The 124124-nt window shown below is 36.7% G+C and overlaps 2 non-coding genes and 1 pseudogene across 2 annotated transcripts; 1 reads left to right on the top strand and 2 right to left on the bottom strand.

Moving 5' to 3' along the window:
• The first annotated feature begins 11682 nt into the window (after positions 1–11682).
• On the top strand, positions 11683–85348 carry LOC116900089 (annotated as a pseudogene).
• Positions 71720–71781, bottom strand: LOC116902520. Its single transcript, XR_004388129.1, has one exon. It is a non-coding gene; the product is annotated as a U7 small nuclear RNA (small nuclear RNA).
• Positions 71797–71859, bottom strand: LOC116902521. The gene has a single exon (XR_004388130.1). It is a non-coding gene; the product is annotated as a U7 small nuclear RNA (small nuclear RNA).
• Positions 85349–124124: the final 38776 nt, after the last annotated feature.

Here is a 124124-nt window from a genome sequence, read left to right as displayed (position 1 = left end):
AGACACAGACATCATCCACCTCAAGACTGGAACAAACACAGAAATCAGGAATTGTAACAAGTTTGGCAGGAAAGATATTCCAGTGAAACACTTATATCTCATAAACTTACTATCAGAATACTGAAAAAATGATGGGAAAGGAATGAGAGTTTATCCAGAAATCCCCTGGTGAGAGATTAAAGGGCACCAGCCAAAGATGAAACTTATCTTTTGAAAAGAGATTTCACACATGCCACCATGTTGGATGAGACTAAAGCCCAGATAATGATGCATGATGGGAAGACAATATGACGAGACTATTTAGATATGCATATTCTTTTCCTCCTATTTCAACTCCCCCTCCCATTTTTTATTATCACTTCAGGACCTGGAAAATGAACTTGATGGATTTGTTGGAACTCTTTGTCCCTCTCTTTGGCATGACCATATTGAATAAATCTCTTTTTTTTATATTTTCCACCAAAAAGAAAAAAATACCAAGTTCTTCAGAGATACCCATTTATAACCAATGTCCTAACTACCAGGAGATTTAGTCACATTTTCATGGTAGAAACCAACAAAATGTCATCTCAGTCAGGTGAGAAACATGGCATAGAAAACAGAAAATTCTGCCCTTATAAGATGGAGGACAGCATTGTTGAATTGTATTTGTACCCTAGTTTCTTGTGGAATATGGAACTTGGGAACAATAAGTTGGTGCTAAAGAAATTTCTGAGTAGATTACTACTAATTAGCTCCTAATGCATCATACATAACCAGATAAATGATTAGAGATGGAATATTTAATATTAAGCAAAACAAAGAATTAACATTTTGTGTGTATTCAGACTGAAGAAATGAGTGTATGCAAGCAGTAGAGAAAACAAGTGGGTGTATACAGATAGATAATGCTGGTATAGAGCTAAATAATGGATCTGCATCTCAACAGAAGACAAGACTGAAAGCCCCTCCGGGCATCCAGAAATGACTGAGTCTGTATCCTTCCAGTCAGAGAACTTATGTGTGGGAACTGAGGAAGTAGGAAGTTCTTTTCTCTGCATTCTAACAGTGTTCTGTGGATGATCTATTTGAGGCACTACTGGGCCCTGTGGGGACAGGAGATCAATATCTGCTAAGTCGGTAGATAAAGTGAGAATATGTAAGACTTAGGAGTGTCCACCTGATCCTAGTAACAATCACAGCCCTAAAAATAAATAGATTCCAGCTTCGAAGCTCATAATGTCATGCAGAGGTGAATGTATTACTGGCTTTTGGATGAGAAAAATTGTGAGACAGATGTACTTATACAGGAAGTGGTTTACTGCATGCCTTTGAAGGATATTTCCACAAGCAAAGAGCAGGAGATAACTCAGAAGTGACATTTCACATATTGTTGGCGTCTTTGTCTTCAAGACCTGCTAACATATAATTTTATTGACTATTTTAAAACCATTAGATAGCATTCTAAAAAATTGCTAAAATATGAAGGGAGAAGGAAGAAAGAGATACATAGTGTCTCATAACCTCAAGAACACAGATCTGCCTCTGCATCTGTTTTTCTCTCTCTTCATTTTCAGGACTCCAAACACAAATGGGTAAACAAATTGTAGAATATTCAAAAATACAATATTATCTCATCTTTTTTCAGAAACAAATTTTAATTAATTGTAAACTTAAGTCTGATGAAGTTCGTTATATTTCTATTCTAAGTCAATGGAAAAGAAAGCACGTACGAGGGCATGGCACTATTACAATCCAATTTTGAAACATAGTCTAGTGGAATTTCTTATAAGGAAATAAAATTATTGAAATGAGAAAAATTCTGACTTTGTGATTTGATTTAACTAAAAAATGTGATTGAATTACATTGTCCTGGTGCCAAATATATGTTTCAAAAATTCATTAGAACACTCTGTAAGCTCTTAGAAATCTACTTTATGATACAAAAATAGCCCAACCTAAGATGTTGAAAGAAAACATAAGGCAGGAAGAGATAAGGTCATAACAACTGTTTGTCCCAGCTATCATAAAACAAAAAAGGGCCCAACAGGCCCTTTGTGAGTCACAGACATATGACCACATCCCATAAGACATTCCATTGTTTTGGTAGAATGTTATGTAGATATGTTAGGTCCATCCGATTTATGATATTATTTCACTCTACAGTCTTTCTTATTTTTCATCTAAATAATCTGTCTATTGGTGAGTTTGGGATACAGAAATAATTCTCTATTAATCATGTTGTTAGGATGAATATGTTATTCTAGATTTAAAAGTGTTTCTTCTATGAAGTTGGATGCTTTGTAAATGTTTAGTGCATAAATGTTTAGACTTGTTATAGCATCTTAATACAGCACTTTTCATTTCATGAGTACATAATATCCTTTTGTGTTTCAACTGAATAATCTTGATTTGTATTTGTTTTTCCTGATATTAGAATTGCTATGTATCTTGTTTATTACATTTATTTAGAATATTTTTCTTCATCCTTTAAGCTGGTATTTGTATTTAGTTAGGAAGTGTGTTTCTTGGAAGTAAGAGATAAAAATATCCATCTTTGTAATGCAATCTGTTAGTCTTTGTCATTTATTGAGGGAATTGAGAGCATTATAGAACAATATTTATTAATTCTTGTTCTTATGTTATTTCATGATTTTCTTAGGTTTTTTGTCTGTCTTATTTTTGGTTAACAGTTCTGAGATTATTCTTTGTGTTCAGTTGAGTCTGTCAATCTTCCCTTAAGATTGAGTATTCCTACTAGTATCCCCTGTAGAGCTGACTTGATGGACATAAATTCTTTAAATTGGTTTTTTTGGCAATAGATATCTTCCTTTCTCCTTTGATTATAACTAGTAGTTTTGTTTTGTTTTTTCTAGACATAGTACTATGGTACATTTCCCTTATAGTTTTCAGTATTTTTCTTGAATACTTTAAATGTTATATTTTTCAGTGGTTTCTTTTCTGGACCTCTTTATTTGTTGTTCTGTATATTCTTACACCATGATGGGCACACCTTTCTTTAGTGTAGGAAATCTATAATTGTGTTGAAAATATTTTCAGTGCATTTGATCTGGGTTTCTTATCCTTCTTCCATATTTGTAGGTTGTGTCTTTCACAGTGTCTCCAATACCCTGAATGTTTTATGTCTGAACTTTTTTTATAGTTAACACTTTCTCTGACATTTCTTCTACCCTATTTTCTGCACCTGATGTTCTCTTCTACTTAGTCCATTTGTTTGCCCTCATGTTGTAGTGACCCCAACCTATGAATTGTTATTTAAATATTGGTATTTTCTGATATTTGGGGTGGGAAGATTTACAAACTATGGGTTCTCAACCAATCTTTTGGTGAAGATTCTCTCTGAGAATTTTTCTTGACTTGTTTTCATTTTGAATTTTATTTCAGTCTTGTTTTTCTTTAGAGATTCTCTTTACTAAATTCTGTTTTTATGCTTTGAATAGTTTCATTAAATTTTGTTTATTTGCATCTTCTTTAAGTCCCTGAGACATGTTTGTAATTGCTATTTTGAATTTCTGTCTTGTGGATCAGTTAACTTTCTCTTCTTGTGCCAATTTCTAGAGGAGGAATCTTGTTTATGTTTGTGCTTTTGTCCTGGGATCTAGGCATCTGGAGTTAGGATGCTTGTGGCCTTCTTTAGTATGAATCTTTTGTCTTACCTTTGTTCAGTGGGTGTTTAGATCCTTGTTTGATCTCCCAGCTTTTGAAGGTATCAACCAGATGAATACTTGGTTTTCAGTATGGAGGTTACTCTGGGCTTTGCAAGTTAAGACTCCACAGGGTCACAGAAAGGCAAGCTAGAAAGTGGAATGGATGGGACTGGTACTAGAAGTCTTTAATTGGTTATCTGGGTCAGTTTCCATATAATCAGCAGCCCAACAGTGGACATGGTGGCTATCAGTTCAGAGGATAGATGAATTGACTCTGGGATGGCTTACATGGTGGTATGAACTGGGACTGAGAGGTGGGGTCCATCTTAGAGATCCAGTTCAGATTCTAGGCTTAGGCTCCAAACTGTCTTAGATGAGCATGGTGGGTAGGGTGGCAGTTAAGATAGTACACTGAGAGGCAGGGACTCCAGTTAAAAATGTTTACATACTGCTTTACACTAATTTAATGCAACCAGTTTTGGCCTTTGGTGAATTGATCATCTCTCACTCATTTAATTTTTTATTAGGATAAGCTATCTATTTCTACTATACACTGAACAAACTAATCACTTCATAAAAGAAAAGCACATTTAACACGAATCTTGATTTCACTGAACCTCCATAAGGTCTTCTGTTTTAAAGCTACTCACCAGGTTAGTACTAAAACCTGGAGCAAAAGAACTACCAACCTACTTTCCCAAATAAATATAACTACAAAATAGTTTTGTTGGTTCTACAAAGGATAATTAAGATTTAATATCACCTTATAGTTTGAACTTTTATTGACTTTATCTTAGCATGGAACACAGAGCTATTTCTTCATAATGTGAAAATGTTTTGCTTCTCCTAACATTTTTTTTCAACTTGGGCGTTTATTTTGTTCTTACAGACAATGTGTTGATAACACTTTTACTATTTAAACCATTTTAACTTTATTAAATAAATCTGTACTCTGTCAGTCCTTTTGCACCAAACATTAAAGAGTGTCTTTTCCTTTGTTTTGAATATCCTGGCAACCTTATGCTTATTTACACAGTATTGACAGATTTCATTTCTGCTTCAAACCATGAGCATCTATAAATTATAGCAAGCATAGATATGCTGAGAAAGAGGATCTTTAATATAAAATCAAAAAGATTTTGCTCAGAAAATCAGGCCAAGCATTTATATTTCAAAAGGCAATAAACACTTCCATAAAGCCCTAAATAGATTAAGCTATACTTTCTCTTAAATTTTCATTCTACCGTTTTATTGTCTTAAATCAAATGCTCAGCTACAAAATATTAAGACAAAAGCTACATTAAATTCTGTTTTCTTTTGCTTTAAGAGGTTTCTTATATATGTATGTGGTCAAAGAAAAAATCAAACACTGCAATGTAATCTTGAGCCAGGGTTTTTATAATCTTCATATCTTAGAATTTCTTTCCTCTGTAAATTAACTGAGTAGTGTATTCATGATAACATATATAACAGATTCTACTACAGTATAAATTCATTTTTACAGTATGTGTAATGTTGAGTCCATTTTAAACCATGACTTTATGGTAGAAAAGCAATACAGAGGTAATGAGTAAGTATAAAAGTAAATAAATAAATAAATTATTAATGAGATTCTAAAAGCCAATAAACCTCATGCACAAAACAGGTCAAAAAATTTTTGAAAACGTTTGGAGATGGTAGCATAAATCAACCTACAAGTAGCTATTAAAAGCATCTTTATAATACGAGTATTGTAATTTGTAAATATAAATAAAGACCATGAAATACATAAGGAGTGCCTCTTAATTAGAAGTTGTTAACAGTATAAACAAACATTAATAATACTGTTCTGCTCTGGCAGAATTGGAAGACTCAGATTACTCTTATGTGGTTACAATGAATGCATATTCATCTTACTTAAACCCATAGATTTCACTGCACAGAAATATTCATGACTATAAAAATATGCAATTAAATGTATCTAAAGTTCAAAATAAGTTCAATTTTATAATAATGAGAATTCAGATTGGTTTTTGCTTTTAAACAACTAGTATATTTGAATGAATAATGGAACTAATTAAATGTGATTTTAGATTAATAATTCACTAGATTTGCTATATTAATAGTTAATTGCTACTCACTTACTTCAGAGATTCCCATCTATCGTAGTGTGCCTGGTTAGTGCTGTCTCTAATCTCAAATGTTATTTTGCTGTTGGAATATGACAGCCGTTAGTGTTAAATGTTCCTTTCAAAATAAGGTCCAGAAATGCATGTCCATCTATGTATCAAATTATTGTATGTTTTCTGGCTATATTATTATTGCCCTACTAGTCTTGAAGCAGTCTATTTTACAATATAAATTGTTTTTACATAGCCAACTTCTTAAGTTTGAGTAATGACTCGGATTTAACCTCATACATCATTAACTCAATTTACTTATATAGGGGCAGACTCTATTTGTGATGTACTGTGTTAAATACAGTTGGGGTATTCAAGAGCAAATGATACAATGTCAACACTTATGAAGAACAGTTTTCTGAAACTATATTTATCCTTTGCATTTGTTTCCTAAATGTAATTTAAAAGTAATTAGTATTAAACAAATAACATTCATTATTATTAAAAAGTGAAATAAAAGTATCATGTTCATATTTCCAGTAATTGAAACCTGCGGAATTGATTTCATGAACATAAAAGAAAAATATTATATATAACACTATTAATAATACCCTGTGATTATTAGTGTTGATGTTCAGCTTGACAGGATCTGGAATGACAAGCCTCAAGGAACATCTGTGAATAATTATATATATTTGGTTAGTTTCCAGGTATGTCTATGATAGGTTCCCCTAATCAAGTTAACTGAGGCAGGAAGATCAACCCTAGAATTGGACAGCATCATTTCCTGGTCTAAAGTCTTAGATTGCATTAAAAGGAGAAATTTATTTAAGTAGAAGTATTCACTGTTCACTGTGTCCCGACCACAAAGGCAATGAAACTGCTTGTTTTAATCTTCTATTGTCTTTATAGTGAACAGTAATCTCTAAATATGAGCCAAGTATATACCTTTTCTACCATAAGTTAGTTTTTTTTCAGAATATCTTATCAAAGCAACGGAAAAAATCTAAGCTATTACATTTACTAGTAAAAGACTGAAATTATATTAATTAAGCATATTGTTGATAAGTTCACAGAAAAGAGCCTTCTGATGATATGTGTATAAAAAGAACATTAGTAGACTGCTTTGTATGTATGCTTCAATGTAATAAATAATTATTTTCTGTAACAATGAATGGAAACATTGATATATGATTTGTAACCCACAATTCAAAATATAGCATGTGAGAAGAGATATTAGAAAAAGATTCATTATATTATCTTCCATGATGAGACCACAGATTTATTTCTTCTCTTCTTTCTTCTGCATATCCTATGAAGAAGAAGTCTGGGAAAAAGGAAATCAGACTATACTTCACGTGGATTTAGGTCTAGTTGATATGGGCTGACTCTTCTGGCAATGCCAAAAATGGCAAAAAACAAAATGATTTCAGGTGGAATTTTTCTTACTTAAATACATGCAGTATTTTACAATTTTGGGTTTTTTTTTCTATTTCAACAATCATTGTTAGAATTGAACCACATTATTGCTATGTATTTTTTCAGCAACTGCAAACAATGTATTATTTTGATTTATAGTCAGAAAATCTGACTCAAGCTGAGTTATTGGTCACTGACCAAAGAGTTGGTCAATATTAGCCTCAGATTCGCATTTGACTTTTACTCACATTGCTTTACATTATATGAGGAATCGCTGACTTCTTATTTATTTGGAGCAAGTTGTTTGTCTAAAGAAAATGTTTTAAAAACTAGTCTATGAACAAAGTTTTTATCTAGTTATACTTATTAGTTTTTTGAAAAAGCAAAATGTCTTGGATATTTATTAAAATAATATAGGGAAGAAACCATAAATTGATTGTTCAATACCAAATGGTCAGCCCTAAAAATACACAGATAATAACATTATACAAATTTAGCAGGTTATATTTAGTAACACACACACACACACACACACACACACACACACACACTTATATAACAATTAAAGAAAAAGGAGGTGATGCCAAGCATCCTGAAGGCACTATTTGACAACATTCTAGTGCTTATACAATCTGGACTGACCCTTCCCTACCCTTGATGAATATTCACAGCACACATTTTGCTACACTTACGCTTCTTATTCTTAAAGGTCTCTCTCCAAACTGGGATAACAAAAAGCTAGTGGAAACAAGAATGAAATTAATGAAAATTTCCTGGGAAAAAAAAGGTGTGCAATAATTTGAGTCTTTCCCTAGAAGTTATTACTTAAATAAACGTTTAGATCACATAGGCGAATGCCATCATTAAGCCACGGAACTGTGAACAGGACTCCCGTTGAAGGAATCTTAGAAAGGACTGAAAGAGCTTGAAGGGGCTTGAGACCCCATATGAACAACAATGCCAAGCAACCAGAACTTCCAGGGACTAAGCCACTACCCAAAGACTATACATGGACTGACCCTGGACTCTGACCTCATAGGTAGCAATGAATAGCCTAGTAAGAGCACCAGTGGAAGGGGAAGCCCTTGGTCCTGCCAAGACTGAACCCCCAGTGAACCTGATTGTTGGCGGGAGGGCGGTAATCACAGGAGGGTGGGGAGGGGAACACCCATAGGGAAGGGGAGGGGCGGGGTTAAGGGGATGTTGGCCCAGAAACCGGGAAGGGGAATAACAATTGAAATGTAAAAAAGAAATACTGGAGTTAATAAAGGGGGGGGGGTATTTTTAGTAAGCATGAGACAGAGGATTTGAGAAGAATTATTAAAGAAGAAAAATTTAGGGAAAATTTTGAAACTGACAAGCTGTAATTGACTTGCTAGGTTTTTAATGTTCAACTTTAGAAACAAGGAACTTGTATGTATAGGAAGAGATTTTGATCACGCAAGAGTATGACAAGACTTGGTATCTTCCTAAAAGAAAAAGTAAGCAGGTTTAGAAACCCTGATGTTCTTCTATTCTTTACAGAATTGTAATAAAGACAAAAATCATATTGAAACAAGGGTTCAAGACAGAGACACAGAGGATGGCATCATGACTCAGTGAACTGTCTGCCTTACTGAAAGACTGCTTTACTGATAGACTGTCCTTGCTTAAGCAAAGGGTCTGCACAATATTTTAAGAATCAGAAAAAAAAAGAACAGTGGTCTTCTACCAAATATAAAAGAAATATAGAGGAAGAAAAGGAAGAATTAAATAAGGGTTAGAATTTGAACTTCTATAGAAAGCTAAGTTTGATATAATAGGTGGTAGGAAATAACTTTTCATCTATTAATCTTATGTCAAACTGAAACAAAATCAAATTCAAATAGAGCCATTCTGTCTAGCATTTCTGTAACCACAAGGCTTTATGACACCAATCTTAAGGGAGAAGATATTGAGTTTAAAGAAAATTGATTTTATCACAATGTTAAATTTTAGTTCTCATAAAATTTCCATTTGCTCGCTTTGTTCCTTTTTCAATATCCTTATGTAATCAGGGAAAACTTTAGAAGAAAATATATTTAGAAAAGCTGTGTAATCAGTGAATAAAATTTCTGAGGAAATGATTTCATGTATAAATAAAGCTCAAAGGAGACAAAGGTTGTCAGAGTAGGAAAAACCATCCCAGGATATGCTTTCTCTGCCCTGTCTCTCACGAAGTGAATGATGGCCCGTATCTGATTCTTCCATCCCTTCACCGCTCTTGCATTTACCCTTCCCCAAAGCCTGCCCTCAGCTGAGGATGGTCCCTGGCAAAGGAGGCCAGAATGTGAAAGAGAGCAAAGAGGGGAATTATGAGAGGCTTCATAAAAAGGGGAAAATTATATAATTATATTACAATCTCAGAAATAATAAAATAATAAATATACACCCAATCTTCAAATGAACAAAACTTTCTGAGGTGTTTAAAGGTCTTAAATACTTTCTATTTTCCCATCCACGTGTGGGCTAAAATTATTTCCTCTGTTACCCTAGGACAATAATGTGAATATAAGAAAGGCACAGAAACACAAATTGTAAAGGTCAAGAATGATGTCATAACTAACATTGAAGTTCAACTTTGTAGAAAACATAAAGAAACTACACCATCATTCCTTTAATTCTGAAGAGGATAATTTTCCAGAATATTTATAAAACCATTCATTTTGAGATCTAATTACTTCTTTATCTGCATGTCCTTACGCCTAGGTGAAATCTGTTAACTAATTTAAATCATATACATATAGTTGATGGATACCCCAATAAGGCTAACTAGCTGACTGATTTTTAGAACTTTATCTCTAATAGTGATTATTAATTATTTCAGACAAAAGACCAACATAACACATATATGACAGAAACAAAAATCACAACCATTAATTGCTTTTACAAACTTTATTGGAATAGCAATGATTCAGGGTATAAATGGAAGACATTATGCAGAAAGCTAGTTGGTAGCCTTGCATGCTTGTAGACTCTATCCAGTATGCACCTTCTGCTCCATCCTGACTTACATTTGACTGTGGCCCACACATTTTCTGTTACCTCCCTACAAATCCTCTTCTCTTCCCCCACTCCTTACAATCAAAGGATGACAGTAATCAGGTGTCATGTTTCACAAATTCAAAGTTGTTCTTTTCCAAGCCACATTTGTTACTCTATTTTTCTCTTCCTGAGTTGTTTCATTATTTTCTGAAGATCAGTGCTCTTGTTACTAAATGGTGATCTATCTTTTCTTGACGCCTGTATTAGACTTCTCTAGTCACAGAATTTATGGAATATCTGTCTATATAAAGTGAATTCATTGTAATGGCTTACAGTGTGTAGTCCAACTAACCCAACAGCTGTGTATGAGAAGTCCAAAGATCTAGTAGTTGCTCAGTCGCACGAGGCTTGTGGTTTCACTGTGTTCTGTATAAGATGGAATCCTGAAGAAGTAGATTCCAATGGATGTGCTGGCAAGTAAATCCAAGGAGACAAAGAGTGATTCTTCTCCCAATGTCCTTATGTAGGCCTCCAGCAGAAAGTGTGGCCCAGATTAAAAGTGTGATCTTGCCTTGTCCCAGATGACCTTGAACTCAGAGATCTGCTTGCTTGCCTCAGTCTCCTGGAATTAAAAGCGTGTACTACCTTGCCTGGGCCTAAACTATTCATGGCCACAATCCTTCAAGATCTCCACACATGGCCCATACATATACAGCCACCGAATTAGATAAGATGGATGAAGCAAAGAAGTGCAGGCCGACAAGAACCGGATGTAGATCTCTCCTGAGAGACACACCCAGAATACAGCAAATACACAGGCGAACGACATCATTAAACCACTGAACTGAGAATGGGACCCCCGTTGAAGGAATCAGAGAAAGGACTGGAAGAGCTTGAAGGGGTTTGAGACCCCATATGAACAACAATGCCAACCAACCAGAGCTTCCAGGGACTAAGCCACTACTCAAAGACTATACATGGACTGACCCTGGGCTCCAACTGCATAGGTAGCAATGAGTAACCTAGTAAGAGCACCAGTGGAAGGGGAAGCCCTTGGTCCTGCCAAGACTGAACCCCCAGTGAAAGAGATTGTTGGGGGGAGGGCGGTAATGTGGGGAGGAATGGCAGGGGAACACCCATAGAGAAGGGGAGTGGGAGGGGTTGGGGGATGTTGGCCAGGAAACCGGGAAGGGGAATAAGAATCGAAATGTAAATAAGAAATACTCAAGTTAATAAAGATGGAAAAAAAAATCTCCATGTCAAGATCCAGTCAGAAACCTGTGTCTTCTAGTCTCAAGATCTGGATCACAAGTCTGCCTTTCATTTCTAGATTGCAGTTCATTCCAGATGTAGTCAAGTTTATAATCAGGAATATCTATCACAATACCTGATGCTACATTTTAGAGTCTTAGGAATCCCTTTAAATACTCTTCCCTACCACCTCTTTCTCCTTCATTAGTGAACTTAGGAACAGCCTTCTAAAAGTGTCTTTACCTAGAAGGGCTCAGATAACTATGGGTGGCACCGTACCTGGGCAAGACATCCTGGATTGCATGAGAAATCAGGATGAACAAGCCGTGAAGAGGCCAGTAAGCAGTACTCCTCCATAGTCTCTGTATCAGTTTATGCCGTCAGCTTTCTGCCTTGAGTACCCCTGATTTCCTCAATGAACTGAACTGAACTGAATATGAACTGAATATGAACTGAAAGTTGTAAAGTAAATCTTTTCTTCCCCAAGTTACTTTAGACCAACTCTCTGTTTCATCAGAACAATAGAAATTCTAAGACAAATTCTAGATAACATAACCATGATATTCTGAATCACTACAGGCTCGAAGCAGTACTTTCAAGTGATCTTGATTTGAAATCATGAGCCGTCATGAAACTTTTCTGTTACATATTTGACTAAGTAGGTTATTTTTACACAGTAGGAAGAAACTCACTGGATTTTGTTTTCTGCTGTTTTAATAGACAACAGTACCTTGAGTGAGAGGATTTATTTGGGTTGCAGTTCATTGATGAGAGGCAGTCAAGGTAGCAAATTCTTAGAGCATCTGTCACACATGGAAGCTTGTACTAGCTTACCTTCTCCACTCTTACACACTTCAGAAATTTCTAGGGAATGGTGCCAATGCAATTAATGTAATCACAATAATCCCCCATAGACATGCTCAGATGCCAAACTAATCTAGATAATTCCTCATTGATTTCCTTTCTTGGTGATTTTATAGTTGTATCAATCTGACAAACAAAATTAACCATCTCAAGCATGTACTGTAAAAGCAAAACTGGCTAAAAGACACCTTTGGGGAAAAGTTAACAAAACTTTTAAATATATTAAATGATGCTCACACTTAGGGAATGAATCAAAACCAGAATTTCAAAAATGAGGAGACTGACAATGTCTTTTTGGTCCATGAGATGACTATATGTTGCAGGTACTAGACTGATTTAAATTGGATAAGATCTTTTGAAATATTTTAGTAATATCAAAGCGAATGTACCATAGCTAAAATTAGTTCTAGTTTTCCTTAACTATATTCCTGACAGAAATATTTGCAAATCTTCACAAAAGAAATATAAAGTGGTGTTTGAAAAAGCACTGGTTATAGTAACAATCTACTGTTAGCCTAAGAGGTGAAGAATATGACAAAATCAGAGTTTATCCTAGAAATTTCCTTGAGTATATCAGATTTTTTTATTATAGCATTAACCAAAGTACAAAATTTAATGAGATCAAATGTGAACTCTTGACTTTCATCATTATTACCACTAGAGATGGTCTCCATGAGGAACTACAGAAAAAGATGTTGACTAATTATTTTAAGATTTATATTACAATGCTATTATATTTTTGAAGGGACATTATCTAATAAAATAATCTTGTATGTTCATAAATTCTGATACATCCAAGATCTCAGGTAGAAACTGTTCCATAATTAATTACATGTGTAATTACATATATAGGTCACATGTGTGCTATTAGAAGGTTTATAGCCTCACTGTTCATAAGTAAAGCAAAATTTAGTTAAAAATAAAAAGCAAAAATAATTAAGAATGGTCAATATATAAGGATTATAATTACAGTTCAGTTTTCTAATGAGTTGTATACAGTCCAGTTTATTTAAACCACCTAACATTAAGCAATATGCCTCTGTATACATTTCATACAATTTCATACAATTCCAAACCTTTGCTAAACCTCTCAGATATATGAGTGACTTACAGGTACTACAATGATGATATAAACATGCTCAAAAAGTTGGTTTTATTTCAGCTAGATCTCATATTGTCTGGTAAGTGAAGCAAGTGGAATTTTCTAAAACTGAAGTTTTGGACACATGCTTTTGTGTTATGTGGTTAAATCTTCAATAGTATTCATCTTATTGTTGCCAATGCCTTATGTGAATGTCCATTCTTATGCCTGCCCCAATTTCTTTTTCAAATCAAAGTCTTTGAAAAAAGTTTTATTTCTATGAGAATTTATGTTTTGATCATATTTGTTCCATGCAATTCTTCCCAGATTTAGCCTCCTTCCTTAACCACTCAATCTCTCTCTCTCTCTCTCTCTCTCTCTCTCTCTCTCTCTCTCTCTCTCTCCTCTCTTCTCTCCTCTTTCCATCAAAACCAATTTGGGTAGCCAAAAGTTTTTGATGTATAGTCTTTTTCTGGAGTTCTTATTAAAATTTACTCTCTCTCTTCTAGCAGCTATTAGTTTTAAATAGGTCTTATGCTACAGGTTAAAATTCATGTCCAATTGCTCTTTCTATCCTGGAATTTGTTTGGCTTGTTCTTGCACTGATCTTCAGCAAGGGCTTTGAGTTCATATGGGCAACTGCCACGCAATTTCTAGAAAACTACTGTTTCTTTGTAATTGTCAACCATATCTGGCCCTTACGTTCTTTCTGACTCCTCTTCTACAATGAGCATTGAGAGGCAGAAGTGGGCTATATATTTTTAATTTTCTAATAAACATTCTTCATACTCTTAATCTACATACTGTAAACAGATGTAAACCTCTATGCTAATCACCATCTACTTCAACTAGAAGTTTCATTGACACTAGTTGATAGGAGCACTAAACTATGGGTATAATGGTAAATCATAAGGAGTTAGCTTTGTACTATATCAATCTAGCAAATAATAGTGGTAGGTTCTTCCCTAAGGTCTGTGTCCTGCTTACTTATATGTTCTTGGCACAGTAAAGTGCCAGATATGGGTTTCATCTTGTGGATTAGGACTTAAACCTAACCAGAATATGGTTGCTTTTACTTATGACGTCAATTCAACTAATCCATCCATCAGCAGGCATGTGTTTCCAGGACAGACATCACTGAAGCTAACAGGGTTCACAGGTGGGTAGGTAGGACAGATGGCAGTTTACTCCTCTGGTAGCTTTCATATTACCATCCATCTTTATGAATTTCAGCTTAAACTCTTTAATTAAAACATGTATATTTAAATTCTATTGGATTTGTAGGCATTTGAATTACAATATGACATATATCCTGTCACCATTGAAATTAACCTTTCCACAATATTCTAAACTTACTAATAAGCATAGTTGGCACTTTTGAACTTCAAAAGTATGTAACACTATAAATATTCATTTTGCAGAAACAATTATCAACTAGCCTCACACTATTTTTTAAATTTATTTATGTATTTTTTAATTTATTCATTTATTTATTTACTCATTTGATTTACATCCTGCTCACTGCCCCCCCAGTCACTTCACCTACAATTCTTCCCCCATTCCCGTCCCTTTCTCTTCTGATTGGGTGCCCCCTAGGTGAATTCCAACACTGACACATAGACTGTCTGAGCCTCATTCTACTTTGATAGACTATCTTTCCTCAATGTTTTGTTAGCTAATCCTCACTTATCTGAAATTCTCGTTTTTCAAAGTTCTATACTTAATAATTTTGTGGTATCATTCTGTGACTGCCCCTGGAAACAGTCATCCATAGTCATGACTTCATTTATTTTCATGCTATTTATAAAATTAAGCTTGATATCTCTTATGTCTATAAAAGACCATAGATTTGATAACATAGGGAAAAGGCCCATATTTTACATAGTTTGAGACTGATGAGTCTAATATCAAAGCTTTGCCATTTGCTGATAGGATTCTTGCTTTTTCTAACATGATAGTGAGAATCATAGAACAGAAAAAATATACTTCTTGTTATTCTTTATATTAACATTCTTTCATATATAGTCTCAGAATATAAATTTTATGTCTCATTAATAAGTGTGTTTAACATGCTTTTTCTGTGTTTATCCATGTTCCCCCTGGCCTTAATTATTGCTTAACTCTACAATTATAATCCAACTGAATGTGCATTTACACTGAATGAATACCAATTCATGTCAATTGAACGAATACTATAAACAATTTATGTACACTTGAGACAATGTTTTTTCTTCCTTAAGCCAGCACTCTACCAGAAAGCATATTCTAAATCTAGTTTATCATAATTTGAAAAGCCACGCTTCTAATCCTTTATTCTGAAAAGTTCAAAGGTTCATGTGGCAGCAATTCATATATATACCTTACCATTTAAAAGTAGTTTGATGAGAATTCTGGAACAAAGGAATATACTCAAAACCAATGTTTTACCAACTGTCTTAGGGTTTCTATTTCTGCATGAACATCATGGCTAAGAAGCAAGTTGTGGCGGGAAGCATTTATTCGTCTTACACTTCCCACATTGCTGCTCATCACCAAAGATAGTCAGGACTGGAACTCAAGCAGGTCAGGGAGCAGGAGCTGATGCAGAGACCATGAAGGGATGTTACTTACTGGCTTACTTCCCCTGGCTTGTTCACTGTGCTCTCTTGTAGAACCCAAGGTCACCAGGCCAGGGATGGCACCACCCACTATGGGCTGGGCCTCCCTTGATCACTAGTTGAGAAAATGCCCTACAGCCTGGTCTCATGAAGAGGCTCCTTTCTCTGTGATACCTTGAGCTTGTGTCAAGTTGACACACAAACCAGCCAGTACACCAACATAAAATTTTAAATAACTTTCTACTATCCACCAAATCTCTCCCCTCTCCCTCTCCCTCTCCCTCTCCCTCTGCCTCTCCCTCTCCCTCTCCTACCTCCCTCTCCTACCTCCCTCTCTCTTTCTCTCTGTCAGGTTGTGTGTGTGTGTGTGTGTGTGTGTGTGTGTGTGTGTACATCTGTGTGTAAAAACACCCCAAGTTTCTTAAATTTCAAAGATGTAGCATACTTCTTAATACAAAATTGAAGTTATTTAAGAGTTTTATTCAGCTATAATATAAATGAAATACTCTCTATTATTTTTGCAAAACTCTTGACAAAATCATAGCATTCCATGCTTTATGTATATACTTCATGGAGTTTTGAATAGTGTCAAAAAATCATTATGTTCTAACAGTCAATTTAATGGATTTGTTAAAACATAAAACTTCTATAAATAATTTCATGTAAAAACAATAAATGTCTGCCATAAACCTCTTAAAAATTGCATATCACAGATGAATGTAGTACTCCAGATATTATAACTTAATTGGAGCCATTGTTAGGCAAAATTAATCAGACCCTTTCTGACAGCTGTCAGTTTGTCGAAGAGTCCTGTGGATATCAACATTGCTGGGATAGTCTCTCTGATTGATAGCTCTAAATGGCAACCAACTTTATGACTTCAACACAGGAAATAATGCACACATCAAAATAAGCATTCTCCTTTTCTTATTTGACTTTTTATCAAGAAAATTGTAAAATTACAAAAGTCTATATGTAATTTGTAAAGTAATTACAAAAATTACTAAATATCTATACATGTGTTTCTGTTTCAGAATTGGTTACGTGTATGTGTGTGTGTGTGTGTGTGTATGTGTGTATGTGTGTGTGTGTGTGTGTGTGTGTGTGTGTATGGGTGGGTGGTATAATTTTTGAACTTACTTCTTGAGAACTAATGCTCTGTAGTCTATTGACTTTCTGAAAAAGCAGACAGGTAGGTAAGTTAAATAATATTCTGGAACCATGGTGTTTAGCATGATCTTTCGATGACCTTTCATTATGATCATATTACTGGTGCCCCTTTAGCATGCAAGATACTGAGCTTGTTTTGCACAATGAAAATAAAAGCATTTTTAAAAAATATATCTACAATCTACTTGCTTATCTTCTGTTTCCAATATTATTCATTGGATCAATTTAATTTCCTTCTTCCATAACTGCTGAGTCTCATAAACTCCTCAGTTTAGTGAGAGAATTCTTATTCTCTTTTATCAATTACACAATTATTTTGTCACACTTAGAATACAATCATCATTCATTTCCCTTTGCCTTTTTATTGGCTTTTTATTTTTTAAAGAATTTTATGAATGAGAATCATGTTTATATCATCTCTGCACTTCTGTCTGTAGAGACACCCTCCAACTTCTCCTACATCCCTCTCTCAAGTTCATGCCCTTTTTTCTTTCAGCTATTGTTAAAACAAGCACACATACATCTTACTGAGCTCATTTAGTGTTGCTCATATGTACTCTGCTTAGGGATGAATACTTGGAACTAGATCAAGTAGTGGTATTGTCCTAAAATGCTTCTGTACAGCAAAATAATCAATCTAAAGAAGGAGAAACCCAAAAAGTGAGAGAATTTTGGACCTATATATTTAATAGAGCATTAGTACTTAAAAATGCAAAGAACTAAAAATAGTAATGAATCAAAAGCAAGTGACACATTTACAAAATGGGTTATGGATCTAACCAATGAGTTTTCAAAAGTAAAAGAAAAATGGCTACGAAATTTTCTAAAAGGTATTCAACATTGTTACCAATTAGAGAAATGCAAATTAAAACTACACTGAGATTTCATCTTGTCAATCAAAATAAATAAGGTCAAAGAAAAAACACAGCTGACAACAAATACTGGTGAGGATATGAGGAAAGAGAATCCTCACTTGTGGCTGGTATGATTGAGAACTGATTGGTACAATCACTAAGGAAATCAGAGTGAAGACTTCTCAGAGAGTTTAAGATAGCCCTACTACCAGTCCTTGACATATGACTAAAGGACGAGACATCCTGCTCAACAAACACCTACGCAACCTTGTTCATTGCTGCTCTATTCACATTAACTAGAAAATAGAAAGAATCAAAAATTATTCAGTCGAAGAAGTAGTTGAAAGATGATAATATACACATTGGGATACTATACAGTGTCAGATGCCAGCTCCAGCTAGGGAATGAACTGAGTTGCAACACAGTCAGACAAAGGTTAAAGACTGATGATCCCTGGGTCTTATAATCTTACTATTTGTAGTTTAATAACATCTGGTTTCTTTATCTGTAACTCTTTTACTATTTGTGTTTTAATAAGCATTAGTTTCTTTTCTCTCTTGCTTAAGAACCTCATGCTTGCCAGGCAAGAGGCTAGGAACTCATTAACTCATTGTAAGCCAGAGAAAAAAGAAAGAAAAAGAATCTTTTACACAGGCAATATGCACAGGCACACACACATTCTGATTGCCACTGACCACCTGTCTCATTAATTCCACAAATGTTCATGCATACTTACATACACACAGCCATATTTGGTGGTAGAGCAAGAGTTTCCCCAAGCAAGTTACATTGAATAAGCACCTATGCAGAAAGAACGCTCTTATTCTGGATGAAAAAAATCTCCAACCTTTATTGCTTAGAGAAAAAATTCTATCTTTTTATTGCTGAAAGTAATAAAAGCCCTAAGTAAGAAAAAATGCCCTGTCTATTGGTGAAAAAAAAGAAAAAAAACAAGCCTCTTCTTCTTTACTGATGAAAGAAAAAAGTCTCTCTGTTATTGTAGTTCTTTGTCTTTACACTTTCTCAGGATAAATTATCACATGGTTTTCCAAGCATCATTGCACTCTAAGAGTTCATAGAAAGTTTAAGACACTAATTCAAGTCATAAGTGAATAAGGAGTTACAGTAGAATTGTTTACATGTTTTTCCATTAAGACTAGTACCTAACTCAACGTTCATTATCTATCTTCTTCATCCAGAAGTTCATTAAAAGTTCAAAACAATAATTCTTATGTCATAAGTTATCATGGTTTTGTCAAGAAGCAAATCATCAGCCTTGCTTCTCATTAGTTTTGAAGTGTTGTGTAGATAAATCCAGTCAATGTTTTATTTTCTGTCCTTGCACTTACGATAAATTGTCCATTCCCAGTTTATGGCTTTTAGTTATCATATAATTGTTTCGCGGGTAGCCTATAAGGAATGTTTTCCCTGATTGTAAATTTGTTCCAGGCTTGCTCTGTCCTATCCTAGGGCAATTAGCCTTTGACACACTAAGGTTTACAGGGCTCTAATTGCATCTTTTATACTATAGAGGATTCAAAATTACTTGTATACATTTAGAAATTCTATAGAATCATTATTAGGAATTATGAAATCATCAATTGGTCTGCATAGGATTTCTACAAGAGAGTTTATATTCGTTAAGCTGTGAAAATCTGCCTAGGAGGGTGCGCTAATGGCCAGAAATCATTAAAATATATAATAATGACAGGAAAGGCATGTCATCAATGAGAATCAATCCTGAGATGAGATCCCTAAAGTCCCTGCAATTTAGCATTCAGCCATGTCAGTCATGCAAAACTATAAGTAATCTCCAGAAAAGTCACCTGCATACCTTTAGACTTTCTGAGATGGCTCCTGAAAATATAACCATAAGAAAAGAAAATAATCATTAAATTTTTAGGGAAATGTATGAACTAGACAATACATGAGGTAAGTCAAACCAAAAAAAAAAAAAGGCTACACATTCTCTCTCACTTGGAGATGCTATTGATTAATTTTCATATTTGAGTACATAACCTAAAATAACTGAAGGACTCAGGACCATAGAAAAGAACCATAGAATGTGGCATCTCTAGAAAGTAGAGTAATAGGAACTATACATATACTAGGTACTATAGAGTAGTAAAGGGGAAGAAAGAGTGATGACTCTAGCTATGGACAGGTAAGGAGAGTAATGTAGAGGGGAAAAAAGAAGAGATAAATAACATTAATGATCCTTGAATAAAACCACATAGAAACATCATTGTACAAGCTTAGTTTTATAATATATATATATATGTGTGTGTGTGTGTGTGTGTGTGTGTGTGTGTATCATATATGTCGGATATGTATGTCATACATATGACCCATATATCATATAATATTTGTTTTATGTTTTTATGCTCTAAGATCAAGAATCCACAAATGGGATCTCATGAAACTGCAAAGCTTCTGTAAGGCAAAGGACACTGTGGTTAGGACAAAATGACAACCAACAGATTGGGAAAAGATCTTTACCAATCCTACAACTGATAGAGGGCTTATATCCAAAATATACAAAGAATTCAAGAAGTTAGACTGCAGGGAGACAAATAACCCTTTTAAAAAATGGGGTTCAGAGCTAAACAAAGAATTCACAGCTGAGGAATTCTGAATGGCTGAGAAACACCTAAAGAAATGTTCAACATCTTTAGTCATAAGGGAAATGCAAATCACAACAACCCTGAGATTTCACCTCACACCAGTGAGAATGGCTAAGATCAAAAACTCAGGTGACAGCAAATACTGGTGAGGATGTGGAGAAAGAGGAACACTCCTCCATTGTTAGTGGGATTGCAGACTGGTACAACCATTCTGGAAATCAGTCTGGAGGTTCCTCAGAAAATTGGACATTGAACTACCTGAGGACCCAGCTATACCTCTCTTGGGCATATACCCAAAAGATGTCCCAACATATAACATAGACACATGCTCCACGATGTTCATAGCAGCCTTATTTATAATAGCTAGAAGCTGGAAAGAACCCAGATGCCCTTCAACAGAGGAATGGATACAGAAAATGTGGTACATCTACACAATGGAATATTACTCAGCTATCAAAAACAATGAGTTTATGAAATTCATAGGCAAATGGATGGAACTGGAAAATATCATCCTGAGTGAGGTAACCCAATCACAGAAAAAAACACATGGTATGCACTCATTGATAAGTGGCTATTAGCCCAAATGCTTGAAATACCCTAGATGCATAGAACACATGAAACTCAAGAAGGATGACCAAAATGCGAATGCTTCACTCCTTCTTTAAAAGGGGAACAAGAATACCCTTGGCAGGGAATAGGGAGGCAAAGTTTAGAACAGAGGCAGAAGGAACACCCATTCAGAGCCTGCCCCACATGTGGCCCATACATATACAGCCACCCAATTAGACAAGATGGATGAAGCAAAGAAGTGCAGGCTGACAGGAGCCGGATGTAGATCTCTCCTGAGAGACACAGCCAGAATACAGCAAATACAGAGGCAAATGCTAGCAGCAAACCACGGAACTGAGAATGGGACCCCCTTTGAAGGAATCGTAGAAAGGACTGAAAGAGCTTGAAGGGGCTTGAGACCCCATATGAACAACAATGCCAACCAACCAGAGCTTCCAGTGACTAAGTCACTACCCAAAGACTATACATGGACTGACCCTGGACTCCAAGTGCATACGTGGCAATGAATAGCCGAGTAAGAGCACCAGTGGAAGGGGAAGCCCTTGGTCCTGCCAAGACTGAACCCCCAGTGAAGGTGATTGTTGGGGGAGGGCGGTAATGGAGGAAGGATGGGGAGGGGAACACCTATAGAGAAGGGGCGTGGGGGGAGTGGAATAACAATCGAAATGTAAATAAATACTCAAGTTAATAAAGATGAAAAAAAGCAGAAACATAAAAAGTAAAAAAAATAAAAAATCATCCACGAACAAAAGAATCAATAAAAAAAAACTATTAATTCTATATTGTTTAAAACTAACATGAATGTCAGTTGCAAGTATTGGAAACCTCCATTTGAATTGCTAATCAGGGAATTCTAAGATAATCCTAAAGTAATATAAAAATCATTATAGCCTATTGCCACTGCCCTTGCTTACTCCCAAGCACTTGAAAGTAACACTATTGTAACCAAACACTCAGACAGACAATTTGTGAGAATTGAGTTGGAAGTGAAAAAAAACTGCAAACCAAAACCTAAACACTGCCTTTTCACTATCGCGCTGTAATACAGCTTGAGGTCAGGGATGGTGATTCCCCCAGAAGTTCTTTTATTGTTGAGAATAGTTTTCGGTATCCCAGGTTTTTCGTTATTCCAAATGAATTTAAGAATTATTCTTCCTAATTCTATGAAGAATTGAGTTGGAATTTTGATGAGGATTGAATTGAATCTGTAGATTGCTGTTGGCAATATGGCAAGTTTTACTATATTTATCCTTCCAATCCATGAGCATGGGAGTTCTTTCCATCTTCTGATGTCATCTTTTATATATATCTTCAGAGATTTGAAGTTCTTGTCATACAGATCTTTCACTAGAATTGTTGGAGTCACACCAAGATATTTTATATTATTTATGACTATTGTGAAAGGTGTCCTGTCCTAAATTTCTTTTTCAGCCTATTTATCCTTTGAGTAGAGGTAGACTAGTGATTTGTTTGAATTAATTTTATATCCAGCCACTTTGCTGAAGTTGTTTATCAGGTTTAGTAGATCTCTAATTGAATTTTTGAGGTCACTTAAATATATTATCATATCTTCTGCAAATAGTGATATTTTTAAATTTTTTATTAGATCTATTTCTTTACTTATATTTCAAATGTTATTACCCTTCCTGGTTTCTTGTCCATAATCCCCCATCCCATCCCCTCCATCCTCTCCCATATGGGTATTTCCCCCATGCGTTCCCCTTACTGCCCCCATATTCCCCTGCACTAGGGGTCCAACCTAAGCAGGACCAAGAGCTTCCCCTTCCACTGGTGCACCAACAAGGCTATTCTCTGCTATATATGCAGTTGGAGTCCTGGGTCAGTCCATGCAGTCTTTCGGTAGTGGGTTAGTCCCTGGAAGCTCTGGTTGGTTGGCATTGTTGTTTTTATGGGGTTGCAAACTCTTTCAACTCTTTCAATGCTTCCTCTAATTTCCACCAAGGGGGTCCTGTTCTCAGTTCAGTGGTTTGATGCTAGCATTGACCTCTGTATTGGACATGCTCTGGATGTGTCTTTCAGGAGAGATCTATATCTGGTCCCTTTCAGCATGCATTTTTTAGCTTCATCAATCTTATCTAGTTTGGTGGCTGTATATATATGGGCCACATGTGTGTCAGGTTCTGAATAGCCTTTCGTTGAGTCACTGCTCTAAACTTTGCTTCCATATCCCCTCCTATGGATATTTTTTCCCCTTTTAAGAAGGAGTGGGAGCATCCGCATTTTGTTCATCCTTCTTCTTGAGCTTCCTGTGGTCTGTGGATTGTATCTTGACTTCCTTCTAATAAGGCAAGATGAGAAGTTTCAATGAATTTAACTATTACATAAAAAACGTTTAGTGTAAAAGTTATCTTTATAATTATCTGCCTGCAGAAATTATTTTTTAATGCAGTCAAAGATTTTTTAAATGTCCAAAACATACTGATTTTCATATTTTGGACTGCAATATTTTCTGATACAAATTATAGCTCCGTGTCTTTAAAAATAGAACATAGAGAAAATAATAGGTTCTACTATGATGAACATAAAATGGGATATATCATAAAAATTGCTACTGTATCTCTGTAATTTATGCCTTTCTTCCCTGCCAAGGTCTTAAAGTATAAAGGAAGAAACTAAAGACATGGAAGAAAATCTCAAAAATGTCAATCTAACCCAAATGTAATGATATACTTTTATGAAAATATTTCTCAATCCATAAAAGACTATACTTTTGATAGACTTCACAGAATAGTTAATAATAATCCTTAGGATCATTTAAGACCATGTACTTACATGCCATTCTACTATGATCTCAGCCCATTTTAAGCTTAATCTGCTATGAAGAAAAGAATATAATCAACTTTATTGTATCTTGGATTTCCCATATATTCAGCTTTTAAAACCCAAGTTTTGTGACAACATAATTTTAATTATAAATTAAGTACTATTTCATGGCTCTGATGCAAAATAATATTTGTGTGTATTGTGGTAATCATTTGCTGAAAGCAGTCAACAGTTTGGAACAAACCTTACATAATAAATATTTGTCACAAATCTTGATAGTAACCTGTGGATATTGTTTGATAATATAGGTTTACAGTACTAAATATTTTAGGTCATCTGGGGAACAATAAAGTTACTTTTCATCTGTAAAAATCTGTAAAAGATGTCTGTAAAGAACACCCATCCATTTCCCATGCCATTTTTCTGTGCAATTTAATAAATAAAGCCCATTGTTAGAGTCAGACACAAACAAAACACTTGCACTCGCATACATACATACAGAGTGGGTGGGAGGAGAGAGAGGAAGAAGGGAAGGGAGAAGGAGGAAGGGGAAGAAGCAAAGATGGAGGGAGGGATGACAGACAGGAAATAACTACAAACACTGGAAGAGAACATGAGAATTCAAATTGGTCTGTCTCTGGGTCAAGTTATTTCATCTGGACGTGCTTTTTGTTTTCTTAACTGACATTAACATTGACAGGTTTTGATGCCTCTCACATTATCTTCCATGCGTGAAGCCATACATCTAACAGCAGCAAGTATTCTCCATCCCAATATCTGCAGATCTCGCTTACGTGAATGAACTGCTTCCGTGGTACTTTCTCTTCATTAAGAGAAGCTTTCATTCAGAAATATATTGAGTATCCGAGAAAAAGCAAGGTAGAGGTAATGTTAACCTGAGAATCTTGAGGAGGAAAGGCCAAATCCTCGATTGTACAGTTAAAGAAAGCTGTTATTTAGGGTGCCAGGCAACTGCTGCACCCTAAATGGGGATTTGCGGACTGAAAGAGCTTGAAGGGGCTTGAGACCCCATATGAACAACAATGCCACCAACCAGAGCTTCCAGGACTAAGCCACTACCCAAAGACTATACATGGACTGACCCTGGGCTCCAACTGCATAGGTAGCAATGAATAGCCTAGTAAGAGCACCAGTGGAAGGGGAAGACCTTGGTCCTGCCAAGACTGAACCCCCAGTGAACGGGATTGTTGTGGGGAGAACAGTAATGGGGGGAGGATGGGGAGGGGAACACCCATATAGAAGGGGAGGGAGAAGGGTTAGGGGGATGTTGGCCTGGAAACCGGGAAGTGGAATAACAATCAAAATGTAAATAAGAAATATTCAAGTTAATAAAGATGGAAAAAGAATCCAGAAAATCTAAAAATAAATAAATAAGTGTTCCAAATCTGATAAACTATAATAAATTACAACAAGGTCGGTGTGCTCCTGTGTTTGGTCAACTTGACAGAGTCTGGAATTTGTATACATTGCCTGAAAGATAGAACGAAAGAGAAGAAACGAGATTAAATATATAAATCAGGTGACTGGGGTTGCAAGCAGTTTACATGAGATTTAAGAAATGGAAACTTATTCTTAATTACCTAGGAGTCTTAATTGCAAGGACTTAGCCTATAACAAATAGAAAGTTATTCTTAGCTGTATTAACTGCAAACAAAGCCCTTAACATGCAAGGTACATTTTTCTTATTTTGGTTTCCCATTAGCTTGCAAGGTATATTGCTTTGGCTTTGGTTTTACACAAATTATATTTTCTGGATTTCCTAATAGATAACTTTAGAGTGTTTCCCACATGTCAACGTGGCATGATCTCCTCAGGAAACATTTTAATTACAAACTTGGAAGTGTAAAAACTTGAAGATAATGGCATGCCTCCTTGGAAATATTTCCCTTTCCGGATACCTTGTCTCCACTTCTGGTGTTCTATGCCAATCTTACTTTTTCACTCTCAGTCTCACTCCCAGATTCTTGTTTATATTAACCTCATTTGACCCCCTACAATGAGTATCTAAGAAGTCACAAAACAAAAACCCAAATGCCAACTACAAGAATCATCTAGAGAGTTGGAAAACATTTTATACAAATGAAACATTTTGCCATTCATCATTCTGATTTTTATGATCTGGGGTACAAGGAATTAAAGCAAAATATTATTATGTAAAGGGACCTGCACTCAGTCCATTGTTCCTTTCCAGAGCATGACTTTCACAAGCCACATCCAAACAACTATTTTTACATAGAGATTCTTTATTAAGCATTAAAGAAATGTAAACAGGATGATATTTGATTCATATAGAACAGATGTTGCAGGAGTGATTTTTAAGAGGAAAAAAGAAGGTTTCTCTATTAGAATGGGCTAGGATATTGCAGTATGTTTTAATTAGATCTATTAATTACAATAGCCAAAGAGGGGATTTTGATTTCTGGATTTCAAACACACTTGGTATGCACTCATTGATAAGTGAATATTAGCCAAAAAGCTCAAATTACCGAAGATGCAATCTACAGACCACAGGAAGCTCAAGAAGGATGACCAAAATGCAGATGCTCCCACTCCTGCTTAAAAGGGGGAAAAATATTCTTAGGAGGGAATATGGAAGCAAAGTTTAGAGCAGCCACTCAAGGAATGGCCATTCAGAGCCAGACACACATGTGGCCCATATATATACAGCCACCAAAACTAGATAAGATTGATGAAAACAAATGCATGCGGAAAGGGACTGGATATAGATCTCTCCTGAGAGACACATCCAGAACATGTCCAATACAGAGGTCAATGCTAGAAGCAAACCACCGAACTGAGAATAGAACCCCCTTCGGGAAATTAGAGGAAGTATTGAAACAGTTGAAGGAGCTTGCAACCCCATAAGAACAACAATGCCAACCAACCAGAGCTTCCAGGGACTAAACCACTACTGAAAGACTATACATGGACTAACCCAGGGCTCCAACTGCATATGTAGCAGAGAATAGCCTTGTTGGGGCACCAGTGGAAGGGAAAGCCCTTGGTTTTGCCAAGGCTGGACCCCCAGTGCAGGGGAATATAGGGGAGGCCAATAAGGGGGATATATATAGGGAGAATACCCGTATGGGGGGAGGTGGAGGGGGGGAATGGGGCTTATGGACAGGAAACCGGAAGGAGAATAACATTTGAAATGTAAGTAAAGAAATATATAATAAAAAACTTTTAAAAAAAGGCACAAAATATACAAATGTATAATTGATAGATCATGAAAAAAATGAAAGAATTCTTAGTCATAACTGGAACTACTCTGTTATAGAAATGTATTCCCTTAATTACAATAAAGTACTTAGGAAGTAGATAGCTCAATTTGGGCTTACAGGGAACCAGGTCATTACCACTCTAGTAATCTGGAAGACAGAATTTGTGTCAATCATATACAAATAAATATCCAGGACATAGTAGCTGACAGCCTTTTTAATTTCTGTATTTCTGTGCATTTAAGGAGCAAATAAACATAAACTTTAACTAACTCCATTGGATGTTCCTCTGCTTGTTAGCCTGCCTCTATCATCTTTGTGACAAGAACTTTATAAGAGCACAGATCAATGTGTTTTCCATTCCATTATAAAGCAACATACGCTGCTCTGCCAGAGAGCTTGGAAAACAGCTTTTGTTTACCCTACTTGGTTAATCTTTTTGATGTATAGAAAAGTAAGATTATGCTGATAAACAATGTTTATATTCATGCATCTTTCATTTAAAATGAAAACTGTACAATGTAAAGCTTTTACAGTATACAAGAAAACTTGAGTCTGGAAAGCTCATTTGAGTTAACTAATTTTAAGATTCATGGCTCTTAGAATCACCCAGGAAGTAAGATGCACTTCAAAAGCATCATAGACCATTTAATGGACCAAGAAGTGTCCAAAACCTCTGCATCTAGGATGTATTAAATATCAAATGAAGATTTAGAAAATTATACTCTTCAACTACTAACTCTTAGATGGAATTAAGACCTGTCAATATGAGAAGGAAGGAAAGAAGAAAATGTATATATAATATATAATATATATAATATACATAATATATAAATGTATAAAATATATATGTATATATACATATATATAATCATTTCCCTTGAATATAAATTTCTAGAGAATTCAAATATCTTAAAAATGTCTTTAAAAAAATAATAGCCTCTAGTATTCAAAATAGTCTTGTGTTCTCAGAAATATTTCTAGGACTTTCATTTGTAGCTCAGATTTTCCTATTTTTACTCTGCACACACCTTGAAGATTTGTCTTTTGGAATCACAGAATTTCATATTGGTAAAAGAAAAAAATGCTGCATATGTTGCCCATTTCTCATAATTTCTAAAAAATTAAAATAAAATAAAAGATCTCCATGAGCAGTAAGAGGCTGGAAACTGAGCAACGGTCACAGAATCAAAGACTCATTGGACTTCTTATGAGAGTTTCTTTCTCTAAGTAGAAGAACTTGGCCGCAAAAGCAACAAAAGATCTTATTCTAGAAAAATCTCAACTGAAATACCTACCTGGGATGGCTTTGTAAAACAAGATAATCCAATTCCTAATGATTTTACTACTGGACATTTCTAGTGGTACTCAGAATTAAATGAAATAAAAATATATCATATTCCTTCAAAAAAACTTTCATGCTGTGGCATATTTCACAAAACACAGTATAATGAAATAAATAAAAGAACGTTGTTTCATGCTTGTTCTGAAAATTCTTCAGCAAATGCTACTATTCCTGAATGTGTTTTTATCTGAGGTTTACCTGAAATTTATTATCTAAAGTAATATTAATAAAAGAATTCTAGGATATAATATTCTTACTCTAATATTATTTAAATAATTTCTTCAGAACTGAACCACAGCTAAACTCAGTAGTCAACAGGCAGCATGGAGACAAGGTCCACATTGAGCCTGGAAATTCTGCCTCTTCTAGTCTTAACAGTTTGTGGCCTAAACAAGATGCTTCAAAAGCAAATGTTGAAGTGGTTAATGCATTGAGTATTAACATTTCATGAAAATATATATAACCTCAGAACACTCCGAGCTTCAAAGTCATACTGAAAGTCCCCTTCTTGACCCGTAGACAAAACCAGATGCTAAAAGGAAAAAATAAAGTTTTAAGGACATTGGTAATATTCATTAATTATTTCAAGTAATCATTGAAGGGACTATTTAAAATAAGTTTTGGTTATATATGCTATTCACGGCACAAACAGACAAGTGAAATATCTCTGTTTGATAAGTAGTATTGTCTGGATTTTTTTTTATTTATTCTTTAATTTTTTTTTTTACAGTCCAGTCTTTATCCCCTTCCCACTCTGCCCTCTGACTGTTCCACATCCCATATCTCCTCCCCCGCCCCTGTATTACAACTATCCATTCAATCCACATATGGGGAGGCAACTTGTTTTACTTCCCCCATTTGTTTCTTCGTTTTCTGCTATATAATACTAAAGAGATCATTTCACTACTTTCATGGTGATGAATAGGTTTTTCAGAAGCAAAGTCATGGTCCGTGATCCTATTCTTACCCCACCTATGGCCACTAGGGTGTCCCAGACATTTCACAGTTAAAGGTCAATGGCCCTTAAGGGATGCCTGGCTCCATATTAAGTTTCTTTACTCATCTCAGTGGACCTGTGTAAATTATTACTCAGATGGGGATAGAGTTGTTCATTTTGAGGCAGGCAAAAACAGAGTGCTATCGGGTTAGGATTGCTATCAAGTCACCACAAATTTTCTCTGCAGTTTCCTTAATCAATAAGAAATGGTCATTGTTATTTCTCCTAAGTTTGTTTGAAATTTATTTTGCCAAATAAGAGAAGAGAGACTCCTGGTTGCTTCTAGCTATATTTTCATCAAAGGCCATTGTGTAACTCTTTGTATTACCAATGCTAATAATCTTCCTCAAAACCTTTTTTACCTTTATTTGTCTGCAAATAGTTTCTGGGAACCTGCCCCCAGTTGGTTCTGATTGGCAAATAAAGATGAGAATACCCAGTAGCTGGGGAGCACAGACAAAAGTGGGATTTTAGGATTCTCAGGCTTTGGAAGGAGAGGAAGAAGAAGATTGGCCATACCTGAGAAGAGAGCAAGACAGAGAGGCAGAGTAGCAATGTATAGGGTGTGGGAGAGCACAACCCACAGGGATACTCAATTGGGTCAGAAGTGAGCAAGATGGAACATGTAAATTAGTAAGTAGTAACTCTGAATTATTGGCAGGACATAGATTCTAACAACATAGAGGCTAGGCAGCTGCCCAGATATTGTGCTGCATAAGGCATGTTAAAATAAAAAAACAGGAACATGGAGGCAGATAACAGGCTCACTCTGGGATTTATTAATGAATAATTATTTCAACAAACAATATCTAATGTGAGCAAGAACTCAGTTTTAAAAATTAAATGGAGATTCCCCAATAGAAAACGCATACCGTCCCTTTAAGATTAGGAGGCAGCAAGAATTAGTTTCTTAGCTGAGAGCTTAAGCCATGGATGCTGACAGCTACTGCTGGGAGAAGGCAGACTGCAGAGAGCAGGCTTGAATAAGATGGAAATGGAAAGTTTGATAGAAATTTAAGAAGTCAATGCTTCAGAAACAACTGAATTCTTTGAATGCTTGGGAATTCTGGGATAGCTTAGCATGACATTCATCCATAAATCAGCCTAAAAATAGGCTTACACAGAAAATAGAAGTGAGCTTAATGGAAGTTATATACATAGGAAAGGATGTCGATCCAAGCTTTATAAAGAGAAAGGGGATATAATTATATAACTATACGAATCTGTGGGAGAACACATGAGAGAAGGAAGGAATAAAGGTAAATTGCATTGTTTCAAGAACAGGAGGGAGAAATAGTGATAATTGCTTTACATGTTTTTAAGTATACATGGAAAAATAAAGAAACCCAGGCCTTTGATCTCGAATGTAGGAGACAAAGGCATGGATAAAGACAGAAACCCTATCTCAACAAATAATATTAATTGTTGTAAATTATTTTAAAAAGATATTAATCTCCATAGAAGGGAGGAATGAAGGAAAATTGCACTGTTTTAAGGATAGAGGGGAGAAATAGTGGTAACTGTTTGTTTTTAAGTATACATAGAAGAATAAAGAAATACAGGTCTCTGATCTCAAATATAAGAAAGGCACAGAGATAGAGAGAAACTCTATCTCAACAGATAACAACAGTTGTTTTAAATTGTTTTAATTTCTTGAATCATTTTAATCATCAAAAAGAAGGTGGTTATAAGTTTGGAGGTATTAATGATATTATTAATCCTCTGGGAGAGAGTTCAGAGTAGAACAGGCTCTAAGAAATAAGACGTTGCTAAATTGAGCCAATCTATTTCAAGTTGCCAGACAAAAGACATGCTATTTTGGGAAAGAGGCTCTGTATTTGTGTTCACAGGAAAGGAATAAAAGGATTTGGACCCCTACCAAAGTAATATGGATCAGATATGATAGGAGAACACCCCTGAAAATCTTGACTGCAGATAGGAAAGAAATTTGAAGATGACCAAACAGGACAGGCAATGTGAATTGCTGATCCCCCTCCCCCACATGGGCACAGCCTTGAAACTGGCTTAGACATAAAAGTGTCTCTAACCAAAACTTCAACTAAAATTAGCCAATAAATCTCATTGGTTAAAGAATCCTTAAAATTCATTATGACATCCTTCATATGGCATGAATGAAGATTTATTACAATTGGTTATTGATCAAACTAACTTATAAAAAAGATAGTTATCTTTCAGCTGCTCAAACAAGTAGAATTCATCCTTACTTGTTCTGTGAACCTTCCACAATTCAGACAAATATCTTATAGAACTAAAAATTTGCTTATAAGATTCATATATTACAGGATGGAACACCAAGATACAGCTCTGACAAGATTCAACCTCATGTATGCTAAGATAACTTGCTATTCCACCTCCCTGAGTGATTGTGCCTCACCTGATGCTGTTTCTAGAGACTAGCTTCCATAGCGGCTTCAAAAATGGCTGTTGATTTCTGATGGTCTCAGATCATCCAGATTTTCTGAAGGTTCTAGACAGGACTTCAGTTAAGCCCTGAATGGTTTAAACAAACAGGCTGGATAATAAATGCTAAAGCTAGCATTCTTAACCAATTGTTCTAATTTTTCTATCTTCCCTACTCCCTAAAAATTTATTTGCCCCAATTCAGCAGGAAGAAGTTAGCTATCCCAGTTCCTTGGACTTAGTTGTCTGGTTATGGTTATTTTATAAATTCTAGATAGCTTGTCATTTTAAGAGATAATTTGGAAATGGTCAGAATTTTTGACAGGGAGAAAACAAAATAGAGAATTTAGACTCTGGGATTTCTACCTTTCATTTCCTCTTCTCTATCCTTTCTTTCTTAGGTAAAGGGAAGGGCATTAAAAAGAAAAAAGGGGGGGATAGAGTATCTGTATAAGAAATTAGATATATGGGGATGGATTACTAAATTTAATCTTAAGCAAAACATTCTATAGTCACAGTCATACATTGGTATAAACCTTTACATTTTGATGGAGAATTGAAGTTATATTTTCTTATATTGGTACAGAATTTATATATTGATACAGGTTTAAGGTTCTCATTGACATAAATCTTTTTATATTCAAAATTTTAAATTAATTTTGTTATTTTTAGACATTGTGTCTATACAACTAATTTAAAAATGCAAGGCTTAGACCCAGTTCTTTTAATACCTGCTATTACAAACTGTTTAGGATGATTAAGTAATAAAAGTTAAAGTTCAGATAACATATCCAGAGATCAGCCATGGCCTCTGGTTGAGGGATGGGGCCACCCACCCATCTCAAAATTATTAACCTAGAATTACTCCTGTCTAATGGAAATACATGGACAAAGAGTGGAGCAGAGACCATCCAGAGACTGCCACACTTGGGGATCCATCCCATATGCAGACACTAAACCCAGCCACCATTACTGAGGCCAAGAAGTGCTTGCTGATAGGAGCTTAATATAGCTGTCTCCTGAGAGGCTCTGCCACAGCCTAACCAATACAAATGTGGACACTTGTATGTCCCAATGGAGTTGTAAGGGGAAGGACTGAAGGAGTTGATAGGGTTTACAACCCCATAGGAAGAACAACAATATCAACCAACCAGACCCCCAAGAGTTTTCAGGGACTAAACTACCAACCAAAGAGTAAACATGGAGGGACCCATGGCTCCCACTGCATATGTGGCAAAGGATGGCCACATATCATTGGGAGGGGAGAGCCTGGGTCCTGTGAAGGATTGATGTCCCAGCAGGGAATGCTAGGGCAGTGAGGCAGGAGTGAGTGGATGGATGGGGAAGAATCCTGATAGAAACAAGGGGAAGAGGGGGTGGGATAAGGGATTTGCGGAGGGAAAACTGGGAAGGAAGATAACTTTGAAATGTAAATAAATAAAATAACCAGTAAAAAATAAATTTCAGGTAGTAAAATAATGGTTATATTAGCTTCTGATTTAACTACAATAACTTATTTTCAAAATTATTCAAAAAGTAAACAACTAAGATTAATCAATGTTTAAGAGTCAGTTACACTGCATATAGGTAGCTGGTCTTTAAAAGCATCAGAGGTCCACAGAATATGGCATTTAAAATCATTTCACTACTAATAGATCTTTTGACTAGGAGACATGGCTGCTCTTGACAGTGCCCCTAGCTATCCCACTTACAAGAAGATATTGCACATCATTACCTGCACTGGAGTCACTTCAATTGTGGCAAGCTAGCCATTGGGTAAGACGTGCCCTATTTTATCTATAGACCAAATACTGGGAGCATAGAGAGAAAATTCTAGACAAAAGCAAAACTAAAACCTATCAGGCCAAACCCCACAGTCTGCTTCTTCATATCCAAAGTCAGTAATTATTTCCCAGTGTGATGTTCAGATATCCAGCTCTTTCTAGCTTTGTTGACTACAACACACTTTTCTCCCTTAGAATGGTCTCACACCCTGTCTCCAACTTTCCTTGTCAGGTGTCCCATGACTCTGGCATCTTCAACATCCACAGCTTTATGCAATGGTTTCTCTGAACCTCCATGCAAGAACACCTCTGACACACACATGGCCTCATCAACTTTCTTTAGCTTTGAAGGGAGATTCTATAACCTCTCTCTGATCCATGACACTAATGTCAAAAATTCCCACGCTGGCTAAAGCTTCCAGATCTGCTGCTTGTTGAGGCTCAAACATGGCCCTGTCTTTCAATTACATTTGCATTAGCTATTTGCTGTTGATAGTGGTCTTCACTAATTATTCTCGCTAACTCTTTTTCACAAGTTAGAAGCTAAACTGGGTGGGATCCGGTCCCAAGTTCTCCACTCCCTTTATTCCATTTACTATCAGGATTTTCTTTAAACTATTTCTTTGAGCACCGGATTCAGCTCAAACACCACATGTCCTAGTGTTCATTTTCTCCTCAAGCTGTACATTTTGTATTTTTCCTTACCTAGCTTGTTCCTGTATGTATAGATTGTATAAAAGTGATGACTGAAAAGTGATACAACACGGTCAGTACAATGCCTCCACGCAGGGACACCCCTGACGCATCAGTGCTTTTCATTAGTTGAGGAGGAATAGTCTCTGTAACCCCATTCTTCTATCTTAGACTCTAAATCCAAAACCACACAGCTAAAGGTGCTAAGTTCTGCTACTTGCCGAGGCTACAACACAGCCCTTTGTTGAATTACATCCTCATTATCTTTCTGTTTTCACAGGATTCCTTCACTGTCTATGCTTGACAGTCCTGGACCTTACCTGTAGACCAGGATGACCTTAAACTCAGAGATCTGTCTGCCTCCAGAGTGCTTGAGATTAAAGTTATGTACCACCATACCTGGCTCTGAGATTTTTTTAAAATTCTATTTCACAAGTTGAAAGCTTAGCTGGGTGGGATCTTGTGCTGAAATCTCCACTTTCTTTATTCCACTTAGCATCAGGCTTTTCTTTAACCTGTTCATGTACATGAACACAGGGTTTAGCTCCATTCTATTTTCTGGTGCCTCAAACTTTACAATTTATACTTTCTCTTGGTCAAGTACTTCCTTCTCACTATAGATCTTCACAAATGCCCACATGAAAGAGTCATTACCAGGCTCCAGTTTAACCTCTGGCACATTTTTAGACAAGGATAGAAAGCAGCCACATTCTTCCCCCAAATCTCACAGGAACAGTCTCTAGACCACATGCTAACATTCTTCTCCTCTGAAAGCTCTTGAGCCAGGTACCCACAGTTAAAATCACCCTAAACACCATTGTCTTCCATGTCCCTACTTGGATGGCCTACTTCAAGCAACACTTAAATTGCTCAACTCCATTTCTAACCCAAAGTCTCAAAGTTCGCATTCCTCTAAATAGAAGGACGGTGAGGATTATCACAGCAACATTCTACTCCTGGTACCAGCTTCTTCCTCTATTAGGATTTCTATTTCTGTGAAGAGATAACATGACTATGGCAACTCTTACAAAGGAAAACATTTAAGTAGAGATGATGGCTTACAATTCAGCAGTTTAATCCATGTCTTCGTGGAGGGAAGCCTAGTGGCATTGAGCAGACATGGTGCTGGAAAAGGAAGAGAGAGACTTAGACTTGGAATGGGTTTTTAAAACCTCAACACCCAATCATAGTGACATACTTCCTCCAATAAGGCCATGAATCCGAATCCTTCTTTTCCCTTCAAATAGTGCAGTGCCTGATAACTAAGCATTCAACAATGTCAGCCTATAGGGCCATTTTCTTTCAAACCACCATATTAAACTACCATAGGTTTGTAGCCATATAATAACCCAAAGCTGCATTCAACTTTAAAAGTCACCATAGTCTTTCACAGTCTCGTGCTTGTTTGAAGTTCAAATTGTCTTTGGAAATTCATGCAATCTCTTAATTATAATCCATAAAATCAAAGCAAAAAGCATATCATATACTTTTGACGTGTAATGGCACAAGCTATACATTACCATTCAAAAAAATGAGGAAAGGGATATCTGTTTACTGCAAGAAACTTTTTTTTTTTCTTAAACTCATTTCACTCCCTCTTCCAAGCTCTCCTTCGCAGATATCCCACAGATCTAGTATCTCCAACATTTTAGGGTCTAGTTTCACTTTCAGTGCTGCAATAAAAGACTGACAGAAAGTAACTTTTGTTTAACAGTTCAGGGTCCACCTCATCACTGAATGGAAATCCAGGCAGAGACTAAGAGTGGTTAGTCAAGTTATATCAACAAAGAGAAAACAGAAATAAACTGATGCACACTGAGTACTTATTTTCCTTTCTCTATTTTTACACAGTCCATGACTCCTAGCATTCAGGATGTATCTTCCCATATCATCTATATCAATCAAGATGATTTCTTGATGGGCACAGATATGCCCTTAGGCCAACCGGATCTAGAAAATCTCTGAAAATCTCTTCTAACATAATTGTATACTTTACAAAGTTGAAAATTAAAACTAATGACCACAGTTTTCTATTTTTGTTCAGTTGACATATGTGTCTCTTTTTGTACCATTATTTTGCTGATTTTTGGCTTTAATAACTTCAGATTGAGCATGACAATGCTGTTTGTGTTATTCTTTTTTTGTTAAAAATGTTCTGGTTATCTAGATTGTTTTGTATTTCCATATTAATTTTGATGTTACCATTTCTATTTCTGTGAAAAATAACACTAAAATTTTACTCCATTAGTAAATTGCTTTTGGTAGAATATTCACTTTTATAATGTTAATTTTGACAGTTTAATTCATGAGCATGGAAGTCATTTCTGTTTTCTAGTAACATCTTTTATTTCTTTATAATTTAAACTTCATTTTAGAGATTTTTCAACCCTTGGTTGTGTTTTGTCTGAGGATTTTTTTGATTGTTTTTGTTTGGTTGTTTTCTTACTTTCTTTTTTAGGTGCTTGTTATTGATATGTAAAAATGCTACTGAATTTTGTACACTACTGTTGTATCCTGCCACTTGGTTGTATGTGTTAATTAGTTCTAGGTGCTTTTTGATAGAGTTTTATTTTTTATAAACAGCTTTATATCTTTGGTAAACAGGGTATCTCCTTTATTTCCTTCTTTTGTCTGTTCTTATTTGTATGTACTTAAGTCTCAATCTTTTCCCTAGTTTTGTTTTTATTGCTGTGATAAAACTCTGATAGAAAGCAACTTAGTGAAAAAAGAATACAATGACTAAAAAAAATGCTGATGAGGATGTAGAGAAAGAGATCCTAAATCACTGTTGATGAGACTGCATACAGGTGTAGACCTATTGACATCTCATTAGAATTTCAAATACCATATTGAATATGTGTAAAGACACTGATGGTCCTGTCTTAGTCTTGATCTTAATGAAAAGGTGTCAATATTTTTGTCCATTTAGTATTAACACTGATTGGATTTTGTCAATCCTTTGGTGCACCTACTCTCTCCATAGTGCTATGGTGTGGTTATCAATTGTTTGAGGCTGTTTTATCACAAAATGTTTTTATTTTCTTTTTCCCCTTTTCAATTTTGATGGATAATTTGAATGTTAAAGTAGTCTGGCTTTATATCCTCTTAAACACTGGAACAATGTTGCTCTAATCATTTCTGGCATTTAAAGTCTCCAAGAATAAGTTAGTTTTTGTTCTGATGATATGTGCCCTCTCACAATTTTTACTACCCAATACCTTTTCTTTACTCTGTATGTTGGTGTTTTAACTATAACATGTGTTGGTGATGGGGAGGGTTCTTTTCTGATCCTGCCTATTTGGTGTTTGGTTACACAAATTGGCTTCAAGTCATATTATTAAACAAACAAATACACAAAACCCTCAAAGTTGGATAGTAAGAAAGGAGAGATAGATATGGAAGTTTTGGGAGAAGTAAATGTGACCAAAACACATTGAAAGGAGGGACACATCCAGAGCATGTCCAATACAGTACTAGCAGCAAACCACTGGACTGAGAACAGGACCCACTGAGGGGAATTAGAGGAAGTATTGAAAGAGTTGAAAGAGCTTACAACCCCATAAGAACAACAATGCTAACCAACCAGAGCTTCCAGGGATTAAACTACTACCAAAAGACTATACATGGACTGACCCAGGGCTCCAACTGCATATGTAACAGAGAATAGCCTTGTTGGGGCACAAGTGGAAGAGGAGGCCCTTGGTCCTGCCATGGTTTGATCCCCAGTGCAGGGGAATATGGGAGGGTGGGCAGTAAGGGGATGTATGGGGGGAATACCCGTATGGGGGAAGGCGAGGGGAGGGGATGAGGGCTTATGGACAGGAAACCGGGAAGGGAAATAATATTTGAAATGTAAGTAAAGAAATATATCTAATAAAAAAATTAAAAAAATAAAAATAAAAAAGAATTAATAAAATACGAAAACCTAACTCAATCAAAGTCTTCATCAACAGAATGGATAATAAAGAAAGCAAACCATTAGGGCATGCAGTAAGATAAAGGACACTGGACAACCACTCAATGAAACTTATACATTAAAAGTGAAAATAGAAACAGAATCTGCAGGAACCCTGGAAAACTGGAAAACCAAATTTTGTGGACAAATGAAGATTTTTCAGAACACAGACTTATGAGAAATTTTTAATAGAAACATGGTATTACTGTTTCTACTGCAGTAATTTCAAATGCCAAAACGCTACTTTGGGGAACATTTCAATATATATTTCTGTTTCACAGAATGTCATCAAAGGAAGTTAAGGCAAGAACTCAAGGCAAGCAAGTCAAGAACATAGAAGCATGAAATGAAATAAAGGCTATGAAGTACTGGTTACTGGCTTGTTTCCCATAGTTTATTCAACTTGTTTCCTTATATTATCCAAGGGAGGCACCACATACAGTGAGCTGGGCCTTTCCCTATCAATCATCAACCAAGAATCCCTACATACTTGCCTTTGGAGGCATTTTCACCATTATGATTAATTCTTCCCACATAATACTGGCTTGTGTCAAGTTGACATAAAAACAGAAGCAGCACAGCATAGAAGAAAACGTCTCAAATGTAAGGAGGCGAGTCTTACAAAGTTATAAGAGGAATATGCACTAAAATGTGGTTTACCTATGAGGGGCCAAACAATTAGAGAAAAGTTAACCCCCCCCCAAGGAAGCTAACACTTGCCAAAAGCTCCTTAGATAAGAATGAGACTTTTTGACTCCCTCCTTACTCCTCCCCTCATGCTGTTATTTTGTCTACCCTGATCTTGTGCAGGTCTTGTATATGTTGTAGCAATCACTGAGTTTATAAGTGAGACTCTTCTTTTGTGTTTTTAAAAAAAAAAAACAGTTTCCTTGTAATCCTCTACCCTGAAGTGGAAATTTCTAGTTATGTCTTGTTATGCAGACTTGTGATGTTTTGCTGAAGCAGACTCACCCAATGTTTTGCTGAAGCAAGACCTGGGAGAGGACATGTGATGTTTGATGAGAGAGAATAAGTAGGACCCAACAGACAATGACAAGGTACTTGCACTGCAATTTATGGAACACTTCCTTAGTCTTGTGTCTTCACTGATCTTCACTTCATTGAGATAGAAACAACAGAGATCTTCTCCTTATTTGCCCCCACTGACTTATGCTGATTCAGCAGAGGCCTGGCTGTTTCTGCTTGATCATGATCCCACTGCTGATTCATGTTTTGTAAACTAGACTGTTTGTATGCTGACACTACTGAACTGGACTGCTGGCATCCTGACAACTGAGATTGGAATCACCCAAAGAACTACTTCTAAACAGGTCCACATCCCCTTGTCCAATTTACCATCTTTTCTCCCCCACCTTTGGATGGTAAGCTAGAAGGGGAGGGGAATTATAGCATTTAAGAACACTTATCAAGTAGGTTTTGAAACATCTAAGCCTATATCCTACCCCTATGACTTTTATAACTCTTTCTGCCTCTTCTTTTGTGATAATTCATCACCTTTTGATGGATTTGGGCATATATGGCCAATGTAGATGATAAGAGACCATGGATGTGAAAAAGACATATATATGTTTAAAAGTTTGCATTAAACAAACCTGAAAAATCTAAACGAAATGGACTAATTTCTAGATTCACATTACCTATCTATATTAAGTCAAGATTAAGTAAATAATTTAAATAGACACATAATTCTCAATGACATAGAAGAAGTGATTAAAAGTAAAAAATAAAAAAACTCAGAGTATATCCAGGACTGGATATACTCAGCACAACATCCTGCCAGGTCTTCAAAGAAGAATTAAAAGCAACATTCCTAAAATTATTTTATAAAATCAAAATGGCAGAAACATTTCAGAATACTTGTTATAAAGCTAGGATTACCCTGATATCAAAATTAGACAATGGGCCAGAAAAAATATGGAATAATATTGCTGATAAACATAAATTCAGAAATATGTGACTCAATAAATGTAATCTACTATGTAAATAGACTCAAAGGCAAAACCTTATGATCATCTCATACAGAGATGCCTTTTACAAAATCTAAAAGGCATCCTTTCAGGATAAAAGTACCAGAAAGTCTACTCACACAAAGAACCTATCTTACCATGATAAAGACAAAATAAGCAACCCCACAGTCAACACCATACTAAACAGGAAAAGGATAAAAATCAAGAACAAAGCAATGATATCATCTCTTTCCTCTCATTCAGTCTAACGCTTGAAGTCATAGCTAAAGCAAAAGACAGGGAAAGAGTTAAAGAAGATAAAAATAGTGAAGAATAAACTCAAAGCTATTTCCAAATAATATGACTATATTAGTCGGGGTTCTCTAGAGTCACAGAACTTAGAGAATGTCTCTGTATATTAAGGGAATTTATTGTGATGACTTACAGTCAGTAATCCAACTAACCCAACAATGGCAGCTGTGTATGTGAATTCCAATAATCTAGTAGTTGTTCAGTCCCACAACGTTAGTTGTTTAAACTGCTCATCTGTAGAAGTAGGTTCCAACAGATGTGTTAGCAAGTAAGTGCAAGCAGTTAAAAGAAAAAGTGAATTTTCCTACCATGATAGACTGTTCATCAAACAATCACAAATGCATTTTTGTATTTTGAATAGGTCAATGTCACTTGGGAATATTCTTTTAGTGTCTCAACTTAAATACCTATTAATGTGAAAGAAATTGGAAGTACGAATAGCTATACAAATCTATTAACAAAATAAAACAGAAGCATCTGTACTACTTTATAAGGCAAATTTACAATTAACTACTCTAGTAAGAAGAAAACATTGTCTTTTCCATGGAGGAAGTGGTCCAATGTAGTCAACCTGCTTCCAGGTTGCTGGCTGGTCATCGTGAGGTCACCATGCCATACCTGGGGCTCAGTGTTAGTCTCTGCTGTTGGCCAATCTAGCATTCAGCTGCAGCTGTATCCAGGTCAGCCTTGGTGAATGGAAGTCCATGTTGTTGAGCCCCAGCATAACCCCCATCTCAGCCACCATGGTCACTTTATTCTTGTGCCCAATGAACAGTGACAGGGATGGCCGAGGAAAGAGGCTGCCTGTCCACAGAATGGGTCATTTTATTTACTTGTTTATTGAACTCCTCTTCAACTGAAGTCACCTTTCGGTGAGCATTTACATGTGACACAAATATCTTCACATTCTTTGCCCATTTGGAGAGATTTATCCATATACTTCCCCAGATGACTTTCTCACCAATTTTCCAATCGTGATCTTTTCAAGTCCCTTAGCATCCAGCCAATTCATTGGCTACAGCCCATCATCATAAGTCAGCAAACAATCTTACACCTGGTCATTTCTTCTTCCAAATAAACTATAACACCATGTGTACTACCCAAAGTTCTGCCCACTGTGAAAATTTTCCTTCACTCATATCTTTCAGGGCTGTCTCAGAAAGGGGTTGTAGTGTTACAGCTTTCCACTTCTGGGTGGTACCTAGAACTGTCAGTAAATCAGCTCCTCGTCTTCCCTTCTTCAGTTAACCCATGACAGGGAATACACCATGTGGCTATAGGTTCATGCTTGGCAGCAGATGGCATTGAAACAGGCATAGAAATCAAAAGCATTTGAGTAACTTCTTCATGTAACTTGCTTGTGCCTTCAGACCTTCTCGCATATATCACACTTCCTTTTGATAGTAGACTGCTGCTGCTGTGCATGTCCTACTTTTGACTTGGAGAGTCTGATAACACTCAGTTCATGGTGGGCAGTTCAGGTCTCATGGTAACTTGGTGCCCTATTGTCAAACGTTCAGTTTCCATTAAGGCCCAATAGTAGGCCAAGAGCAGTTTTTCAAAGGGACAAAAGTTGACTGCAGAGGATGGTAGAGCTTTGCTACAAAATTCTAAAGGACTCATCTCTGATTCACCTACAGGGGCCTATAGAGGCTCCAAACAGCATCACTATCTGCCACCAACACACCAAGCACCATTGGGTCTGCTGGATCATATGATCCAAGTGGTAGAGCAGCCTGCACAGAAGCCTGACCTGTTGAAGAGCTTTCTCCTGTTCCAGGCCCCACACAAAACTAGCAGCCTTGGGAGACATGTGGTAAATGGGCCCAAGTTAGGAACATGCTGTCTTCAGAATCCAAGTAGACCCACTAAACATTATGCTTCTTTCTTGGTGGTGGAGGGGCCAGGTGCAATAACTTATCTTTCACCTTAGAAGGAATATCTCAGATTCAATAGGGTCCTCCCACACATCCCCATACCAAGTTATAGGATCCCACTCATTTCCATCTGATGCTGGAAACTTTAACTGCTGACACCCTCTGAGGCTGAGACTTGAATTTTCACTGTAATTCAGCCAACCTTATAATGGGGGCTTTAGTTTGATTTTCTGCAAATTGAGCTCTATGGCTGCTAGAAAGATTTTCTTCAAGGGCACACTTAGAAACCTTTAGATTATTTATTTGCATCTGGAGCCATTCAATTTTATCATACAGCTCATTCTTTTCCTTCCTCAATTTTACAGAGATATTAAGAGCAACAAGCCAGCAAAAATTATTTTCCCTTTTTCTCCCAAATTGCAGAAAATTTTCTGTACCAGGTCACCTAATTTATTGCCAGTTACAATTGATGGATCAAGATAATCAAAGGCATTCGCTTCTTTAAAGTTTGAAATATAGTTTTCACCATGGACTTTCAATATTCTCCGAGCTCCCAGAAAAGAGAGTACTTGAAGAGGTTTCAGTAGTGGAATGTGCTGGCGAATTAGAAGATGCTGGTGAATTATTAAGCCAATTCCAGAGTCTTAAGAGTCATCCTTATACTACTGCTCTTCTAGAAAAATGTGTAGTATCAACTTCTGTTTTAGTTAGGCTTTTACTACTATAAACAGACACCATGACCAAGGCAACTCTTAGAAGGACAATATTTAGTTGGAGCTGGCATACAGGTTCAGAGGTTCAATCTATTATCATCAAGATGGGAGTCTGGCAGCATCCAGGCAGGCATAGTACAGGAGGAGATAAGAGTTCTACATCTTCATGTGCAGGCTACAAGGAGACTACTGACTTCCAAGCAGCTAAGACAAGGGTATTAAGGCCCACACCCAAAGAGACACAAAACTCCAAAAAGGCTATACTTCCTAAAAGTGCCATTCCCTGGGTCAAGCATATATAAACCATCACAATGACTCTATACATAAAATTCCCAATGACTCCACCAGAATCCTCCTACAATTACAAACACATTCCACAATGTAGCTGGATACAAAATTAAACAAATGAATCAAAAAACTACAGTATTCAGTGACAAGAGATCAGGGAAAAATTCTATTCATAACAGCTTTAAAATAATCTTGGAATAAATTCTACCAAAAAAGTTAACAATGAAAACTTTAGAACACCAAACAAAAAAAAAAAAAAAAAAAAAAAAAAAAAGACACCAAAACAAGAAGAAAACATTGTAAGATAAAAATACTTGTGCTCATTGATTTGGGGGGATGGTTTTGTACACTGTGTATTCAGATGCTGATTTTTATGCCTAGATATCTGATTGCAGTCTGGATTATGGCATGGTTAAGCATCTCCAGTCTCCATGCTACATAAAAAAATGTTTCTATCACATCTGATTGGTTAATAAAGAAGTGACAAGCCAATTAACTGGTTGGAGAGAATAAGGTAGGATTTGTGATCAAAGTTAAGGGGTGAGAGAGAGAGAAAAAGAGAGAGAGAGAGAGAGAGAGAGAGAGAGAGAGAGAGAGAGAGACATACATACAGACAGACAGACTAAAGAAGTACCGCAAGAGGAAGAAGGTATGGAGAAACCATGTGGAAAGAGCAGGAGGATTTGCCCTGAGGTTGGGATGAGATAAGGACACACATGGATCAGAATGAAGCTAGGCAAGACTCAGATGCAGGTAAAGGACCATTTCACTACATAGTAGTCGCTAAGAAAGGTTAGACTAGACCAGAATTTCCCCAGTTATTATTGCATAAAGCTTGTTAATAAAAATGCCAGATCTCTGTTAAAATTATTCGGGAGCTATAATTTGGCAAGAGCTGGTAGAGAATGCCCTGTTGTTATTTGGGAGTAAATGGGATGAAGAAATTTACATTTAGAGAATATATTTACACATTGGTTCATAAGATTAATTACTATAAAATAGCAATCCTACTATAAAAATCAATCTACAGATTCAATGCAGTCTGCATCAAAATTTCAATGAAATTATATGCACAGAAATTGATAAAAACAATATTAAAAATCATATTAAAGCATAAAAAGAACAAAGAAAGGCAAAACAATCATGAAAAATGCAGGGTGAGGAAGAGAAGCAGAAAAGAACACAAAGAAGAAGAGAAAGGAGGAGGAGAACAAATTCTGAAGATATCATCATCTTAGATATCATGATATACCACAGAGATATGGGGAAATGAAAATGACAAGGTACTTATAAATGACACTTAAAAATAGACGAACCTAGTTATAAGACCACACTGCTATAGCCACATGATTTTTGACCAAAAAGTCAACAATACAGAATTGAGATATACACACGGTACTTTCAAGAAATCGTTCTGTGTAAAATAAGATATTTGCAGGTAAAATAATGAAACTAAAACTGTATCGTCCAACCTACTCAACTCAAAATGGGTAAGAATCTCAACATAAGGCTTGATATCATGAATATTAAAGGCAGGAATGTTCTTGAACTTACAGGAACATAAAACATCTTTCAGACCAAGACCCGTGTAGCACAGCATTTAAAGCTAGTATTTGACAAATGGGGATTCATAAAACTAAAGTGTTTGTATACACCAAAAGTCACCAGGGTTAGAATGAAAAGCCACTCTATAAACCATGAAAAATTCTTTGTCATTTATCCTAGTGAAAGAGGGTTAATATCTAGAATATATAAAAAACTCAAGAAACTAATCACCAACAAAATAACCAAACTAAACAATGGAACATTAAATTAAACGAGACATTTTCCAAAGTTGAAAAAAGAAGTATCAGAGAAGTGGTTTTTTGAAGCAGTAAATGGTTAACCCACTCTTTTTATTATTTTTTTTAATCTTTATTAACTTGAGTAATTCTTATTTACATTTCGATTGTTATTCCCCTTCCCAGTTTCCTGGCCAACATCCCCCTAACCCCTCACCCTCCCCTTCCATATGGGCTTCCCTTCCCCATTCTCCCCCCATTACCACCCTCCCCCCAACAATCACATTCACTGGGGGTTCAGTCTTGGCAGGACCAAGGGCTTTCCCTTCCTCTGGTGCTCTTACTAGGCTATTCCTTGCTACCTATGAGTTCAGAGTCCAGGGTCAGTCCATGTATAGTCTTTGGGTAGTGGCTTAGTCCCTGGAAGCTCTGGTTGTTTGGCATTGTTGTTCATATGGGGTCTCGAGACCCTTCAAGCTCTTCAGTCCTTTCTCTGATTCCTTCTTGGGGGTCCCATTCTCAGTTCAGTGGTTTGCTGCTGGCATTCGCCTATGTATTTTTGTATTCTGGCTGTGTCTCTCAGGAGAGATCTACATCCGGCTCCTGTCGGCCTGCACTTCTTTGCTTCATCCATCTTGTCTAGTTTGGTGGCTGTATATGTATGGGCCACATGTGGGGCAGACTCTGAATGGGTGTTCCTTCTGTGTCTGTTTTAATCTTTGCCTCTCTATTCCCTGCCAAGGGTATTCTTGTTCCCCTTTTAAAGAAGGAGTGAAGCATTCACATTTTGGTCATCCTTCTTGAGTTTCATGTGTTCTGTGCATCTAGGGTAATTCAAGCATTTGGGCCATTTGGGCTAATAGCCACTTATCAATGAGTGCATACCACATGTGTTTTTCTGTAATTGGGTTACCTCACTCAGGATGATATTTTCCAGTTCCAACCATTTGCCTATAAATTTCATAAAGTCATTGTTTTTGATAGCTGAGTAATATTCCACTGTGTAGATGTACCACATTTCCTGTATCCATTCCTCTGTTGAAGGGCATCTGGGTTCTTTCCAGCTTCTGGTTGTTATAAATAAGGCTGCTATGAACATAATGGAGCATGTGTCTTTGTTATATGTTGGGGTATCTTTTGGGTATATGCCCAAGAGAGGTATAGCTAGGTCCACAGGTAGTTCAATGTCCAATTTTCTGAGGAACCTCCAGACTGATTTCCAGAATGGTTGTACCAGTCTGCAATCCCACCAACAATGGAGGAGTGTTCCTCTTTCTCCACATCCTCGCCAGCATTTGCTGTCACCTGAGTTTTTGATCTTAGCCATTCTCACTGGTATGAGGTGAAATCTCAGGGTTGTTTTGAATTGCATTTCCCTGATGACTAAAGATGTTGAACATTTCTTTAGGTGTTTCTCAGCCATTCGGCATTCCTCAGCTGTGAATTCTTTGTTTAGCTCTGAACCCCATTTTTTAATAGGGTTATTTGTCTCCCTGTGGTCCAACTTTTGAGTTCTTTGTATATTTTGGAATAAGCCCTCTATCAGTTGTAGGATTGGTAAAGATCTTTTCCCAATCTGTTGGTTGCCGTTTGTCCTAACCACAGTGTGCTTGCTTTTGCCAGAAGCTTTGCAGTTTTATGAAATCCCATTTGCCGATTCTTGATCTTAGAGCATAAGCCATTGGTGTTTTGTTCAGGAAATTTTCTCCAGTGCCCATGTGTTCCAGATGCTTCCCCACTCTTTCTTCTATTAGTTTGAGTGTATCTGGTTTGATGTGGAGGTCGGTGGGTGTACCACATGCACTTCTTGCCACGAAACAGATGTTTTGGATAGCTGAAACACACACACATGCAGCCTTATTTTTAAGATGCCCTAAACAGCTCAATAGCTGGGCTGCTTCCTAACCTCCACTCGATTAACACACAGTCCCCGCCAATATTCCTGAGTTAATACTTTCTAAATCTGTATTTTATCCTGCTGTCCTGGACCCTAGTCTGTCTCCTATGCCCCATCATGACAGGATCCCCTCTTCCTCCTCCTAGGTCCCTTCCAGAGAGCCTGAGATTTGGAGTTGTTGGTGTTGTTGTTGTTGTTGGTGGTGGTGTTGTGGTGGTGGTGGTGGTGGTGGTGGTGGTGGTGGTGGTTTGGTTTGGTTTGGTTTGGTTTGGGTGTTTTATTTGTTTGTTTGGTTGGTTGGTTTGATTTTTCAGTTTGTAGAGGACAATGAGTCTATACTCTAATGAAAAAGAGATACAAAAATACGATTTCTGAATTCAGATAGAAACTATAGCAAAACAAAATAAATGACTTAAAATGTTGCTAAAGTTACCTCTGATAATCTCCAAAAATTGACAAGGATGTTTGCATTTTTGTGCAGGTGTTTAAATCTCAAGTACTTCACAGATTTTTTTTTACTCAAAATAAATATTATGCAATTTTCTCATGTTGGTGAATTTAATTAATTTTTACAACAAAGAATGACAAGAAAATATGGTAAGTTCAAGCCGGCCATACTGTCTTTGCCTGTTATCAGGAAGAACCAGTGTTCTACTGCCTATAATACAATTCTAGTACATGCAGAATTGTTTGTTCCCAATTTAGCTTCTGTCCTTTGAACAGTGTTTATATTTGTTGGCAGCTATAATGTTTTCCTAGGATTTGAGTATCAGCATTTATTAAGTCACTGCCAAAACTCTCTCATAGACAATCTGAACAAGGACAACTATTCCCTTAAGGAAGCTCCTCACTAGGAGACACATGAGTTCAGGAAGAAAGCATTGGTTTTTATCAGATCGTGATAGTCCATCTGACAAACCCAGGCAACATTTTGTCACTAAATGTGGCTTTTATGTAGCTGATTCCCCTGACCACATGTTAAATACTTGTTCATGATGAAATTTTTCTTTATGTTAAGAATAAGGAATAAAAAGACACACACAAAATTATTGTGAATTTCAGTGTAAGGTTAATCTGATTGTCTGATTGGAGGGGCTTATTGAATAATCAGATTTATGAACCTGCCTTAGAACACACAAACTGAAATAGGCAATAAAACATTGGATGTTTTTTGTAACTCACTCAATTTAAAATCTGAATATAAAGATTTTTAATTAAATATTTTGTTTTTAATGAAAATAGATTCTTCTCTATACAATGTATACTAACCACAGATTTTCTTCTTCTACTCCTTCCAGCTGCTCTACTCATTTCCTCTATTCATCAAATCACTCTCCTTTTGTTTCTCTTCAGAAAAGAGCAGGCCTCCAAGGTACAACAGCTGACCAGTACAGAACAAAATACAATAAGACAGGACAAAATCTCTCATATCAAGGCTGGACAAGGCAACACGATAGGAGGAAGAGAGTCTTAAGAGCAGGCAAAAGAGACAGAGACACACTGTTCCCATGGTAGGGAGTCCTCAAAAAAATATCAAGCTAACAGCCATAACACAAACACAGAGGAGAGACCTAGGCATGTCCCATGCTTGCTGTTTTAGTCTCTGTAAGCCCCACCCCACCACCACCCCCCAGTGAAATGATTCCTAATGAAATTTTACTACACTCAAAGATTTTTAACAAGTCACCAGAAAGACTTCTTCCAGCAGCAAGCAGATGGGAGCTGGGGTAGAAATGTACAGCCAGATTTTGTGCAGACAAGCTAATTGAAAGTCTGCATTGGGTCCCACACTTTGGAGCTCAGCGTAGTCCATGGACGAGGGTTAAGAAAGATTGTACGAATCAATGGGAATGGAGTATACCAGAAGAACATGGTCAAATTGAATCAATATTCCTATATTATTATTTATTATTAGAATGAGTTCCAGTCAGTGAGCCAAAAATACTGAATTCTTAATTACAAATGGAATATGGGTGCTCATATGACTGAGACCTTTTCTGAATTGAAGGAATTAAAAAAAATTTTTCGATATAATGAAATTGTAAATTCTGGTGGCAAGCCATATTTACATACAATTGTAAGAAGCATGTAAAGATGGAGATATGTTGGTGAAGAAGGAAAAGGTCATTGACAGCGATTTCTTTAGAATCCTTTAAGTCATGTATGCTATTTGAAGCACATTAGCAACATCTTTTTAATTGCTTTATTAATGTACTCAGCTTCTGTTGTTATGTCTCTGTTTTCATTCTTGATTTTGTTCATTTGGATACTGTCTCTGTGCTCTTTAGTTTGGCTAAGAGTTTATCAATCTTGCTGTTTTTCTCAAAGAACTAGCTCCTGGTTTTGTTGACTCTTTGTATAGTTCTCTTTGTTTCGAAATGGTTGATTTCATACCTGAGTTTGATTATTTTCTGCTGTCTACTCCTCTTGGATGTTTTTGCTTCTTTTTGTTCTAGGGCTTTCAACTGTGCTGTTGTATTGCTACTGTAGTATCTCTCCAGTTTCTTTACAAGGCATGGATTGCTATGACTTCTCCTCTTAGTACAGCTTTCATCGTGTTCCATAAGTTTGAGTATGCTGTGTCTTCATTTTCATTGAATTCTATAGTGTCTGTAATTTCATTATTTCCTCCTTTTGTCTTTTTATTGGGGAATTAAGGCTACTGATGTTGAGAGATATTAAAGACATGATTATTTCCTGTTATGCTTGTTGTTGGAGATGGATTTTGTGTATGTGATTCTCTCCTTTTCGTTTTGTTGTGACATGACTAATTTCTTGTTTTATCTTTGGTGTAGATACTCTCCTTGTGTTGGAGTTTTCTTCTAGAATCCTCTGTAGGGTTTGGATTAATAGATATATATATTTTTAAATTTGATTTTTTCATGGAGTATTTTGGTTTTCCTATATATGATGACTGAGAGTTATGCTGAGTATAGTAGCCTGGGCTGGCATTTCTGTTCTATTAATGTCTGTATGACCTCTGTCCAGGATCTTCCGGCTTTTAGTATCTGTTGAGAAGTCTGGTGTAATTCTGCCAGGTCTGCCTTTATATGTTACTTAGCCTTTTACCCTTACAGCTTTTAATATTCTTTATTTGTTTTGTGCATTTAGTGTTTTGATTATTGTATGATGGGGGATTTCTTTTCCGCTCCAATCTGTGGTGCTGTACATTTATGGCCACCTCTTTTTTAGGTTGGTGAAGTTTTCTTCTGTTATTCTGTTGAAGATATTTTCTGGTCTTTTGAGCTGTGCTGGGGACAGCATACAATGACAGGGACTACCAGCAGTAGGCTGGGATGGAGACATCTCAGAAGCCTGAGGCAGCTCCTTGGAAAGTAGGGTGGCGTCTGGGACCCTGAGAAGCAGGGACACATCCCTCTAGGGGACCTGCCATCTGAAATAAGAGGCTGCCTGCAGTAGGCTGGGATGGAGACATCTCAGTACCCCGCAGCAGCTCTTTGTAAAAACTGGTTGTTCCCATTTCTCCTAACCTTAGCCCTGGACAACGGCTGTATAGATTTCATTTGTGCGTGACTGCCTTTCAGTTGGCCTTGGTGTGCATGATTATTCTATTATATCTAAATTTCCTACTTCTTTCTCCTTCTGCTCTGGTGAATTCTGTAAAACTAGATGTTCCTTGATGTTATGATTCTTAAACAATCAGAAATTGAGGCATAGGGGACAGCACAGCACAGCCCTAATGGCTCAGGTGCATGTTATGTGTTATCATTGCACAATAGTAGTTCCAGATTAATGCTTGACTTGCAAAGAAACTTTAAAGAAATTATTAGAAAATGAATTAGAGCCAACATTGGGATCTTAAGAAAGGAAAAAGTTATTGAAGTTAGGAATTAAGTTTTACATAACATTTGAGAGTGGTTCCTGGATAAGGAAGTATAGAATATATAAAATTATATACTAGTAAAACTATGTCAAAATACTGGGACTCTTACGAGAGTCTTTGTGTGCAAGGAGCAGAAAGCTAGCTGAATTAATGAGCTAAGGGTTAACTTGATTCTTTCTGGCCACTGCCTGGCAGTTTTGCCTATGTCATTTATCATTAGAGCTTCACAGGAAAATGCAATTAGCTGATCTCGGAGCTTTGGACTCTGAAGTATAAAAGTAAAGAATTAAAGTTTAAATAATGATAAGTTTACAATTATTATTATTTTGGCCACAGGCCTGGGAATAGGAGAAGCTTGAAACTTTGGGGAACAATTGTAATTCTTAGTTCTTTGTGAGATGTGGTTATTCTTTTGAATTTGATTTGGCAATGGTTATACAATGTCTTTTTTCTACCTGCTTTTGAATTATCAATAAAAGACTGGGGCAAGAGAAAGGCTAGAGACATGTGAAGAATGAATGAGAGAGAACATGTGAAGAACATGAGAAGAGCATGTTAAGAGTGAATGAAGAGAGAATGTGAAGAGTGAGTGAAGAGACAATGTGAGGTGTGTATGAAGATTGTTTGTGTGAGTGAAAGGAGAGTGCATGTGGTGTGTCTGAGATATGTGCGAGGTGTGTATGAAGAGTGTGTGTGAGAATGAAAGGGTAATAAACAGAGGTGTGCATGAGTGTGGGAGTTTGAGAAAAGAAAAACGCAATAAAAAAAGCAAAGTGCACAAGAGAATGCAGAAAAGTTGAGAGAGAGAGAGAGAGAGAGAGAGAGAGAGAGAGAGAGAGAGAGAATTTAAACCTTGAAATTCTTGAAATTGCCTGTCAGTTTGTACCCAATTGCCTGTGTATATTTACTATGCCCCTTCCAGATATCCCTGCTTCCAGTTGAGAACTCCAATCCTGTGTCGAGGCTGGACCCTGGCAGAGCTGGGAATCTTCCCTCACCTCTGTTCCTATTATTCTTAGATGTGTCTTTTCATTGTGATATTATGCATTTCCTGGATGTTTTGGATTAGGACTTTTTTATGCTTTGTATTTTTTTAAATATTTTATTATATATTTCTTTACTTACATTTCAAAGGTTATTCCCCTTCTCAGTTTCCTGTCCATAAGCCCCATTTCCTCCCCTCCCCCTCTCCAATATGGGTACTACCCCTATACATCCCCCTTATTGCCCTCCCACATATTCCCCTGCACTGGGGGTCCAACCTAGGCAAGACCAAGGGCTTTCCCTTCCACTGATGCCCCAACAAGTCTATTCTCTGCTACATATGCTGTTGGAGCCCTAAGTCAGTCCATGTATAGTCTTTTGGTAGTGGTTTAGTCCGTGGAAGCTCTGGTTGGTTCGTATTGTTGTTTTTATGGGGTTGCAAGCTCCTTCAACTCTTCATCAATCTTATCTACTTTTGATGGCTGTATATGTATGGACCACATGTGTGTCAAGCTCTGAATGGCCATTCCTTGAGTCACTGCTCTAAACTTTGCTTCCATAACTCATCCTATGAATATTTCCCCCCTTTTAAGAAGGAGTGGGAACATCTGAATTTTGGTCATCCTTCTTCTTGAGTTTCTTGTGTTCTGTAGATTGCATCTTCAGTAATTTGAGCTTTTTGGCTAATAGCCACTTATCAATGAGGGCATACCAAGTGTGTTTTTCTGTGATTGAGTATCCTCACTCAGGATGATATTTTCTAGTTCATTCCATTTGCCTATGAATTTCATGAAGTCATTGTTTTTGATAGCTGAGTAGTACTCCATTGTGTAGATGTACCACAATTTTTAATCCATTCCTCTGTTGAAGGACATCTGGGTTCATTCCAGCTTTTGGCTATTACAAATAAGGTTGCTATGAACATAGTGGAGCATGTGTCTTCATTGTAATGTTGGAGCATCTTTTGGGAATATGCCCAAGAGAGGTATAACTGGGTCCACAGGTAGTTCAATGTCCAATTTTCTGAGGAACCTCCAGACCGATTTCCAGAGTGGTTGTACCAGTTTGCAATCCCACCAACAATGAAGGAATGTTCCTCTTTCTCCACATCCTCACCAGCATCTGCTATCATCAGAGTTTTTGATCTTAGCCAATCTGGCTGGTCTGAGGTGGAATCTTAGGGTTGTTTTGATTTGCATTTCCCTGATGACTAAGGATGTTGAACATTTCTTTAGGTGCTTTTTGGCCATTCAATAATCTTCAGCTGAGAATGTTTTATTTAGCTCTATACCCCATTTTTATTAGGGTGATTTGGCTCATGCTTTGTATTTTCTTCGACTGTTCTGTCAATATATTCTATGGTATCTTGTACACCTGTGATTCTCTCTTCTATTTCTTGTATTCTGTTGGTGATGTCTGCATCTGCAGCTCCTGACCTCTTTCCTAGGTTCTCCATTTCCAGGGTTGCCTCTATTTGTGACTTCTTGGTTGTTTCTACTTCCATTTTTAGGTCTTGGATCACTTTGTCCAATTCTTTCACCTGTTTGAGTGTTTTCTTATATTTCTTTGGGAATTTCTTTGTTTTTTCCTTAAGGGCTTTTACCTTTTTAATTGGGTTTTCCTGTTTCTAAGTGAATCATTTATATCCTCCTTAAATGTGTCTATTATCTTCATGAGATGGGATTTTAGGTCAGTATCATATTTTTCATGTATATTCGGGTATTCATGGATTGCTGTGATGGGAAAGCTGGGTGCTGATGATTTTAAGGTATATTGGCTTCTGTTGCTTATGATCCTTGCACTTGCCTCTTGCCATTTGGTTATCACTGGTGTTAGCTGACCTGGATAACTCTGTGCAAAGCCTGCCTCCTGTGTCCCTGGGATGCAGATTTCCTGGGGGATCTGTGACCCTAGCTGCAGTTGATTTTCCCTGGCTGCAGCAGATCTCCAGGGAGTACTGCAGACTGTAAGGTGTTCAGAGAGAGGTGGAGACAGATAATTAAGAGCTTTGACAGAGAAAAATCAAAGTATAGAAGATGGTAGGAGATGCACATGGATCACAGAATTAGTATTAAAAAATGGCCATTATCCAAAGCAATCTGAGACCTAATTCAACATCCATTAAAATTCAAATGAAATTCTCAATAGCACTTGAAAAAAATCTTAAATTTAATATGGAAATACAAAATACCCAGGAAAGACAGAACAGTCCTGAAGAATAAATAAAATTGTGGAGGTATCACTCTTTTAGATTTCAAGTTATCCTACAGAACTATGAAGACAGGATGGCACTCATATAAAAACAGCTTTGCTAATCAATGGAATAGAATTGAGCCCTTATATATATGCCCATATTTCTACCTTTACTGGATGTTTCAGAAAGAGGCCAATAATATGCTTTGAAAAAAGGAGAGCATCTTCAACAAATGGTGTAGTTCAAACTGGATAGCTACATTTAGAAGACTGAATCCAGGCCTGGAGAGATGGCTCAGTGGTTAAGAACACTGGCTGCTCTTCCAGAGATCTTCAGTTCAAATCCTAGCAACCACATGGTGGTTCACAACCATCATCTAATGAGATCTGATGCCCTCTTCTGAAGACAGCTACAGTGTATGTCTATATAATAAATAAATAAGTAAATAAATAAATAAATCTTTTTAAAATAGAAGACTGAATCCAGATCCTTATATCTTACCCTGCCCAAAACGCAACTCCAGATAAATCATGTAACTTGGTTTTCACTTTTTAAAATTAAGCAAGTAACTTAATTAAAATTAAAATGTCTGTTTATTCCATTTGAGTCTCCAAAACAAAAGTTGCCTGAGTATGATGGTTTGTATATTCTTTTTCTTAAGTTAATAATCATTCATTTTTATTCTTGTCCCATGTAGTGGTCCATCAAATATAAAGCAGTAGTAAAATTAACCATAGGAAAGTCTATCCTGACCAGTTTTTTCTGGCCAGTTTTTATCAATAGGCCCTATCAACAACAGTCTTTTAATAATTTTTGTTAGGGATTTTTAAACTCTTAAATGTTTATCCATTTATTTATTTGATAGAGAAACCTTGAAAGAAGTATGAAATTTTAATTAAGAATTTATTCATTTAATATGTCAAAATATACCACTGTAAAATGAAACAGAAATACTCTGCTCTCATTGTTACACATAATGTTATTCAAACAGTGTTTATAACACGAAGATCATAAAAGAGAGCTTTAAAAGATTTTTATAAAACATTATATATAGTAGCACTCATATCTTGGTAGTAACCATCAGCTGCATAACTTGACTAATTACTGTTATACAAGGGAGAAATTATTCCTGGTACTGGAAAATTAACCAATTATACAAGGGCTAGTAAAGTTATGAATCTTAAGGAAGAACCTACTACCTCCACTTTTCTAAACAACTAGAGTTTCTGAGCACATTCTAAATATCTACCTTTATGTCTATAGATAAATTTGCTTCTAGCCATCAAAGAAATTACTCTTTGCAACCAACAGAGACTTACAGAGAACCATCACTAGTCAAAATACAAAGAGCAACTTATCATAGAGTGTCCAATGCCAAACCCAATGTTATATCTTCTATACTACCCTGTGCCTCAGGCTCTAGAGACACTGTGAAAGAGAGAACAGAAAGGTTGAAAGAGGAAAGTGGAAAGAGATTATATAAGAAAGGGGTCAGAGAGATTGTAAGAAATAAAGACTAGGAAAGCTGTGAGATTATGTGTCCTTGAAGTGACATAGAGGCTTCACTTATGATAACTCAATAATATGAGTGCCTAAACAAAACCTTAGAAAGTACCACACCAATAACCATGTTAATATAAAACTATAAAAACCACCTCAACCCCCTAGAGAAATAAGTACAAACTACTAAGAGATTTTGAGAACAGGAATAGGATTACTGGTTATACAATACCAATACCAACGAATTATCGCTAAAATGATGTACCTGCAACATTGAATGGATTCATCAGGTTGTACTTAAGTATTTATGTACACACACACACACACACACACACACACACACACACACACACATCAATAACCATTAATGAAAAGACCTGGAGTTTAAGAGGAAAAGGGAGAGTTGTATGAAAAGAAAAACAAGGAAAGGAAGAAATGATCTATTTTAATAAAAATACTAATTAAAACTGATTGTATATATCTAGATAGATAACTGTTTAATGAAAGAAACATTGGAGTCAGCTTTACATTATTTTCTCCACATCCTGGAGAGGAATCTATATTCCTAAATAGTGTATAAAAATTTATTAAAACAAAATCATAAAATGCCAAATTTATTACAGAAATATAGATAATTTTATGATTGTTGCTGTCCATAGTGTTTATGTGCTTAGAGAAAAATATGGGATTCTTTACATATTTTCCACGTAAGTCATGACATATTATTTCAGTTTTCTCTTAAGGCTTAGTGAAACAATAGTAATAAATTATGTTTCTGAGGGGTGACTTGCTATAAAGTTTACATATACATTTCTTCTTCTACACTTGCATTTCCACTATGTATTTTAAGCATGCTAATAGCACACCGTGTCACAGTTAACTAAATAAACTTTGCATAGAAACATTTAAGGTTATATTTTGGGATGCTGAGTCATAAATTATACTATTGCTACATTACACTATGTTGCCTCCTGGTACACATCAGCTTCTTACATGAGGAAATAGCACTCTAAGAATATGTCAAACTCTAAAGATGCAGCTTTATCTTAAAAGGAATTTTGATGCATTTTCTTTTTTACCCAAAGTATAGCATACTGAGATGGACAAACTCCAGCCCTTTCCTTGCTGTATATACATCACTAATGTCAGCTGTTTAAAAATGGATACCTCTGAGACTGTTTGCTGTGTGTTTTATGGCTGAAAAAGTAATAAATGTATATATAAATTAGAATATGGTTGCTCTCTGACAGTATATGCAGCCTATGACACTAACTGGGAAAGAACATCAAAAGCAAGATGCCTTAGATTATATTCTCATTAGACTTTCATTTAAATAGGTTACAGTTTGAGACATTCTGACGAGGCTGTGATACCCTAGAGCTGATCCAAAAATATCCATGTTTGATAGACAGTTAATATTCAACATCAGCATCAATTTTATGGATGAGTGCTTGTAGAAGTTAAGTCTGGTTCTTCCTCCCAGCCTCATGCTCCCAGAAATAAGAGTCAGACTCAAAATATATTTACAGATATCTTAGCCATCTATATAGCTAGTCTCTTCTCTGACTAGATCATAACTTAAAATAACCCATTTATTTTAGCCTACATCCTATCATATGTCTGGTTACCTGTGCTCAGCTATCATGCATCCATCTCATTACATCTTCCAGAGCATATCTCCTGTGTCTCACTCTATCCCAGTATCCTTTCTACCTTCTGTATGTCCCACATCCTACTTCCTCCCTAAGCCATAGGCTATCAGATATTTTATTGACACATCCATACATAAGATATTCTCTCTATAATTCCCATTTTTAGTCCAATTAAAAGGGTTTTTATTTCTAATATAAATTTAATATAACAATAAAAATTATAAAAATTATTAGGTAAGATTTACATTGATAATGTCCAATGTATTTACATTTAAATAAAGTATTCTATCATCTATCCATTCTTGGTGAGTTTAGAGTTCTGTATTTACATTTTCTATCCTAATTTGTATTACCATCCTAAAACCATCTTTTTAGACCTAGAACATTTTCTTAAATCCTAAGCAATTTAAGCTTATAGTAAGACTATGGATATCTAGTCTTTGACTCCTTCAAAGACCTCAGAAGAAATTAATATTACCTGAGTATATAGGAAATGCAGGATACAACTTCTGAAATTATAGAAGTGACAGAGACAGCTGACTGCCTGGACATTCCTCAATATTCTTTAAAATATCAGGGCATCATCTTCAGCTTTCTGGCCCAGAATATCTGAAAGACCTTTTGTGAAGCAGGAATTATGAAGGACTGTCTTGGAAGAGTTCAGCAGTTGACTTTCCTGTGTTCGTTTGTCCTTCTGGACAACCTTCTATTTACAGATGAAGTTAGGGCATTTTCTTTGCCCAGTGGCTAGCTTGCCACAAATAAAGGCATCTCCAAATAGAGGTCCTTTAATGTTCATCATCTTCTGAGTTGATTAAAGTGCTGCCAGGAGCTAATATGTCTCAATGTCATCAAGAATGTTGAAATAATAAAAGGATGTTTAAAAGCCATATTCGGTGAGTATCTGAGGTTTTTGATGACCATCTATTTATAGCATATCTGAGCAATCATTTCTTGTTTCTAGCTACTTATTTTCTGTTCAACTCTGGATGTATAGTTCTACGGAAATCTAGACTAGGATCTGACAAGACCATGAGTTTGATTGATTAACTATAAATTTGGATTACTTAATTATCCTAAAGAGTTTGTAATAGTGAGAGACCCCGGCTTAGCAGCAGTAACGCCATTTTGCAAGGCTGTACTTAGATGACTGGTTCAGGGAAGGGTCAGAACACTGAGAACACAGCGGCTGCCAAACAGGATGTTTGTAGTTGAGTGCCTGACAACAAAAGGGAGAAATGAAAAGCCCCAGGAGAGGTCCCACACCTTAGTGGGACCAGGAAGGCGGCCAGGGAACTTGCCCCCGGGCTGAACCCTCGCCTCATTAGATTCCACCAATTATGTCCCTGTGACCATGCATCTGCTTCTGTATGCTTGCTTCTGCTCCCCAGAACCATATAAAAAACCAGTCCCTGGTTCCGTGGGGCGCGCCAGTCCCCCAAGTTGACTGAAGCGCCCACAGGTACCTGTGTATCCTGATAATAAACCCTCTTGCTGATTGCATCCAGTGGTCTCAGTCTGGTCAATGGGCTTGAGGGTCTCCTTCCCGAGGGAAAGTTCTCTCTGAGAACTTTTCAATAGCAGTATTAAAAGGACTAGAACTAAGCCTTGTGTTTTTAATTGAGTTTTATTGGTATAAAACTTTTTATAGGTAAACTCTAAGAGTTTAAACAAAAATATACTATGTCATAATAAAATTAACTTTAAATTTGTATCAGTATACAAAGACATACAAATGAAAACCTTAAACCTCTATCATTATACAATACTTCCATATCAGTGTAAGCAAAATAATTGTATTTGAAGATAGCAATAATTCTAAGTTAAAAAGTAATTTCAATAACCTACTCGTTTCTTCTATTATTTCTGTATTATAGTTCTATATTTCTCCCTTTTTCTTTGTTACCTCATCCCTTTACCTAGTAAAAAAGGAAGAATAGAGAAAAGGAAAGAATGTGTGTGTGTGTGTGTGTGTGTGTGTGTGTGTGTGTGTGTGTGTGTATGCTCATATAACAGAGAGGGGATATTGTATCTCCTAAAATGTTTAAAATAGTTTTATTGACTTTAAAACTTGAAATCATATATATCATAAAATGACCAAGATCATCCATCCCACTGGGGATCCAAGAAAATTAGAAAAATGGTTAGTCTTAAGAAAGCAAGCTCTATGTGCTCTATGTGCTGAGAAAATTCAGGACTTAACTAAAATCCTGACTGGAATAGTCTGTGAAGCTGGACCAAGAAAGCTAGATGTTTTGAAATTGTCCCAGAAGCAAGTCTTTAGAGGAAACAGAATTACTAAAGTCTGAGATAAGATCAGGCATTAAGCTGGAATAATAGTTCTCAGAACTTCAGTATCTCTGAGGGTGAATCTTGTTAGTGTTACATTCTCTGCCTTCCATTCTGCAACATACACGTTTTACAAGCAATGTATAGTTCTATAAAGACATTTGTATGAAATATGCAGTAAACATACTAGTTAAAGATGATTTTCTGCTTTTTATTTGAGCAGGTAAAAGACATCTGTCTTTCTTAAGCTATTTGGATTGTAATCAAAATGTTAATAAATCTCCATCTATGCCAAATAAAAGGATGTCATGATGAATCCCAAGGCCTTTTGTAGTGAATGATTTAATGGTGCTGGATCGCTGAACTTCTGGACGAAGGCATTTTTACAACCCAGTCAGTTTCAGAGTTGTTTCAATAGAGGTTTCACATTATACAACGTCAGTTCCTTTGGTCCTCTTGATATTTTCCTCCTCTTTCTGTAGCCAAGATCTTCAGGAAGTTTCCCTCTAATTTTTATCACTTTGGATGGAATCCATGGCTTTTTCTTTTCTGTTGAAAGAAACAAAAAAAATCTCCTCTCCAACACAAAATACCTTCTGTTCTTCCATTTTGGAATTAAGACTACTGTAGGGTGATCTAATTCAGTAGTTCCTTCTAAAAATCCAGTTTATCTTAATAGTTGTGCTCTTTGTCTCATTAACTTTAAAAAAAATTAAAGTCAACAAAACTATTTTAAACAATCTTTAGGGAATACAATATTTTTCTCTCTGTTCTATGAGCGTTTAATTCAAAGTCCTGTTAGATCTTTGCTTGATCTGCAGAACTATGTCTGTATACCTCTATATCTCTATATCTGTATAATTATAACAGGTTTTATGGCAAAACTTCTAAAATATTATTGTATTCTAATAGGTGTGCATGCCTGAGCATCTTCAGCTTTAATTTGAGAAAGCATTTGTAAGACAGCCATTATCTCTAACAAATGTGCAATCAGAATCATATCCCTCAAAACTCAAGAAAAAAAAAACCCTTTCAAAATCTGAACATGTATCAGCTATATACTGTACCAACATGTATACATATCTCAGTTCTCCAGACTCTATAAAATGAAACACAATCCACTGTGTGGCATTGCTTTAAATTAGCATGAACAAGCAGAATCTGGATTCTTAATTCAATATACTGTATCTCAGTGGGTTGCCATTCTAATTTCTAAAGCCTCTGTGGAAGCTTTCTCTCTGGAACTACATTTTTTTTTGTTATTGTAAATTCCAGATTTGATTTCTCTGAAGATTACCTATTTTGATTTAAAAAGTCTTTCCACCTCCCCTTTATGGTATTTAATCTAGTATCTAATTCCTTAGCCTTTTCTTTCTGTAAGTCTTTGTTATTCTTATCTCTCCCAAAGAGGAAATAAAAAGCTCTAATTATTGGGGAAAAAACAGTCATTTATACGCTGATAAGCAAAGCAAGATCATGTGAAATCTTGATATACCGCGTCCTTGTGCTTCCCCTGATCCCAAACACAGAAAAACACCTTTTGTCTTAATCTCAAAACTTCTCTCTAAGGACTTTAATTTACCCATTTTAAAGTTGATATCTCACCAGTTCAGATGCCTGGGATGTTTTATTTTGTACCTTGTGTTGCTGCAGGACTACCCCTATTCATTCAGATAGCCCAAGGCTCCAGGTTCTGCTGTATGTGAACACTGACCAGGCCTTTCCAACTCACCAGGCTCCTGCAATGCTTTTGGTAGTGTCTTAGTTAGGGTTTTACTGCTGTGAACAGACACCATGACCAAGGCAACTCTTATAAGGACAACATTTAGTTGGGGCTGGCTTACAGGTTCAGTCCATTATCATTAAAGGGGGAACATGGAGGCATCCAGGCAGACATGGTGCAGGAGGAGCTGAGAGTATGTCTTCATCTGAAGGCTGCTAGCAGAATACTGGCTTCCAGGCAGCTAGGGTGAGGGCCTAAAGCCCACACCCACAGTGACACACCTACTCCAACAGTGCCACACCTTCTAATAGTGCCACTCCCTCAGCCAAGCACATATAAATCATCGCAGGCAGTGGCTTCAGGCTCAACTCTCTCTAGCCTGCTTTTAAGTAGGAGAAGTCACAGCTATTGTACCCTCAGGCTTTGATCTGCTTTCATTCTTTTTTGAATAGACTTGGCCTCCTCTCTAGCTAACCTATTCCCCTACGACCTCCTTTCCTCTGTGCATTTCAGGTCAAAACCTTGGGTTCCAATTGCCCTAAACTGGGTGACATTTGTATAAGTTAAGTTGGGTTCTTCATCCCTGCACCATGCTCCCAAAAATAAGACTCAGACTCAAAATATATTATATATACCTTGTCCTAGCCTCTTCTCTGACTGGATCATAACTTAAAATAAGCCATTTATTTTAATCTACATTCTGCTACATTGCCAGTTTCCTTTGCTCAGGTACCTCTAGTTAAATTGTCCCAGGCAAATCTCCCCCAACTTGGCTCTATTCCAGAACTCTTTCTGTCTCCCAGATGTCTCATTTCCTGTTTCCTGCCTACATTGTAGGCAATCAAATTTATTATTGACAGGATTTACATCCATACAGACATATGATATATCACTATATAACAGCATGCTGCCTACACATCGGCTTCTTATATGAAGAAATATCACTCTTAAGATATGTCAAACTCTAAAGGTGCAATTTTATTTTAAAAGGAATTTTGATGCATTTTTTTTACCCAAAAACAGAGTACACTGAGATGGACAAACTATAGCCCTTTCCTTGATATATATATATATGAATATATATATATATATATATATATCATTCATGTCAACTGTTTAAAAATGGATGCCTTTGAGGCAGTTTGCTGTGTGTTTTATGGTTAAATGTAGATATAAGTCGGAATATGATTTCTACCTGACAGTAAATGTAGCCTATGACACTAACTGGGAGAGAACAACAAATGCAAGATGCCTTAGACTGTACTCATTAGTCTTTTCCTTTTAATTACGTTACAGGTCAAGACATTCTGACTAGGTTGTGATACCCTAGAGCTGATACAAAGATTTCCATGTTTGATGGACAGTTAATATTCATCTTCTGCATCATTTGTATGGATGAATGGTTTGCAGTTTGTCATTGTAGAATTTGTGTTTATATTAGAGCATGAAAATATTAAATGAATTTATAGATTAATTTGATTTTTGTTCAGAACAGGAACATAGGTCACTTGTCAACTTGTCAAGAAACAAAACTGAAGAATTGATGTGTTTAAAAGTGAAAGATTCAACTGCTTTATTTTGAAGACTTTTGTTTTATTAAAACTGCTGTTAAAAATTAAGGTCAGGAAATATCCAGTTTGAATAAACACAATGAAAGGTCAGGAGGCACAAGCAAGCACCGAGTCTGGTGGGGATCAGGTAGCGCACAAGTTTACAAATAGAAATTAGTCAGCAGCTAAGCCTGTACCAATTTCCAACAGACTGCAGCTGACTGGCCATAAGTACTTGAATACTTGGAAATTTTCTGAGAGAGTTCAATCCTGATGTGCAGGAAACTTTGATTGTTCTTTTTTTTCCTTAGGTAGGAACATCTAACACTTCTAATCAGCTTGAAGCCCATGGATTGTACTCAGTTATGGGCTTATATTGCAAGAACCTCACCAAACTACTTATCAAATACATGAGTCCATGTGTTCTTCATTTTGTTCATTTATTTATGCAATTTCTTCATGTTGGGTGCTGCAATGTTTTCAGGAACATATTATCTTAGACTTTATAGTAAACTTTGTTTAAATATATATTTGCTTCAAAAATGAAACCAAAATTTTTATAATGTCATAATGACAGTTAAAACAGTAAAACTTATGGAAAGTACAAAGATAAATCTTTATTATAATGAACTATACAATAATTTTTTTGATATGACACCAAAATAATAATTGAAAAGGGAAAAATTAGATCATTAAAATTTGAACTTTGTTAGTATATGAATTATGAATTACAATGAGGCTCCTCAAAAAATTTTAAAATATAATTACTTGTATTCCAATAATCAATGAAAAGGGTATGTGGTGGTTTGAATGAAAATGGACTCCAAAGGCCAATAGGAAACAGCATTATGAAAAGGTACGGCCTTGTCATAGCAAGTGTAGCTTTATTCTAAGAAGTGCTTCACTGAGTGTGGGTTTTGTGATTTCAAAAGTTCATGTTAGGGCCAGAAGCAGAAGTTCTCCCTCTCTCTCATTCTTTACTTGTGGATCAGGGTGTATGTCCACTTCTCCAGCACCAACTCTGTCTGAATACCACCATGTTCCCTGCTATGATAATTGATAATGGTTTTACTTTTGAACCTATAAGCTAGTCTCAATTAAATACAACTTCCTTTCTAAAAGTTGCCTTGGTCATGGTATCTCTTCAAGGTAATAGAATCTCTAATAAGGACAGGGCATAAAATATACATGTTGATATGAAGTGGAAGTTTCAGGATATGTCAGGTGATACAGATTCATGTGATGTTTTACAAAGACAAATTCACATAGTGTTTTCTTGAGGTGAGACCTGTTGGAGGACAGTTGATGTTTGAGGGAAGTATTGATAGGATTCAATTGACAGTATTGGTCTGTCTGCATATTTATCTTTGCAACAATTCATTGGTCTTGCATCTTCATCTTCACTGATCTTCACTTCAGTGAGAAAAGCATGACAGAAAACTCCTGGTGTCCCAGTTGGTCCTGGTCATTCATGATGACTTGTGACAATTCAACAGAGTCCTGGTGGTTTCTGCTAGATCATGCCACCACTGCTGATTCATGTTTACTATCTGACACTTCTGAACTGGACTGCTAGTAACATAACAGCCCTCTGAGAGTCTTTACCCAGCAGCTTACTGAGATACAGCTACACATACCCACAGGTGAACATTGAACAGAAGTCAGGGACCTCTGTGGAAGAGTTAGAGGAAGAATTGAAGGCCCTCAAGGAAATAGTAACTCCACAGGAAGACTAACAGCATGAACTAACCTGGACGCCAGGGAGCTCCCAGAGACTGAACCACCAACCACAGAGTATACACACAGGGGCTGGTCAGAGGTGCCCAACACGAGTGTAACAGAAGGCTGCCATTTCTGGCCTCAGTGGGAGAAGATGTGTCTAGTACTGCAGAGACTTGATGCTTCAGGTTGGGAAGATACTGGGGGAGCTACCTGCCTCTTCAGAGGTGAAGGAGAGATGAGAAGAAACTCTGCAAGGGGAGAAGAGAGAAAAGGGGCAACATTTGAGATGGAAATTAAGTAATTAATTAATAATTTTAAAAATAATGTAAAAATATTTACGTTCATAAATAAAAATAATAAAACTTAACTCTCTTTGGTTTGTTCTGTCTTCTTTATTAATTTGGCTATAGTATTCCTAAAATATGACCAAAATAATGAACTCAGACTAGACTTTCATACACATTGTGATTTTCTGCATAACAGCTATGAAATTATTAAATTGAAGTTTGTCTTGTCTGAAGAAAGTTTTATTTGAATAGGAAAATCTCTTCCATCTAAAGAAGCAAATAACTTTCAGAGTCCCTATCATCCTTCAGGTTCATAATTCTATCTGTACCCGCACTCCCAGCATAAAGCTCTCTCTGCCTCTCAGGAGGCTTGTTCCCACCCAGGACAAACAGGACAATGAACTCCATTTCTGGTACACACCTCTAACTGCAATGAAGGATCTGCTTGCAGTCCACACCCAAGTTCACAGCTTTGCTGGCCTTTTGGGAGGCATGCTGCCACCTGCCACCAGTCTGAGAGAATTGCTATGCCCACGGACTGCCAGGCTAGCCAACACCAGAGAAAACTAGATGGCTAAAGGCAAGTAGAAGAACACAATCAACAGAAGCCAGTGTAGTATGGCATCATCAAAATCCAATTTTCCTACTACAAAATGCCCTGAATATCATAACACACATGAGGACAAGAGTATGACTTAAAATTTTATCTTATGAGCATGATATAGTCATTTAAAGGGGAAATAAATTCCTTAAAGGAGTCAAACAAGTGAAGGAAATGAATAAAAGGGTTCAAGACCTAAAAATGGAAACAGAAGCAAAAGGAAAGAAAGAAAGAAAGGAAGAAAGAAAGAAAGAAAGAAAGAGAGGAAGGAAGAGAGGAAGGAAGAGAGGAAGGAAGAAGGAAGGAAGAAGGAAAGAAAGATGAAAAAAACCTGCCACACAAATGGAAGTAACCATGGAGATAGAAAACCTAAGAAAGAGCACAGGAAATATAGACACAAACATTGCCAACAGAATATTAGAGATAGGAGAGAGAATCTCAGGCATACAAGATACAATAGAAGAAAATAATATTTTGGTCAAAGAAAATACCACATATAAAAAGTTTCTAACAAAAAATAATCAGAAAGTTTAGGATAGCATGAATGACCAACACTAAGAATAATAGGAAAAGAAGAGGGTGAAGATTCCGAAATGAAAGGGACAGAAAATATCTTCAAGAAAACCATAGAAGAAAACTTCCCTAACCTAACGAATGTGGTGGCTATAAACATACAGGAAGTTTACAGAACACAAAAAAGATTAGAACATATAACGGCAAAATTATCAGAATTACACCTGATCTCTCAACGGAGACTCCAAAAGCCAGAAATCAAAAGATGACAGCCTAGGCTACTATACTCAGCAAAATTTTCAATCACCATAGATGGAGAAACCAAGATATTCCATGACAAAACCATATTTAAGCAATATATTTCTACTAATCCAGCCCTACAGAGGATACTACAAGGAAAACTCCAACACAAGGATGGTAAAATACACTCAAGAATACACAAGAAATTAATTATCTCTCAGCAAAAACAAAAGAAAAGAATCCACCCCGCACAATACCACTGCCAACATCAAAATAACAGGAAGTAACAATCATTGGTCATGAATATTTCTCAACACCAATTTACTCAATTTGCAAATGAAAAGACTGGCTAGCAGACTAGATATGCAGATATCTTTCTGCAGCATACAAGAAACACACCTCAGCAATGAAGACAGTTATTATCTCATAGTAGATGGCTGGAAAAGGTTTTCCAAGCAAACAGGCTCAAGAAACAAGCAGAAGTGACCACCAAGCAAGTGAAAAGTCTATATGACAAAAACTTCAAATCTCTGAATGTAGGGAGCCATATTGGATTTGGGCCTGGCCACTCTTTGGCTGCATGGCTCAAAGTGGCTAGGCATCTCTGGGCTGTTTGGCCACAGATATTCACCCCTAAGATGACTGCCATAAGTCTTAAGATTGTTGGACAAAAGCCTCTCCCATGAATTTATGGCACAGGAGATAACATTCAAGGGATGCCTCAGCTCGAGCAGATACAGTTATCTCCTGAGTCAACACCAGGTGTCTCCACCACCTGACCTCATCATCTACCACCTGACCTCATCGTCTACCGCCTGACCTCTTTGCCTCCTGCTATCACTGCCTATACCCTCGCCCCTTCATCCTTCATGTTTCACAAATGACACTCCCCCTACCTGAAAGCCTTAAAAGCTGTAACGATCACCCCAATAAACGAGACCTTGACAACAGAACTTTTGCTTGGTCTTCTTCTTCTCTTCACCCCCATTTGGCCCACAGGTAGAAAGCCTCTTCGGGACCCTGAATAACTGGGTCCCCGCTGGCGGGACATCTGAAGAAATAAATTGGAGAAGAACTCAGAAGATGGAAAGACCTCCCATACTCATGGATTGGCAGGATTAATATAGTAAAAATGGCCATTTTGCCAAAAGCAATCTACAGATTCAGTGCAATCCCCATAAAATTTCCAACTCACTTCTTCAGAGTTAGAAAGAGGAATTTGGAAATTCATTTGGAATAACAAAAATCCCAGGATAGCTAAAACTATATTCAACAATAAAAAAACTTCTGGGGGAATCACCATCCCTGACATCAAGCAGTATTACAGAACAATAGTGATAAAAACTGTATGGTATTGGTACAGAGGCAGACAGATAGATCAGTGGAATAGAATTGGAGACTCAGAAATGAACCCACGCACCTTTGGTCACTTCATCTTTGACAATGGAGTTAAAACCAACCTATGGAAAGCATGTTCAACAAATGGTGCTGGTTCAACTAGAGGTCAGCATGTAGAAGAATGCAAATTGATCCATTCTTATCACCCTGTACAAAGCTTAAGTCCAAGTGGATCAAGGACCTACACATCAAACCAAATACACTCAAAGTAATAGAAGAAAAAGTGGGAAAGAGTCTCGATCACATGGGCACTGGGGAAAATTTCCTGAACAAAACACCAATGGCTTATGTGCTAAGATCAAGAATCTACAAATGGGATCTCATAAAACTGCAAAGCTTCTATAAGGCAAAGGACAAAACAGCAATCAACAGTTTGGGAAAAGATCTTTACCAATCTTACATCTGATACAGGGCTAATATCCAAAATATACAAAGAACTTAAGAGAGCCAAATAACCCTATTTTAAAAAATGTAGTATAGAGCTAAACAAAGAATTCTCAACTGAGGAATATCGAATGGCTGAGAAGTACCTAAACAAATGCTCAACATCCTTAGTCATCAGGGAAATTCAAATCACAACAATCCTGAAATTCTACCTCATACTAGTCAGAATGGCTAAGATCAAAAACTCAAGCAACAGCAGATGCTGTCAAGGATGTAGAGGAAGAGGAACACTCCTCCATTTTTGGTGAGGTTACAAACTGTTACAACTACTCTGGAAATCAGTCTGGAGGTTCCTCAGAAAATAGGACATTGTACTACCTAAGGACCCAGCTATATGTCTCCTGGGCATATACCCAAAAGATGCTCCAACATACAACAAAACACATGCTCCACTATGTTCATAGCAGTTTTATTTATAATAGCCAGAACCTGCAAAGAACTCAGATGCCCTTCAACAGAGGAATGGATTAAAAAAATGTGGTACATCTACACATTGGAGTACTACTCAGCTATTAAAAACAATGACTTCATGAAATTCATAGACAAATGGATTGAACAAGAAAATACCATCCCAAGTGAGGTAACCCAATCAAAGAAAAATGCACATGGTATACACTCACTGAGAAGTGGATATCAGCCCAAAAGCTCGAATTACCCAAGATACAATCCACACGCCACATGAAGCTCAAGAAGAAGGATGACCAAAATTGCGGATGCTTCACTCCTTCTTAAAAAGGGAAACAAAAAAAATGTTTATAGGAGGGATATGGAAGGCAAAGTTTAGAAGCAGAGACTGAAGGAGCGGCTATTCAGAACCTGCCCCCATGCCCCCATATATATACAGCCACCAAAACTAGATAAGATTGATGAAGCTAAAGTACATGCTGACAGGAACGGGATATAGATCCCTCTGAAAGACACAGCCAGAGCATGTCAAATACAGAGGTGAATGCTAGCAGCAAACCACTCATCTGAGAACAGGACCACCTTTGGAGGAATTAGAGAAGGATTGAAAGAGCTAAAGGGGCTTTCAGCCCCATAAGAACAACAATGCCAACCACCAGAGCTTCCAGGGACTAAACCACTACCCAAAGAAATATACATGGACTGTCCCATGGCTCCAGCTGCATATGTAGCAGAGGATGGTCTTGTTGGGCACCAATGAAAGGAAAGCCCTTGGTCTTGCCAAGGTTGATGCCCCCCCCCCCAGAGTAAGGGAATGTCATGTGGGGGGGGGTGGGGGGGAGGGGAACAGCCTTATAGAAGAAAGGGTGGGGGAGGGGATGAAAGTTTATGGACAGGAAACTGGAAAAGGGAATAACATTTGAAATGTAAATAAAGCAATATCCATTTTTTTTTAAAAAGTCACTCAATCAAAAGTAGTCAAAAAATAGGGAAAGATACTTCATATTCATCAATAAAAAATGTCCATGAAGACCATATCACAATTCTGGACATCTATGTCCCAAATCCAAGGGTATCCACATTACCACATAAAGAAACATTACTAAAGCTCAAATCACACATTAAACCCAACCCAATAACAGTGGGGAATTTCAACCTCCCATTTTCAGCAAAGAATATGTGAAAGAAACTAAACAGAGAACAACAAAACTACAGATGTTATGAACCAAATGGATCTAACAGATATCCACAGACGGTTTCATCCCAAAATAAAAGAATATGCCTTCTTCTCAGCACCTCATGAAACCTTCTCCAAAACTGCCCATATAATTGGGCACAGAGCAAGCCTCAACAGATACAATTAGATTGAAATAACCCCTTGCATTTCATTAGATCACCATGGATTAAGGCTGAATGTCAACCATAGAAACATCAGAAACACCAATAGCATCAACTAACCCAGACCCTTGGAAGCTCTCAGAGACTGAGACACCAACCAAATAGCTGCTCCAAGGCCCGCAGTTCCTATGTAACAGATGTGTAGCTCAGTCCCCTTGTGAGCCTCCAAACAACTGGAGTGAGGGCTGACACTAAAGCTGTTGCCTGTCTGTGGAATCCATTCCCCAATAGGGGTGCTTAGTCTGATGTCAATGGTAGAGTATGTGCCTAATCCTGCAAAGACTTAATGTGTCAAGGTTGTGGAATGCCCAGCGGGTTCCCATCCTCTTGGAGGAGAAGGAGAAGGGGTAGGGAGGAGAGACTCTGTGAAGAGGGTAACCAGAGAGAGGTAGCAATTAGAATGCAAAAAGTAAAATGAAATAAAATTTTAAGTTAAAAACAAAAATCAAATAAAACTTTGCCCTATTTTATCAATATCTCAAATTAGAAACATCTAGAATTGCAACCTTGTACAGATTTTCACAATACTATATAAATTCAGCAAAGTATTAGCACAGAATATTCAAAGGGGAAGAAAATATCCACCACACATCTTTCAAATACTATGGTTTACATGAAACTTCCCTAAACATACATATATGTGTGCATATATGTGTGTGTGTGTGTGTGTGTGTGTGTATACTCTTGAAGAGTTTAGTTCCAAGCACCCATGTCTCAGCACAAAATTGTTGGCAACCTTAACTTCAAGGGAATTTGATACTTCCTTGTCCTTTATGGTCCCAGTTCTGCACATGATATACAGGCTTTATTTGCTAGCAAAATACCTGTACATGTAAAATTTGAAAAATAAATAAATCTAAACCAAACTAATAAGCAGCAACAACTATGACACAAACCTACAAGATTTAGGCATAGCCTAAAATGCAATGAACCTGAAACACATTAGGATACATCCAGAGCATGTAAGATGCTCAGAGAAAATGTATAAACTTTGCAGCTCAAACCAAAGGTCTGCCATATCATAAATAAATAAATAAATAAATAAATATTAAATAAATAAATATTTTTTAAGAAGTTGACTAATTCAAAGCTAGAAGTATAGTTTCTTTTATATTTATTTCAGCTAGTTGCCTCAAGGTTTTAAATAATCATCAAGGTTTCACTAACAAGAACTCAATCACTGTCATTTTATTTGATTCTTTTATGCATGAGAAACCCATAAAATGAGGAACAACGATCACTCACTGATAATTTAATATAGATAAGTGATTCACATTATTCTTCAATAAAAATACAAACCTAAGAAGTCAAATAACAATATGGTTAGTTTTAAAAGTAATCCCAATGAGGTTTACTTCTACTCAGATATTATACAGAAAAGTTTGCGATAGCTTGAAACAAAGAGTATTCTCTGGCCTCTCTTGGTAGTCAGTGCATGAGACCCTATGTCTCCTGGGTCAGAACATAGTTCAACCAGACACTAAATATAAAAGAAAATAAGTCTTTTTACTTGCATGCTTGGTTTTTCACCTTTGACTAATTTTATACATGGGAAGAAATATGGGAAGGTAGAACCAAGGACCATCCTTGGCTTGAAGAGGGTTCCTGAGAAGAGTATTTGCAAGCAGTGGAAGAAACAATAGGAAGTCTATCATGGGGTACAAGCTGACAACTCTGTAGTCTGCTCTACATGGCTCTCTAGATAGCTCTCTGCTCAAGACAGCTCTGTGTTGGAGATAGCTCTCAGGTTTCCTAACCAAAGTCAGAAAACATACTAGAAAAATTCTGAAAGAGCTGTGCTAGCTCTCCAACTAGCTTTTTCAGATTTTCTAACCCAAATCAGAAAATCCTCCAGAAAATTTCTAAAAGAGCTGTTAGCTCTCCAAGCATCTCCCTCTAGGTAGCTCTCTCTTGCAGACCAAACCCCAATCTTTTATTTACATTTGGATTAAGTCACATACCCCCTTTGTTTATCCCATGAATCAGCATTTTATGACCCTAGACCTTGATTCTTAGGAAAAGACAAAAAGTAAGTTTATTTAAACATAGCAAGTCCTAAACAGTTCTCAGGACATAGTGTTTGTGGTTGCCAAATCTAGAAAAAGGTTTTGTTTTTTTTTTTTTTTCTTAATGTGGGAAATTTATCTTTCTGTTTTCTGACAGCTTCACTGCCTAAACTTGACTGTCCTGAAACTACTCTAGAGACCGACCTTCAGTTCAGAGATTAGCCTGCCTTCACAAACACAAATAAGCTTAGCTGCGTAGGATCACACCCTGAGGTCACCACTCCTACCATACCTAAACTTGCTTTATCCTAGGCTGAGTGTGAATTCAGAAATCTGCCTGCCTTTGTAAATTCAAACAATAGGCTTCTCTGGGTGGGATTTTGCCCTTTGGCCATCACTCCCTAGGTCTTTTTATCTCCATCCTTACTATCTTTCCTACAAGCTGGCTTATTGGTACTTTTGCATCTATTCTTCTAGGTCTGTGAACCCCTCATAAAATTCATATTGCATCCTTTCCTTTTGCATCATTGAGAAATCTTGTAAAAGAAAGCTTAAGACTGATTATTTTGTTGCTGATTTTTTTTTTCACTGTGATGTTTCTTTATTATATTTTGTGCCCCACACGCCTACTAGTACTTTTTTTTAAAATTTATTATTCTTTAATCTTCTTTATAGTTCCAACTTTATCTTCCTCCTGGCCCACTTTCGACTATTCCATATCCCACACTGCCTCCTCCCATCTCCAAGAGAATGTCCTCACCCCACCCCCACCCACCAGACCTCCTCACTCCCTGGAGCCTCCAATCTCTTGAGGGTTAAGTACATCTTCTCTGATTGAGTTCAAATCCAGAAATCCTCTGCTGTATATGTGTTGGGGGCTTCATATCAGTTGGTGTATGCTGCCTGGTTGGTGGTTCAGTGTCTGAGAGGTCCCAGGGGTCCAGGCTAGCTGAGACTGCTGGTCCTCCTACAGGGTCAGCCTCCTCCTCAGCTTCTTCCAGCTCTTCCCTAACTCAACCACAGGGTTCACCAGCTTCTGTTCATTGGTTGAGTGTAAATATCTACATCTGACTCTTTCAGTTGCTTGTTAGGCCTTTCAGAGGGCAATCATGTTAGGCCCCTGTTTGTAAGCACACCATAGCATCAGTAATAGTGTTGGGCCTTAAGGCGTCTCCCTGAGCTGAATTTCAATTAAGGCCTGTCATTGGACCTCCTTTTCCTCAGGCTCTTCTTCATTTTTGTTCCTGTAGTTCTTTCAGACAAGAATTCTGGGTCAGAGTTTTTGACTGTAGATGGCAACTCTATCCCTCCAGTTGATACCCTGTCTTTTTACTGGAGATGGATTCTACAAATCACCTCTCCCCACTGTAGGGCATTTCATCTTGATTCTTCAGAGTCTCTCACCTCCCAGGCCTCTGGTACATTCTACATTCTAGAGTGTCTCCCCTACCTCCTACGTCCTAAGGTTGCCTATTTCAATTCTTCCTGTTGGCCCTTAGTACTTCAGTTCTGTTCCCCCTCCCCCAACACCTGACCATGTTCCTCTCTTCTCCTTCCTGTCACCAAGGTCTCTCCCTCTCCCTAACTCCTGTGATTGCTTTCTTCTCCCTCTGAAGTGGGACTGAGACATCCTCACTTGGACCCTTTGGCTTGTTAGACTTCTTGAGTTCTATGGATTGTATCCAGGAAATTCTGTACTTTTTTGGCTTACTAAAAGTGAGTACTTATTAGTGAGTACATACCATGCATATCTTTAAGGGTTATATATTCTTGAACTCATGTTTTCAGAGTTCTTTGCCACAACCTTAAGGGTTATCCTGAAGGCCTCAGTGTCACAGAGACATATTCTTGCTTCCTGGAATTGTATGGTTTCTGATTATTATGGAGTCATTAACCCAGAGTGGACATACCCCCAAAGGAAGAACATAAATTAAAATATATACATCATTATAAAAATAAGCAACTGTCAACACTCATGGAGGTCCATGCCCTGCTGGCCCTTCTCCAGGGGTAGAAATTGTGTCATGTTGTCCCTTCCAAGGTCATGCAGAATTCAGCATTCTAATTCCAGCTCTGTCTTTATGACCCCTACCTTGCTCACAGATGATGCTATCTTCATTATCTTCTCTTCCCTTCTGCATAACAGCAACAATAGTCTGTTGTTTGGTTGAAAATTACTGAAAAAATTTGGAATTTTAATCATTCAGATAAGTACACCATATTGATGATACCAGTTGAATATATTACTTGACAGTAATAATAAGCAATAACTTTAATAATCTATCTGCATTGCTGTTGCTTTCCATTTTTCCTCCCATATTATGGTTTCTCTTCAAATCTTAAATTAATGTTTAGCCAATTATGAGCAAAAAAGTACTTCTAAAGTTTATCCGTAAATATATTATGTAATATGTAGCAAGTCAATCCCATTATAGATCAGTCTGAGAACCAAAATACAGATAAATAAATTGAAAAATGAGAATAATCCTGGGCCTAACATGAGCTGCTATAAATGTAATACCTAAGTCCTTTTCTAAAATTTTCCTGTTGACAATTTTGAATGAAGCATTGTTATGGGGCTGTGCTTTGTATGAAAACTATTAATGCTCCCTTGTTTTGCCCAGTAGAATAAAGGAGCTTCTTTTTAAACAATGATAATCAGTTTACTGACCCTCTAAACTACAGAAAAATGAGGGGATTACAGATAGAGTACACTGAACCAAAATGGATCTAAGATTCTGCTCTGTCCAGAATGTTCAGAAATGTTCAGAAAATAGAATCAGAGAAAAGAGATATTATGCACAACTGAAGAATGCAAAGAAACCTGTAAATTAAATCTGGAATAGAGAAATGCCTTACTCACTTTTATGCAAATTAAAGACAGGAATCAAATCCTGTCATACAAAGGCCATATAATTTAAAAATGAAAATGTAGATAGCAAGATAGAACAGTACCTAGAATGGTATCAGGAGCAAGAAATTTAGGATACAATTTGAAGACTACACACCCTGATAATTGCCGTGAATCTGGAAAAAGTCAGACATTTTCTCTATTCTAGCTCTAAAGCTAGATGTGTGTTTCTCTGTTATGAAAATAAATAAGTAAAGTGATGGACTGGTAGGCATCATAAAATGTATGCAGATCATCTTACATGGGCAAAGACAATTGAGCCAGAATTAGTTAATGATGACACAAAAGGCTTTTTGTAGTTTGCATATTTATGGAATGATAAATATTAAAAGACCCAAACCAGCTATTAAACACTTCTCTTGTTATCATTCATGGAACTAAATTGTATAAAACTCCTAGAAGTTTGTCTTCTTTTTTTGGACCTGGTACTGTATTTTGCTGGCTTGTTTAGTTGCAAAAGCATTTATATCCATATCTTTTACACTCACCTATTTTCCTTAAGGTTAGTACTTCACCTTGTCATTTTCTATGTTAGAGAGAAAACTGCTGATCATTCAAAAAATGCTACACTGGCCTGTCTGTAATGAGTAGTAAATAGCACTGCTCCTCAAGTGTGACTATCTGCTGTAGAAAATGACATAAGAGAACTGAAGGGTCTTGGAAGAATTCTGATGCCATTGTGGGTAGAGGGATCATTCTTATAACACTAGAACTAGCATTAAATTGATTGTTTGGGCCTATTTCCTATTGTAAATTTTAGTGCATACAAAATAAAATTAAAGAATGAATTTAAGTGAGATTTAATGAAACATTTTTATATAGGCCCTTGTCACTGTCTCCCAAACTCTATATTAAAATACTCACATGAACTGAGAATGTTTATGAACATTATTATTGTATTCTTCCAATTAATTTATCTACTTCAAGATGCAAGAATAGAGCTAACAAAAGGCATTGTACTCACTTACTTATACATATACACACAGATAAAAATGGTGGATAAAATTGTTGAAAGGCTATATTTATGTGTTTGTATATGTATGTAAATATGTATGTCATTATTTCCATATATTTATGAACTAAAACATTACTACCATATAGTTTTCAGGTATGTATTTGTTCACGTACACATATATTTCTGTATCACACACACACACACACACACACACACATATATATGTATATATATATATATATATATATATATATTCTCTTAGTAAAAAAAAAAGCAGTTACCCATACCTACTTTATAGCACTGATATTGCATATGCAGCATGACTTAACCACTGTTCAGTTGATATAAAGAGAAGTCATAATAACATCAACTCTTAGAAAGAATTTAATCGGGGGCTTGCTTACAATTTCAGAGGCTTAGTTCATTATAATCATAGCAGGAAGCATGATGTGCCAGACACTAGAGCAGTAGCTGAGAACTGCATTATGATCTGAAAGCAGAGAGAGAGAGAGAGAGAGAGAGAGAGAGAGAGAGAGAGAGAGAGAGAGAGAGAGAGAGAGACTCTCTCTTGGCTTGGCACCCACCACCAAGTGACATACTTTCTCCAACAAGACCACACCTCTTGGTCTTTGTAACCCTTTCAAATAGTGTCACTCCCTGGTGACTAAGCATTCAAACATATAGATCTGTAAAGGCCATTCTTATTTGAACCACTACAAAGAGGGTACATGTTTAAACGGCTGGGAAAAATGACTTGGGCTGGAATTTCTCAACATCCTTATGACTAGATTGATGATAGTGTAAATATCAAATAGGGGCATCCTCACTGGATTAATATTTAAATGTTACTCATTGCTTTATGATGACTCTGAAAAATCCAATATAACTATAAATATTACCTAGCAGTTGGATTAAAATATACCATTCAGCAAAACTATTTTTGCAGCTACAACTTATAACTTAGCTTTTATTTTCCTAAAATATATTTTATCTCATCACTTATATAATAAAAAGAAATTTAAAATATACAAAGATGCATAAATATTTATGACATAATAATAGAATAGAAAACATTACATTATCATGTGATACATATACTATAACTAAAATGTGAAATCTTGTAGGTTAGTCAGTAAATATTTATATAAGAACCTTGAAATAATTGAAGGAGGCTTGTAGGCTAAAGGTGATTTAAGTTGTGTTTAAATATTAACTTTTTTTCACAGGCCCACATCTGGCCAAGATGTAGAAAATAAGAGTTCACAGAATGATTACCCCTAATGGGAATATATATAGCAAAACCCTCCTTCCCAAAGCTCAGGGATCATTGAGGTGGAAGGGGCAGTAAAAACGCAAGTGCAGATACATGAACGACTACAAGGATACTTCTTGTGAACACAACAGGGAAGTTGCACATAAGAACTTGCACTAGTCATTACGGCATGTACAAAACTATTCAAGTCCAAGATACAAAAATTCTCAGCGTGGAGTGTGAAGCTGGGCACACAGTCTCACCACTAAGCTTAGAGAAATTTGCAATTATTAGTTCCTAGAAAAAGAATGTTCAGTTTTCTGTAAGACTGAGGTCCCTGAAAAGTCAACCATGCTCCAGTGAAAGAAATGAAATGCCCAAGAGTATTTTAGAAAGCACAAATTCATCATAAGGATTTGGTTTGTTTGATAAGGAGATTAAGTGGAGGTAGATATTATCAAAACTCATTGTACAACAGTTAAAACTCTAAAAAACTAAAAAATGTAATTTTCTATTTTAAAATTATAATATGGATATTTTAAAACACAAAAGAAGTACATGTTTCAACCAGAAAACATTATAGTTATCATAGTTTCTTAAGGGTAAAACATTAAGCAGAAAAAAAATGTTCACCACAGTCCCTTACAGCAAAGCAAAAGATTTTCAAATCTCCCATAAGCATATTTATGAGATAATCCTTTTTCACAAAAGAAAATAGTAATAACTAGTAAGTGTTCCATGGTTAATATTGTAAGTTCTGTCACTTGAACTTGTCAATTTATTATGTACAGTATTACACTGACAAAGCCTTCAAAGGCACACTTTGTTTAACAGCAAAATAGTTTTTAATTCAAACAACTTTAATAAAAGAAATCTGAAGAAAAATATGCCTCATCCTTGCTCTTGAGTGTTTTGTAAGTTAAAGCCTCTTATGTCATAAATGTAGGTTCTTATGAATTATCTTTGAGATAAATATTAAAATAATGCTTAATAGCAATATATCTAAAAGCAATGAAGATATAACTATAACTTCAGATATATTACTGGAGTTATATTTTTATATTAGTCTTAAACTATTTATATATTTTGACATTTTTTTCCTAAGCCTAGCTGCATAATTGGCTATAGTAGTTTGTAATCTAAAAGTTAATAAACTCCACATTTTTTGTAAAATAAAATATCATCAAAAGTCAATAGAAAATCTGTCCTATTTCCAGTCTCCATCTGCACCCCAGAGTTAACCCTGTGGCACAACTCTCGGCACCCAAATCCCACCCAGAGAGAGGTGGTCTCCAAGGAATACTGACACACCTAAGATCAAAGGATCAACTGCTCACAGGACTAAAAAGCTCTAGTAAAACACAGCAAGACCAACTAACACCAGAGATAACCAGATTGCAAGAGGTAAGCACAAGAACATGAGAAAGAGAAACCAAGGCTACTTGTCACCATCAGAACCCAGTTTTTCTACTACAGCATATCCTGGATATGCCAAAACACCAGGAAAAAAAGATTCAGATTTAAAGTTAACATCTCATGATGATGACAGAGGACATTAAGGACATAATAACTCCCTTAAAGAAATACAGGAGAACACAATGAAAGAGGTGAAGGAATAGAACAAAACCATACAGGATCCAAAAGTGGAAATATAAACAATAAAGGAATCAACAAAGTAGACAACTCTGGATATGGAAAACCTAGGAAAGAGATCAGGAGACATAGATGTAAGCACAGGAAACATTGACACAACATTCAAAGAAAATGTAAAATACAAAAAGCTCCTAACCCAAATATTCAGGATATCTGGGACACAATGAGAAGACTAAACCTATGAATAAATGGTATAGAAAATAGTGATAACTCCAAATTTAAAAGGTCAATAAATATCCTTAAGAAAATTATAGAAAACTTTCACATGAAAAGAGAGAGGGCTGGAAGATGGCTCAGTGGTTAAGAGCACCCGACTGCTCTTCCTGAGCTCCTGAGTTCAAATGCAACCACATGGTGGCTGCCATCTGTAATGAGAATAGCTACAGTGTACTCATACAATAAAATAAAATCAAAAGGAATATAAAAGCCTACAGAATTCCAAATAGAATGAACAAGAAAAGAAATTCCTTTTGTCACATAATAATCAAAACACCAAATGCACAAAAGGGGGAAGAATATTAAAAGTAGTAAAAGAAAAATGTCAAGAAACATAAAGGCAGACCTACCAAATAATACCAGACTTCTCAAGAAAGACTCTAAAAACCAGAAGATCCTAGACAAATGTCAAACACAAATGCCAGCCCAGGCTACTATACCCAGCTAAACTCTCAATTAACATTTGGAGAAACCAACATATTCCATGACAAGAAACAAATTTAATCAATATTTTTATACGAATTGAGCCCTACAAAGGATAATAAATGGAAAACTTCAACAAAAAGAGGGAAACTAAACCCAAGAAAAAGCAAAAAAGAAATCTTCATTCAACACACCAAAAGAAGAGAGCCACACAAACATAATTACACCTCTAACAACAAAAGTTACAGAAAACAACAATCACTATTCCTGTATATCTCCTAACACCAGTGGACTCAACTCCCCAATAAAAGACGTAAACTAACAGAATAGGAAAATGAACAGGACTCAACATTTCACTGTTGAAACACACCTCAGGACAGGAAACACACCTCAGTGACAAAGACAGACACTACCTCGAAGTAAAAGGATGGAAAAAAAAATCCAATAGTTCCAAGAAACAAGTTGGAGTAGCCATTCTAATATCGAATAAAATCAACTTTCAACCAAGAGTTATGAAAAGGGATAAGGAAGGACACTTTATACTCGTCAAAGGAAAAATCCACCAAGATGAACTCTCAATTCTGAGTATCTATGCTCCAAATTCTAGAGCACCCACATATATAAAAGAAACTTTAATAAGGATCAAAGCATACGTTGCACCACACAAAATAATAGTGGGAGACTTCAGCATGTCATTCTCATCAATGCACAGATCATAGAAACAGAAACTAAACAGACAAACAGTGATACTAACAGAAGTTATGAACCAGATATTTATAGAATATTTTATCCTAAAACAAAAGAATTAACTTCTTCTCAGCACCTCATGGTATCTCCTCAAAAATTGACCATATAATCAGTCACAAAACAAGTCTCAACAGATACAAGAAGGGGGAACAAAAATATTCATAGGAGAAAATACAGGGACAAAGTTTAGAGCAGAGACTAAAGGAAAGGCCATCCAGAGATTGCCCCACCTGGGGATCCAGCCTATATACAGCCACCAAACCCAGAAAAAAATGCTGATGCCAAGAAGTGCATACTGACAGGAGCCTGATATAACTGTCTCCTGAGAAGCTCTGCTAGAGCATGACAAATACAGAGGCCGACTCTCACAGCCAGTGATTGAACTGGGTCCCCATTGGAGGAGTTAGAGAAAGGATTGAAGGAGCTGAAGGGGCTTGGAACCTCATAAGAACAACAATACCAACCAGCCAGAGCTCCCAGAAAATAAACCACAATCCAAAAATACACATGGACAGACCCATGACTCCAGCTAAGGATGTAGCAAAGGATGGCCTTGTTGGGCACTAATGGGAAGAAAAGCCCTTGGTCATTCCAAGGATGGACCCCCCCAGGGTAGGGGAATGTCATGGAGGTGGGAAGAGATAGAGGGATGGGTGGGTGAGCACCCTCATAGAAGAAGGGGGAGGAGGATGAGATAGGGGGCTTATGGACAGGAAACTGGGATAAGGGATAATATTTGAAATCCAAATTTAAAAGTCCAATAAAAAAGACTGAAATAATCCCATATATCCCATCAGATCACCATGAACTAAGGCTAGTCTTCAATAAAATAAAACAAATGAAAGAAGCAGAAAGACAAATACTCATGGAAGTTAGACAATGTTCTACTCAATGATAACTTGATCAAGGAAGAACTAAAGAAAGAACTTACAGACTTTTTAGAATTTAATGAAAATGAAGATACAACATACCCAAACTTATGGGACACAATGAAAGCAGTGCTAAAAGGAAAACTCATAGCTCTTAGTACCTCCAGAAAGAAATTGGACAGAGCATACATTAGCAGCTTGACAGCTCATCTGAATGCTCTAGAACAAAAAGAAGCAAATACACCCAAGAGGAGTAGACAGCAGGAAATAATCAAACTCAGGGATGAAATCAATCAAATAGAAACAAAGAGCACTATACAAAGAATCAGCAAAACCAGGATCTTGGTTTGGCTAAGAAACCCTTAGCCAAACTAACCAGAGGGCACAGAGACAGTATCCAAATTAACAAAATCAGAACTGAAAAGGGAGGAATAACAACAGAAACCAAGGTAATGAAAAAAAAAATCATCAGTGAATAATCAAAGTGAATAATCAAGAAAACTGGAAAATCTGGATTAAATGGACAATTTTCTAAGCAGATACCAGATACCAAATTTAAATCAGGATCAGAAAATCATCTAAATAGTCCCATAACCCTTAAAGAAATAGAAGCAGTAATTAAAAGTCTCCCAACCAAAAAAAGCCCAGGACCAGATGGGTTTAGTGCAGGATCTATCAGACCTTCATAGAAGAACCAATACCAATACTCTTCAAACTATGCCACAAAATAGAAACAGAAGGAACACTATCTATTTCATTGTTTGAGGTCACAATTATGCTTATACCTAAACTACACAAAGACCCAACAAAGAAAGAGAATTTCAGACCAATTTCACTTATGAATATTGATGCAAAAATACTCAATAAAATTCTTGAAAACAGAATCTAAAAGCACACAAAATGATGATCCTTCATGATCAAGTCGGCTTCTTCCCAGGGATACAGGGATGGTTCAATATACAGAAATCCAGCAACATAATCCACTATATAAACACACTTAATTAAAAAAAACCACATGATTATTTCATTAGATTCTGAATAAGCATTTGAGAAAATTTAACGTCTGTTTATGATAAAAGTCTTGGAAATATCATGGATTCAAGGCCCATACCTAAACATAATAAAAATCAATATACAGCAAACAGTAGCCAAAATCAAACTAAATGGAGAGAAACTAGAACCAATTCTACTAAAATCAGGACCTAGATAATGCTGTACATTCTCTCCATACCTATTGAATATAGTACTCCAAATCCTAGCCAGAACAATGAGATGACAAAAGGAGATAAAAGGGATATAAAATAGAAAGAAATAAGTTAAAACATCACTCTTTACAGATGATATGATAATATACTTAACTAACACCCAAAATTTGAGAAATCCTAAATCTGATTAACAACTTCAACAAGTGGCTGGATATAAAAACTAATTCATTATATCCGTAGCCTTATTCTATTCAAAGCATGAACAGATAGAGAAAGAAATTAGGGAAATGATACCCTTCACAATAGTCATAATATAAAATACCTTGGTGTGACTCTACCCAGCAAGTGGAAGATCTATATGACAAGAACTTCAAGTCTCAGAAGAAAGAAATCAAAGATCTCAGAAGATAGAAAGATATCCCATGATCATGGATTGGCAGGATTAAATATTGGAAATATGACCTTCTTGCCTAAAGCAGTCCATAGATTCAATACAATCCCTATCAAAATTCCAACTAAATTCTTCATAGAGTTAGAAAGAGCAATTTGCAAATTCATTTGGAATAACAAAAAACCCAGGATAGCAAAAACTATTCTCAATAATAAAAACTTCTGGGGGAATCACCATCTCTAACTTCCAGCTGTATTACAGAGTAATAGTGATTAAAAACTGCATAATATTGGCACAGAGATAGCCATGAAGACCCAGAAATGAACCTACACACTTATGGTCACTTGATCTTTGACAAAGGAGCTAAAACCATCCAGTGGGAAAAAGACAGCATTTTCAACCAATGATGCTGGTTCAACTGGTTGTCAGCATGTAGAAGAATGCAAATTGATCCATCCTTATCTCCTTGCAAAAAGCTGAAGTCCAAATGAATCAAGGACCTTCATATAAAACCAGATACACTAAAACAAATAAATGAGAAAGTAGGGAAGTGCCTTAATCCAACACATGGACACAGGGAAAATTTTTCTGAACAGAACACCAATGGCTTATGCTCTAAGATCAAGAATTGGCAAATGGGACCTCTTAAAATTGCAAAGCTTCTGTAAGGCAAAGGACACTATCAATAGGACAAAATGGCCACTAACAGATTGAGAAAAGATCTTTACCAATCCTACATCCAGTAGTGGTCTAATATCTAATATATACAAAGAACACAAGAAGTTAGATTCCAGCGAACCAAATAACCCTATTAAAAAATGAGGAACAGAGCTAAACAGAAAATTCTCAACTGAGTAAATTAAAATGACTGAGAAACACCTAAAGAAATGTTCAACATCCTTAGTAATCTGGGAAATGCAAGTGAAAACAACCCTGAGATTCCACTTCACACCAATCAGACTGGCTAAGAGAGAAAACTCAGGTGACAGCAGATGCTGGCGAGGATGTGGAGAAAGAGAAACTCTCCTCCATTTTTGGTGGGATTGCAAGCTGGTACAACCACTCTGGATATCAGTCCGGAGATTCCTCAGAAAATTGGAAATAGATGTACCTCTTCATCATAGTTGGCTGTTATAATATATAGTACAGGTATATTAAAGGAAAGCGCAAATAGCTTGACTACCACTAGTAGGTTAGTCCATGGATCTGCAGGGAAATTATATCCAGTTCCCTGTTTCTGAAGAGACACAGACTCAGAATATTCAGGTTTCTACAGCACAGCCTGTTGTACAACATCTACAACTTCAAGATTCTCAACAGCCAACCAGTCAAACCCAAATTGCGCGAGGTGTTACACCACAGTTAATCCATGGCATGTAAGCCAGTGGTCAAAATATATCACAACAGGCTTTGTAAAACCTCCAGTTGCAGTTGAATCCTGGAACATTTTTTAATTCAGGTACAGACAATGACTCTTTCTGGACAGGTAAAATTTTCAAGTACAGAACTTGCAGAGTTTGCAAATACAGAACACTGCTTTCCAACAAATTACTTTGACACCTGTTCAGACACTCAGGCTTGGTCAAGTCACAGCAGGTGGAGCCTCGACTTCAATCCAGTTAGTCCATTGGTCAGTTTCTAAATCTACAGACAGTTACAGTAAATTCTATAGATTCTCCTGTTATACATCTATGCCTAGGAGAGAATGCTGACGGTCCTGCAGGTCTGGACATATATCCTCCTTCTGAATTGCAACATTTTTATGCTGTGTCTTGATATTACAAGCGATAGCTGTTCCATTATCAGTGGTAGTCTATTTTTTAAAGATATTTTTATGTTTAGAAGTGGTTTACTTGCATATATGTGTGTACCATGTGCATGCTTGGTGCTTACAGAGGTCAAAAGAAGGCCTTGGGTCCTGTAGATGTGAAGTGTCAAATGGTTGTGAGCCAACATATGGGGGCTGTGAACCAAATCTCAGTCCTCTAGAAGAGCAGTGATCTTAACTGCTGAGCCGTGTCTTCAACCTTATCTCACCTCATTCATTTTAGGATAAAGGAAGAAGAGCCTGATCCTGAAGGGTAGCAGCTCAGAAGTGATTCTACACTGAATACCAATACCAATGACTCATGAGTACAAGTGGTAGACTAAGAAGGGTACCAACATCAAGAAGGAAAGACTTGGGAGGGTAGCTTGCACCTGTCCCAACTGTAAAGAAGGTGGTTCGAGAGGTACCAATTTTAGGGAAAAGAAACAACACATTTGTTATATACCAGAATGTGGTAAAATCTATGGGAAAACCTCACATCTGAGAGCACATCTGTGTTGGTATTCTGGGGTGCACCCTTTTATTTGTGATTGGATGTTCGGTGGTAAAAGATTTACACTGAGCAATGAATTAACAGAAGCACAGAAGAACGAATACAGGTGAGAAGAAATTTATTTGTCCAGAATGTTCAAAAGGCTTAATGAGAAGTGACCACCTTGCCAAATATAGTAAAACACATCAGAATAAAAAAGTCACTCACTCTAGCAGTACAGTGCTAGCATCTGTGAAAGCTGGGAGAGGTGATACCTTGATTACTGCAGGAGGAACAACACTTATCCTTCCAAATATTCAACAGGGATCTGTGTCAGGGATAGGAACTGTCAATGCTTCTGCCACCAGCAATCAAGACATCCTTACCAACACTGAATTACTTTTAGAGCTTGTTACAGTTTCTGGAAATGAGACAAAGGAGTAAATATTACACAAATACTTATTCATTGTGGTTATTTTTATGCAGTAATAAGAAGAATAGTGTTCCTAGGTTCTTAGATGCATTTTATTGATGTGCAAAAATTTTTTTGGATGGACAGTAACTTGGTTATACATGACACTGAAATGCCTTACTTTGTATGATATTCCTTAGTAAATTAAATGGTAAAATTTGAAAAGAAAAGAAAATATCATCCTAAGTGAGGCAACCCAGTCAGAAAAGGAAACACATGGTATGCACTCACTGATAGGTGGATATTAGCCCAAAAGCTTGGAATACCCACGATACAATCCACAGACCACATGAAGCTCAAGAAGAAGTAAGATCAAAATGTACATGCCTCAGTCCTTCTTAGAAGAGGGAACAAAATACTCAAGGGAAGAAATACTGAGAGAAAGTGTGGAGCAGAGACTGAAGGAAAGGTCATCTAGAGACTGCCCCACCGAGGCATCCAACCCATATACAGACACCAAAACCAGACACTATTGTGGATGCCGAAAAGTGTTTCCTGACAGGAGCCTGATTGTAGCTGTTTCCTGAGAGTCTCTGAAGAGCCTGACAGATACAGAGGCAGATGCTTGCAGCCAACCATTGGACTGAACATGGGGTCCCCAGTGGAAGAGTTAGAGAAAGAACTGAAGGACTTGAAGGGGTTTGCAACCCATAGGAAGAACGACAATATTAATCAACCAGACACCACCCACTTCTCCGCCCAGGGCTCCCAGGGACTAAACCACTGACCAAAGAGTACTCATGGAGGGACCCGTGTCTTGAGCGTAGCAGAGGATGGCCTTGTAGGATATCAATGGGAGGAAAGGCCCCTGGTCCTGGGAAGGCTGGGACATCACAGTGTAGGGGAATGTCAGGGCAGGGAGGCAGTAGTGTGGGGGTTGGGAGCACCCTCACAGGACAGGGGGGAGGATGTGATAGAGGGTTTCTGGAGGGAAAACCAGGAAAGGGGATAACATTTGAAATGTAAATAATATAATATCTAATAAAAAATAAGAGAGAATTTTGGTGCATTTCCAAGATGTCTTTTGAGGTCAATTAACACCTATTAATGTTTTACTAAACAGTCACTGGATGCGTTTAACCAGTATGTATTTAGTAATCTTTTATCTAACAAGTGTTCTGAAATGTTTTATGTTTTAAGGAAGCAGAACCCATTTTTCTGAAAATGAAACATTTTGTTGTTTTATAGTTGAATAAAATTCCATCGTGTAAACATAAAAAAAGAAAATCTGTCTTAAATACTATATCTACTAAAAAGCTAACATTCATTTAGTAGAAACAGTTGTAAACTGGAAAATTAAATAGGTCTAATATTATATATGATATGTGATATTATTAATTATTTTAATATATAAATATTATTTCTGTGTAACTTTCCATGTTAGAGCTTTTTATACTCAATGAATGTTAGCCTTTTAATAGATGTATATTTATGATTCTAATTCTAATAAGGTCAATTAAGGCTTTTACCTGCTTTCAAAACAGAAAAGGTAATGTCATAAGAATTATGTTGTATTGGAAAGGGAGTAAAGACCTAAGTTTATCTGTAAGAACACATATTCTTTTTCTCCAAACACTACCAAAGATTTTTCTCTTTTCTATTTCATAATTCGGGATAGATAGATAGATAGATAGATAGATAGATAGATAGATAGATAGATAGATAGATAGATAGACAGATATTTGCAATGAAACACCATGCCTAAAACAAGTTGTAGAGGAGAGGGTTTATTCAGCTTACCCTTCCACATTGATATTTATCACCAACAGAAGCCAAGACAGGCACTAAAACAAGGCAGGAAACTGAAGGCATGAGATGATGCAGAGACCATGGAGGTGTGCTGCTTACTGGCTTGCTTCACCTGGCATCCTCAGATTGCTTCCTTATAAAACTCAGGCCCACCAGCACCACCCACAATGTGCAGGGCCTTCCTCCCACTAATCAATAATTAGGAAAATGCCTTACAGCTGGGTCTCATGGAAGTATGCAATGTCTTACTGATGATTTCACATTGTATTTAAAAAATATATTACTTGCAGACCATCCAGAGTCTAACTCTGAGTCATGATGTTATATTTTTAATTATTGTAGCCATGTCAGCTAGAGTTCAATAAGCACCAATTGATGGTGTCAAATATTGTATCTTCCTACCCAAATCACCACATGGCAGCATCTGTTTTCATCGAGTCCCAAATCAAAAGCATGTCAGTTAAACACTTTCCTGACTTGTGATACTACATTATACATTTCTAGTGTAAATTATACCATACATATACATCTAACATATGTGATATTACCACAATATTGTGAGTTGCTTAAATCTACCATCACTTCTTTTAGGCAGGGAATACAACATAAGTTTATACATAAATTTGAATATGTATAGTTACATATAAGCTTAATAAAATATGGGAAATTTTCTTAAGTATTTGTATTTAAAATTTAAATATATAAGTAATGTGATATTTTAAGAACTGTAAATAGCATGCAAATAGAATTTAAAGTTCTGTAAACATTATTTGAGAAAATATGTATGTAATTTATATAATTATCTGCTAATTTTTGCCATAGAGCAGGATGTCTTTTTTTACAGTACATTTCTGCTTTATTTTTGGCTCATCTACCTAGAAAGGTGTCTTAACTTTCTGAAGAATTAATAGATGCATATTTTCCTCGCTTAACTCATAAAAATTAATCTCATCCAAATCAATAATTTAAGAAATTATAAACCTGAATATTGAGTAAAAATATCATCCCCACATCTCTTTTCTATTTTTATGCCATCTATTAACCTGTTATGCTTTACATAGTTATATAAAACCTAAGATTTAAAAATGAGAGAAAAGTATGTGATGTTTGTTTTTCTAAGTCTAGTTTATTAGTGACTATATCTAGTTACATTTATTTTCTTGCAAATGTTATGGGTCTCGCTCTTTTGAGACTCAATAAAACTATCTAGGCACACATAGCATATTTTCTTTGCTCAGTAATCTATTAAAGATAGTTAGACTGAAGAAGGAAATGAGAGTTTAATACAGAGAAATTTAATCTATTTGTAGTATGTACTATGCTTGAAATACTTTATATAAAGGCAGCACTATGTACAATGGATATATATAATAAAATATTAAGACAAGTATAACTGTTATCACAATTGTTAATGGATTATTATCTTTCTACAATTACAAAAATGTACTGACATGTTTTTAACTTTTAAGTTTTTATTTTGTTTTCTTTACAAGTTTAATCTTTGAGAAGTTCATACATGAATAATATATTTACATAATTTCCTCTTTCCTCTGCACACCTCAAAACTTCCTTTATTTCTACAATTAATTTTCAATTTTTTTTACCTCTTCTTCTTTAATTATCGTTATTACATATAAATACCTATGTATTCACACACATAAATATGCAAACTGTTAAGTCCATTGAATGTTCCTAGTATGTATATGTTTCATAGTGACTATTTCAAATGGATAATCTATCACGGTCATATTCATGGAGAAGAGGCTACTTCCCATTTTCTCTTCAAAACAGTAACAAACAATATAAAATATCTTGGTGTAACCCACAGAATTTCTTAACAGTGAACTCCTAGAATATTTTTAAAAATACCTGTTATATTACCAGTGTACAAGAGCACACAATAAATATTTCTGTCCCCTTAAAGAAGAATGGAGGACCAGCAAGAAGCTATTAGACCAAAACAAAATGAAAACACAATAGAAGAAAACCATTATATCCTAAACTCTTCTATATCATCTATGTTCTGACTCTTGATATCAGCTTCTGGATCTCACACCCTTGAATAACCCCACTGTTGCAGAACTTCTACCAAAGTGGCCCACTAAGACTTTGTATTATAACTTCTTGTTTTGCTACCTCATAGCTCCAAATATTCTCTGCATAAAATAATCCAAAAGTCCATAGAACCACATGGTCACATGTCTTTTAAAACATAGTCTCATTGTTCATTATTAATATTCTATATAAGTCATTTTATCATGAAACAATTGATAAAAAACTTGACTAATGCAGTGTTTATTTTGGCTGGAATATTGAAGATTCAATTCATTATGAAAAGGAAAGCATGATGTCAGGAGTATGATGTCAGTGATGGCTACATGATGTCCACGATTAGGAATCATATAGATGGGCTGGAGAGATGGCTCAGTGTTTAAGAGCACTGACTGCTCTTCCAGAGTTTCTGAGTTCAATTCCCAACAACCACAGGCTTACAACCATCTGTAACGGAATCTGATGCCCTCTTATGGTGTGTCTGAGGAGAGTGACAGCCTATTCACACATATAAAATAAATAAACTTAGAAAAGGAATCACAGAGAGATGAATACAGTCATTTGGCTAGTGTTCTCCTTTTTATTACTATAAATTCCATCCATGAGATGCTGCATATATATTCAGGAGTATCTTTTCACTTCATTTAGAGCTATCTGGGAATTCCTTCAGAGTCACAGAGTTTTTCACCTAGGTAATTATAAATTTGATCTTGCCCTGAAGTTTCCTTTTAATATTTTCTCAGGCAGTGATTTTTCTTCAGCTTCTTGACTATAACTTGCCACTGTACATTCAGAACTGAACTCGGTTCTATCCTGTCCCCCAGAATAAATTATCTTGAATAGTACCTGATTTCACTGATTTAATATCTTCAAAGCCTAATTTAAGTTGGTATCATTTGAAACTAGCACTGATTTTATAGTTTACCTGATCTAATTCTGAAGGGTCTGGTTCCTCTTAGGCATATCAATTGTATTTACCCTGTTCTCTTGAACAGACCATTGGCTTCATTACCTCATGCACACATGTAACTAATTCCTGCTGCTATAGTTTTGCTGGTATGATTATTTGCAGTAACACCCTTTTACTACCATTTAGCAATGAATCTGACCTAATTTTAAGGCCAAATAAATATCATCTATTACTCACATATTTCAACATTTCAACAATCACATTAATTCACATATATGTTTTAAGCAAAGTGTCTCTCGATTAGTACCTTTGTTCAATTATTTATTTCCATTTGTCTTCTAGTGAATGCTTTTTCTATGCTGCCTAGAAACAAGAGTTATAAATTTCTTTATATTATTCACCAGTTGTGATGGTTATTCTTTGTTGTCATGTTGACTACATCTGGAATTAGCTAAAATCCAAAAATATAGGACACACATATGAAAAACTTTTGCTTAATTTGAAGTAAGAAGATCCACTTTTAGTCTGAATTTTTGGAGTAGGAAAAAAACACCTTTAATCCAGATGTTTTGGGCTGAGAACAGACACTCCTTTAATCCAGATCTTCAGACAAGAAGACACACCTTGAATCCAGATAATTGGCCTGAGAAAACGCAACTATAACCAAGACCACATCTTCTGCTGGAAGTCAATATGAGGCCATGAAAGAAGAAAAATTCCTCTCTTTGCCTACTTTCTTTTTGCCAGGCTAGCAAGTTCATTCTTTCACTGGTATTAGAACCTACCTTTGGAATTCCTTTGTATATTAAAGACCCGATGAAACACTCAGTCATATGGATGGAGCATCGACTAGATTCTTGGTTTTTTTTTTTTATCACAGCCAGACATTGTTGGGTTACCTAGACTGAAGCCTGCCATTCTAATAAACCCTATCTATATATGTAAATAGAGAGATTCATTCTATAAATTCTAGTGAAGGGAACATTGACTAGTACAGATTTTGATACCAGAAGTGGTACAACAGAAGTATAAGGATGAATCTTTATATGTGTATGTATGTATGAATATACATACATGAATATAAATATTAATAGGTACATATGAATCTTTTCAATTCACCAACACCTAAAACTTTTAAAACCTCTCCAGTTACTGAAGCCTCTCATGAAGCTCAAAATGGACTGATAGTCCATTATATGAACTATATTACAAATTTAAGGATATATATGTATTTGATTATTCTGTTTCACCAATTCTGAGCTGCAATGGATTTGGTGGCCCTATATATTAAGCCTTTAATATAATATATCAAAAAGCTATCATATACATTATTCATATCTGTGTAGATCCCCAAAAAGATACATAAGATCTAGATTGAATAAAATAAACCTTAAAAAATAAAACAAATTTTATGGATACAGATACATTCTAATTTAACAGACCTATATGAAAAAGAGAAAATGTAGACATGAATTAGAAAACTTTAAGTGAACACATAAAAAATTAACTAAACAACTTAGAATTCCAAGTGAACTGCTGATCTCACACATGTGAACCTATAACAAGATGAGAAGTTCTTAGAAATGAAGACCTTGCTTTCATCTGTGTAGCTTTGGTGGGACCTCTCAAAACTTAGCATGCTTAAAATGAATCATGTAGAGAGATTTACAAGGCATATATTTTTGTTCCCCCAAATCCTTTAATAAATAAAGAAATTCTACATATTTAATAAGCTTTTGTAAAAAACAAAAAAGTGAAAACATGATTATCTACATTTCGACTTTTTGTAACTAAGAGTTATGAGAAAGGGTCAGGAGGTGGCGGTGGTACACACATTTAGTTCCAGATCATGGGAGGCAGAGGCAGGTGAATCTCTCAGTTTGAGACTAGGACTACACAAAAATCCTAATCTCTGAGGGAAAACAAAAGACGAGGAGTTATCAAAATGAAAGGGAGGTAAAGAAGCTGTTATTTTTACTTCCAACTGTCAACTTCCTGTAATGTACAGCAAAGGCTGATTTTTAAAAAATTTTGTAGAGTGATAGATACCTAATCAATTTTAAAGACAAACAAAATACAAGGCCAAGCACATAGCAAAAGCATTGTCCCCTATTTCTTTCTTTCCTACCAGCAGATTTTGTTTGTGCATTGTATAGTTTCTGGTATTTGTTGTCACAATAGTCCATTACTTTGATGTCTTTAATTGGGTGTCTCTAATCACACATCTCTACTTTCTAATACCATCAAAAGAAAGACATATAACTAAAAAATATCTAATAGAACTTAAAAATACTACATAAAAATTAGCTGCATACATTTCAATACTCAAAGTTTTGACTGTTTTTGAAAATGTGAAACTCAAAAACATTTGTCACTAGAATAAGAAAATGAAAATAAATCTCAAATAATCCTTCTACACCTACATTAAGGAACCACAACGCCTACAAGAAAGCAACTGCTACTTTCTTTTTTGTATGAAAAAATGTTCAAAGACACTCTTTGATCAGAAGCTTTGTGAGGTAGTATCTGAAGTAAAGGATAAAATGGAAAATTGCAATGAGCTTATGTTTGTTACTATACTCTTAGCTGAGATTCTCCTTAGGGATTAACTAATGCTGCTCTGTTCTCAGCATGGAAGCAACAGCACTTGAGGGTTGGCAAGCATCCTAAAAGTTTGTCTCAGCTTTCTCATTTCCCAAAGCAATCGCTACAACTAACTCTAGCTGGATATTTCACCATTTTATGGTTTGAATATTTTTAAATAAAGTTCATAAGTGAACACACTAATCAAAAACAGAAGCCATTAATTATATAATGATTACAAACAGCAATGCTTTCTTTATGGTGGAAGTTAGAGAAATAAAAATAAATGGAGGGGTTGGGGATTTAGCTCAGTGGTTTAGAGCTTGCCTAGCAAGTACAAGGCCCTGGGTTCAGTCCCCAGCTCCGAAAAAAAAGGAAAGAAAAAATAAATAAATAAATGGAGATCATGATGCCCCAAGATTTAAGTTCTCTGAGGGATTAAATGGACACCTTAATTTGTGATATAGGAACATGCTTAACTTTCTATAAATGTCATTAGGCCTAAAAGTCTTAGAGCAAATCTTCCTGTTTCTTTGTGAGGCTATTCTTATTCTTGGGAACTTTGAATCTTTGATAAATGCTTACTGTTTCTGTTATATCTGTTCCCCCTAGTCACCTTGTCCTGGAAAAGTCATTTATCACTAAGTAAGATGAACTCAAACAAGACCCAGTAACTACATATTTCCTCAGTTTTTGGATATCAGATATAAGAGAAAACAATGTTCAAACATCCCAAGGCAACATTTCTTTTTGGTTGCTGTTGTTTTGTTTATTTTTTATTGGATATTTCTTTATTTACATTTCAAATGTTATTCACTTTCCCAGTTTCCTGTCCATAAGCCCCCTATGCCCCCCCCTCCTTCTAAAGAGTGTTCCTCCCCAACCACCCCCTCATTGGCCCCCCAACATTCCCTTACACTGGGGTCCAATCTGGCAGGACCAAGGGCTTTCCTTAAATTGGTGCCCAACAAGGTCATCCTATGCTACATATGCAGTTGGAGCCATGGGTCAGTCCATGTATAGTCTTTAGGTAGTGGTTTAGTCCCTGGGATCTCTGGTTAGTTGGCATGGTTGTTCTTATGGGTTTGTAAGCCCCTTCAGCTCTTTTAATCCTTTCTTTAATTGCTCCGACAGGGGCCCTGTTCTCAGTTCAGTGGTTTGCTGTTATCATTCGCCTCTGTATTTGACATGCTCTAGCTGTGTCTCTCAGGAGACAACTATATCTGGTTCCTGTCAGCATGCACTTCTTATCTTCATCAATCTTATCTAGTGTTGGTGGCTGTATATATGGGCCACATGTGGGACAGGTTCTGAATGGCTATTCCTTAAGTCCCTGCTTCAAATTTTGACTCCATAGCCCCTCCTATGAATATTTTTGTCCCTCCTTTTAAGAAGGAGTGAGGCATCTGCATCTTGGTCATCCTTCTGTGGATTGTATCTTGGGTAATTCGAGCTTTTGGGCTAATATCCACTTATCAGTGAGTTCATACCATGTGTGTTTTTCTGTGATTGGGTTGCCTCACTCAAAATGATATTTTCTAGTTCAATCCACTTGCTTATGAATTTCATAAAGTCATTGTTTTTGATAGCTGAGTGGTACTCCATTGTATAGATATACCACGTTTTCTGTATCCATTCCTCTGTTGAAGGGCATCTGGGTTCTTTCCAGCTTCTGGCTATTATAAATAAGGCTGCTATGAACATAGTGGAACATGTGTCTTTGTTGTATGTTGGGGCATCTTTTGGGTATATGCCCAGGAGAGGTAGAGCTGGGTCCTCAGGTAATGGAATGTTCAATTTTCTGAGGAACCTCCAGACTGATTTCCAGAGTGGTTGTGCAAATTGATCATTCTTATTGCCCTATACAAAGCTTAAGTCCAAGTGAATGAAGGACCTCCACATCAAACCAGATACACTCAAACTAATAGAAGAAAAAGTGGAGAAGAGTCTCCAACACATGGGCACTGGGGAAATTTTCCTGAACAAAACAATGGTTTATGCTGTAAGATCAAGAATCAACAAATGGGACCTCATAAAACTGCAAAGTTTCTATAAGGCAAGGGACTCTGTCATTAGAACAAAATGGCAACCAACAGATTAGAAAAATATCTTTACCAACCCTACATTTGATAGAGGGCTAATACCAAAAATATACAAAGAACTCAAGAAGTTAGACTCCAGAGAGCCAAATAGCCCTATTAAAAATGGGGTACAGAGCTAAACAAAGAATTCTTAGCTGAGGAGTATCGAATGACTGAGAAGTACCTAAGGAAATGCTCAACAAAAGCAATAGAAAACCTACATACATGTGGAAACTGAACAAATATCTAAATGATAATGTGGTCAGGTAAGAAATAAAGTAAGAAATTAAAGACATTTTAGAATTCAATGAAAAAAGAAGGCACAACAGATCCAAACCTATAGGACACAATAAAAGCAGTACTGAGAAAAGAACTCAAAGCTCTGAGTGCTTTCGTAACCCAGCTATATCACTTCTGGGCATATATCTGAAAGATGCTGCAACATATAACAAGGACACATGCTCATAGCACCCTTATTTATAATAGCCAAAAGCTGGAAAGAACCCAGATGTCCTTCAACAGAGGAATGGATACAGAAAATGTAGGACATTTACACAATGGAGTACTACTCTGGTATTAAAAACAATAACTTCATTCATGAAGGTATTCCTAGACAAATGGATAGAACTAGAAAATATCATCCTGAGTGAGGTAACCCCTTCACAAAAGAACACACATGGTATGCACTCACTAATAAGCGGATACTAGCCCAAAATCTCGGAATAACCAAGGTATAATTCACAGACCATATGAAGCTCAAGAAGAAAGACCAAAATGTGGATGCTTCAGTCCTTCTTAGAAGGGGTAACAAAATACACATGGGAAGAAATACAGGGGCAAAGAGTGGAGCAGAGACTGAAGGAAAGACCATCCAGAGACTGTCCCACTTGGGGATCTATCCCATATGCAGCCACCAAACCCAGTCACTATTGCTGAAGCCAAGAAGTGCTTGCAACAGATGCTAATATAGCTGTATCCTGAGAGGCTCTGCCAGAGCCTTAAAAATACAAAGGCTGATGCTTGTAGCCAACCAAGAACTGGATCTCCAAAGGAGTAGAGAAAGGACTGAAGTAGTTGAAGGGGTTTACAACCCCATAGGAAGAACAACAATATCAACCAACCAGAACCCCCAGAGATCACAGGGACTGAACAGCCATCCCAAATGTACACAGGGATGTACCTATGGCCCCATCCATATATGTAGCAGAGTATGGCCTTGTTGGCAGCAATGGGAGGAAAGGCCCTTGGTCCTTAGTGTAGGGGAACGTCAGGGCAGGGAGGTTGGACAGAGTGGGTGGTGCATGAGGTAGCACCCTCATAAAAGCAGGGTGAGGGGGTGGGATAGTGGGTTTCTGGAGGGGAAACTGTGAAAGGGGATAACATTTAAAATGTAAACAAAAAATATGCAATAAAAGGGAAAAAAGAAATTGGAGAGAGCACACACCAGCAAATACACTCAGGAGAAGTAGACGGCAGGAAATAATCAAACTCGGAGATGAAATTAACCAAATAGAAACAAAGAGAACCATACAGAGAATCAACAAAACTAGGAGCTGGATCTTTGAGAAAATCAACAAGGCAGATAAACCCTTAGTGAGACTAAACAGAGGGCACAGAGATAGTATCCAAATTAACACAATCAAGAATGAAAAGGAAGACATAACAACAGAACTGAAGAGATTCAAAAATCCTCAGATCCTACCACAAAAGTCTATACTTAACAAAACTGGAAAATCTGGATGAAATGAATGATTTTCTAGACACATACCAGGTACAAAAGTTAAATCAGGATCATATAAATCATCTAAACAGTCCCATGTCCTCTAAGGAAATATAAGCAGTCATTAGAAGTCTCCTAATCAAGAAAAGCCCAGGGCCAGATGGTTTTAGTGCAGAATTCTATCAGACCTTCAAAGAAGATCTAATACCAATACTTCTCAAATTATTCCATAAAACAGAAACAGAAGAAAAACTACCCAATTCACTTTATAAGGCACAGTTATACTGATACCTAAACCAGAAGTAGATCCAACAAATAAAGAGTTGGACAAAAATTTTCCAAATAAATGGACCTAAGAAGCAAGATGATGTATCTATTCTAACATCTAACAAAATAGACTTTAAACCAAAATTTATCAAAAGAGACAAGGAACGACAATTCATATTTATCAAAGGAAATATCCACCAAGATGACTTACCAATTCTTAACACCTATACTGTAAATATTTAGTCAACCTCATTTGTAATAGAAACATCACTAAACCTTACAACACACATTAATCCCCATACACTCACAGAAGGAGATTTAAATAGCATACTCTCATCAGTGGACAGGTCATCAAGACAAAAACTAAACAAAGAAACATGAGAGCTAACAGGCAATATAAACCAAATGAACATAACATATCTACAACATTTCACCCAAACACACACACACACACACACACACACACACACACACACACACACACACACACACAAAGAAAAACAAGTACCTTCTTTTCATTACCTCATGGAACTTTCTTCCAAAGTTGACCCCATACTCAGTCCCAAAGCAAATTTTAACAGATCCAGTAAAATTGAAATAACCCCTGCATCCTATAAGACTACCACAGAGTAAAGCCACACTTCAACAACAACAGAAAGCCTACAAACTCAGGGAAACTGAAAAACGCTCTACTAAATGACCACCAGATCAAGGGAAGAAAGAAAGAGAGAGAGAGAGAGAAGAGAGAGAGAGAGAGAGAGAGAGAGAGAGAAAAAGACTTCCTAGAATTTAATAAAATGATTGTGTTGCAAATACAACCAAATACATAAGACCCAGTGAAAGCTGTGCTAAAATTCCTTAGCACTAAGACTGGAGACAGCCTCATATTAGCAACTTTATAGCACTCATGAGAGCTCAAGAACAAAAATAAATAAGCCTACCCAAGAGGAATAGACTGCAGGAAATAATCAAACTGAAAGCTGAAATCAATAAAACAGAAGAAAAGAGAATACAAAGAATTGAAAAAAGAAAGAGTTCTTTAAGTAAATCACCAAGATAAGCAAACCCTGATCAAAACTAACTAAACAGCAGGGGAAAAATATCTAAATAGACAAAATTAGAAACAAAACAGGGAACATAACATCAGACACTGAGGAAATCCAAAGAATCATTATGTCATACATCAAAAACTTGTACTCCACAAAATTAAAAATCTAAAAACAAAATGAGTAATTTTCCCAATATCACACCTCACCAAAGTAAAATCTAGACCAAATAACTTAAATAAACCTAAAATGCTTCCAGAAATAGAAGCAGGCACTGAAAGTCTCCCATCCAAAAGAAGCCCAGAGCCAGATGGTTCTAGTGAAAAACTCTATTCAAGTTTCAAAATAAGAGTTAATGCCTATACTCCTCAAATTATTCCTCAAAATAGAATCAGAAGGAATTTTGCCAAAATCATTTTATGAGGCCAAAACCACACAAAGACACAATGGTAAAAGAGAATTACAGACCACTCTCCCTTATAAACATAGATATAAAAATATTCACTAAAGCATTGACAACTCAAATTCAAGAACTCATCCAAAAAATAAAATCATCCACCATAATCAAGTAGGCTTTATACCAAAGATGCATAGATGCTTCAATATATAAAAAGCAGTCAATGTAAATGCACTACATAAACAATCTGAAAGAAAGAATAAAAGCACATGGTCATATTATTAGATGCTAAATTAAAACTTAGACAAAATCCAACATGCCTTCATGACAAAAGTCTTGGAGAAATTAGGGATGCAAGAAACATATCTAACCATAAAAGACAACTTACGGCAAGCCTATGGCCAACATCAAATTAAATGGAGAGAAATCCAAAGCAAGTCCTCTAAAATAAGGGACAAGACAAGGCTGTCTGCTGATCTGCAGTACTGGTCCTGTGGTCACTGGGTGTCCTCGTGCTATCTGCTCCCTGTGGGGGTCTGGCCTGACTAGTTTGCCAAAGAATTACCCCTTAACCAGAGGGAGGGAGAAGAGGAGCCAGAGCAAGGTGGACTGCCTAGACTCTACTTCAGTTGCTGCTGCCCTGGGGCTGCAGGGCACAGTGGTCAGCTAGGAACCAAGGTGGGCTACTGAGTCAGAAGGGACTGCACTAGACTTGAGCAGCTTCCAGTGAAAACAGCTTCAGGAGAAAATTCTCTTCCCCAAAGTGTTGCAGCTCTGTAAGACAGACATTTCCAGACAGTCGTTGGTGAAATAACTCATGCACTTTTTTCCTTGTGGATAGGGTCTTATATACATTTTGGGGTCTAAAGGCAGATAGCTCAGTCTGAGATGTTAGAGATGCCTCAATGGCATGTGGAAGGGCTTTGGATATTACCCCATGTGATTGATTGTCACAGTCCTCTTCACTGGGTGTCATGGTCATGTGTTCGAGGACAGGAACATGGTCAGGAGTAGATTTAAGTGCCCACCATTCTCAGTTATGAAAATTGCTGGGGTTTCAGAATCTGCTGGATTTTGTCAAGTTTTCTGACCAGTGGCACGGTCTACTGCCCTATAGCTGTCCACTTTCTTCATATCTATTTAATATAGCACCTGAAGTTTTAGATAAAACAATAAAACAACTAAAAAAGATCAATGAGAATTAAATTTGAAAGGAATTTGATATTGGTACTTGCAGATGATATGATTATACACATAAGTAACCATCAAAAACTCGGTCAGGGAACTACTACAGCTAAAAATTACTTTCAGTGATGTGGCAGGATACACGCTTAACTTAAAAAGTCAGTAGCTCTCCTAAATACAAAGGACAAACAGACTGAGGGGAAAAACAACAACAACAGCAAAACCCCCAAAGCAAGGAAACACCATGGTTTACAATAGCCATAAATAATATAAAATATCTTGGAGAAACCCTAACCAAGCAAGTAAAAAAATTACATTATAAAACTTTAAGTCTCTGAAGAAAGAAGTTGAAAAAGATATCCGAAGATGGGAAGAACTCCCATGCTCAACGATTGATAGAAATACATCAATCTAGCCATCCTACCAAAAACAACCTACAGATTCAATGCAATAGCTATTACAAGCCCAACACAATGCTTTTCAGAAAGAATAATCCTCAAATTATTAGGAAAACAAATCCAGGATTACTAAAAGAATCTTGAACAATAAAAGAACTTCCAGAGGTATCACCATCCCTAATTTCAAACTCCACTACAGAGTATATATATATTATATTAAAAGTAGACATGGTCATTTGCAAAATCAAATCAAAATCCTAGACATAAATATGCATGTCTACTGACACCTGACTTCTTATAAAGAAACTAGACATACACAGTGGAAAAAAACAAAAGCATCTTCAGCAAATGATGATTGTCTAACGGGAAATAAAGGAATGCAAAACAATCAATATTGATCATTCTGCACAAAACTCAAGTTCAAGTGGATCAGGGCCTCATCATAATTCTAGATACACTGAACCTCTCAGAAGAAAAAGTAAGGAATAGCCTTGAATGCATTGCTACCATAGACAATTTCATAAACAGAACACTGGTAGTGTAGATACTAAAGTTGACAACAAATTATTAATAAACAGGACCCCAAGAAACTGAACAGCTCCTACAAGTCAAAGGATACCATCAATAGAACAAAAGACAGCCTACATAATCAGTAAAGATTTTCACCAACATTATATCTAAATAGAGTGCTATCTAGATAGAGAACTAATATCTAAAACACAAAGGACTCTAGAAACTAGAAATCAACGATCAAAACAATGAATTAAAAATGGAGGTACAGACATGAACAGGAATCCATCCCATATGCAGCCACCAAATCCAATCACTATTGCTAATGCCAAGAAGTGCTTGCTCACAGGAGCCTGATATGGATGTCTCCTGAGAGGCTCTGCCAGAGCATAACAAATACAGAGGCAGATGCTCTTAGCCAAACATTGGACTGATCATGGGGTCACCAGTGGAGGAGTTAGAGAAAGAACTGAAGGAGCTGAAGGGCTTTGCAACCCCACAGGAAGAACAACAATATCAATCAACCAGGTACCCCCACCCCCAGAGCTCCCAGAGATTAAACCAACAACCAATGAGTACACGTGGACAGACCCATGACTCCAGCTGTGTATGTAGCAGAGGATGGTGTTGTCTGGCATCAATAGGAGGAGAAACCCTTGGTCCTGTGAAGGTTCATTTCCCCAGTGTAGGAGAATCCCAAAGCATTGAGATGGGAGTGGGTGGGTGGGAGTTGGAGCATCTTCACAGAAGCAGAGGTAGCAGGAAGGAGGCATGGGAGAGGGAGAAAGGGAATAACCTCTGAAATGTAAATACATAAAATATCAGAGAAAATAAAATTAGAGAGAGAGAGAGAGAGAGAGAAAGAGAGAGAGAGAGAGAGAGAGAGAATTCTTTTTAGATGAATCTGAAATGGCTGAGAAATACTTGTCTGCCTTCAGTGGGAGGGGATGCTTGGTCCCGTGGAAACTTGATGCTCTAGGGAAGATGGATGCTAGAGGGGTAAGGTGAGAGTGGATGGGTGGGGAGAGTACCCTCTTAGAGGCAAAGGGGAGGGGCAATTGAGTGGGGGGGTGTTTCATGGAGAGGGGTCTTGGAAGGGGGACAACCTTTGAAATGTAAATAAGTAAAATAATTAATAAAATAATTTTTAAAATATTCAACATACTCAGTCATCAGGAAAATGAAAATCAAAACTAATTTGAGATTCCATCTCAAGAATGCAAACTTGTACAATCATTATGGAAATCATTACGTCTGTTCCTCAGAAAACTGGGGACTCTATCTACCTCAAGATCCAGGTATATATCGCTCTGCATAGATTGAGTAGATTTTTGTAGGTCGATGTGGGGGTGGGAACAGGGGGGAATGAGGTGCTGGATGGAGGAACGAATGAGAGTACAAAGAGAAGCAACTGAAATAGGTAGGTATTTAGGGGACACTATGGAAACCTAGTGCAGTGGAAATGTTCTGGAACTCATGAGGCTGACCCTATTGAATATTCCTCATAATTAGGGCTACAGAGCTTGAACCATGTCTTCTGTAACCAGGCTAGGGTCAGAATGGTGTGACAGAGACACCAAACCAGCCACAAAATCTATTATCTACAATCTTCCCTGTCTGCAAGATGTACTGGGGTAATGGTGGATGAGAGCTTGTGGGAGTATCAAACCAGTGACTGAACTAACCTGAGCCCTAAAGCATGAGAGGAGCCCATGTCTGACACTACCTTTTTGCCAGGATCCAGAAGCTAGATGGCTCAGTAACCTAAGGTAGAACCATTTATCACCACCACTACCACCACCACCACCACCACTACCACCACCACCACTGCCACCACCACCACCACCACCACCACCAACAACAACAACAACAACAACAGAAATTAATGATACAATTCTTAATGATATTCTGCTATACTCATGGGATGAGTGTTCTAGTTCAATTTTCATTAGAGAGGCTTCCCTCAATAGCCAATAGAAGCAGTTACAGAGACCCAGAGCCAAACATTAGATGGAGCTCACAGAGCTCCACAAAATAGGGGTGAGAAGGATTATAGGAGGCAGAGGGGTTGAGGACATCAGGAGAACACAGCCCACAGAATCAAATAAGCAGAGGTCATATGGGCTCACCGAGTCTGAAGCAGCAACCAAAAAGGTTGCATGAGTCCGCACCAGCCTGTCTGCATACATGCTGTGGTTCTTTAGCTTGGGGTTTTTGTTGGACTACTAAAGACAGGAGTGGGAGTATCCTCTTCCTGGCTTGCCTTGTCCTGCTTTGATATGACAGTATATGCCTCGTCTTACTGCATCTTGTTATGCTGCATTTGGTTGATATCACTAGGAGGCCTGCTCTTTTCTGAAGGGAAATTGAAGAGCACTGGATCTATGGGAAATTAGAAGTGGGAGGTTTGGGAGGGTAGGAGGGAATGGAGGCTGCTGTAGGGATGTATTGTTTGAAAGAAGAAAAAAATAAGTAATATAAAATATAAAAAAACAAAAATTAAGGTATTCATGCGGAAATTTCTCAACTATTTTTATAGCAAAAGGGGCCATACTTTCTTTGCTCAGTTAATCAATGCTACAACATTGTACAGTATGCAATGTACACCATCCATATATACCATATAATCATTAGATATGATTATCGATAGCAAAAATGCTATGTGTACAATCATAGATTTCTATTTGCCTACCCTCACTTGATTTCAATTCATTCCTCATTCAATGTCCTATAAATAGTAATTTTTATGTGACTCATGTAGCTGTTATGCACCTTAAACCCTGATACTTTCAAAACAAGGTATTATGACTTCCTGGATGTCATAGAAAAATAAGAAATCACATCACAGAGTGTTAAAACAAAGCAGTGGTGGCATATGCCTTTAATCCCATTACTCAAGAGACAGAGGACAGCACATCTCAGAGCTCAAGGACAGTCTTGTCTACAGAGTGAGTTCCAAGACAGTCAGGGTTACACAGAGAAACAGTGTCTTCATACACATACACACACAGTGCTAAGCATGTGGTGGGGGAAATACAACTCATTTTCCTACATCTTCACTTTTCTTGAAGACACTTTCATCTTTTGGAGAGAATTCTGTAATAGCTTTTTATACAAAATAATCTCGTTATTTCATTTTTCCTCATGTATAGTCTATTGTTCACAAAACGGCCTGAAAATCCTACTGAAATATAAATCAGACATTATTCCTGTTATTTTTCAATGTGACATGATTTTTAAAACTTTTTTATTGATTATGTTTCATATCACACAACCTAATCCCACTCATCTTCCCCATCCTTTTGTATTCACTCTGCCCTTGCAACCTCCCCAAAAGAAAAAGAAAGAACAAAACAAAACATAAAAACATCTTGTGGAAGTTGCGGTGTGTTACAGTGTGTCCCACAATATACCCTTCTGTTAATACATCTTTACTTGTGAATGTTCATTGCAATGTGTCATTGCTCTAGTTTGAAGCCTCTGGCTTCTGGTACACCATCCACACTGAATCCTTACCTGGGCTCCTCTCATATATCTTGTTTTTGGTTGTGTCATGGAAATCCTACAGCTTTAGATTTGCAGGACCAGTCCTTTCAAGCACTCCAGAAGTTTATAGATGAAGTAGATGTTGAAGTGGGCCAACTCAAGGCCATGAATCTCGAACTTGGTGGTGGCTTGCTTGGTCAGCCTGCCAACTCTTCTGCACCTGAACCACCAGGGCAGGCTCTCTAGGAATATCCTAGCTAGCTCACCCAACACTGCAGTTGACAAGGGGTATGGTCAGCTCTCTTACTATCCCACCCACCAGTCAGGCTCACCCATGTCTTCACTAGCTCTACTCTGCTGCCCTGGTGAAGTATAGAGCCCATTTGTCAGAATGCTTCAGTTGGCAATTATTTGGACAAGCTCTCCCACTCTCATGACTTCTTATTATACTTAATTGGATTCTAACTTTCTTAGCACAATGTTCTCTACCCTTGCTTATTAAAATAACATGTGACATTTATCTCAATTTATTCTGCCCTATTCCCACTGACCACAACATTATTCTTTTAATATAACATTAGCAGAGTCTCTTTCCTTGCTGCTTTATTTAATTATCATATTTATCTAGAGTGTTCTTCCTTATCAGTTCTCTGCATGTTTGTTAATATCAAGTGTAGACTGTTCTCCTTCAATTGTTTATATAACTGTTTTACTCTGTAGAGCCAGTTTTCATCTAAGTATTGGCTCCTCAACAAAGCATTCTTGGACTTCTCTCATTTAAATATTTCCCATAACTCTCATACCAAATTTTACTACTTTCTTTTAAAGAGTGATATTTTTTGTAGCATGTATATTAACTGCCTAGATTTTGTTTTATTCTCTGCCTTTCTTTATATAGTACATACTATGTCAGTAAGCATTTTGGATTTGTTCAGTTAATATATGATATCTGGCATAGTACATGAACCCCAGTAAGTGGAAATACATATTGAATAGGTAAATGGAAGCAAGGAAAGACTGCATATTCAGCAAAGCATGAGGAGCATTCTCAGGTCTCAGTAACTGCATAAAGATAACTCGTTAAAGGCTTTAGTCTATCCACAGACCACTTTTCATGTCACTTGTGACCTACTTTATCACACTGTAATAAGATGACTATTAAACGCAACTTGAGAAACAATATTAAATCATTATAAATCATTAAAATATTATATGAACCAAAGAACAATCCATTCCCCAATTCTTCAATGAATGATTATTTAAAATTTATCTTACAATGTAAAACATATGAATCAAATAAGGGAAATATTTTGTCATATTTCTGACATAGTCCAATTAACAGCAAAATACTTTCTCTGCTATCACTTTCAGAAATTGTAGCATACCTTACAGAAGTTATATCAGACTAAACTTACAAGAAAAAGAATTATAAACTTAGGATAGATTATGAAAAACAATATCAAAAGGAACAGAGAAGCAACACAAAATAAGTGAAATCATGGCAAGATTTGGGGCATTCAGGAAATAGAGATCAGAAAGAAAGATGGATTCTTGTTAAAACTTGGAGATAAATGTTTGTGTTTAGTGATGCTATGGACAGTGGAACTTGAGAGGATAAAAATCCAACCAAAGAAGACAAACTCTCAAACTTGTAACTAACATATGGCTTTGTAACTTACAAAAACAAAAGCAAACCAAATACAAAAACAGTCAGTGGCAGGAAATAGAAATCAAAGTAGAAACTGATGAATTAGAAATAAAGGAAACTCTATAAAGAATTAATGAACACAGGAGTTCATTTATTAGAAGATTAATAAGATTGACAGATACTGGCCTAACTAACCTAAAGAAAGAGAGAATTCATATTACCAGAATCATAAATGAACATGTAAACATTTTAAGAGACACCAGAAGATGCGAAATACTATAGAAAATATGTCAAAAATCACTACACAATTAAGTTAAAAAAAAACATCTAAAAAGAAACTGATGAATTTACAGATATAGCTGCACCAGCAATATTAAACCCATAGTAAGTGAGCAACCTGTTTTTAAGAAATGCGAGGATTGAAATAGTTTTTCCTCTTTTTAAATTTAACTTTTTAAAACATTTTCCCCACGCAAAGTAAACATTTTATGCCAAAAATATGTGACAGACCTGTGAGATATTTATTTTACAAATTAATGGTTGGAATTGTTTTATTATTTTTTAATCTTTTTTTTTTACAGTCCAGGTATTATCCCTCTCACTCTTTGACCTCTGTTTCTCATCCCATTCCTCCTACCCCTTCCAGTCTCCAAGAGCATGTCCCCATCTCACCACCCCCACCCCATCAGACCTCCCAACTCCCTGTGGCCTCAAGTCTTTCAGTGACAAAGACAAACAATACCTCAAAGTAAAAGGCAGGAAAGAAAATTTCCAGGCAAATGCTTCCAAGAATCAAACTGGAGTGGCCTTTCTAATACTTAACAAAATGGATGTTCAGCTATAAGTTATCAAAAAAGACAAAGAAAGACACTTTATACTTGGCAAAAGAAAAATTTACCAAGATGAACTTTCAATTTTGAACATCTATGCTCCAAATACTAGGGCACCCATACTCATAAAAGAAACTTTACTAAAGCTCAAAGCATACATTGTACCACACACAATAATAGTAAGAGACTTCAACACCCCACTCTCATCAATGGACATATCACGGAAACAGAAACTAAACAGAAGCACAGTGAATTTAACAAGAGTTATGAAACAAATGGATTTAAGAGCTATCTATAGAACATTTCATCCTAAAACAAAAGAATATACCTTCTTCTCAGCAACTCAGGATTCCTTCTCTGAAATTGACCAAAAAATTGGTCACAAAACAGGCCTCATCAAATACAAGAAGATAGAAATAATCCCCCATCCTATCAGATCACCATGGAATCTGGTCTTCAATAACAACAAAAATGACAGAAAGCTGATATACACATGGAAGTTGAACAATGCTTCGAGAAAGAAATAAAAAAAAATTAAAGATTTTTTAGAAATTAATGAAAATGAAGGCACAACACACCCAAACTTATGGGACACAATGAAAGCCATGCTAAGAGGAAAACTTATAGCTCTGACTGCCTCCAAAAAGAAACTGGAGAGAGCATACACTAGTAACTTGACAGCACACCTGGAAGATATAGAACAAAAAGAAGCAAATACACACAAGAGGAGTAGATTACAGGAAATAATCAAACTCAGAGCTGAAATTAACCAAGTAGAAACAAACAGAACTATACAACGTATCAACAGAACCAGGAAAATATCACTATTTGCAGATGATATATCATCGTATACTTATGTAACCCCAAAAATTCCACCAGACAACTCCTAAACCTGATAAGCAACTGCAGCAAAGTACCTGGGTATAAAATAACAAATCAGTAGCCTTCCTCTACTCAAAGGAGAAACAGGCTGAGAAAGAAATTAGGGAAATAACACCTTTCACAATAGTCACAAATAACATAAAATTTTTTGGTATGACTCTAACCAAGCAAGTGAAAGATCTGTATGATGAAACCTTTAAGTCTCTGAAAAAAAATTGAATAAGATCTCAGAAGAGGGAAAGACCTCTCATGCTCATAAATAGGTGGTATTAATATAGTTACATATCCATTCTGCAGAAAGCAATCTACAGATTCAATAAAATATCCATCAAAGTCCTAAATCAATTTTTCATATAATTAGAAAAAGATACTGGCAAATTATTCAGAAGAAAAAAAACAGGATAGTGAAAACTATCCTCAACAATAAAAGAACTTCTGGGGAATCACCATCCCTTACCTCAAGCTGTATTACAGAGCAATAGTGGTAAAACTGCATGGTGTTGGTACACAGACATGCAGGTAGATTGATGGAGTAGAATTGAAGACCCAGAAATCAACTCACACACCTATGGTCACTTGTTCTTTGACAAAGGAGCTAAAACCATCCAGTGGAAAAACGGCAGCATTTTCAACAAATGGTGCTGGTTCAACTGGAGATCAACATGTAGAAGAATGCAAACTGACACATCTATATCTCTTTGTACAAAGCTAAAGTCCAAGTGGATCAAATACTCCCACATAAAACCAGATACCCTGAAGCTAAGAGAAGAGAAAAATGAGGAAGACCCTCAAATATATAAGCACAGGGGAAATTTTCCTGAACAGAACACCAATGGGCTACAGTGCTAAACAAAGAATTCCAAACTGAGAAATATTGAATGGCCAAGAAGCACCTAAAGTTCAACATCCTTAGTCGTCAGGGAAGTGCAAGTCACACAACTCTGAGATTCCACCTCATACCAGTTAGAATGGCTAACATCAAAATCTCAGGTGACAGCAGATGCTGACAAGGATGTGGAGAAATAGGAACACTCCTCCATTTTTGGTGGGATTGCATGCCAGTACAATTAGTCTGGAAATCAGTCTGGCTGTAACTCAGAAAATGGGGCATAGTATTGCCTGAGGACCCAGCTATACCACTCCTGGGCATATACCTGAAATATGCTCCAACATATAACAAGGACACCTGCTCAACTATGTTCATAGCAGCCTTATTTATAATAGTCAGAATCTGGAAAGAATGTAGATATTCTTCAACAGAGGAATAGATACAGAAAATATGGTACATTTGAACAATGGAATACTACTCAGCAATGACTTCATGAAATTCATAGGCAGATGGATGGAATTAGAAAATATCCTGAGTGAGGTAATCCAGTCACAAAAGAACACACACTGTATGCATTCACTGATAAGTGGATATTAGCCCAAAACCTTGAAATACCCAAGAAACAATTTATAAACCATATGAATCTCAAGAAGAAGGAAGACTTAAGTGTGGATGCATCAGTCTTTCTGAGAGGGCGAACAAAATATTCATGGGAGAAAATACATGGTCAAAGAGTGGAACAGGGACTGAAGGAAAGTTCATCCAGAAACTGACCCACCTGGGGATCCACCCATATGCACCAAACCCAGTCACTATTGCTGATGCCAAGAAGTGCTTGCTGACATAAGCCTGAGAGGCTCTGCCAGACTTACTGATACAAACGAGGATGCTTGCAGTTAACCATTGGACTGAGGATGCTTGCAGTTAACCACTGGACTGAGCATGGGGACCCCAATGGAGAAGTTAGAGAAAGGACTGAAGGAGCTGAAGGAGTTTGCAATCCCACAGGAATAACAACAATATCAACCAACCAGACCCCTCAGAACTCCCAGGGACTAAACCACTAACCTAAGAGAGAGACCCATGGCTCCAGCTACATATGGATACATGGCATTGTCCATCATCAATGCCAGGGCATTGTGATAGGAGTGGGTGGGTGGGAGTGAGATCATCTTCATAGAAGCAGTGGGACAGGGAGGGAGAATGGGAGAGTGGGGAAAGGGGATAACATTTGACATGTAAATACATAAAATATTCAATTAAAAAAAATGTGAGGATTAAAATAGATTTAAAAAATTCCTCCACTGGAGAAAAAGTACAAAGTCAGATGGATTTACAGCAAAATTCCATTGTACTTTTAAGAAACATCCATAGCCAATCTTTTTAAAAGTGTTTTAAAATATAAACAAAAAGGAGCAATTCCAAACCCCTGCTATGACGCTATTGTCGCTCTAAACCAAAACCAGGTAAAGGCACACAAAAAAATAGAAAATTATAGCCATATAGATTGATGACTATAGATTTTAAAATGCTCAAAATACTTGAAAACAGCCATATATCAAAAAGATTTTCTACCACCTGCCAAGTTGCGTTCATCCCTGGAATTCAGGGATGATTATCATAAGCAAATCAATAAAATTAAAAAAGAAATCCTAAATGGACTTAAAGACAAGAATCACCCAATCACACAGAAAAAGTTTTTAACAAACTTCCACATGCCTTTGTGACAATAGTTCTAGAGATTATAAGGCTAGAATAAACATACCTCGATATAGTAAAAACTTCGTGTGAGAAACCCACAGCCAACATTATCAAAATTGGAGAAGAACATGAAGCAATCACAGAGAGATAGGGTTGTCCACTATCCTTCCCCCTTTTTATTACTGAGCCCATAGCACTGTCTGGAGCATGAAGGCAAGAGAAGGAAATTAAAGGAATATAAATGAGAAAAGATAAAGCCACCCAATCCTTATTTACTGGTGATATAATTTTTCCATAACAGATATGAAAAAAATTGATGATAAAAAGTCTAAACGTGATAAGCTGAGCATTATTTCAGAATACAGAATGGAATTACACAAATCACTACCAATAAACACAGAAAAATAGGTTATGGACACATTCCCATTCAAAATACTTTCAAATAAAGTAAAACACCTAGGAATAAACCTAACTGGGAGAACTTCAGAAATAATATGTTAGATCTCTGAAGAAAAAGTAGAGAAATACACTAGAAAACATAAAAACATTCTGCACCCATGGGATGGTAGAATGATTATTTTTTAAATGGCTATTTAAACAAGAGCCACTCAAAAATTCAATGCTATCTTAATCAAAATATTCAACTCATTCACCACAGGAATAGAAAAACTAACATAAAATTCACATGAAACAACAAAAATCCCCAGAGGGCTAAACAACCCTGCAAAAGACCAGTACTGGAGTAACGGCCACTCCAGTTCTCAAGATATATTATAGAGTCACAGTAATAACCTCAATAGGATATTAGTACTAAAACAGACATGGAGGCCAGTGGATCAAAATTGGAAACAGAACATGAGTACACATATCTTCAGTCATTTAGAAATCGAAAAAGATACCAAAAATATATGTTGGAAAAAAAGAAAGCATCTTTACCAAATGATAGTGAGAAAACCAGATTTCCACACACAGAAGAATATTAGACCCATTTATTTCTTTGCAGAAAACTGATACAAATGTATCAAAAACCTAGGCAGGAAACCTGAAGTATTAAAACTGCTAGAATGAAACTTAGGCCTACCCTACATAATAAAGATGTATGAAAGGACTTTCTGCCTAGGATTCTATTCATCAAGGCATTAAGCCTAGTAACTGACAAGTAGGCCCTCAGAAACTAAAACAGTTCTGTACAGCTCGAAAAAAAATACCAGCCTGTGAAGCAAAACCATGTGCGGTATGAAACAATTTTTCCTGCTATCTAACTGACGGAGGATTAATATTTGAACTATATTAATGTCTAAAACATATTTTTAAAAACTCAGAAATAGTCAAAAAGAAATGACCGATTCAGCATCAGGGCATAATAGCTCTGGGATATAAACAGAGAGTTCTAAATGGAAAATAAAAATGGGTAATAAATTTTTTTTTAAAAGAGTTTGAGCCTTCACAGGACTAAGGGCCTCTCCTCCTATTGATGCCTGACTAAGCCGTCCTCTGCCAGGGCAGGGAGGTGGGAGGGAGTGGGAAGGGCCATCATAGAAGCAGGGGGAGAGGGAATTGGGATAGGGGTTTTCTAGAGGGGAAACCTGGAAAGGGGATAACATTTGAAATGCAAATAAAGAAAATATCCAAAAAAAAAAAAAAGAAGAAAAAGAAAGTTGAAAGAAGTTGGCTATAACTGATGAAATTAAGTCAAGCAGAAAATAAATTTAAAAAAAAAAAGAGTTCATCAGTCCTAGTCATTAGGGAAATGAAAAACAAAACAACATTGAGATTTCATCTTTCCTAGGCCAGAGTGACAAAGATTAAAGGATAACTAACAACAAATGCTGGAGGAAATGTGGAAGCGGGGACCCTTCCTTCAAGATCCATGGGATTGCAAACTAATGCAGTGATTATAGAAATCATTGGGGTAAATCTTTATAAAGCTGACAATAACCTTACCATATGACCCAGCTATGCCACTCCCTGGCATATGCCCGAAGTACTTGACATCCTACCCCACAGATAATTTCTCTCGTTATTGCTCTATTCATAATAGCTAGAAAAGGGAAACAATATAAATGTCCTACAACTGACTAATGCATAATAAAATGAAGTACATACACCTTATGGACTAAATAGTATCTAGATGAAAAAAAGGAAATCATAAATTTTGCTGACAATTTGATAGAACTAAAAAGTATCCTGGGGTAATGCGGAAGCTAGGAAAGCAAAAATACCATTGTCCTATAGCATGTGATGGAACAGTAGAAAGGAAAATAACAAGATACAAGTACTCTGAAATTTAAAAAGGAGGCAGAAGTGAGATAAACAATAAGAAGAGTGCAGAATAAAATAACTGTAAGGATGCCTTTAAAAGTTTCAAGGAATCATATTATTAACGGTTTACATAGCAACATATAAAATACATATAAGTCAGTGTGTCTGCGCTAATAGTTAAAATGAAATTTCCTCATCTGGGCTAACAGTGCTCCCTTTCCACAAGAGCAACTACCATTCGACAAACCCCCCAACACCACCAGGCACGAGGAGCCATGACTGAGTAGTTAGGGCTGTCAAAGATACTCACAATATATTACAGGCTATTGACGTTGCCATTGGTTGTCTCTCACCCCACTCCATAGGGAGAACACGAATGCCTTACAAAAGCTCCCAAGGTGGAGCTGGTCTGAAAACTCAAACTAGCCCTCATGGTACCAGAAGGGTCCATGTAAGTTTCCAAAGAGAAAATCAAATAGTCCAAAGGTGCTGTAGTGACACACAAACCTTGGTTGTAACCAATTGCTCTCTCCTTGGGCTTCAAACCCAATGTACAAGATGAAAATCATCATTGGTACTGGAAACCTAGACAACTACTTAGAGTTAGTGAAGTTGTGGATCTTGGAAGAGAACCTACAACTGTCACTTTTTTAAAGTTGGTAATATCTAAATGCATTCAAAATGTTTGCCCTTATACTTACCCCTAATTGTAGTCCTCACTTTTCATCAAGAATGCTTCTCTTTGTAGCAGATGGGGATGATGGCAGAAAACTATAACCCATCAAATACACAGTTGTGGAGCCCAGTCACAACTGGTGGGGTTACATTAGAAAATATCAAATGACAATTATTTGTCCAAAAATGGCAGTTTTTTAAGTTCTAAGGTAAGACTGTCCTTCCATTCAAATGGGAACTAAGACACAAGCAACTGAACAGTAATAGCCACAGCAAAGTTCTATAACTTAACAAAATTATGTCAGATGCAAATGTGGATATACAAAAGCTATATGTCACACATTAGAACAGTTTTATATGAAATGCAAAACATTTCCCTAAGCTTAAATTCACTTAATTTTAAAGACACCTGTGGATTTCTAGCTGTGTTCTAATTAATAAATGTCAAACAATTAATTTTTCCTGACTTTACAACAAGGTAGACAAATTAGAAACTACTTTTATGAACCTTGGAAGGACGGAAGTCATAGTGAAGTTTTACTAGTAGATGTTAAAATATGGGCCATTCAGAAAGACACACAGCACTTGAAATGGTTTACCTAGATCAGAAATTGTTGAATCCTGAAAGGAGAAAAACAATTCTATTATAATTGTCAAAACAGCTGGAAGATGCGTATGTATCTTAGAATTAAATTCCTACAGATGATTGTCTTAGTTCCCTTTCTTATTGCTGTAATTAAAACCATGGTCAAAATAAACTTGTGGACAAGTGGGTTTATTTGGTACACATGCTGATTACACATTGATTATTCAAAGAAGCTGAGATAGGAATTAAAGGTGGGCAAGAACCAGGAAATAGAAACTGAAGTAGAAATCATGAGTAATGACGCTTCCTTGCTTTCTTCCCAGGGTTTGTCCAGCTTCTTATTTTATACTACCCAGGAAAATCTCTCCAGGGCTGGCATCAAACACAGTAGGTTAGGCTTTTTACATCAATCATTAATCGTGAAAATTCCCCTCAGCCTTCGCTATATGCCATTATGTATCTAATTCCTCAGTTTATTATCCTCTTTCTAGATTATTCTAAGTTTTATGTCAAGTTGGCCAAATATCAAACATTACAATATAAAAATCTGGAAATATCCTTATATGTCCCTGAGAATGGGAAGGAAACAGGATTGAGCAATCAGTGCTGCCTTGACAGCCATTACACAGGAAGTGGAAACAATGAAACAGAAAATAAATATATACCAGATGAAAAAAATTAAAATTTTTAATTAATATGTATTGAAAAGTTCAGTTTACCAAGAAAATAAATAGAAAATTAGACTGATTCGGTTTTTAAAGAAAGACTGAATAAATACTTAAAACTTAAAGATTTATTTATTTACTATTCTCTGTGTGTTTATGTGAAAAGAGAGAGAGAGAGAGACAGAGAGAGAGAGAGAGAGAGAGAGAGAGAGAGAGAGAGAGAGGAGGGAGGGAGGGAGGGAGGGAGGAGAAAGAGCAAGAGACAGAAAGAGAATGGCAATGCACTGGTCAGAGAATAACTTCGAATTTCTTCTCCAACCTTTATGTGGATTCTGGGGATCAAAGTCAGGTCTTACGTGACGATCATGTTTAGCCATTGGACTGTGGCTTCACTATATTTATATAACGTTCCAAAGTTTCCGCTGATACGTTCTACAAGCTGCTCAAGGCACTGACCAGACCCTGCTTGTGAGAACGTGCACCCACCAGAACATTGTACCTGCCATTAACAGCTGGATCCAGCCCCACCCCCACCCCCACTCCCCACCCCACCCCCGACCACCACCACAACAACCAAGACACAGGCAGACAGGCTCCACCGTACAGAGTAAAAAGCCCAAACTCAGGACTTGAAACCTATCAACCCCATCCCGGAAACCTCCACCATGGAAAGCTCTGTCCCATAGAAATCCTATATAAACCTCGACGGATCGATTCTCTGCTGCTTCTCTACTGTTTCCTCTCTTGTGTGAAGTTTGTTGTGCGGTGTGACTTTCTGATATTTTTTGGATCCCCAATGTCAGAATACCTTTTCCTTCAGAGCTTTAACATTTTGCATTATGGGATACCCCCACCCTCTACCAGCAGAGCTGTAACACTTGTTCTGGGAAAACCTTTCCTCAGTGTAGAGCTGTAACACTTGCATGGGGGAAATCTTTCCTTCAGATCTGTCACACCTATACATTCCTTCTGATATTTAAGAAAGATATCATACAAAAATTTTGTAACCTTATTCTTAACATTTTTCACTAAGCCAGAACTAGTCCAAAGTATAATAAAATCACAGACTGATATTTCTCATGAAAATTAACAAAATGAGTCCTCAACGAACTTCTGGAGTAACGAATACTGGAGTTAGATACATATATGCATGCATGCATACATACATACATACACACACACATACAAGCATGAGTAGTATTTGTGTAATAAATATGATTAATTTGCAGAATTTTAAAGTTGATTCCATATTCAAGACTCTCATGTTAGTTTGGAAAGAGATTGAAAATGCAAAGAAAGCTTTTCTCACTGCTTATTTTCAAACTTATGATGCAGGAGCTGGCTTTTGAGATGCAATAAGAAAAAAATAAGTGGAATTAGAAAATATCATCTTGAGTGAGGTAACCCAATCACAGAAAAATACACATGGTATGCACTCATTATTAAGTGGATATTAGCCCAAATGCTCGAATTAACCTAGATGCACAGAACACATGAAACTCAAGAAGGATGACCAAAATGTGAATGCTTCACTCCTTCTTTAAAAGGGGAACAAGAATACCCTTGAGAGAGAATAGGGAGGCAAAGTTTAGAACAGAGGTAGAAGGAACACCCATTCAGAGCCTGCCCCACATGTAGCCCATACATATACAGCCACCAAACTAGATAAGATGGATGAAGCAAAGAAGTGCAGACCGACAGGAGCCGGATGTAGATCTCTCCTGAGAGACACAGCCAGAATACAGCAAATAAATAGGTGAATGCCAGCAGCAAACCACTGAACTGAGAATGGGACCCCTGTTGAAGGAATCTAGAAAGGACTGAAAGAGCTTGAAGGGGCTTGAGACCCCCTATGAACAACAGTGCCAACCAACCAGAGTTTCCAGGGACTAAGCCACTACCCAAAAACTATACATGGACTGACCCTGGGCTCCAACTGCATACGTAGCAATGAATAGCCTAGTAAGGGCACCAGTGGAAGGGGAAGCTCTTTGTTCCTGCCAAGACTGAGCCCCCAGTGAACAGGATTGTTGGGGGGAGGGTGATAATGGGGGAAAGATGGGGAGCGGAACACCCATATAGAAGGGGAGAAGGTGGGGTTAGGGGGATGTTGGTCTGGAAACCGGAAACGGTAATAACAATTGAAATGTAAATAAAATACCCAATTTAGAAAGGGAGAAAGACTGTGGGAACTAGTTATGGGGAGGTTGGTCTGGAAACCAAGGAAAGGGTAATAACAATTGAAATGTAAATAAAAAATACCCAATTTAAGAAAGATGGAGAAAAAAATATAAATCTAAATAAATAAATAAATAAATAAATAAATAAAAGAAAAAAATAAGTGAAGGAATTCAACATGAGAAAAAATTCTTATTTACAATTGATAAAAGTCAGGAGACTGTCTTAACTACCTTAGACTATAAAAGCTTTTCTTAGATATTCTTCATAAAATAACAGTATCCAGGAAAACATGGTAAGTTGAACTTTATTAGTAGCATTCCATGCTCAAAACCAATAATAAAACATATTTGCAAGCTACAATTCTACTGAAGTTCAGCTTCGAAAACCAACAAATTATTGGGATTGTTTAGAGGAAAGGGATGATACAAAGTAAATTACACCATGAAAAACAAACAAACAAACAGGTCAGCTTCCATGACAGAGCATTCCTTAAACTGTCTACATAATTCGTAAGCATCTGAACTCATCAGAGATTCTTCCTTTCTCGTAACAATTTACCACTTGTACAACTTTGCAGATGGCCCTTGTGAGTTTTATACATTTCAGCTTTCTGAGAGCGTTGATTTATGTTTTAAGGTTTTGGAGTCTTTCCCTCTTCTGGCTAGAGGGAATGTTTCAATTCAAATTAAATTGCTTTTGTTATAAGATCTATTTTATTCTGTTTTCTGATGTGGTGATAACCACTATAGATAAAAGCTACACGGAAAAGAAGGAACTTATTTGGTTTATGTGATGGATTTAAGGAGAATGGCTCCCAATGGTTCACATATTTGAATGCTTGGTGCTCAGTTGGTGTAAATATTGAGAAGGATTACTGGGTTGACTTTTTTGAGGAGTTGTGTCACTGGGGTGGGCTTTGAGGATTTAAAATCCCATGACATTCCTACTTATCTTTTTCTCTGATTCCTATTTCTAGTTAATTGTGTAAGCTCTCAATTACTATGCCTGTCTTGCCATGTCTTGCACAATGATGATCATGGACTCACCTCTGAAACTATAAACCCCAATAAATTCTTTCTTTAGATTGCTTGATCATAGTGTTTTGTCACAGCAGTAGAAAACCACCTAAAACAGCTTACAGTTTAGTTCCATAATCTATGGAAGCCAGGAATTCAAGACCAGACCTAGAGGAGATAACTGAAACTTGGACTACAGAGGAAGACTGCTGACTGACTGACTGGCTTGTTCTTCATGGCTTATGAAACTTGAATTTTTATACAACCAAGAACTACTTGCTCAGGGCTGTCACGGCCTAAAATGGCCTGAGCCCTCCCACATTAAACATTAATTTAAGAAAATACCCCACACTTGCCTCAGGCTAATCTGCTGGAGGTATTTGCTCACCTGAGATTTCTTCTGCCTAGATGACACTGGCATGTGTCAGGTGGACCAAAAAAACAAACTAAAAAATACGAGTTGCTCAATATTCTTTGGAATCAGAGGCAAAGAGTGCTCTAAGTAGTTTTTCATAAGGCTTTCATTTGCATAGCTTTCTAGGAATATATATATATATATATATATATATGTATATATATGATTTTAAAAAGTGGTCAGGACAAAGAACGTGGAAGAAGGGACGATTGATTCAGAACTTGAGAACATTCTGAGTTTGAATTGTATATATTTGGAGATATGAAAGTTTACACAGATTTAAACTTTCCTCTTCAAATGGCTATGTTTTGTTGAATGTAACATAAAACACAGTAAGATGTTCATTTCTTGGATGATATATCGAATTTTTAAGAGAAAATACTCATGAATACCATTTGAAGAAAGACAAAGGGCTATTTATACAATTTTAAAGCATTCTACACTGTGTTGCCAAAGTAGATAAAAAAGGAACATGCTTATAGTTCAAAGGGATCAAATAAAGGAACCAAAAAGATGACAGTGGCACTAGAACTTTATTTTCTGTCTACTTTTATGACTTGAAAATTAATTTTAAAATTTCTATAGGCTTTTTAGCATGATAAAGGGAATAAGTATTGCCAATTCGCCAACTGTCTGAGAAAATGAGGAAGGGCCTGTGACTGGTCTCCTTGAGGCAGGAAAGGCAGTGATCCATCCTGGTCAGTCAAGCAAGGCATCTGTTCTGGACAGAACCTGCTCTGACAAGATAAAACAGCCTCAATGGTCAGAAAGATAAAAGATTTTGTCTTTAACCACAAACCCTCTCAACTTTTCCTACATTGATTTTTTTCTCATTTAGCCAAATTTTGCGTGATATGTATTTTTATTTACATAAGTTTGTTTATTTGGTTCAATTATAAGATTTTCTCCATTGCCTAAATTCCATGCTACTACTTAATAATAAAATATGAGTGTGTCCACAACAATATCTGAATGTATCTTTTATTGATGGAAATAATCACATATTAGTCATTTTTATATTCTAGATATACATATCCTAGTGAAGAAGCAAAGTTGTCATTTTTTTAAATTTTCTTCTTTCTGTTTATAGATAATTTCTCAACCTGTGAATTCAAAGCCTGTACATCAATATATACACATAAATATAGTTTTAAAGTTTTATTGTGGGAAGACTAAATATCTTGCAATTCTAAAAAAGGAGAAGGTAAAGCCATGAGAAAAGATATACTAAATTTTTTCCCTTTTCTCATTAAAAAATGTAAATAAAAGAAAACAATGGTTTCTCTGTCAACAGATCATGTTAATAAGTTTCAAGCAGAATGTTCTGAAATGGTATAAATAAAATTTTCTAATTTCTTTCTTGCCAGTGTCCATTATGTGTATAATGCTAAATAAACTTTAGCAGTTCCCAGAAATCACAGAATATTCTTATTCTAAATGCCAAACTCGTTAATAAGAATGAAAACTCTCATAAAAACCTTAGAAAGGAATTTGATGAATTACAGAACACAGTTCTCATTTTTTTTTTTTTGGTCCAGAATTACTGTTTATGGCAACCAACAAGGGGGAAAAAAGGGAAAAATATGATCAGTGCCTCGCTCAACCATAATGAGAGAAGCTTGCTCCTGAAGCACATGGGAACAGATACAGAGATCAACAGCCAGATGCAGAGAATGCATCTATCAAATCACCCCCTTCAAGGCACAGGGAATCCTGTGGAAGAAGAGACAAACAAGTGTAAAAGCTAGAGTTGATGTTGTTACAACACAATTATGGGGCAAAAATGCTATGAATTTGAAAGAAAACAAGGAAGGACATATGCAAGGGTTTGGATTAAGCAAGGAGAAGGGGAAATTATATATAATAAATATATTAACATAATATGTTATATTGTAATATATTACTGTATAATATACTATTTATATATTATTATATACTAATAAATGTTATAAAATATATGTAAATACACACATATATACACACATACACCATACACATATATTTTCCTAAATATAACCTGCTCTATGTAATGTTAAGTAATGTTAAATAAATCTGTATAAAGTTACTTATAGGTTTCCAAGACTGATCTTTTAGTGTACTCTTCCCTGGGGAAACGTATTTCTCCTGTTCAAAGAATTTCGTAGCTGTGTGTAGTTCTTTGTATGAGATTGGAGTCTTATAGTATTTCTCCTTGTCAACGAGGGTGCAGAGTACCTAGAAGAGAATGGGGGACAAGGGGCGCAAAGAAGGACACCAAGAGAAGAGTCTGATCAAGGCGATGATTTATTTTTCTCCTAGGCTGATTTTATACCATAACATGGGTAACAGAGGGAGGGGGGGAAGTAAGAAACATTTACACAGGCCAAGGACACAATATTTGTGTGGTCAGGGAGTAGGCTGATGTTGACAGGATGTCAGAAAGGTCACAGGTTTGTCATATCTATTAGTCAGCAGGATGTTGGTTTTTCAAAAAGGTTACAGGTCATTACATTGGGTATCTTAATGTCAGATGTTATCATATGATTATTCATATTGACCAACACATTTGTATTAGTCTTCTGCAGCTGGCTGGGGATTTTCCATGAACCCAGTCATACTTAACGCTAACCATAATAATAACATCAATAATGGAGGGCTTCAAGGGCATCGGTCCCAACATCTCCTTATCCATGTTAGCAATGTCTTCTGTTGTTGTTGTCAATGGTCAGCTCATATTTAGGCAGTCATGTTAGTGAGAATTTGTAGGTGTAGCTTCTGACAATACAAGGAGTCACAGTGTTGTGAATTTGGTTTAACACTCATATTATGTTACTTGGATTTTCAAAATTACAAGAGAATACAACATGTTTTTGGTTCTAGTTGGTAAATAAGTTGCCTCCTACAAATAAATAAAAGATAGAAATGAAAGAAAAAGTATTTGTTTTTAAAGTTAAAAAGGGAGAAAAACACTTTGGGAATTTGAAAATATCTATGCCAGGTCAGAAAGCTGGGTTCTTTGAACATGGGCTCTATGGGAATTCTGGAATTGCTTAGCCTGCTATGACAAATTAATAGCCTAGAAATCAGCTTATACAATAAGTAGGAGGGAATTTAATTGAAGTTAAATACATAGGAAAGGATGTTAATTCAAGTTATATAAAGAGAAATAACCACAAAGATATTAATCTCCATAGAAGGGAGAATTTAAGTATGCATAGATGAATAAATAAATGTAGACCTCGATCTCACTTTTAAAAATTAATTGTGTAAGAACAAGGCAGGGGATAGTGAGGAACACTGTCTCAATGGATAATAATTTTTTAGATTGCTTTAATTGCTTTGATTTGTTTTAATTGTCAAAATGTGTGTGGTTATAAGTTTGGTGGTTATGGTACTAAAATTTCTCTGTGAGAGAGATCAAAATAGAGGCATGGAGAGAAAAAAGGTTGCTAAATTAAATCAATCTAAACTCTTGATGATTTGGGGTTGCTGGACCAAGGGCATGCTATTTTAGGAAAGAGGATCTCTATTTGTGTTCTTTCCAGCTTCTAGATATTATAAATAAGGCTGCTATGAACATAGTGGAGCATGTGCCCTTGTTATATGTTGCAGAATCTTTCAGGTACATACCCAGGAGTGGTACAGCTGGGTCCTCAGGCAATACTGTGCCCCATTTTCTGAGGAACCGCCAGAGATTTCCATAGTGGTTGTACCAGCTTGCAATCCCATCAACAATGGAGAAGTGTTCCTATTTCTCCACATCCTCACCAGAATCTGCTGTCACCTGAGTTTTTTATTTTAGCCCTTCTGACTGGTATGAGGTGGAATCTCAGAATTGTTGTGATTTGCACATCCCTGATAACTAAGGATGTTGGACTTTTCTTTAGGCGCTTCTCGGTCATTCGATAATCCTCAGTTTGGAATTCTTTGTTTAGTTCTGTAGCCCATTTTTAAACAGGTTATTTGATTCTTTGGCATGTAACTTCTTAAATTCTGTGTATATATTGGATAATAGCTATCTGTTGGATGTAGGGTTGTTTAAGTTCTTTTCCCAAACTGTATGTTGCCTTTTTGTCCTGTTGACAGTGTCTTTTGCCTTACAAAAGCTTTTTTTTTTATTGAATATCTTTTATTTACATTTCAAATGTTATTCCCTTTCCCGGTTTCCTGGACACAAGTCGCCTATCCCATCCTCCCTCCTCTTCTTATATAAGGGTCTTCCCCTCCCCATTCGCCCCCCATCGCGCCCACGACATTCCCCTACACGGGGGGGTGGGGGTGTCCAGCCTTGGCAAGACCAAGGGCTTCTCCTTCCATTGGTGTCCAACAAGGCCATCCTCTGCTACATAAGCATCAGGAGCCATGAATCAGTCCATGTATAGCCTTTGGGTAGTGATTTAGTCCCTGGCATTGTTGTTCTTATGGGGTTGCAAGCCCCTTCAGTTCTTTCAATACTTTCTCTAATTCCTCCAATAAGGATCCCGTTCTCAGTTTAATGGTTTGCTACTAGCATTCACCTCTGTATTTGACATGTTCTGGCTGTGTCTCTCAGGAGACTGCAGGGAGACAAATAACCCTATTAAAAAATGGGATTCAGAGCTAAACAAAGAATTCACAGCTGAGGAATGCTGAATGGCTGAGAAGCACCTAAACAAATGTTCAACATCTTTAGTCATACAGGAAATGTAAATCAAAACAACCCTGAGATTCCACCTCACACCAGTCAGAATGGCTAAGATCAAAAACTCCAGCAATAGCAGATGCAGGCGAAATGTGGAGAAAGAAGAGCACTCCTCCATTGTTCTCTCCCCAAGGAGAGCTGGGTTCTAACTAAGCCAAGTATCATTGGTTTCTGTTGCTTATGTCCTTTTCTTTATATATATATTTTTTTCTTTTTTTTCCATCTTTATTAACTTGGGTATTTCTTATATAAATTTCGATTGTCATATCCTTTCCCGGTTTCCGGGCCAACATCCCTCTAACCCCTCCCACTCCCCCCATATGGGTGTTCCCCTCCCCATCCTCCGCCCACCACCGCCCTTCCCCCAACAATCACATTCGCTAGGGGTTCAGTCTTGGCAGAACCAAGGACTTCCCCTTCCACTGGTGCCCTTGCTAGGCTATTCATTGTTACCTGTGCGGTTGGAGCCAAGGGTCAGTCCAAGTATATTCTTTGGGTAGTGACTTAGTCCCTGGAAGCTCTGGTTGCTTGGCATTGTTGTTCATATGGGGTCTCAAGGCCCTTCAAGCTCTTCCAGTCCTTTCTCTGATTCCTTCAACGGAGGTCCCGTTCTCAGTTCAGTGGTTTGCTGCTGGCATTTGCCTCTGTATCTATATCCAATTACTCTCAGTCTGCACTTCTTTGCTTCATCCATCTTATCTAGTTTGCTGCCTGTATATGTATGGGCCACATGTGGGACAGGCTCTGAATGGGTGTTCCTTCTGCCTCTGTTCTACACTTTGCTTCCCTATTCCCTCCCAAGGGTATTCTTGTTCCCCTTTTAAAGAAGGAGTGAAACATTGGCATTTTGGTCATCCTTCTTGAGTTTCATGTGTTCTGTGCATCTAGGGTAATTCAAGCATTTAGTCTAATAGCCACTAATCAATGAGCACACACCATGTGTGTTTTTCTTGTTTGGGTTACCTTACTCGGGATGATATTTTCCAGTTCCATCCATTTGCCTATGAATTTCATAAAGTCATTGTTTTTGATAGTTGAGTAATATTCTGTTGTGTAGGTGTACCACATTTTCTGTATCCATTTCTCTGTTGAAGGGCATCTGGGTTCTTTCCAGCTTCTGGCTATTAAAAATAAGGCTGCGATGAACATAGTGGAGCACGTGTCTTTTTTATATGTTGGGGCATCTTTTGGGTATATGCCCAGGAGAGGTATAGCTGGATCATCAGGCAGTTCAATGTCCAATTTTCTGAGGAACCTCCAGACTGATTTCCAGAATGGTTATACCAGTCTGCAATCCCACCAACAATGGAGGAGTGTTCCTCTTTCTCCGCATCCTTGCCAGCATTTGCTGTCACCTGAGTTTTTGATCTTAGCCATTCTTACTGGTGTGAGGTGAAATCTCAGGGTTGTTGTGATTTGCATTTCCCTTATGACTAAAGATGTTGAACATTTCCTTAGGTGTTTCTCATCCATGTGGCATTCCTCAGTTATGAATTCTTTGTTTAGCTCTGGACCCCATTTTCAATAGAGTTATTTGTCTCCCTGCAGTCTAACTTCTTGAGTTCTTTGTATATTTTGGATATAAGGCCTCTATCTGTTGTAGGATTGGTAAAGATCTTTCCCAATCTGTTGGTTGCCGTTTTGTCCTAACCACAGTGTCCTTTGCCTTACAGAAGTTTTGCAGTTTTATGAGATCCCATTTGTTGATTCTTGATCTTAGAGCATAAGCGATTGGTGTTTTGTTCAGGAAATTTTCTCCAGTGCCCATATGTTTGAGATTCTTCCCCACTTTTTTTTTTATCATATCAATATTATAATAAAAGGGTCATCAGAAGGGTGCAATAATTATAACTAGATAGGCAATCAACAGTGAAATAACAAAATCAATATAGCAAACAATAATGGCACTCAAGAAACAAATAGAATAATACCAATAGACCTCAGTACCTCACATTAAAAACTGATAGATCACAGAAACAAAATTTACAAGAAAACTTTCAACTTAAAATATATT

Source organism: Rattus rattus, chromosome 5 (genome assembly GCF_011064425.1).
Source record: "Rattus rattus isolate New Zealand chromosome 5, Rrattus_CSIRO_v1, whole genome shotgun sequence".
NCBI classification, from domain to species: Eukaryota; Metazoa; Chordata; class Mammalia; order Rodentia; family Muridae; genus Rattus; species Rattus rattus.
The sequence above is the reverse complement of the archived record's forward strand: the minus strand, read 5'-3'. Positions and strand labels throughout refer to the sequence as shown.